The 121,896-nt window shown below is 47.7% G+C and overlaps 2 protein-coding genes and 2 long non-coding RNA genes across 4 annotated transcripts; 3 read left to right on the top strand and 1 right to left on the bottom strand.

Moving 5' to 3' along the window:
• The first annotated feature begins 609 nt into the window (after positions 1-609).
• ATF4 (activating transcription factor 4) lies at positions 610-3,849 on the top strand. Its single transcript, XM_075936540.2, has 3 exons — positions 610-806; positions 1,873-2,184; positions 2,910-3,849. Exons 2-3 carry the CDS (start codon positions 1,968-1,970, stop codon positions 3,761-3,763), a joined length of 1,071 nt encoding a protein of 356 aa, XP_075792655.1. The 5' UTR covers positions 610-806; positions 1,873-1,967; the 3' UTR covers positions 3,764-3,849.
• A 6,412-nt stretch (positions 3,850-10,261) lies between these two features.
• On the top strand, positions 10,262-17,550 carry LOC106732092 (uncharacterized). The gene is made up of 2 exons (XR_016350427.1): positions 10,262-11,222; positions 15,204-17,550. It is a non-coding gene; the product is annotated as an uncharacterized LOC106732092 (long non-coding RNA).
• On the bottom strand, positions 16,770-21,985 carry RPS19BP1 (ribosomal protein S19 binding protein 1). The gene is made up of 4 exons (XM_006111524.5): positions 21,806-21,985; positions 21,609-21,734; positions 20,976-21,073; positions 16,770-18,805 (listed from the first exon to the last, which is right to left on the bottom strand). The coding sequence occupies exons 1-4, from the start codon at positions 21,852-21,854 to the stop codon at positions 18,665-18,667; spliced, it is 414 nt and encodes a 137-aa protein (XP_006111586.2). The 5' UTR covers positions 21,855-21,985; the 3' UTR covers positions 16,770-18,664.
• Positions 21,986-24,811: 2,826 nt separating this feature from the next.
• LOC112545975 (uncharacterized) lies at positions 24,812-88,825 on the top strand. Its single transcript, XR_003089563.3, has 3 exons — positions 24,812-25,071; positions 25,618-25,685; positions 88,073-88,825. It is a non-coding gene; the product is annotated as an uncharacterized LOC112545975 (long non-coding RNA).
• The last annotated feature ends 33,071 nt before the right edge of the window (positions 88,826-121,896 follow it).

Here is a 121,896-nt window from a genome sequence, read left to right as displayed (position 1 = left end):
AGCACAGGGCTGGCGCTGCAGGGAGGGGGGCGAGCTGGGGGCAGGGCTGATTGGGCGGCTGACGTTGCAGCTAGCCGCCTCGCGCCCCCTCTCCCCCTTCAGCTGAGAAGCGCAGCTCCTGGGCCTGCAGTTTGCATCGCTCTCGCTCTAACCAATGGTAGCTCACAGCGCACGTGAATTTGCGGTATCAGCCAATCAATGCTTCACATGCCCACGTGGTGATCCCCGTGCTGCGCCGAGCCCACCGGTCTGTGCCAGACCAAAGGCGGGAACATCCCGCCCGCGCCAGTTTCTGCGTGGCGTGACGTCACTTCGCGTCAATGAGGCATAGAGTCAGGGTGATGGGTACACTGCACAATATAGCCCCCTGTAATTCTTCCGCCGAGTGTTGGCTGGTCCCCTCGGCAGTGCGCGTGACCACGCGAATCACCTCTCCCGTCCCCGGGAGTCTTCCGGCAATCGGGGGATGGCAGCGGGGCACAGAGCGCTGCGCACCACCCGGCATTTGTGAGCGCGCGCGGTGAATCTGGCGGAAGGATACAGCGAAACCGGATCTCATTTTGTGGGGGGAGGGGAAAAGGGCGGTATATAAGCGGGGAACGCGCGCGCCACCCTCTCATTGTCTGTCTGTCTAGTGCGTTGTGTGTTCTGTGCGTGGGCGCAGGCGGGACCCGACCCGGAGCAGCCTTGCCGCCGCCGCCATGGCTTGGTAAGGGCGGCAGGGCCAGCAGCGGCATCGGCCAGTGCAGCGGGCGCAGCAACAGCAGCGGCGTCCACGGCCCCTCCCCGGCATCTGCAGCCATGGCGTGAGTATGGGGGCGGGGCGGGGCCCCCCATCGGCAACGATCTGGCCGAGTGGGAAAGGGGCGTAAGTGAGCCGGGAAGCCCCCCCCCCCCATGTTAGCGAATGGCTTTTCCCGCGGGGGGTGGGCCGAAATGGTATAGCCCGTAGGGGAGTGAATTGGTCGCTCCCGAAGGAGGGACGCAGGGACGGGCCTTGGGACGCTCCATTGCGCCCTTCCCTCCCTGCCCTGCTAGGGAGCGCGCGAGTTGCTGGGAGGCACCATATGGAGTGGGATGGGGGGGGGGGTGTGAATTCCTGTGATCCGCTTAGCCCGGGAGAACCCATTCCTTATGGAAGGGGGGGGGCATTGCGGTGGATTGTCCCTCTCGCCCCTGCTCCTCGCGCTTGCGGGTCCCTGGGGCTCCGCTGTTGGGGGGCGGGGGGAGCGAGGCTGCAGCTGGGGGCTGCCCATTCAGCTTCCCGCTCCCCTGTGCGCCCTGGCGGGGTTTGTAGGCGAAGTCCCACGTTCTCCTCCGATGCCCGCTCTAGGGCTGCAGGGAGCGTTTCCCTTCCCGCTGTGTCGCGCCTGGTCCGCCTGCTAGATGCCAGGTGCTGCCCCCGTGGAAACGTGGCAGGATACACAAAATGGCTGCCTATTGCTAGGGCGGGGTGAGCGAGCACACAGGCAGGAACGCGAAATGGCTGCAGCAGCTGGCATAGGCGCAAGTCCAGCAATGCAGGCATGAGTCACAGCAGATGGGTGGGAGGGGCTCTCGCAGGAGATGTGACCATATTTGGTCATGAGGAAACTTGAGTGGCCCTTTCTGTTGAGACTTCACAAGCACCATCTTAGTTACCAGATGGCGCTATTGGGGTGAGAGTTCTGAGACCGGCAAGAAGGGTGCAAAATGCAAAAATGTGGCTCACAGGAGATCCTGAAAAGAGGGAAACCCCAGTTTGGTTAGTGTTCCATAACATGGTTTATATAGTTGAAAACTCCCTTTTTCCACCAGTAGAAAACATACAGTTTAAGTCAAATCACACATGGCTGTGCTATATAACAGATGATCTTCTGTCTTTAATTCCAGGTTTTTCAAAGCACCTCACAGCAGCATTGCTGTAATTGACAAAGACACCTACTCATCTACATTCTTTGAGCAAAAAGCATTAACATTTGACCAAGATGAGCCTCTTGAACACGGATATGCTGTTGGGGGGTTTAAAGTCCCCCTTCAGCCAGTGGTGTTTGGTGGCTGAGGAAAGTCTGGGACTTCTAGATGACTACCTGGAGGTGGCCAAGCCCCTCAGTTCGCATGGGTTCTCCAGCGACAAGGCTAAGGCAGTCTCCTCCAATTGGCTGGCTGAGGATAGTTTGGGCAAAACCACAGATGACAGCCAGGGTAAGGCATTACTTTATTCTCACAGGATTATAGTGTTCAATTAGCAAGTGTTTGCATATCTCATTCATTGATGTTGATCAGTGAGCTATTTAAATGGATGAAAAGCAGTGTATAGAGAATCAAGAGCATCTCCATCCCTGTTCCGTATGTGGCTCAAAAGGCTATTCTTTGGGGAAGGAGCCTACAACATGCGAATGTGTTGCTTTCAGGTAGCTCTTAAAATCTTTCCAATTCTATAGAGCTTGAAGGAACCAGAGAAATGGCATGTTACAAATCGCTATCAGGAATATTTTGTCCTTTTTTAGTAAAGCTCTGCAACCCACTCCACAATAAATATCAGGTGGGGAAAACAACCACACCAGCTTGGAGTCAGGTTGATTCAGCATCTTGGTCCAATCGGATATCTCATTGCTGTGGAGTGTGCGCAAAGGATAGGAGTGGAGCTGCAAAACTTCTGATTTTTCTGTAACCCCGTAAGGAGGGGAAAAGAGTGAAGCTGAGCTGGGGTTAGGACCCTTTTGGATCAGGTGGGTTTGGGTCCAGTCTGGGTCAAGCTTAATTAATCTGGAGCAGACATCTATTGTTTAGAACATATGATTAGATTTGTCTATCAGAGAAATGAATGGAGAAAAAATCCACAATATAGCATGCAGTCTTTTCAGTAGCCTTTTGAGTTGATTGTGTGACTGCTGTACTCGTATGGTAATTGTTTCCCCATGTTGCAGAGGATGCCTTCTCCGGCATGGATTGGATGGTGGAGAAGATGGATCTGAAGGAGTTCGACTTTGATGCCCTGTTAGGAATGGATGACTTGGAAACCACCGTCTCTCCAGACGAGCTCATGGCCACGTTGGAAGACACGTGTGATCTATTAGACCCTCCTACCCAGGAAATTCCCAACAAAGAACCTTCACTGATAACTGACCCAATCATTCATCACCCTGAATCTCCAATTGGAGTAGATCAGGTGGCCTCACTTGCCCCCCTTCTGCCTCTTCACCTCTCTCCAGAGTCCTTGACTTCTACTCCAGACCATTCATTTAGTTTAGATCTAGGTAGTGAAGTTGATGTACTGGAAGGAGACAAAAAAGCAGAAGCCACCACATTCGTGGTGGTGGTGATCCCCAAGTTTGAGAAAGAGGAAGAAGTACATTCAGATAATGATAGTGGAATATGTATGAGCCCAGAGTCTTATCTGGGGACACCCCAACACAGTCCAGTCACCTCTGTAGAATCGTTCAATGACAGCCAGTTTCCTGCAGACCCCATTTGTGGTTCTATGCGGCCCAAACCATATGATCATCCTGTAGAGAAAGTAGTGTTGGCAAAGGTGAAGGGAGAAAAAAGGGTTGATAAGAAATTGAAGAAAATGGAGCAGAATAAGACAGCTGCTACACGTTATCGGCAGAAGAAAAGAGCGGAACAGGAGGCCCTGTCTGGGGAGTGCAGAGAGCTAGAACAGAAGAATGAGGCACTGAAGGAGAAGGCAGATTCTCTGAGTAAGGAAATTCAGTATTTGAAAGATTTGATTGAAGAGGTCCGCAAGGCCAAGGGCAAAAGAACTAAAGTCCCTGAGTAGGGTAGTCAGAGTAGAAGTTATGTGCATGTACATAAGAGCTTGGTCCTAAAAGCTGTATTATTGCCTAATAAATTATTTTATAGTAAGTTGGCTTTTTGTGTGTATTTGGGGAATCAGTGGTGAAAGGCCTGACCAATTTTTCTCACTACACCCCTAGCTGTCTAAAGCCAAGCACTTGGTACTCAATGAGTTCCATAGATAAAATGGAGATATGACAGCATTCAAAATTTCAAATGAGCTGCCCCTGCTACTGGTGTGGAATTCAGATAATGCAAGCAAACTGGGGGAATAGGATGTGGAGGGGAGGGAGAGGGTAAGTGGTTTCTATTTTGGAAGCCCCAAATGCTATAGTTCACTAAATGTGCTTCATTGTTTGGCCCTGTTTATAGGCTTTGTCCCTTAATCTGACTTTACAGGTCACACACAAATGAATCAGTCCTGAATCTGCACTCAAACTTGTCATACAGGAAATCGTCTGGCTCTCCCAGTTCTGTGAGCTGGGGAAGAATTGCAATGTTGATATAGAATCAATTTTTTAGTTAGTTCAACTGATCCTTTAATGCAGGGGTGGGGGGAATTAAAGACCTCTAGCTTGTCTGTATCTGAGAGGCCCCTGCAGCTCAGGGTCATGTTGTTGCCTCCCCTCCCCCGGGTATTGGTACTCCCAACTCCAAACCACAGGTCTGGAACACAAAATCTAGCCTGAGGGGTGCCCCCTTCTCCCCCTACCCTGGCTCTGAGGAAGTCTCAATTGGGCCACATCAATTAAGGTGTCTTTCCCCAACCCCCAAAAAAGTTCCCCACCCCTCCTTCAAGGGACAGTGCATTTACTATTTTTTGTTAGTGTTTTCTTGTTTGCAGCAACAGACACAAGGCACAATACTGTGAGATCTTCCCCAACTTTTAGTAGTCTCAGGTGTTCGGAGATATACATGCTACAAAATTGGCAAACAAATGACTTCCCAAGTTGATAACTCCATTTAGAATGAGCAACATGACTTAAAATGTTTATTTTTGGAATTAAGGGATCTATTACCACTTGCAATAGCTTTAGACATGTCTAGAGCCCTAATAACTAAATTCCAGTGATTGGAAGTGGAATTGATTTATACATATTCAAGTTGTCACTGTTGTGACTTAATTTCATGCTAGTCAATTGAAAAAACAACTGTATTCAGAACAATTGGCATGTTTTTTGTTAAGAGCATTTGAGGAAGCGGGGCAGTATCCAATTGGTTACCTACTTTTCTGTTGTATTTTGGGGATTTTTAATAAAGCATGACAAGGCAGAGGAGTGTGGAGCCGAGGAATCCTGTCCCACTTGAAATAGGAAAAATGTACTAGTTTGAATCTGGATATACAGTAGAACCTCAGATACAAACACATCAGGAATGAAACTGCAGAAGAGAATGTTGCTTTCAGCCACTTTAAAGGGAGGAAGCCCAGCAACAGCTCTTACCTTCAAATTTCCCTTCATTTGTTATAGGAAGGGTAGGGAACTTAAGGCCTGGGGGTTGGATGCAGCCTCCTGCGGTTCAGGGTTCTTCCCAGCACTGGGGACCCTGCACTGGCACTCCAGCCCTGGTGTGGGGTGGAGCACGCACAATCTTTTAGGCTGGTCCCTTCTAGGCTCTGGAGTGTGAGGGGAATGGGGGGGAGTATCTTTCCAGTGTGTGAGAGGCATGGCGAATGGTGGCAGGGAGTTTGCGAGCCACAGGTGGAACCCTAGTGGGTTGCCCACCATTGGCAATTGTAGTCCACTGAGACAGAGCTACTTGCTAAATCTTGGCTGCTGATCGTTGCTCTAACTGGTCTTGGCTCTCTGCCCCAAGCTCTCTGTGGCTCGCTCTAGGCTCCAGAGCCACTCCTAGTCTTGGGCCTCTTACTCCTGTCTGGTCCCACCCAAGATGGAGCAGGGACTCCACTCACTGTGTGCATGAACAGGCGTAAGGAGGGGGCAAGAATGGGAACCACTGGTCTACAGCATTTTTTATGTGGACAGCTAATTTTGGCTTAATTGCCTACTTTGTGCTTGAATGGTCTCTTTCAAACCACTTGTAAATTTATTTAAATTCTTAGACCTAATTTTAAACAATCTGTGGCACTCTTCAAGAGTGAAGGAAGTCAAGTGTCCTAGCTTAAACCCAGGTTATTAATTGCCTGCCAAAAATGATATTGATATGAACAGTACCATACTGCATTACTGGAAAAAGTGCTGTTATGAATATTTTAACCACACATAGGTTAAAATTACTGGCCTTTTATGCAGGATAAAATATTTAATTGCCACAGACGAGGATTTGCAGTAAGACAAGTCTATACTCTGAAAAGCTTAAAATCAGAACAGTAATCTTTGGGGAAACAGAGTGGCATAACTTGTTACTGGCTATATTTTTAGGTATTACATCTGCTCATGCCCTTTTCAAGTGGAATGTTTAAGCCATAATTGTTTCCAGTATTTTTTAAGAAGGCTTATGTTGGCTCAATTAGAATGGGTAGACTGAATGGTAAATTTGGAAGGAGAGGGGTGGGAGAGCACTCAGATTTATAGTTACACATTTCAGTACAATTTAGATGATTTCTTAGCGTAGGTGAAAAGAAAAACAAATCCTTATATTATCCTAAAATTCATAAGCAATGAAACATGCAAGAAGTGAGTCACACTGAAAAAGCATTAGTAAATGTATGCAAATGAGTTAAAAGTTATGGAACTTTTGTTCTGCTGCTTCCGATATAGGGCCTTTGATACACAGAACTAATCTTCTTTGCTTCCCTAGAGAGGCAGCTGCTGAGGTATCATCTAGGGCTATGTGACAGGGTGAACTCACTTTATACTAGCTGGGGCAGGATTAACTCTTCACTGGGAGCTGAGGAAGTCATGTCCCTACTGGGCAGATGGCGGGTGCAGCACTAATATAAAAGGGAGCACCTCAGCTCAGTCTAGATCAGTGTTTCTTAAACTGTTCTGTGGTACACCGGTGTGCTGTGAGGCAGTTGGAGGTGTACCATGGAGAATAATTCAAAATGGCTGCCCTTAAAGGAGCAAGTGACTTTTTTGGCTCAATAACTTTCCCTCAACCCTTTTTTTCAATAACTTCACACCCGAACGTTTCCCCCCTGAATTTTTTTCTTTGCTCAACAAAAAATCCTTGGTGTTCCTGGAGACTGTGATGATGCCGCAACTAGATCCAAAAGATATCGTAGGAAGTGACCAGCGTGTGTGTTCCTAGCTATAGTCCAATGGGAAGTGTGTTTTGGTTAGAGCCCTGGGCAGGGATCTGTTCAAGCAGGGTGGGCCTGAGTCTCCTTACTTCAGCTCCCATCTCTCCACCATGTGGCAGCCCATCAACTCTTGTGAGTAGACATTACTGCTCTGCAATTCAGGGTAGTCCCATTGTAGCTGCTGTGCTGCCTTGTGGATCAGGCTAATCCCATTTGACTCCACCGATTAGGTCTCATTGCCCTGCAAATCAGGGTAACAGTTGATGCCAGACACTAGGCCCCACTGACTGTTAATCTGGATTACCCAGTCAATTTTAGTCTTTAGATCTTACTACTTCAAGGTAAAGGACAGTTTGAGGGACAGGCTGAAGTCAGTGGGTAGTGGACAGAGACACCCCCGTTGCATAAAGGGAAGAAACTTGATCCAGGGGAGAAGTGTTTAAAATGTAGGTAAGGCTTCACAGTGCATCTCCTGGGTCAGTGGGTGTTCCCTGGCTGCTTTATCTTACCAGGAACTAGCCTTTAAAAGGCCCTCTAGGGATTTGCTTGGGGGATTTTTTTCACTGTGTCTAGGGACTTATTTAGGCCTGTGACATGGCATTTGCCCTGCACTGGCCCTTTAAGAGTAAAACCACAGCCCTGAGTGAGGGCTGAGAGTGAAATCCTGTTCTGCTAATGAGGGCCCAGCTGGGAGCTATATAAAGAGGGATTCCTGGAGGTAGGGAGAGAGAGAACATGAGCAGTAGGGACCTGACTGCCAGGGAAGCAGGAGGCTTCCTGGAGGTAGAGCAGTGCTGGGGAAGGAAGGTAGAGCTGGGGAAGCTCTGGCCAAGCAAACTTTCAAGGTGCAGGGCTTGAAGCAAGGCCTGAGGCTACTAGGGCTGTAGAGAAGCAGCCATGATGGAGAGGGGCAGCAGGTCCACACCCCTTTGTCAGTGATGAGTGGCTGTTACAGACTGCAGTTTACCCCTGAGGCAGGGGCTAGATCAGTGGTTCCCAACACAGTGCCCGCGGGCGCCATGGCGCACGTGGGGGCATTTGTGGGTGCCCGCTAAGTGCTTGGGGCTGGCCCCGGCTCATGGCACACAGTAAGCACCAGCCCCGGGAGTGCCGCGAATTGGCCGTCCGTGCTCTGGCGCTTGGGGGGGGGGGGAGCGCCGGCCCCGGGCGCGCGGCTATGGGGGGGGGGCGCCACCGGCCCCGGCCGCGTGGCTATGGGGGGGGGGCGCCGCCGGCCCCGGGCGCGCAGCTATGGGGGGCCATAGCTATGGGGGGGCCCCGCCCTCTGGTGCCCAGCAGGCGAACGGCCACGCCCCCTGGTGCCTGACAGCCTCTAATGGTTGGGGACCACTGGGCTAGATGAAGACACTTCACTAATCTGAAGAAGTGGGTTGTGCCCATGAAAGCTCATGATACCATCTACATGTTTTGTTAGTCTATAAAATGCTACCAGACTATTTGTTGTTTTTTTTCCCTTTAATCCTAATTGCCTTGTGGTCCTGCTGATGGCTTGCCTCTGTTTTTATGCCAAAATCGTTGTCAAAAGGGTGTTGTAACTTTCTCGGGCCTTGACACCCAAATGTCTCAGCCTGGTTTGCCATAAGACTCTCTTAAAGGAGTTGTACGTCTTTGATAGGGCGGGTCAGTCATTGCTGCAACCACAGCAAAAAAGACTACATCTTCTGCTTTCTATCACATCGGTGGTTCTGTTCCCACATGGATGATGTGGGTAAGAGCTTTTCCCAGCTAGATGGAGCAGAATGACAGCTATCTTTGACTTGCTGAAGGTTTCCTTCAAAGATCTCATGTCTGACCCTACTTAGGGTTCTTGCTACTATATTCAGGTGTCTGTCAAATGTGTAGGAGAGGGGAATCAGGAAATCAGTAATCATGATACCAGTTAAGGATGTCCACTCTTCAATTAACTGCCCTGTATCTTTGAGGAGTCTGTTTGTTCTGTGATTATACAAACCTCTCTGCTTCATAGCTCTGCAGTCCCTTATTCTGAAGATAGTTCTTGAGTAGCCATCAGGAAGAGAATAGAAGAGCTACATGCACTTGCCTGTAGTCTTCATTTGATATTCTGTAACAAGGTTATCCTTTGCATGTGTCCTTGTTTTTGCCTAAAGTCCTGACTTTTCCGATCCATACCTCTAAGTATCAGTCCTGCCCTAACCTAGGAAGAGAAATGCCTGGCATACCTTGGATCTCAGCAGGGTCCTGCAGAGTAACTAGATGGACCAGAAGTCTTCAGGTGACATGGATCCCCCTTTTCTCTCTCTTCCAGGGTTTTGGGGAAAGGCCTCATCTTGTTCAGATACATCTGGTCAAGTGGATCAGGCCTGGTAACTAGGAGGCTTATGAGGCCACAAAAGTTCCCTGCCAGTGAGACTCAGTCCATGACACTGGAATTACCCCTTAGGTCAAAGATGAGAGATGCCATCTGGTGTTTCTGAGCTCTTTTGTTAGACACCATTGGTAGTGGCTTAGAGTAGTGTTTCCATGTGAAAAGCTCTGCACTCAGAAAAATGGGCAAGATGAGGTCAAGTTTTCTTTCTTCCCCTTTTCCCTCAGTCAGCAGCTGCTGCAGTTTCTTATCTCCCTCCCTTGGGTGTCTGTCTATACAGAGCCCAACTTCTGAAACACTAGGCAAGCCACTGAAAAACAAATCCCAACTCCCAATTTTACTTCTAATTGGATTTTTATCCCCATACTGGCAGGCTTTGAGAGGTTCTCCTTTGGGATGTAGAGCAGGCTAGTAGATAAGTACTCAAACTGGAGAAGGAGGAATCTCAACATTAAAATCCTGGCTGCTGACTGATCAGCATCTTGTCACAGAGCAAGGAAGGATCCAGAGTCTGCACAGTCTATGCTGAATTGCAAAAAACAGATTAGCCGACAAATGGGGCTAACATGTTTTTGTTTCATCTTCCTTAGATTAAACCCACTTAAGAGAGAGAGTCAAACCGTCGTAACCTAACTTCTGGGCTGTGTCTAGACTGGCCGGTTTTTCCGGAAAATCAGCGGCTTTTCCAGAAAAACTTGCCAGCTGTCTACATTGGCTGCTTGAATTTCCGCAAAAGCACTGACTTCCTACTGTAAGAAATCAGTGCTTTTTGTGGAAATACTATGCTGCTCCCGTTTGGGCAAAAGTCCCTTTTGCGCAAAACTTTTGCGCAAAAGGGCCAGTGTAGACAGCTCAGATTTGTTTTGCACAAAAAAGCCCTGATCGCGAAAATGGCGATCGGGGCTTTTTTGCGGAAAAGCGCGTCTAGTTTGGCCACAGACGCTTTTCCGCAAAAAGTGCTTTTGCTGAAAAGCGTCCGTGCCAATCTAGATGCTCTTTTCCGAAAATGCTTTTAACGGAAAACTTTTCCGTTAAAAGCATTTCTGGAAAATCATGCCAGTCTAGATGCAGCCCTGGTATTGCCATTGCAGCTTTTGTAGAGCAAAGCTAGATATGTCTTGTACAGAAGGATGAGTGTAATATAAGAATCTATATCAGGGCTACTCAACGTGTAGCCCATGGGTTGCATGCGGTCCGCGGCCCGTTTGTGACCCCCGTGGTGCAGTTTGGATTTACGTGGGGCTCAACACATGGCCTCCGTGTGGAAGCCAAAACAAAAAATATTCAATATAATGGTCTTCTGTTGATATGCATTTTAGTAGTTAAATTCCTGGACTGTCATTGCTTATTAAAAGTGCTGTCATATGGGTGGAAATCTGGTAAATATTGCATTTTATTAATTTCAGCAGAACTGACTTAAATGGGGCCTGTGTGTTGTGTAGTCTTGCCTTAATCTTTGTATTCAGGCCCGTCAGTGTGAAAGAAGCTATTTGCATGCACATGCACGCATATATATATATATATATATATATACACGCATACAGTCACACTTAAGTTGCAGCCCTCAGCATGTGTTATGAGTATCACTGTGGCCCCGGAGCTTCCAAGTTGAGTAGCCCTGATCTATATAGAATGGAACCATCCCAATCCTCCACCACTAAAATACAGTCATCCAGTGGTAGGAAGATCAGAGCTGCAGGCAAACAGCACATCACTTCCACAGCTCTTTCAAAGAAAGTTCTATTCCCCCCTACCTTCTCTCTATTTTTACTTTAAGAAATGTGGGAGGGAGGGGGGGACCCTGCTGCTTTCTTTATCTGATTGCAGCTCAGATTTTCTTGTTTTCAAACAGGTCATGGAGCTGATGCTATGCCTGCCTCATGAGCTCAGGTATGTAATTGAAATAACGTTCAAGAAATCATTCTTGGTGATTTAGTCCTGTTTTTAATTAATAGCTATAGATTTGAAACTTTATTCTTCCACTGTAATTTTCATACAAACTCAGGCCAGAAGGGATTCTTACTCCTGCTAGAATTCTGCACTATGGCACAATGCAGGATTTGCACAGAACTAATGTTTCTGGCAGAATTTTTTTTTAATGCAGCATTGGTGATTTTCCACCAAAACGTTTCCCCCTTCCAGTTTTACTTGTAGGAGCAGCAATGGGGGAAGGGAGCTGCAGCTCCGCAGAAGCCAGCACCCATGGAAAGGCAGTTTAAAAGCTGCCTCCCTGCACGTTTACTCCTGCCTGCCCGCCCCCCTGCCTCTGTGGGAGCCAGCTTAAAAGCTGGGTTCCGACAGGTGCCACCTCCTTGCTGCCTCTGATACAGATGTAGCAAGGGGGGGGGGGGAGGATTGTGTGTAGCTGATATAATTAACTGATAAGCCCAGGGAGATGAATATCACTTGCCTCTTGGCAAGAAGCCAAGAGGAAGTAGCAGCAAGGACAGGCTGCCCTTTGGGAGCTGATCACTCCCTTTGAGTGCCATTGGGCTGGGTTAGCCAACAGGATATTCTGGTCCAACTATTTCAGGCAAAAAGCCATAGCATGGCAGCTCAAGTCCCTCCCCCCTCACTAATTGCAGTACAACCTTCTAGCTGCTCTCCAGAAAGCAGTCAAGGTGTTTCTCAAGCAAAGATATCCTTTGCCTCTTTCGTGTTTCCTGGTGCCTTATTCCACACCTATTTGATTCTGCCTAAATTCCTTACTTCCCTGTACCTTTTCTCTTTTGAGACTCCTTTTTGCTGATCACTGCATAACAATTTTCCTACCCATTATCAGCCTCTCTTAACTCTGACAGCCTTAACTGGGGCAACATTTATTTTCCAGTGAGGAGAAACCCCCATTCTTTTTGTTTTTCCACTCCAGCTGGTAGCATCTGCACTGAACATGTACAATGGAGAACAGTGTAACTATCTTCCTACATATGCCAATTTACTACCAATTGATGGTGGTTGGGTGCTGGCTACCTTGGGAGATTTCCTCTCCCCTGCTGCCCCATCCTTGCAGTAAAGAGTAACTTAAAGGCTCTTCCTAAATTCAACTTCGTGTGAGTGTGAGTGTGAGTGTGTGTGTGTGTGAGAGAGAGAGAGAGAGAGAGAGAGAGAGGTGTCCCTGGATCCAGGATGTGCTTCCTCTTTGGGATCAACAAAGCATATATCACTAAGGGTACGTCTAGACTACATGCCTCTGGCAACAGAGGTATGTAGATTAGGCTACCCGGCATAGGAAAATAAAGCAGTGATTTAAATAATCGCCGCTTCGTTTAAATTTAAAGGGCTGCCGCACTGAGCCAATCAGCTGTTTGTCGGCCCAGCGCAGTAGTCTGGATGCTCTGCAGTCGACATCAAAGGCATTTGTCGATGTCCCAGGTATGCCTCCAGGAGACCTACCTGAGAGGTCGACAAACGCCTTTGATGTTGACTGCAGAGCATCCAAACTACTGCGCTGGGCCGACAAACAGCTGATTGGCTCAGCATGGCAGCCATTTAAATTTAAACGAAGCGGCGATTATTTAAATCACCACTTCATTTTCCTATGCCAGGTAGCCTATTCTACATACCTCTGTCACCAGGGGCATGTAGTCTAGATGTACCCAAAGTCTGAGCGTAGCATCAAGGCCCAGCTGATCAGTCTGGCCTTTTGGAGCTGTGTATAAAATTCTGTTTTGATTAGTTGCTTTTAAATATGTTGCTTTTAAATTCACCCATACTACACCTTTAGAAAATCATAAGCAACTATGTTCCCATAACATAAGGGAATCCTCTGAACTGTCATTCATGTTAAAATTCGACACTCTCCAAGAAGGAATGAACAAACACAAACTATCTTACCCGTTACCAAGATAGCTTCCCCAATTATCACCTCTAATACCATTAGCTCACAAACATCCCACTCTCCCCACCTCTAATATCATCAATTCACAGACACTTACCTTCCTTCCTTCCCCCCTGCCCCCGCATCCCCCTCCTGTTCTGAAATGTGATTTGTCCTTTTAATATGTGTTCATTTCTTTTAATTGTATCCTTTGGTATATATGGTTGTGACTATTTTCTTCCACTATTTGATCTGAGGAAGTGGGTCTGGCCCACAAAAGCTCATCATCTAATAAACCATCTTGTTAGTCTTTAAAGTGCTACATTGTCCTGCATTTTGCTTCAGCTATCCCAGCCTAACACGGCTACATTATCACTAGCTTTCTAGAGGTATTCTAGCAAGCATTTTAAAACCCAATCATTTCCAAAGTAGTGGCCAGTCACTTCACATTTCACCTTTTTTTCCTATGTTCATTTCTTATCGAACTTATAATTTAAAGGGTAAAGTGGAGTTCTTGCTCGTGAAAAATGTCACATCAGGTATGGAAAAAACTGAAAAGCTTAGTGGTAATACAGGTTGAATCTGCAATCCAGACTTCTCTGATCTGGGATAGTCAGCAACCCCGTAGACTGGTGCATTTATGCAGGAAGGTCCAGCAAGCTGGGACTAGGAGCATTGCCAGACCAGGGAAAAACGAAGTCCTGGCAGCCATAGCAGCGGTGCCCTAAGGGCAACGGGGCCACCACTGACCTCTCCTGATCCTGCAGATTTCCTGGTTTGAGACCAGTCAGGTCCCAAGGGTGCCAGACCAGGGAGGTATAACTTGTACTTCAAAAGCACCAAAGTCCCATTTTCAGAAGTGGCTTAGGGCTCTCATTGGGAATTACAGGCAGTCCCCGACTTACACGGATCCGACTTATGTCGGATCCACACTTACGAACAGGGATTTTCTCACCCCGGAGCTCACGGGCAGCAGGTCGCCACCCGTGTCCTCCGAGGCGAGAAAAGCTTCTCCTGGTCTCCCTGGTCTGCTGGGGGAGGGTCCAGCAAAGCCGCTGGACCCCCCCCAGCAGACCAGGGACACCTGAGCAAAGCCGCCGCCTGGGCGGCTTTGCTCATTTGCCCAGGAGCAAAGCCGCACAGGCGGCATTCCGCCACCTGTGCAGCTTTCCTCGGGGGCAAAGGAGCAAAGCCACACGGGCGGCGGGGTCCCTCTGCCTGTGCGGCTTTGCTCGGGTCTCCCTGGTCTGCTCGGGGGGAGGGGGCGCAGCTAGTGCGTGCCCCGCCCCCCCAGCAGACCAGGCTTTTGTTGCGGGATGCCTCAGGTAGAGCAGCTGGGGTGCTGCCGGGTTGGTCCTGTGGGAACCTACCGGGCAGCGCCCCAGCTGTTCTGTCCCAGGCTCCAGATTCAGCAGCTGTTGAAACTGATCAGGCTGATTCCAGGAAGCTGGGGGCAGAGCAACTCTGCCTCAGGCTTCCTGTAGTCAGCCCCTGGTCAGTTTCAGTGGCAGCAGCTGAATCTGGAGCCAGTTCCGACTTACATACAAATTCAACTTAAGAACAAACCTATAGTCCCTATCTTGTACGTAACCCGGGGACTGCCTGTATGTCCTCTCTGAGCTAGATAGTTCCAGGACTGCAGTCTGAGTAATTAATGGCATAGAAAAGTTAGGGAGGGGAAGAAGCACCTAATTTATCTCATAATACAAGACAAAGTAAAAGACAATGAATTTAACTTGAAAAGAATTACCAGTTGCCTAGGCATCCCACTGTTGCTTGTGCCTGTCAAGATTGACTCTACCAGTTTGCTTTCCATTCATGTTGGAGTGCAAGCCACACCCTGGTATTATGGATCTGATTCATGATAGGCTAGCCCAATACTAAACACCCAGGGATTGCTTTGCCCTGTAATTCCTGCCAGATGTAAACCACTGCCAGACTCATGCATATTATGTACGTTTATATTAAAGTTGCTGCCCTTCTCCCTGTGGGTGGGGAAGTTATATGCAAGATGGCAACCCTTTAATTTTAGTTATCTTTATTTTCTGCTACAGCATACCCAGCCTGTGTTGCAGAGCTGCGACCAGAGCCAGGAGTCCAGCCTCAGTGAGCTCCTCTAACCAAGCACTCACCCCACAGCAGTAGAAAGCAGTCAAATGTGGTAGGTCACAGCTAGAACAAAGGGGGGCATACCCAGACAGGGTCAGCTTCTCCAGGCTGCAGAGCTTTAGGTTTTATGTTAAGAGCCTTTCTCTTCTGCTTCTGTCACAGGAAGCCAAATGGAAATAGGAGCTACTTTAAAGTAAAAGCATCCAGGCCATTCCTTGCACACAATCTTGAGCTCAGCTTTGCCTGTAGTTGATTGCTGAGTAGGGATGTGAAAGGTTAACTGGTAAGCACCACTCTTAATGGGTAATACTTACCACTTCCAGTTAACTGGTGGGGTCTGGAGCAGCTCCCCACCTGCCGCCTTAGGGGACTGCTCCAGCTCTGCAGCAGGCTTGGGGGGTGGGGGGGGTCATCAAAGCCAGGGACTGCTGCAATTGCCCAGAGCAGCCCCCTTAAATGTGATGTTTAACCAGTTAACCAATTAAACTGGCTAACCAATTAAATGGAATTTTACTTCTCTATTGCCTAGTGAAGCAATAGGCTATTATAAACCTGCTTTCTCAAGGCCCCACAATGGTCATTCACCAGCATTTTCACATTTTAATATTTTATACAAATTAATACAATGAAGTCTCCAGTGGCTCCACATTCCTTACTCCAAAATGCTGTTCTCTCAAGGTTATTCACAGAGAACTGTGGCCCCTGCAGACAGAGAAGAGGCCTCATTAACCTGTTTTGCTCAAGCCTTATGTCCACTTGATGGACAAGCAAGTCTGGAGAGGCCTTTGCACTTGTGGGAATGAAATCAACTAATAAGGAGAAAATAGCATAATTAGTTGGACTGTGTACATACATATTAAAACTGTTCTTGGCATGTCTCATACTGCAGGGCTAACTGCACCTCTGTGTTGTTCCTGGTTTGGTCTGAGTGCACTCCTAGGTGTAAAACCTCATGAGTTCCCCCTGGAGAACAAGTCTACAGTTCTCTTCCAGAGCCTGGTCTAGGAGTGGATCACATATGCTTACCAACAGTGACTGCATTCAGCACCTTTGGTTCTTCAGCCTCCCAAGTAGGTTCTTCTGTTGGTCTGGTGCCCCCCCCCCATGACCACTTCCTCTTTTCCGAGGAAGCCTTTTTTAAACTGCCAAGACGTTTTGTTCTTCATTCTCAGACTTCTGGACAAAACTAGTCTTGCAAGTTAGTGGGAAAGGAAATATAAGGTCCTCAAAAATAACCACTTAGGCACAGTTCCTTAACAACTCTGCTTTGCGGTGTTGAGAGGCAGAGGTTTGCCCAGGCCTAATTAAGACCCTTGACCCAACCCTTTCATCCAAACTTGAGACAATGCCACTTCTTTCAGGCCATACTACAGTAGTTGTATTCCACCAGGTGGCTCAGCCCTACAAAGGAATGGCTTATTTCAAGCAGTTTTCACCTCCTGCTTGTTTTGCCTTCCAGCCCCTATTCAACCAATCTTCATACAGTAAACACCCTAATTACCATGTCAATATACATATTAATGAAAAGTTTATTTCAAACAAGATGACAAAATAAAAATGGCTCTCTAAACTGACTCTGGCCAAGTTCTTGAAACAAACAAAGTATAGTTTAAAAAAAGAGAATCCACTCAGCACTGGATGAGTTACTGTTTCTGCACCAGGAACACGTACAAAATAAGGGAACTGGACCTTTCACTGCTCTAGTCTGTTTTTGGCATAAGAGAGAAGGAAATGAGTAATTGAGAATTCCCCTCACATCCTCTTACACAAGTTCCCAGAAATATACAAGCTAATGAACATTAATGCTCAGAATTAACTATTTTGCCATTACCACAGATTTTAGTAATATCTTGGCACCCCAAACCTTCCATTTCTGAGAAAACGCCTCCTCCCATCTAGTTATTACATATTGCTGGCAAGTGAGACAGAACACACCAGTGAGGAAAGAGGAGGAACAATAAGTTTGAGGACTGCAAGGAGAATGAAAAGAGGAGAGTATATGGAACTGCTCTCCCATACAGACATTAGACATTTCATTTTAGCCAGGCTATTTGACAAGGAAGCACGGATTCACATAAATTGATATTAGGGCTGCTTTTTTTTTTGTCCTTATTCATTTAACTTTTTTTTTTTTCAGGTGGAGAACAAGGGTCTTGCATTCTGGGGATACAGCAGCTGGCAATAAAGTAGTCGCTAACCCTCCAGAAATACATTGTATAGGCTTATCTCAATGAATGAATGTCTCTGAATTATCAACCTTCCCTCTGCTGGCCAAACTACATATTGCAACACCTAAAGAATTTAGCGCTATTTATGGGGTAAGAGAAAATTGCCTTTTTCGACCCAGTATCATAATCACTAACCAAAAATTCTCAACAATAATATGCTGCCTTTGCCAGCTGGTGTTTGCAAGGCAGGGAGGGATGGGAATTTTCAGGGGAAGTGACAAATAGCCACAGCTAGCAGGCCTGGGACAGAGAAGCTGACACATGGATTGATATTAGGGCCAACTGTACTATGCAGCAACACAATCCCCAATGTTTAGTACGTTGATTTAATGGGCTTGAGCGTAAACTACCAGACATATGGTGACTGAAAAAGGAGATTTGTAGGAAGGAAGGTTGGGAGGAGTCCAGTACAGAAGGGTTATTTCATTTCCATGTGCAGCAGTCTGAAGGAGCATACATATATTTTAATATTGATCATAGAGACTTCCACACAGCCTAAAAAATTGTGCTTGATTGACCTGTTTAACCTTTGCCAACCACACCCTTTTGGAATAATCATTCCAACACAGAGGTAAGCAAATATGCTCCCTAGACATAGTGACTACTGAGCAAGCTCCATACAGACATGGCATTATACAAGGAGAAGAAAGTCAAGGTCTTTGCCTCAGAGATCATAACCTAAACAGATGTTTGACTAGTCCTCACATCTCCCCCTTCCTAGAACATCCTCCTCCTTTTTCTGACCATTTGTCCCAAGTGCTCCACAATTCAGCTCTAAATCATCTCCTGTTGAGACCTGACACTTTAGACTGGGTTTGCCAAATAAGATGGATAGCAGGATACTGTCTCAGAGAAGCCCAGTCTGCTTCTGGCTTGAGTGAAGAATCTGCTCTACTCCAAGAGAACATGACTCAGGTGCTGTCCGGAAGTGGGCAATAGAGGAAACATGATGCACCCTTACAACATGATCTCCCTACCTGCATTTGAGTCTACAGCATCCCATCCCCTGCTAGCAGCTGTATAAAATGTGTTAGTTATGTAAAGCCTAGCAGCAGATGTGACATCTCAACATTTGCTGGCAAAAGGTAGCTTCAAACACCCTGCATCTTCCACCCAAACAGAACAGGCTCAGTCCCATACTCTGCACAGTGAAAAGCCCAGAGCTGCAAGAGTTCTCATCACACTGCTCCAGCTCGTCCAAAGTATTCTCGCTCAAACTTCCGGAAGTCTTCCTCCGTGAAGACAGTGCCTTCAGATTTCTTCTTTGGCTTCTCTGGGGGACGGTCTTTAGATTTTCTGCCCCTATTCTGGGCAAGAACCTTCAAATAACAGGAAGGAAAGATCATTACTACCTTTGCTAATCTTATCCCAGACACAGTATAAACTACTGTTCCAGTAATCCTTGTCCTAGCCTGCAGCAACCCCCACCTGTTCCAGTCCTGGCAATGCAGAGAAAAGACAGATCTTTATGAGGGTTAATAAAACCTTGTGTTTGGGGCAGCTGCAGACTTCACTTGCGTTTTTTAGACTTAAAACATTTTTTTGTAGCTCTTTTCCTGCTGAGGGCCTTAAAGCTAAACCAACTGCTAGGGCTGAAAGCAAATCACACATTTTGTGAAGAATGTGTTATTCACAGCATTCCTTTCAGATGCTTAGTTCACTGGCTTCTGCTTTTGTGGAAATCCACAGGCATGGGTCAGTCTGTTTGAAGATAAACTACAAAACCGATCACCAGATGAGTGGGAAGAACTAGCTACCCCAGGTTACTTCTTAGTTACTGGCAGCTGCTTACAGCACAATAGGTTTCCCTACAAAAGAGCCATTGTAGCTTAAGACGATAACAGTGAGAAGGAGCAGCACAGGACAGGGAAAGTTAGTTCTGTGTTCCCAACCTGGAGCCGACACCAGTGCCACTATGCAGCTTTGGTAAAGCTTTAGTCTCTCCCTCTGGAATGTGATATCTCCTTCATAAAATCATAGGATTGGAAGAGACTTCAGAAGGTCTCTGAGTCCAACCCCCTGCCCAAAGCAGGACCAATTCTCTTAGATGAGTTGTGGAACTCATGTAAATAATGCTACCTATGCAGAGTAAGGATGTTAAGTATCGTATAACTGAGTCATCAACTAGTCGATAGGGTTGCACTGCCCCTTTGAAATGCCTCAACAGAATTTCAATGTGGCAACGCCACACCAAGTCTGGGATCAGCTGGGGACTCCCCTCATTTGAAGGAGGGAGGGACTCCCCCCATTTAAAGCTGCTGTGGCATTTCAGGGAGACAGCGCTGCACGGAGCAGCTGACCCCAAGTTCTGTGAAGCACTGCCATTTTGAAGTACCCCCTTACTTCCCCCCTTGCTGTCTCTATCAGATAGAGGCAGCAAGGGGGAGGAGGAGGTGGAAGAGACTTCTTGTCAACTGGTTCTTACCATCCCTAATGCAGAGCTATTAAATAAATGCCATCCTATTTAATACACTTTTGTACTGTTTTTTAAACCTTTCATAGGAACAACAACTATAAAGGAAACAGAAAAACAATTCCTTTCTTCCTCAGTTTTCTTTTTACACCTGACAGATTGCAGACAGTTTCATTAGCTTTGCCAGTTGTATGAATCTTTAAAAATCACCAGGGGAAAGAACCATTTTAAGTGATAAGACAACAAAACAAGAAACCCATAAGGGGCACCATATATAGCACCTTGCAATTACAACAACACAATTCTCTAAAAATCACGAAGTTCTGGCCGAAGGATGCCTAGTATTTGGCCCTATTAGAGCCAGACTTTGCTTATATAACAGAAGAATCTATTGCAGTGGTCCCCAACCTTTTCAGGTTGTCGGGCGCCAGGGGGCGTGGCCGTTCGCCCGCCGGGTGCCAGGGGGCGGGGACACGTGTGTGCCCGGGGGCGGGGCCCCCACCCTGAAGCGCCGCGCACCTGGGGCCGGCGGCCCCCCTCCCACCGAGTGCCGCGCGCCCGGCGGCCCCCCTCCCACCGAGTGCCGCGCGCCCGGGGCCAGCGCTCCCCCCGCCAAGCGCGCCCCCCCCCCCGCAAGCGCCCGTGCGCCATGTGCCCGGGGCCAGGCCAGCCCCAAGCACCTGGCGGGCGCATTCAAATGCCCCTGCGGGCACCATGGCGCCCGCGGGCACCGTGTTGGGGACCACGGATCTATTGGATACCCCAACATCCACATTTTTTGGTACCATTCATTACATTTTGATAAAGAGGACCTATAAAATCATCTTGTTGGATCTTCCCAAAAATCTTAAGGTTGGCCTTGGTTGTGTGATCATTATATAACATTTTGGGACCAGAGTACAGTGGGGTAGTGGAGTAATCGCACTCAAAAATTTTAAGGTCAACATTAGCTACAACCCACACATTTTTTAGCATTGCCCTGTTCCTCAGCATTCACCAATCTTCAAGGTGAAGGACACATCGGAGCAACTTCTCCTTTAGCAGTATTCTAGGCAACAAAAACAAGACTCCCTTGCCTGCTGCATGATGGTTTTGTCAGTAGTGAATTGGCTCTTTGTCATGTACTGCAAGTTCTTCTTCAATTGATCCACAGCCTGGTGCTTCTGGTACTCCTCTGAGACAGGACAGAGAACAAGGCATCTTTGTGAGTGTGTATTGTGTAACAACTAAATGGAGAGCACAGAGAGCCAAGTAGGGGCATCATAACCAGAATATGACATTACTCCTGGGCCATGTGTCTGTTGGCAGTGGCACCAAAACTTTGTTTTAAGAATCATGGGGACAAGACAATGATACGACTGATCGGATTGGGGACAAGATAACGATAAAACTGATTGGGGGGGGGGGGAAGGGTATGGTGCAGCAGGTGCAAAGAGGATCCTATAGAGCTCCTAACCTGGACAGACGGGAAGAAAGCCAATTCACATGCATGCAACGGGCTTCTCCCCTCACCAAGCTGTCAGCCTTGAAAAGACTGGTCAGCCTTCGTTCTCACGACCACGTGGGATAATAGCGTCCCCTCTTAAGGCCCTGGGGGCGCACCGTTTTCAGGCCAGCTGGTTTTCCTCTGGTAAGTCCCAGGCTTCTGTGCCCAGTGCCTCCCACCAGCAAGGCAGCCTGGGGTAGTGGCAGCGGGGGAGGGTCCTCACCTATCGCCGACTTAGTGACTTTGCCTTTGACCGTGTTCTTGTCCCTGCCAGGGCCCCGAGCCGCCTTCCTCCTCCCGAGGCGTTTGCAGGGCCGCTGCGGGGGGCTGCGGAGCCCGGGTTGGTGCCCTGTGGGGGGAGAGAAAGTTAATGGGGCGCGCAGGTGAGGATCTGAGCCCCGCTCGGCCCCACTTACTTACCCGCCGCCTCCAGCAGCTCCAGCCCCTTCCTCAGCAAGGACGCCGACATTCTACCCACGTGGAGCCGGCTTGCGCCTTCACTCCCGCCACACTTCCGGTCTTCCCCTTCCGCCCGCACGCCTGCCACACTTCCGGTCTGTCCCTTCCGCCAGCACGCCTGCCACACTTCCGGCACCTACGCCTGGGCAAAGTCAACTCCGCGCCCCTCCCGTCCCACACATGCGCAGAAGAGGCTCTGGCGTCTGGCTGTCGGGGAGGCTCACACCGTGGCTCTGTCGCGGTGGAGGCGCAGGGCAGAGCTGCTGCTTCTCTCCCTCCCCCCCCCCCAAGTACTGGCAAAAGTTGGGCCAATCAAAGCTGTTCCTCATCCCCCCTCCCAAACGTTCAGATATTTTTTTGAAGTGGCCCCAGAAGGGGCGGGGCCTCAGGCAGAAGGGGCGGGGCCAGGACACTTTTATGCCTCCCCGCCCACGGGCCCTAATTGGCCTGGGGGGAGCGGCAGGGCGCCCACGGGCGGATGAACCCACTTGGCGGGCCGGATCCAGCCTGCGAAGGTGCTTTTACCCACCCGGGGGTTAGGGCCTGTGGGTGCTGCCATTGGGGGAAATAATGACAGTAATACCCTGGTGTCATGGTTTTCCAGATCAAGACCCATAACGTCTGGGTCAAATCCCAGCCTTGGCTCCTAAGGCACCTCATTGACTCTTGCCAGCAAATATGTTTGTCGGTATCTTACTTCTTTATAGATAATACCCAATGACAAAGACTTGATGTCAGAGACTTCTGCATGTACTCATCATTTGACTAGGGTGTCACAACATTATTTTATGTTAGCTAATGCTAGTAGCAATAAGGTGACATGAGAGAAAAAGAGTAGGGGGTATGTGGGAAAGGGGAACTGGACTCTCCAGGCCTTGTGGGAAAAAAAAAGACACTAGAAGTTTGCTTCCATTATTTTTCCTGGCAAAAAATACTTTACCAACAAAAGGACTAATGTGGACAAACTCAGCACTTCCCCCTTTTTTTCTCTGAACCACCATGGGCTCAGAGCATTGTTCCCGCTGTTCTAAACTTGTTAATAATGAGCATTCAAGAGTCAGGTTTATTGAAAAGAAGGCACAGCACTTCTGTTATACTTCTTGAATTTTATAGTGCATAATGAGTATGTAGAGAGGCCTATCAATAGCACAGTCAGGCCCATGTGAGGTTTATCTTCCACACCCATACACACCCCAGTTTAGCAACATGAACTCCTAAAACAAAAGTGAAATAACCAGTATGCATGATAAATAGATGTAACATTTTCCAAATTCATGTCATTGTTCATTATACTGTATTTCAGTCTTGCTAGTAGTATCCTGGAGATTTTCTCTGAGCATCATGGTTAAAGTTTCTCTTGACTACGTTCTGGCTTCATAGATGCCTGGACTTGTCAGCTTCAGCTATTCTGGTGTCTGTAATGATTCCACAATAGTTCCTGTCATGCTTCTGCAGTCACTGACAGATTTTCTCATGACCTTTTCTGACCTTCAAAGAATTACCGTAGGTTTTTGTCTATTTTCCCAAATGCCAAGGAATACAATTTTTTCCAGCAGGTCACTTAAAAGTGTATTGATCATCTGTAAGGTTCAGATTTAGTCTGGATATCTTTAGTAAAAGTCATGGTAGCAAACAAAATTCATAACCCGTGACCTATCCATAACTGTACTAGATACCCCTGGTGCTCAAGGTGGGGATGCAAGGCTCCTGACCTTCACTGATGCTTTGGGGTAGTAGGGGGAGGAGGTGCAGCACATGGCCCAGCACCCCCACCGGTGCTCAGGAGGTATGTGTGGCTTGGGACTGCTATTGGTGCTTGGAGGCGCATGGGTTAAGACCACTGCTGGTCTGGGGATGAGGTGTGGCCCAAGACTGCCCCAGCAACAGCCAGTGTTGCTGGCCATGGGGTCAGTTGTACTTACCACTGCAGAAATCATGGAGGTCCTGGAAAGTCATGGAATCCGTAACTTCTGTAACCTCAATGACTGACTTGCAGCCTTAATCATCTGTAACTTTCAAATTTATTTTGCTAGTTTATCATCCCCTTAAAAGGTACATCTGCACTGCAATGTGACTGGTCTAGATCAGCTGACTTGGGCTCACGGGGCTCGGGCTGGAGCCCATGGTCTGAAGCCCCATTGGGGGTTAGATCTCAGAGTCTGGGATCTAGCCTGAGCCAACCATCTGCACTGCAATTTTTAACTCCATAGCCTGAACCCATGAGCCCAATCAATTGACCCTGATTCTGAGACTCAGTGCCACTGTTTTTTATTGCAATGTAGACCTACCCATAGAATCATAGTGTCATGCCCCCCAGCCTTTATGAAAATTGACTTATGAATTGGATATGCAAAACTCAAAGATGCTTTAGGCAAAATGCATCTTGTGACATAATTTTTAAAGTTATAATCTGCAGAATGTGTCCACTGTGTGTACGTATCATTCTTATATGTGAAGTTAGAAATGCAAAGTGTAAACTTGTCTTTATTAATGTAAGTCTTCTAGTGAAAGCCATCAGTGGTATTTAAGGAAACGTAATGGCCTGGTGCTCAAGACAGTGATCTGTAAATGGGTTTGTTTTTCCTATATGCCCAAATCATGGTAGGTCCTTGAAAGACATATGATTAGGGAAGTAAAATCCTGTTTAAAAAGTTAACCTGGTAAAAATTAATTTTAGTTGGTTAACTGGAATCCCCCTTGCCTGTGGTACGCTGAGTCTGGATGAAGCAGCCTTCCACTAGGCCTTCTGTATTGTGGGCTGTTCCAGCCAAGCCAAGCTGAGCCTGTGGCACTGCAGGTGGGGCTGCTTTGCCTGGGCCCACAGCGCTGCAGGTGTGGGCTGCTATAGCCTGCCACTTTGAAATGGCACGGGGAGTACGGGTTCAGTAGGGGACTGCCCTACCGGCCCTGTGCTCCCTGCAGCGCTTTCACCTTTGAAGTGTAGCAGCAGCCTTAGGACTGTTGCTACACTTCAAAGGCAGAGATGCCCTATGGACTAAATGAATAGTTGATGCAAATTGCATCAACTATTCAATTAGTCAGTTACTTGAAATTAAACATCCCTAGTCTTCAGCTGACTGTTTGAAATTTGTTCCCCACTTTAAGAGGATATACATGAAGGAACCTGAAAACAATGAACTTTAAAGAACTCTAAAAAGCTGTGGGACCCAGGCCAGCAAAAAAGATCAGCTCTGTCTTGAAGAATTTTACTTGGAATAAGGACAAGGGTGAGGAATATACTTTGAAAAAATTTCTCTAGTCTATTCAGGTTAGCTGGCATGTGTTTTGTTTATTTTGGCTTAGTAACTTACTTTGATCTGTCTGTTTTCACTTGCAATCACTTAAATCCTATTTTTTATACTTAATAAAAACACTTTTGCTTATAATCCAGGCCAGTGTAAATAATTGTTACTGGGGAGGAGGGAGCAACCACTGTGCCTATCCCTCTTTCATTGCTAAAGAATCAAACACCTTGTGAGCTTTCTCTGTGTAGAACTTTTACATAGAATAAGATGAATTTATTTAGGGTTTTGGTCCCTTTTGGGGTCTGGGTTCTTGGTTGCTGTCCACAGCCCTAGAACTGATCTCTGCCAGAGCTGAGTTGGTTCAGTGTATCCTTTAGGTAAACAACAGGGCACGGGCCTGCTAGTGGCTTTCCCAAAGCAGACCTGCAGAACACTTTGAGAAACACTGATCTAGAGTGACCACAGACCATAGAATTTCATTCAGGGACCCCCGTATTGAGCCCAATAATTTGTGTTTGACTAAAACAGATCTTCCAGAAAGGCATCCCAAGTTGATACGAGGACATCAAGAGACTGAGAATCCACCACTGCTTGGGGTATGTTCCCACAATTACTTTCCCTCATTGACAAAAATGTGTGCCTTAGTTCACTGTGGAGTGTGTCCTGCAACTGTTATTTTGTTTATCTGAATCTTCAGTTAAGCCACATTTGCTCATTTTAGGTCCTACAGAGTTAGCTTCTGTTGGACCAGTTGTTTACTTTTTAAAGTTTGCTGTTAGGGCTTTTTTCCTGGTATCTGCAAAAATTGTTCAGAATTTGTTCTTTATGTTGCTTAGCTCATATTATAAAATTTCATCCAGTATAATTCAGCACCTTGTCAACCCTTCAAAAATCGGTAGGATTGCTTTTTGAAAAGCTTTTGGGGCAAATTGAAAATGGAATGTGCTCATTTAAATGTATATCTTCCAAAGGAGTCACTAGCTTATAGCTTGAACTAATCTAATTTTACTACACACACACACAAAAAACATGTTCTGCATCACATAGTGAGACTGCCTTTTCTCTGAGATATTTGCTGGCCTCTGTAGCTTACATCAGCTAATGTTCACATTTTATGGCTTGATTTAAATCAAATAACTCGGTGCATATCCAGACTTTATTTGGCTGTTCCAGTGCAATGTTAGAATTGACTAACCCTATCTGTTGATCTAACTTTCCAATAACTCCCAGCTTTTCCATGTTACCAAGTTAATTTTGTTTCATTACTCTTGGGGCAAACGGAAAGTTTCCTTGATGGATGGATAGCTGCAGTTTCAGGTTTCTCTATCTTAATGTGTTTTCTCCACCCAGTTAAATTAGATCTTGGAAGATATTTGAGAATTCTGCTATTATGCTGCCTGTGCCCTCTCTGTGAGTCTGTGCCTTTTGCTGCAAACACCTTTTTAGTAAATTTCACTATCTACATGGATTTTTAATCTTGGGTGTCAGTCACTGTTGCTAAGTCCCATGATTTTACAGCAGGTTGCATGATGTTACTGTGTTTTTTCTTAAAGCCCCAGCTCCTGGAGTTAGGTGATTACATGCGACTCTCAGCTTTCATCTTTAAAAAAAAGCCTGTTTCTGGGTCTTATGCTAGTGGAGAAAAGCAGATGTAGCCCAAGTGAAGAAACAAAGACAGATACAAAGACCCTACTATTTATTGTTTTTAAAAATGTATTTAGTTTAAAGCCAATCTTATGATTTTCAGGCCTGATTCATGAATGTGGAATGTGTGGGGTTGGCAATACATCTACATTGTGGGTATATCTACATTTGTTCTTCAGAAAGTCAGAGATATGGCTGTTTAAATCAATATCTAATAGTTACTTGCCCTTGCACCGGTAGTTATGTGCAGAATATGAAATATGTTTTGCTTTAAATAGCAGCACTGTTTCATTAACTACAATACTATGCCTTTCCATTGGAATTACACTGCTTCATGAACCCACAGCCAGCTCTGCCCTTATTAATGTTTAGGTGTATTTGCCAACATGAAGCAGTTTGTGCTGAAGTCACTCTACCTCCAAAAAGCTATGGATCTCTGCATTGCTGTTCTCCAAACGTACATTCTAGCCTTTTAACTGTGCGACATGGCTTTGAAAAATGAGCTTTCCTCCCACTGAATATGAACCAATGCAGGGCAATTCTTTGGTTCGTGCTCATGAGCACGTCCCGTGCAGAGGTAGTCCTGCTCAACAGAAACTCTTTTTTATTCTGGCTTGAATTTGTTTTGTTTTACTTCATTTTTGTTTTCAGAGTCATACCCTCTGCACTACATGCTGCATCAAGCTGCTAAATCTTCATGGTGCCAATGTTGTTGCTTCTGCAAATCTCTGTGGCTCAGGTTAACATTAAATCGGCTTCCTATTGTGCCACGTGCTCTACATACATGTAATAAGGGGCAGTCACGTGCACTCTAAACAGACAGGACAGACCGGGGTAGGAGTAGATTTAGTCCCATTTGTGGAGGCACAGAAATTAAGCGACTCATCCGGGATATTTGTGACAGAGTTGGGGACAGAATCCAGTGCTCTTGAGTTTAGGGCTGTTGCCTTAAACCCCAAGATCATTCTCTCTAGCTAAGTGCTGTGGTGATGGTAGAAACTGGGGGGCACAGAAAGGTCTTGCGTAGTTACCTGTGTCAGACATAACGCAGAAGTGATACAGAGTTATGCTTCCAAGCGTAAGGAAACCTAGCCTGTGCTCTTACAGTATCTTCCAGAGCATCTCCACGTGTAACTTCAGTAACACTCATAAATACTGATAAGCCCAAGGAGGCCTAACTTTTTTACTTTAAGTGGTGAACAGGGCAGACTGCTTGAACCTCTGTGCTTGCTGAGGTGGGTTATTCTGCCTCCTAGTCATCTGGATCTTTGTTAGCACCCAGAACTTTTGGGGTGAAAGCCCTGACTCATTGAAGCCAATGGGAGTTTAGCCATTGACTTCAGTGGAGTCAGGATGTTATCCTTTGACTTCTAGGCTTTGGCCTTTTTCGTCTCTGGGTTTCTTTTCTCCTTTTCTTCCCTTTGGTTTTAGGCTTCCCCTTTCCCTTTTTCTTTTAGACCAGTTTCTTTGGCTTTAGATTTGGCTCTTCCCCTTCCACTCATCTGTGGTTTTTGACTTAGCTGTCATCTTGTTCCTTTATTTTGTTTGACTGCATTTCCCACATCCTCTCATTTAGGAGTCTGGACAATCCAGTTACAGTTAGAGAGAAAATGTTCCAGTGTTGAAGATGTGGCGCTGGGTACCAGTGAAATCAGGGATTTCGAGAGGTGTCACTGGCTGCATTTGATAGGATAGATTCTTTTGCAAGAGGGGCTTGCCAGAAGCCTGCCTTGGCACTTAGCTTTGGGATTATTTTGACTTCTGATAGTTGAACCAGTGTCAGGTCAATTCAAGAAAAGCTGTATCGCAAATGGAGATAATGAGCCTTGCCTTCCGATGTAAAGTGCTTTGAGATACCAAGATGAACAGGGCTCTGGCAGAGCTGAGTAATATGCCCTGCACATGCTTTTATTAAATAGTGTGAGGTCAGTTATTGTTGAACTGGACCCTTTCAAACCAGTGACAGGCTCTGTAGCTAGTTCCTAACCCCTGTGCTCGTTTGGATGGTCTGTAGGCCAGGGCTGGACCAGTCTTTACAAAGAAGTCCAAAGGGTTTGCGGTCCTGGAGCCTGCGGCTGCTGCAGCTCCAAATAGATCACAATGCCTCTGTCCCACCACTAGGAGCCACTGTGCTGAGCAGTGAAGGTGGGTCATGCCTCCCCCTGCCAGGCAAAGGGGTCTGGAGAGAACCATTTTGAGGTGCGGGGGAAGAGAGAGGAAGGGGAGTCTCTTCCTAGCCCAGTGAAGATGGCCCTTGTGATCACTGCAGGGTGGGGACAGGCCTTCCTCTGCATGCACTACAGAAGCACCAGCAATGCTTACTGTGGTCTGAAAAAAGTGTGAGGGTCTAGCATAACCTGGGATCATCTCCTCTCAGCAGCAACCCATCTATTGGTGCTGGAACTAGGAGCGCACCTCCACTGCTGGGGATGCTGCCGCCCCGCCACCATGCTTTGAAATGGTTTCCATCATATCCAGGGTTTGCAGTTTGGTTCAATGGCTCCCAGCACCCCCACTGTACAGACTGCTGCAGCATCCTGGACCAAAGCCGATTATGCCAGATCTGGGGTCCCTTGCAGTGTCCTCTCCTACACTTTAAGGACTGGAGGAGAGCAGGGTAGCAGACCAGCTGGCCTTCTCCCAAGAAGACAACAAGCAGTAGCACCGGGGGAGACTCTGGGTCAGGGGCTTGTCGGGGAAGCAGGACTGTGGGCTTAGGAACAACACTTATGCAGTGTGACAGGGTGCTTGCCCTGCACTGGCCCTTTAAGGGCAAAAACCCAGCCCTGAGTGAGGGCTGAGAGTGAAGCCCCAGCTGAGGCAGTTCTGCTAATGAGGGCCCCTCTGTGGGCTATATAAAGAAGGACTGCTGGACGGTGAGGAGAACTTACTGCTGCTCTGAATAGAGAGCAGGAGAGACCTGGTTGCCGGGCCGGGCTGGGCTGGGCTGGAGAAGCTCTGGCTAGCTAGTTCCTAGGCTGCAGGGCCTGAAGCAAGGCCTGAAACCACTAAGGCTGCTGAGGGGCAGCCATGGCAGGCAAAGGCAGTAGATCCACACTCCTTTGCTAGTGATGAGTGGCCATTACACAGGGGCTACGTCTAGACTGGCATGATTTTCCGCAAATGCTTTTAACGGAAAAGTTTTTCCGTTAAAAGCATTTGTGGAAAAGAGCATCTAGATTGGCACGGACGCTTTTCCGCAAAAGCATTTCTTGCGGAAAAGCGTCCGTGTCAATCTAGATGCGGTTTTGCACAAGAAAGCTCCAATCGCCATTTTCGTGATCGGGGCTTTTTTGCGCAAAACAATACTGCGTTGTCTACACTGGCCCTCTTGTGCAAATGCTTTTGCGCAAGAGGGCTTTTGCCCGAACGGGAGCATAGTATTTCTGCAAGAACACTGACAATCTTACATGAGATGGTCAGTGTTCTTGCAGAAATTCAAGCGGCCAGTGTAGACAGTTGGCAAGTTTTTCTGTAAAAGCAGCTGCTTTTGAGGAATAACTTGCCTTTCTAGACGCAGCCAAGGTGGTTTGCCCCTGAGGCAGGGGCTAGAGGAAGACTGGCAGAGGGCCACTGAGGCAAGGTGGGTGCAGGGGAACTGGGTGTTCCTTGGGGAGGACTCTGGAGTACAAAGCTGGATAAACCTCTACCGCTGGAAGGGGGGCTCAGAGACACTGGAGTGGGCACTGCTGGAGGGCAGTGTCCTGAAGAGGACGTCGTGGTCCAGGAATGACATGGGTCTGGAGTCGAGAGGGAAATGAGAACACGGGGTGACACCGACTAGAGGGAGGTGTCCAGTGAGTCAACGAGCTAATCCCCAGGGTTACCGGCTGGAGGTGCCATGGTGGTGAGTCTGTCCCATGACACCCAGCCCCAGTGATTGCCCCATTGCTCATCAACAGGTCTTTGGAGTTTGTATAGACTTGCTGAACAGGTGCTGCAAGGGGGTCTTGTTTGGTAGCCCCTGGCAGTTAAGGCCTCTAATTGAGTCACCGCACCTCCATCTGAATGTGAGCATGCTTGTCTGCTGGGGAGCTCACATTGGCTCCATGGACCACCTTATCCCACACAAGGGCTCAGATGCTGAAGAGTTGAGCTAATTCCTCCCAACAATGTCCCCCCATTGCCTTATTCTCCTCACTAGGGACAGCGTGAAGCTGGCTGTTGGAGCTGTAACTCCCTCCCCCCCCCCCCCCCCGTGGTTTCTCTGAGGGTGGGGAAAGAAATGATGGATTAAAGGGGGGGGGGAGAGAAAACCCAAACTTTTGAGGGGGACTTGTACATGGAGCTGTTACTCCTTTGCCACTAGATGTCGCTGTGAGGCAGGTTTTCAGGGTGTACTGGGCTGTTGTTAAAGTAGAGGGCCCAGCTCAGCCAGGATCTTACTGGGTTGGGGGAGGCGGGGGGCAGAAGTAGGGTTGGCCTCTTCTGTCTTTTGCTCCTTCCACCTTGGTGTTGTGCATGTTGTCAATAAGGCATCGATTGCATGGAGGCAGGCCTGTGATCTTGGCTGCCTGTGGGTGCTAGTGACCAGATCCTGGCTTTTGCAAGTGCCCCAGAATATTGTGATAGCCAGCTGGCGCCAGCCAGCACCAGCTTCCTCTCTGTAGTGCCCACCCTGGGGCGTGGTGGTGTGAGCTTCCTCTCGGCAGTCCCCTTTCCATACCAACTACAATATCAGTTCTGGCCCAGAGTCCCTAGCTAGCACTCGCCCTTGGATTATTGCTTCCACTGCTGTATGGTGGACTTGCCTGGCTCGCCCCGCCCCCCAACATGCTACACCTATTGCAAAGGGCAGCCGTGCTTTGCCCCTCTTGCCCGGGCTCAGTGAGATCACCAGGGAGTCCTAGCACTAGGGTAAAGTGCTGGGATGGGAACAGAAGAACCGCGGGACCAAGGGTGGAGTTTCGGGAGAGTGGGGGAGCAGCAGCTCAGGATGCAGTTTGCTTTTCTTCCCAGTTCCCTAAGGGGAAGGGAGTGAGGGAAAGTACTTGCATTCTGTTCATGCCCCTCACTCTGGCTGGTGAAGTGAGCAGGTAGAGGAGTAATTCATGGAATCCAAGTACTTTCCCCTCACTCCCTTCTCAGGGCAATGGGGGGAAAAAAGCAAGCCACATCCTGCTACACACGACTGCCGCTCCTGTGCTCTCTCGAAACTCCGCCCTTGCGCAGGACAAGCTGTGTGTCCATGCTTGGTAGAGTCTGGCCTGCTTTGTGCCTATTACTTTCCTATCCCACTGCATTGCTGGAGTCATTAGCTGGAAATGAAGCCAAGTTACAAGCATGGTGCTGTTTCTATTTCCAAACAGAGTGTGATTAGTGAGCTCAAGTACGTGGACCCAAACATCCATTAAAAATCTGTCATTCACATACAGAAGGGAGGGTGTATTGGTTGTCCAGTTAAACAGGGCTGCCTGCAACAAGGGGCAGAAGCTGGGGGGATACATGGTGTACCCCGTGTCTGTATGTCTGATTTCCCAAATGCAGCATGTAATTGCCCTGTCTAATTTGCCATTCTTTTCCCTCCCCTTTGTCTTCTTTATTTCTCCCTTCTTCACCCCTCTGTCTCTGTCCAGCACTTTATTTCCCTCTCTCCTTTGTTTTCCTTTTCTGATTCCCTCTCCTGCTGTGTTTTCTCTCTGCTGCTTGCTCTTTCCACTGGGGTCGGCCTTCAGTGCAAACTGCTTGGAGTCCCCTGCTCTTTTGGAGGGAAATGGAGGGAACTGCACTCATTCTCCAGCTCACAGCCTGGTCTGACCTTTCCTGTCTAGTACTGGAACTGGAGTGGGAGAACATTTGTCACTTGTTTTACCTTTCCAGGAGCATGAACAGTCGCAGATCCTAAGGCCAATTTTCTCTCTCTTTCCCTCTCCTTCCCTCTGTACCTTTCTCCCCCCCCCCCCTTACTGGTGTGTTACTGCCCTGTGGCACACTGACCTTTTCTCTTCCTATGTACAAGGAATATAGAAGGGAAGTAGGAGAAGGGAAGTAGGAGAGCGGAGATGCTGTCTCTGCCATGTCCCTCTCTGACTGGATGCTTCTTGCTCTAGCCTTGAGTCCTATTTCCACACCTCCTCTGTTTGTGTCTCTGTGCCTTGGGTTGGGAGGTAGGCCACACGCTACTTTATCTCCAGCTCAAAGAGCCCATCACCCACATTCTAGAGGTAGAAATGGGGCACTCGGTGCGGTAAGTCAGCCGTACACCATTCTGGCAGGAGTTTTGGAGAATGAAAGTTGCTATATGGGAATTCTGTGATTCCCTTGCTGGTCTGTTCCCTTGGAAGCAAACCAGGAACAAAGGAAGGAGAGGGAGGTTCATAGAACCACCAACCCCGCAAGGGGCCATGAGACTAGTCCTTATCACCCAGGGCTTTGGAGCTGGTGTTGTGAAAGTGTTCTGGGCTCTTGCAGGGAAGAGGGGATGTGTGGGGCTTCAGGCAGAAGGGGAGAGTCTAGCCCCCCAGCAACCTGCAGTTCACACACTGGCTGTGGTGTGTGGAGGGACCAGAACGCATGGCTGTGCATGGGCCACAGTGCATCAGTGTTGACTTTATATCTGGCCCTAGATGGAGATTGGGGGTTGTTGGTGTGTGTTTGTCTTGGGTGTACATGTAACTGTTTGCACAGGGCTGTACCGGGACATGTGTGTATACATTGAAGAAAGAGAGAGGTATGGAAGGCCTGGGAGGGAAACCTCCCGCACGCTGTGGTGGCCACGTGTGTCCTGGTCAACTCCTTGACCGTCAAAGTTCCTGTGCCCTGCAGATCCCAGAGCTGCCCCATCACTTGTGCTGGGCTCTACTGTTCCGGGAGAGTGCCAGGCGGGAGGTGGAAAACAACTCCGCTTCGTCAAGTGCCAGGGTGCATTAAAGTCCGTGTCGTCACAGCGCGGTGTGATTAATTCTGGATTCTAGCAAATGAAGGCGTGCAGAGGGGTCGGATGGGGTCAGCAGCTGGGCAGGTGATGGAGGGAGGTGATGGGGGGAGGGCTGTCTCTGCACAGCCCAGATGGGTAACACTTGAAACCTTACCTAGGGGGAACCTGCAGCTGCTTACAACTCTCCCCTCGGAAAGCAGTGCTGCCATGGAAACATCCCTAAATGGGCTGCACTAGTGCTTTGTTGACACAAACAAAGCAGGGACTGGACTGCTCTGGGGACAGGAGCCAGATCCTCTCACCCCTTCCAAGCGGGCCAGAGTTGAGGTGCTGCGTGTGAGGGGATGACGGCATCGCCTGGGGATTTTAACAAGTGTCAAGTGGCAGGGGAGAGCAGCCGGCCAGGGAGGAGGCGGTGGCAGGATGAGCCCTGTGGGGCCGTCTGGCCGACGATGCAGTGCTAATTGGCAGAGCGGGCATTGCAATGTAGCAAATGGTCAGGCCCCTTGGGCAGTGGGCAGACAGGGAGCTACAGCTGGTGGGGCAGTGGTTGAAATGGTTTGTGAGCCTTTGGGGCAGAGTTCTATAGGGTAGGGAGAGGGCAGGGATCTGGAGGGAAAGTGTCCTGGGGAGCTGCATATGCTTCATCTACTCTGAGCGTGCATGCGGCATGTAAACACGAACAGCTCCTTGCAGCAGTGCCCCCTCTGTGCCAGCTGAGGGCTGAGCAATGTGAGTATTGCCTTGTCCAGGCCACCCAGGCACCTGCGTTCAACACCCCATTGGCCTGGCACCCCTGCTTCCTGTTGTGGCTGCCTTGCCTTGCTAGGGTGTCTCTTTGAGCTAACAAAACCCTGACTAGTTCACTCTTCCAGAGTCCCAGCCACCCTCTCCCACTGCCAGGTGGTTCCGCTCCCTCCACGTGCCCACTAAACAAGCCCTCTCTTTCCAGCATTGCTAGGCTGTGGCCCTTGCCTCTCAGGGGAATACCTAACAGGTTATTTAGCATCGGGGGCTTTGCTGGGACATCCCAGCCAGGTTGTGCACTGGTTACCATCCACCCTCCTCACTCCTGTCCCTTGGGGGAGAGATGGAGACGAGGGTTTGTGAATGTTGAGGTTCAACTGGGGTCTGGACGAGGTTACACTTGTGTTTTGGGCCATTGCTCTCTCAGCCTGGGCATTCTCTCCTCTCTGTGATTCGGTCTCCCCCGCCCACCTAGCCATACTGTCACTTTTCAATTGAAAAGCCAAATGAAATTTCCAGGCGGTTTGCAGCCTTTATGATTCACTTGTTTGTTTTCCTCCCTTTCTGTCCCCCCTCCCATTTTTTATTTTTAATTTATTTCTCTCTCTCTCTGTGTGTCTATTCACTCCAGCCAGCTGCCTGCTTTGAATTTAGTTTGCACCAAGAGCAGGAGAAATTCATTTTCTGCTTTCCTATTTTATACAGTGTTTTGGTTTTTTTTTTCTGACTGCAGAAGTAAATGGAGATGCTGCGGAGATGTTTGCTTTATCTCACCTCATCCTGCTCTTTCTTAACTATCTACCCTGGTGCTGAAAACATCTGGAGATTGCTACCCCGCGTTTTTTCCTCGTCCCAGCAGTTCAGGGGAACCCAGTGATAATAAATGAGGCTGCCAAGTGTTAGAGCAGGGAGCGATAGCATTAGGAAGCTCACCGTGTGTCAGGGCCTTGATGCGCTGCTGAGGATCATCCTACTTGTCTAGCCCCAGGTGGGGTGCAGAGGTGAGGGATCTCTTGGGGTGGGTTTGATGCTGGGCTGGAAGTGCACTTTGCGGCAGAGCTGAGGCATGTTCTGGGGGTGAGGGAGCTCATGTGGTGGCTTGGGTGCTGGTAGTTGAGGTGCGGTATGCTGTATTGGAACTGTGATGGGCACTCGTGATAAAGTGCACCATGATGAGACCCTTTGGATGCACCCGGGGAAGCAGGCCTGCCAACAGCAATTCTGGAGCCCAGAGCAGAACAATCAGTGGGTCCCCCACCCATGTACAAGCTGTGACTGTGCAGACATTGTCTGCCTGATATTTGGGTGCTGCTGCACCTATGCTGGCTGGTACCCAGTGAGCTGCCAGCTGTGCTGTTGGGCCACACACTTCCAGCAAGGCTCGGGCTTCCATGTACTTGCCCAGTATAGTTGCCAACTCTTTAATTGTGCAAATCCAAAAATCCTTGCCTGCCCCGCCCCAACACTTTCTGTGAGGCCTTGCCTCTTTTCTGATACCCCCTCCCTCTGTCATTTGCTCTTCCCCACCCTCACTCATTTTCACCAGGCTGGGGCAGGGGGCTGGGTTGCAGCAGGAGGCCACGGCGTCAGTTCTTACTTCAAGCAGCTCCCAAAAGTGACCTGCACAACCCCTTCTATGCAGGAGGAGTCTGGAACGCTCCCAGCCAATGGGAGCAGTGAAGTGCTTGGGGCAGGGACACTGTGTGGAGTCCTCCTCCCCCACCAGGAGCCCTGGAGACATGCTGGCCATTTCTGGGAATGGTGCAGAGCAAGGGCGGGCAGGAAGCTTGCTTTTTCCCTGCTGTGCTGTGGGTGGCGGCCAGAGCCCCCAGCCCTTAAAATTGGTGCTGGAGCGCTGCATTGCATACTTGGGGCAGCACTAAGAGCTTGGGGAGAGCATGTTGTGCTTTGGGCAGTGCTCGGCTGGCATGATGACTCTGAACAGTGCTCAGGGCTGGCTGCCCCAATCCCATCCCTTGCACCCGAGGCCCAGGCTCTTCCAGGAGCACAGGGCTGCCCCCCACATCTTGCCCAAGGCCCCACAGAGGCTGTCAGCCCAGGCCTCACCCTGCTCCTTCCTGCTTCCACTCCATCCCTTCCTCCCGTCCCTGCTCTGTTCCCTTCCTGCCTCCCCAATTGCTCCATTTCTCTGAAGCCCCCTCCCCTGGGAGATGTGAACTGGGGCAAGGGGCAGCAGCAGGAGTCAGGCCTCCTCGTGCTCACTGTGGCAGTGGTAGCCGCAGGAATTGGAGTGACACACACATGTCGCATTGCTTGGCTGTGTCTTCCAGCAGGGACAGAATTCTGGAAAGCACGGTGCCCTGGCTCCTGTCTGCGCCCTGGAGCTCTGCAGCCCTTGGGAGGTCTGCTTCCCGCCACCGCAGTGGAGTGGAGTGACCCGGCTGGAAGACGGTGGCTTGGAGCAGGCTGCTGCGTTGCTCTGCTTCCCGTGACTCCTGCCACTGCAATGAGTGTGGCCCCTTGGTAATTCCCTGGCCTGCACTAAGGTATCCATAGGACAGTTGAGGCAGCTGCTGCTGCGCCCCCCCCAAACGGCCCTGAGGCTGAGACAGCTCTGCCCTGAGAAGACATGCATACAGCTTGCTGGAGGTGCACTGCCAAGCTGTGTTTCAGTGCTCTCTTTCATTGCTGGGGGAAGGTGTACAACTTTCTGTGAGGGGAAACTGAATGGGGAGCAACTTCCAAACTGTTAGGTAGCCCAAAGATGGATGTGTGTGTAGTGCTCATGCAATTGCGTATTTCTTTGTGATCTGGGGTGTGTGTGTGTGTGTGTGTGTGTGTGTGCTACCTTTTAGAAAGGAAGACTCGTTTATCTCCGCATTCTAATTGTGTCCCATTAAAATGCAAATTTGGGTTTATGCATTGAAATTGTCAGTAACGTTGCTATGGCAACTGGAGTTTGAGGGTGGGGAATTGGAAGAGGTGGGACTGTGTGTCTCTCCTCAGGAGCCTTGTCAAGTAGGTCCAGGTAATTGAAACCCTCAGAGCCAAACATTCCCGGCCAGTGAATGCTGGGGCAGTGCTGAAATTCTCTGGTGATGGAGTCTCCATACTGGAGCAAGCCACTGATCCGTGTAGCAAGTCTAGCAAGAACAAGCTCTGGTCCCTCAGAGAACAATGAACCTCTCCTATCCTTCCTCTCTACCCCCACTTATTCAGCTAGCCAGACCTCTGCGGAGAGGGGAAAATCCTTACTGAGTACTGCAGGCTTCCACCGTGATGTGCTGGTCCACCATCCTTATCAGTCGGGGTAGATACTATTCAGAGCTCTACAGCTTCCCTTTTTAAACTCCCAGCCACAGGGCCTGCCCTGGTGCCCTCCTGCAGCAGTGAGTTCCACATGCACAAAGGGAGAGCACAACAGACTGAGAAAGGATCAAAGGAAAGTCTGTGCTCACTTTAGGCAGAGTACCATCGGCATGTGGAACTCACTGCTGCAGGAGGGCACCAGGGCAGGATGGTACTCTGCCTAAAGTGAGCACAGACTTTCCTTTGATCCTTTCTCAGTCTGTTGTTCTCTCCCTTTGTGCTTGCGTAATGAGGAGGGTGAAAAGGCACAGCTGATTGGCTCTCAGAGGGGCCCTCATCTTGCCAAACACTGTGATTGGGCCCTCCCTAGCTTGTCCTACTACCAACTTCACAAGGATCCAGATGCTGCCTAAAAGTTGTGATGGCTGAAGGAGCTGGGGGAGGGGAAAAGGGAATGCAGAGAGAGGCAAGACATGAGTAGAGCACTGTACTGTAAAAGAAGAAATTGTGCATCTCTGTACTGGTTGTTGACTGAAAATCTAATAACTTTGATGGCCAATGACGCATGAAGGGTTGATTCACAAATAGGTCCTCTGTGCTAGCTGCCCATGTGATGTCTCCCCAGCCTCCTGGTTAAGGGGGCTTAGGAGACCTTCTAGCTGCTCCATCTGGTGCCGGGATTTGATCTCTGTTTGTTTTCTTCTGTGACCCAAGAAGTCTGCTCATACACGTGTAAATAAAAAAATTGTGTGGTGTAGATGAGCCAGTGAGAGGTTTGTATTGTGGTGGCGAGCCTCGTTGATGAGGCTGGGGCTGGAGTGTGTTGTTATCCCTACGGAGTTCTTCATGGAGTGGATTAAAGTGATAAATATCCCCTGTGGATTTGTTGCTCAGCCCGGCGAGACCCCAGGTTCAGGAGGAGCAGGTCTGGAGTCAAGCATTGCCATGCATGACAGCTTCTCCAGTTAGGAGAGACAGTCCCCTTCATATTCCATGCATGCAAAACTCTGCCTTGCTCTCTTGTACTACAGTGCGCTTAAAAGCAGTGTCCCTGTTTCCCTCCCCAGCTGCCTCAGTGTATAGATTTCCAGTGGGGGCAGACACGTGTGCTGCTACAGAGGGGAAAAGCTGACACTTCTCTGTTTTCTAGCATGAGTGGTGGCATAAGTGACTTGCTGGCTTGTTTGAAGCCCCGTCCCCCCTGCCTTGAGAGGGTCACATTTATACAAAGGCTCTTCAGGATGTTATAAGTGGGGCGGCAAGGGCTTGGAACTGAAGGAGTCTGGGTTTTGCCTGTCCCCCTCAGATCAGTAAGTCACTGCACTGGGGAGGCAGAATCCCCGAAACATGAACCCTGGTTGGAAATGAGGCATGGGAAAAGGGAAGTCTTTCGGCATCCTAGCTCCCTCCAGGAGAAGACAGAAAGCAGGTGGGGAGGAACAGTGGGTAAAGAGATCTGCTGTGCACTAGCACCATGGCACATGAACGATTGAGGCTGGCCTGGCAGGGAGATGCATGGATGTGACTGGCACCGGAAGGCAAACAGAGGCAGGACAGTGGCAAGGGACATGCCTGTGCCAGCCTTGGTGGGAGAGGTGGCATCTCAGCAGGTTCATCACTGTTCTGAAGGGTTTGATGAATTCAGTAGCAGGGGAGGCACACAAAAGGGGAAACAAAGGCTCACACATTTGTGGCACAGATTTGTTCAGGTGTTTAAAATGAATGACATTCTAAAGGGAATTTGCCAATGAATGCTTGAAAGCAGGAGAGGAGGGTTTCGAGAGGGAGAGAATATGGGACAAAGAACAGAAGGGCAGGGGGGGGGGGGAGAAAAAGAGAGGAAGAAAGGAAAGTGAGAGGCAGAATGGGGAAAATAACCCCACAGACAGACACCCCCTTTCCCATTCCTGTTTCCCACGCATTATCCCACTGACATGCTGCATACTCTAGTGATGAGCCAGGCTTCTCTGGCATGGAACCTGGGCCTGGCGTTATTCCTCATGATTCCTCACTGTCTCTCTCCATCCCTCTCTTTAAAGGAGAAAGCATGTGACATTCTTTTCTGCACCTCACTTGAAAGGGTGGCAGATTTCCTTTCTGGCTGGGGTTTCACCAAGAGTGAAGATTTAACCATTTGCCTCTTGAAACAACAGAGAGTTGTAATCTAATCCCCATGTTCCCACTTGGAATAATCCCAGACTAAGGATACGTCTGCACTCCGATCAGAGGTGTGATTGCAGCATGTGTAGACATAATCTAACTAGCAGAGGTAGTAAAAGCAGTGAAACTGCAGCTGCATGGACACAGAGTGTGCGTTTGGGACACAGAGTGTGCCTTTGGGGAGCTAGCTCATGCTGCAGTGGCTTTACTGCTATTGATACTCATGCTGGCTAGATCAAAGCTGGCTTGAGTATGTCTACGTGTGCCATAATCCCACCTTGGAATGCAGTGTAGGTGTCCCCTAATTGGTGAAACAGGAGCAGAAGAGAGATTGGGAATTGGGGGAGAGGGTCTCAGGAGCGTTCACCTGGAGGCTACTCATTCCCAGTGAAATGAGTCAGTGGATCTCAGTCCAGTTCCTGTGAGGCAGATGTTTGCGTCACAAAATGCACCATCATGAGAGGATCCCATTGGAAGGAGCCCTCTTGGCGTCAGCCTTAGCAGACAGGCCTAGAATTGAACTAGCTTGGAGTCCAGCTCCTTTCATAGTCCTGACAGTGACCCTTCCAGAGCAAAGCCACAAGACACCCTCCACCAATGTGGCAATTCCTTTACACCTCCCCCCTCAGACTAAACCTGGAGCAGATGCTGACAATTGTTACCTTCCCAGGACAGATCTCTCTTGCTGACTTTTGGAGTGTGGCGCTGTGGGTCTTTCCCCATACTCATCTCTTGGACATACTTAAATGTGTCTCTTGGGGTGTGATGATCTGAGCTGGCCTGCTTGTCTAGGGGCTGGGTGAGAGCATATGTTGACCTATGACCTGCCCTCCCATTTTGCCACGTGGCAGTATCAAAGGTGCAGAGACCTGGCTTGAGCCTAGATATTCCTCCCTCACTGTTGGACTGCTGATCAAGTCAGTCTTAATCCTCTGAATCATGTGCATGCTGGTGCAGAGGAGTGTCCGCTTGCTCCCCTCTTTGCTGTCAGAAACAAGTCACTTACAGGCTGCTGTGCCAGCACTCCTTCGGCAGGTCTCTCTTGTCCCTGGGAAAGTTGTAAGAAGTCTTTGCTGGGGAGCATCAGACTTTGAGGCTGGAGTTTTCCTTGTCTTTTTCAGTGGTTCTAAAAAAGCTCTAACAGACTATTCAGCACCTTTTTGGAGCTCAGTGGGGGCGGTGGATGTGCACGCATGTGGGGGTGTGTGGGCGTGTGTTTGCATGCTGTGGAGAGAATGACTCACTAGCCCCCTCCTCTTTTTCAGGCCCCTGACTGCCTCCCACTCCCTGTCAGGGCATGTTTCCGGCTGCTGATGCTCACAGTGCTTTGATTCCAGGTTGTTGGCGGAGGGTGCTTGGGAAGGCAGGGAGTGGAAGAGGAGAAGCAAGTTGCCTAGTAATTGGCCCGTCCTCTGCCTTGATAGCAAGCCATATGATCAGGAGAGAGCCCTGTGCACTCTTCAGGCTGGGGAAAGGCATGTACAGAGAGAGCCGCCCTGGCACACCGGGATGGTAAAGGGAGTGAACACTAGGCTGTGCTGTGTGTTGCAAAGGTTGCCATGGCTCTGCTCCCCCTTGACTATGGTCTGGAGGAAGAAGATTGGACAGAACCTAGAGGAGTCCCAAAATAAACCCATCCACCTTCGCAATCTCCCATGCAGCCTATTTCCGGCTTTTCTAATTGAGCCTTGATTGACATTGTCTCGTTTCCATGCAGAGTCTCCTGTGTAACTAAATCATTAGTGTAAATTAAATTTCGATTATTTTTTAAATCAGCAAAAATAGCGCTGTTTAATTGACAGCAATTATTTCCAGTGTAATGGTAACAAAGCAAATGTGAAGTGTTCTGAGCGCCGGTTAAGATCGCTGGGGAAGAGGAAGAGGGATCCTGCTGACCCTGTCTGTGATGTTGAACAAGCCGGCAGCTTCTGGTGAGTCAGGGCATGGTAGACGGATTCTTACTTGGGTAGTTCTCATAAAGCCTGGGTATGATCTAACTGGCCTCTTCCTGGCAAAGGCCCTGCCACCCCCTGAAAACTGGGAGCAAGCTCTCAGTCATAGTGGGGAAGAGCAGGCAGCTGGACTTCGTAAGGGAGGGGATAAAAGGAGTAGCATGGGCAGTGGGGGGGGGGGAGACCTTTGTATCCAGGAAGACTCTCACTTCCACCTGGGCCTTGGCTGGTGAGAAACTTGTGTCTCTGGCTTAGTGGGACATGGCAAAGGATATTGCTAGGACTCCTGGAAGTGAGTAATGCGATGGGGCTGTGGCATGGTCTTGCAGGGGGCTGTTATTCTGCTAAGGCTGGGGTTGCTTTTTGCAGGCACAAAAGTAGTCTGGCCCTAGCTACTTCATGGAGTGTGCACAGAAGAGACCCTAATATGGAAAATTGGCTAGAGAGAGAACAGTCCTGGGACTATCTTTGAGGGTGGCTTGGCCAAGTCTTATCAGAGAACAGGTGTGTTTGTCCAAAGGCACGATCCATTCGGCTATTCCTCTTCCCCCCCCAACTAGCAGGACTGAGTCATTCTGCCACAAACCTGTCCTGCTTTCTGTCAAACAACAGGAATCCTGGCACAGCCTTGCCTCTGGGCTTTTACTTTTCCGTCTGTGCCTTGCTGCCCATCTCTGGGAAATGCTGCCTATGCCCTCTGCTGTCATACCTGTGTCAGCTACATGGGGCAGGAACACCTGGGGCCCCCTGTATACTGGTGACATATCTTGGGCACATTCTGACAGGTAGTCAGGACTCATTGTCTCTCTAAGAAACCAGGAAAATAAGCTTGTGTCTGAATCCCAGGTGCAGAGAGGGTCTGCCTGTCACAGGCAATTCCAATCCTGCACTGCTTGGCAATGTTTTTTTCATTCTGCAGGCTACTATTCATCTCTCTCTTTCTTTTTCCCTTCACTCTTTTCTCTTCCCCCTCTACTCCTTCTCCATTGATCCTGAACCCCCCTCATAGCAGAGACTGGCTGTCATGCTGAACTACAGCCTGTTTTGGAGATGCAGACAGAGGATCAAATTACGCCATTGAGGCACTGGTCCAGGCTGGGGACAGTTGGCACATTTCAACTCCAAACCTCTCAGAGTGCAGTAGAGGGAGAGTGCAGGCTGCGCTATGGCAAAGAACGGTGTAGTCTGCTCCCCTTAGCCAGTGTGCATGGGGGAGGGCGCTCCAGGGGATATAGAGAGTACCATTCCTGTGCTCACCCAAATGCGAGGACTAGATTATCCTTGGTCCATGCATGTATGACAGAGCCCCAGGATGGGCCTTCTGTGAGGTTTGAACTCTAGTCCCAGTAAAACTGTATTGCTTGAGCCGAAGGAGGCAGTAGCAACACAATCAGCCTCTTGTGTGGCCCATCCACAAGAAAGAGATGAAGAGTCACACCAGGCTCATGTGAGTTACACATGGGATGCTCAGGGTGGGTGAGTCTCCCTGTTGCCCCATCTATCTGCTCAACAACCCACACAGACCATCTATCTCTAATTTAAGGAGTGTTCTGAGAACTCTAATCTCCTTGCACCGGGGACCAAAATCTAAATTTGAACCTATGTACAGTGCTGGACTGGCATTGCATATGTCTACTTATGCCATTCAGCTGCTCTAACTTCCATCAGACTTCTGCTTTGTCCAAGGAATCTCGGGAACCTTATTGCTTCCTTTGAGTCACAGAAGTAACCGTTGAGACTAATTGCAGGATTGGAGGTAATAAAATGTCTGAGAGAGAGTCATAGTGACTTGGGAAGCTGGCAGGGGACGTTTGGAAATGTAGGGAGTTAATCACAACAGGGATGAATTGGACCTACGCTGCTCCATCAGATTTCTAATAGGCTCATCACTAAAGTATTTAGCACAAGAAATTGTTCTTAAGAGAGCTAGATTGTAGACATGTAACTGACACTCTACTTTCCAAGGGGGCAGTCATACCAGAAGTGATGTGGTTCCATTGTTAAATCTAAGGAACTGGGACTCAGGAAAGTTCAGGTTTCTCATCCTAGTTACTGACTTGCATGACCTCTGGCAGATGAGGGTAACTAGAATCAGACATGCTTCTTGCCTTTGGTAGGATAAGGCAGGGGCCACTGGGGCTCAGAAACTGCCGACATTGGGTTTGGAGACTACCAGCCTTTGGGAGATCCAAAGCAGCACCCTTGTTTCAACATCAAAGCTATGGAAAACTGCTTCACAAAGTACATTGCAGGCTGGGATCCCAGGCAGTATTTCTATTTCAGCACCACCCCTTTGGACAGCTCCCAGAGACCATCCTTCCAGACCTAGAGGAAAGGCCTATCAACATTTACCGTACAATTTTTGAAGATTTTTTTTATTATGTACATGAAAGCAAAGCCTTGAATGTTCAGGTTATTGGGAGGGCATGTGTGGGGTGAGTCTAGTTAATAGCAATATTAGTGCAATGGCTATTGATGGTGTGAGTGGTGGGAAGGCCATGTTATTACAGTAGGCTAGATTATGGAAGACCAGCTTATCTGTGGAGCACATTTGTCAGAGGCTGGAAATAGATGACAGAAGAGAAATCACATGTATTCACGCTGCTGTTCTGCCGGGCTCTGTGATGAGTGAGTGGTCGGTGCTCAGCTCCCCTTTCTGGGAGAAGGCAGAGAGTCCATCTGGATTCTTTCAGGTTGAAAAATTGTCTAGAGGGCTAAACTTCTTGGTGCCCTTAAATGTTGGTTTCATAATCCACCACTGAAAGGTCTGGGTTTCCCTGACCCCTTCATTGCTCAGTTTGGCTCTCTCCTGACCATGACTTGTTTTACTTTGCGAGTCAGTCATTCTTTTCCCCTGGAGCAAGCTAATCTTCCTCATTAATAATGAGACAGATAAAATGGCAGGAAATGACAAGTGAAATGCTTCTCTGACACCTCTGATGGAGTGGGTGAGCCCAATCTCCAGGGTGGAAAGCCTTCCTCTCCCAAGAGGTTTCAAAAGATACCACAGCCTTGATGGAAATGGACCTGCCTAAATCAACGCCAGTGCACTATGCTTAATGTGGGCAGTGATGGATGGGTATCCCGGGGTGAGAGGCGAGAGACATTGGCATGGGGAGCTGACAGGAGGCTGCAGGGACAGCCATGGTTACAGAGCAGAATCTTCTCTTTTATTTTTAGATAAGACTTTGTGAAGGGAAGAATTCATTTTAGTCTCCTGATTGTCACTGCCCAGCCCCAGAGCAAAGTTCAAGGGACAGATGCAAGGGTCCTACAGCAGAATGGCTTCTGAGAGGGAGAGCGGATAGGCCATGAACATGAAGCAAAAGAAGAAACAGTGAATGAACTCCTGTGTAAAAGGGAAGAGACAACCCTGCAGACTCTTATGGGGGATAGAGGGAGGGGGAGTTAAGAAGAAGCATCCAGGAACTATTGTAAGCGTTCTCAGACTCCTCCCTAGTGTGGACTAAATCTAAACAGATGTGGCCTTGTGGTTATTTCCCTTCCCATCGGTAGGGCTTAGTAGGCTAAGCACAGGGTTAGGAGCTAGGAATTGCTCAGCCACTGACTGACTGTAATCTCGGGCATGTCCTTTCCTCTGTGCAGCCCTTTCCCCATCTGTGAATTTGCCTGCCTTGGAGGGGTGTGGCATGGGTCCCCAGATGTTTGTAAGCTGCCTTGAAAATGTAACTCCACTTAAGGGCAAAGGGCTTGATGCCATGGTGTCCGGACAGGTCTCTGGCTGCATCGATGATATCCAGAAGGCTGCTTGCGTGTGTGCTCAGTGGTGTGTGCCGTGTTGACTTATTCAGCAGACCCCAAGAGAGCACCCTCCAAATTCCACAAATCAGATAAGGATCAAAGGTGCCCAGCCAGGTTTATTGTTAAGCAAAGTACAGTAACAGTTAGAAGACTACCGAATCACCACACACATGTACTCACAACAATGGCCTCAGCCCAACCAGTAGGAAACTCCCACTGCTCCTCCAGCAGGACAAAGAATGTCCCCTCAAAACACCACTTTATATACAGGTACAAAAAAGTTACACATCACTCCTGACATTGTCAAGTTACCACCCTCTGATGCTGCTTAGATACCACCCATCACCCTGCACCTCGTGGGTTGATTAGATCATCTCTGTCTATCATGCTGTCATTTTAGACCCTGTCCTGAACCTGGGTCTGTATCTGTGAGGAGTGGGTATCGAGGTCTTTTTTTAATGAGCTGGTGGTACCATGTGCTTTCAACTTATGACCAGTACCAATTACTGTTCTACACCTGGGCCTATTGCCAGTTAGTGTTTTGCACTCTTAGTGTTCATGCCAAGTTCTGTGAACAGTGGCCTGCCTCTTGCTCACAGCTTAGCTTTGCTCTATGTTAGCCATGTTTGGTCCATTGTTAGCTAGGCCTCAGATCAGGCCAGTGCTACATGGGCTTTTTTTTTTAGGCCCTTATCTTACTATAACAATATCAATTGTATATAAGGGAGATTCCCTCCTAGCAGTGCCCTATCAGTGCAAGCTGGGATTTGTGTGGCGAGCTTTCTTACTGCAGGGTCAGCCCTCCGCCAGAGAGGCTGTCATTTGCTGGTCCCTCTGCAACTGTGCAAAAACTCTGTATGCATTTGGTGCACAGTCCTTAATACCCAGAGCTTATGCCTTTAAGAATTTACACCTCCAGTCAGTCAGTCAATCCCTCTGCCATGTGGATCCATAAACAGGGATAAACAGTAATTAGTATGGTAAGTAGCTTGGTCTTGTGTTTTCTGGTTACAGTATCATGGTAATTATTTCCGGCTCCCCGCCTGAATACTCCTGCCTCCTGATTTCGTGCTCCACACATCCTTGCCAGCCTGATTATCACTGGACGCATTAGAATTGGCAATAGCTTTCTGCTGCATCGCCCATTTCCTGGTTGGGGGGAGAGGGGCAGTGGCTTCATCCCACTTACTAGTGATGATCTGGGATGATTGACGGGGAGGGTGGCTTTCTTCAGCTAGTCCTCTCTCCTAGTAGGGTCTGTACCTAGAAGGGCACAATGTGTGTCCATACTGGGACAACACAGGGGAGCCTCTATGCATGGACCCCAATTGGTCAGACCTACACAGCCATTGTAAAATACGACAAGAGAAATTCCCAGTGGAGACCAGTTTATTCAGTGCAACTCTTACCCATGTGACAAGGGGCACATGCTTCTTTTGGCTCTCCTGGTGCTGCTGACACCAGCAGATCTAGCAAAAGAGCTGGTTCCAGTCTGGAGTTCAGAAAAGCAGTGGCTTTTGTCTGTGGCGAGCTTTCTTACTGCAGGGTCAGCCCTCCGCCAGAGAGGCTGTCATGTGCTGGTACACTCAGTGTGCATGAACTGGCTGGCAGACTCCACTCATTGGTGGCCTCCTACGTGGACGCGTCAGGCAGCAAGCACAACAGGGATCCCAGCTGACATGCCAGCTGGCTTCTTTCCCCTTTCCTGAACCCTAGCCCAAATCAGATTTCCTTGTTTGTGACGGAGTGGGGGCGAAGGAAGTGACTGGGGTCATTAAATGAAAAGGGTAGTGGGAATGAGAGGTGTGGGATAAGACGGCTTTTAAGAAGTTGTAGAATTTGCAAGAGAGCAGCCACAGCTGGGAGAATAAAACCCAGATGGCTCATATGTGGTATATGTTCCTTCCAGGAACCCCCCCTCTCCCACATTGTTTCAGGCAGTCTCTCTTTTGCTCATGCTGCACCTACCTCTTCACGTTCCTCCTGACAGCTCTTAAGTCAGGTTGCCTCTGTGACTCTCACCTCTCAGAGACACATCCCCCTGTTCTGGGTGTCCCTAAGCCTCTGATTGCCAGAAGCTGGGATGAGAGAACTGGGGATGCATCACTCAATGGTTATCTAGTTTGTACGTTCCCTCCGGAGCAGCTGGCAAAGGCCACTGTTGGAAGACAGGAGGAGGAGCTAGACGGACCAGTGGTCTGACTTAGTATAAGGCCATTCTTAAGTTCTTATTTTTTCTTCCTAGCTTTTAATGGGTGCTTCCAGGGCAGCATATGTTGAGGCTGTACATGAAGGGTACTTGACAAATGTGCTGAGACTGAAATGCACCAAACAGTGGTGTTTAGTCTAATCGGTTTTACATGAGTTGCTGGGAAGAGGTAAGGAAGAGGGCAGATTAGTCTGTTCAGAGCTTGCTTCAAGGACACCTTTCTGGGCTTGCAGAGAAGCTGATCCCCATAGGGAAAAGGCCATCAGGAGCTCTCTGGATCCAATCACTGAATTCCTGCCTCTATCACTTTGGGAGCCCTTGCTGTGTGTGTTTTTTATGTGTGGAAGAGTGTGTTCATGTGTGACTTTAAGGCAGTGTTGGTGTGTGCATGTGTGTCTGAAACACTGTGTGCATGTATGCTTCCAAGTCTGAATTGTGCTTTGTGTCTCTCAGAGGCTTTGGGTCTAAATTGTTGTGTAGGTGCACTTGTGTTTGAGACAGTGTGAGACTGCATGGGGGGCCTGGCCAAGGTGGTGTGTAGAGAAGCTCTGTGTACACACATTGCTTTGTGCTATCCCAGGCAAATTAGATTAATCACATTGAGAGCAGCAAACCTCCCTTTTATTTGCTTCATAGACTGCTTTTCTCCACTGGTCTCAGTCTGTACTATGCCAGTAGCTGCAGTACCCACCTGCTTCTTCCTAGGGTTGCCAGATACTTTCACAAAAAATACCAAACATGGAGGGAAAAAAATTGGTTGAGTGACCCTCCTGCTTCCCCCAAAATGGGGGATCAAACTTGTTGAGCCCCCCCCCCCAAAAGCGCAAAACAAAAAGGGTCACTGTGCCTTTAAATCTCCCTGCTCCTCCTGCCCCCGCCAGATGCGGCAGGGGAAGAATGTCCCATGCGGCCTGCCTTCCAAGAAAAACAGAAAATACCGGACATTTGACATGTCCAGTATTTTCTGTCTTTTTTAATTGGACAGAGGCTGCAAGTACTGGACTGTCCGGTACAATACCAGACACCTGGCAACCCTACTTTTTCCCTGTTTCCTTCAGACCCCACTCACCTCATTCCTTCTCCTATCTGCCAGTTCCCCACTTTTGTCCCTCACGGCCTCTTCCAGTTTTATCTAGGCTCCATCTCCAGGTGCTTCTGCTATCCATTCATCTACCTTCCCTATCGCTACAGTCTTCCTCCCTGCCAGAATGCCTTCCCATCTTCTCATTTTTCCCTTCCATTCATCCTCCCCCCATTTCCTCCCTCATCTGAGCTTCAGTTTCTAGTCTCCTCTCTTTGCTGCCTCAAAAGCTCTCTTCAGTCCTACTCCAAAGTCAGTTCCCAGTAGGGATGTGAATGGTTAACTAGTTAACCGGCTTACTAGTTCTAGTTAACCAGTAGGGGCTGGAGCAGCTTCCCACCTGCCATGGGTAGGGGGCTGCTCCAGGCCCAAGGGGTCCACCACAGGTAGGCCAGAGCAGCCTTTGCTCCCCTTCCTTTTTAATTGGTTAACTGGTTAAACAGGATTTTCATCCCTAGTTCCCTGTATCTGACCCAAATATTCCCCCACTTTCTTCCTCGTCCCCAACCACAAATCTTCCCATGTTCATGCCTGTTCCTTCTGGGACCTCTCCCCTTTCACAAGAACCTCTTGCCAGAATTGCTCCCTCAACAAAAATCCCTTCTTCTCCGTGATCCTCCCACTCTGATCCATCGGAATCCTGCAGCTGGCTGAGCCTGGGCACCCTCCAGACCTGTTGAGGACCCACCCCCTCTGACACCTTCTGGAACAGCCCCATTTGCTGGGGCCCTGGTAGTGGGGGCCGAGTTGTACCAAGACCGACTTCAATGTCTCCACTCTCTGCTCTGAACCTTGCTTTTCTCTTTAACAGCCCACTTACCGCTGTCAGTCTCAGAATTTCTTTTTTTTCCCAGCTTCAGACCTTGGGCCCTATTTCCTTTCCCAGTGCTGATGATTCGTTTCCCCCCACCCTTTCTTCCCCTTAAGTTCTGACACCATCAGCTACTCCTGTACTAGCACTTTTGTTGGCATAATTTGTGTTGCCCCAAATCCCCCTGCCTTGGTCCCTCTGCTAGCCTCTCCCGTGGTTCCTTATTCCCCAGTCCACCTGTTCACCACTCCCGTGGTCCTTGTGCCTCAGTCCACCTCGGGGTTTGGGCCGCTGGCCCCTGGTCGGTCCCTGGCGGGAAAGGGGTTCCTCTCTGGCGTCCGGTCCGCAGGTGTTGTGCCCGCTGTGGCACTTGTCAGTCGCTCCTGGGCCACCGCGGTCCCTCGGCCCCGGTGGGACTCACTCCTGGGCTCCTCCGGGCTCTCTCCCCTGTCAGGGGCCTGCGGGGGGTGGGGGGGGGTTAAAAGCGACACCAGCCCCTACTCTCTATTTCCCCCCCTCTCTTCTCTCCCTCCCTCCTTTTCTACACCCCACTCGGCGTCCCCCTGGCTGTGCGTCCTGGGGCCCTAAGGTCTACCGGTTCAGGCCCGGCTGCTACTGCACCTGCGCGGCGCCGCCATGGGCATTCTCCTGTGCGGCCTCCGCCCCTGGGCTCCCGTGGTAGACCGCTGTCTCCGGGCTACCAAGAGCGCGGGGGTTGGATCCCCTGTCACCAGGGGATATGAAAAAAAATGCTCCCCTGAATGATATAAGTTACATCACTAGAAGCACCAGTGTAGACAATGCTACGTGTGCGGGAGACTCTCTTGTCAACATAGCTACTGTCATTTGTGGAGGTGATTTATTTATGTCGACGGGGGAGCTCTCTCCATCAGCATAAAGCGGCTGTGACTGTGCTGCTTTAAGCTCTCTAGTGTGGACATGGTCATAGTTTTATTCACATTATCTCTTCCACCAATGTCTGTGGCTCTCTCTACCTTGAATCTTAGCATTAGTACCTCCCACCCTTCTGAACTATCTTATTTGTAAGTTTAACTACAGAGACATCTGACTGGTTACACTGGACGATGCCGCTGCACTGTTTCACCCTTGCGGAAAATTACCCTCCTTCATAGCCTCTCAAGAGTGGCCACCCTACGCTAGCAACGTAGGACCTTTGCAGCACTGACAGATTCATTGGCAAGCCTAAGGGCTACCCCTCATTTGCATCTAAATTTACATGAGTTGACTCAGGGATTTAATTAGAGATAAATGCACCCTGCTATTATTTTTATTTATAGAGTGCTGTAAATATACACAGTGCTCTACAAGACACCCAGGAAAACAAAATGCGCCTTGCGGAGGAAGGCATGTCAGGGAGAAGACTGCTGCTGCTGCTTGCAAGCCAGTGTTTTGAGGTCTGCTTTTATGTTCTGAGGTGACTCCGCTCATTTGGGAAGGTAAATGAGAACTTGCTGAGCAGTTGCTTGGCCGATGCTGTGGGTTTTATTGTGTGCTTTGGACTGCGTCACATCCACGGTACAACATTTTTATGTTGTATTTCTTTTTCCTTCTTTTTTGGTCATCGTCCCAACCATCCCCACACTGTAAGTCCCGTCCAGTTCTCACTCCTGTGCCATAATTCTGGATCTGTGTGATCCGTCAGGTGAGCAGAGTCATTCGGTAGGGTTCTTCCATGAAACGTGGAGCTAAGCAGGTTAAGTTCTGTAAGACAATTAATTCTAGCTGAATCTTGGATTTAGCTTAAGCTACAATGGGTCTGTAAAGGACCTGAACTTTTTGTCTCCTTGGAGCGTCTCTAAGCTGTTGATCAAATGGATTATGAAGCTTTTTATGAACCATTCAGCAGAGGGCAGCTGTCACACTTGCATTCCTTGGGCATTGCACTCCAGCTGGCCATAGAAAGCTTGAAGCTGTAGGCAAAGCCTTTTGCTCCCAATGTCTCTCTAGCAGATGCAAATACAAAGCCCCCATTTCTTATCCCCTTGCAGTTGCAAAGAGGCTTCTGCTCCTCTGATAGCTGCAATAAAGACAGCTCTCCCCCCTCACATTTCTGCTCCTTTGTCAGCTGAGAAGAGAGGTCTCCATTGCCCTCTTGAACTTAATATTTATATGTATTAAAATAATATTTTTTCAGCTGTTAAGTGCCAAACTGTCTGGAGTGACTCAAAGGTATGAGTCCCAACCACAGAGCAAACTGTTAAGAAGCAGAACACAAACCCTAAATTGGTTGTGAATCCTATACTGAGATTTCACTGACCAACTATCGAATATAAACTCATCAGGCAGTATAACAGTATTAACATGGACAGTCCCTTTGGATACTCTGGTCTGCCTTGCCACCTAGCAAGCTTGCCTTTCTGATGGATGGTCCCTTACACCAAGGATCACAGAAGTATTCGCATTGATCCTAGATCAAAAGGACCAGTCGCTCACCCCTGGTCAATTGCACCTTAGATTGCACACAAAAGACGGTCCTTGTAACCAATCCTATAACAAAGTATATGCAGATGTATTAATAGGAAAAGGAAGTATTCTACCACCAGCTTAAAGCAGGCAAATGCTCACACACACATGAATTACAATCTTAAGTTTCCAAAACAAAAGAAATGTCTATGATAAGCAAGTGTCATATGTCCTTTAGGGCAAACCAGGACTAAGCACTGGGGATCTTTTGCTTATGCCGAGTAATCCTTGCCCCTCAGAGTGCAAGCAGCATAAAGATACAATTCCTCCTTGTTAGGGTTTTTATTCCTCCCCCCTACTCTTCTGCTTTTCGCTGCAAACTCACCTAACGGGAGGAATTCACTTGCCAGATTTAGCTTCATGGCTAAGGGAGTAAACAACAAAGTATTTTGTCCTCTTTAATGTTCCACTCTGCTTTGTCTGATGTTGATGGGCCTTCCTTATCATCCAGGACATGACACCTATTGGAGTTCAGCACTAGTTAATGACTCTCTCCTGTTGGATGGCACAGTTACAGAGGCTTAAATGCAAGCACTCAAATATTACCTTATAGTTTGGCGTTACAAGTGGGATCAGTGCATGCAGCAACCTATAAGCATTCCATAAAGTCTAAACACTGTCTTATTATTCGGATCCCTATTTTAACAATACTAACACACAGGTGATCCAAACTGTCCCAGCCATGTATTTGTCAGTATTAAGTTGAGGCATAGGGTGTGCCAGCAGCCCATTGAGGATCAAGAAGTGGCTGCAGCCATGCAGTGTGGTGAGCGTTGTGGATAGCTACAGAATGTGTCTTCCCCAAGCTTCCTGGGGCCAGGTCTTCTGAATCACTGAGTCCAGTGCCATATCCACTCCCCCACGTTGCAATTTTTGAAGGTATTTGTATGAATGAAAGGCATTGTGCACTATGTGGTTGGTGTGTTCAGAGTGTGCATGATAATGCATGTGTGTATGCTCATACAAGTGGGTGTGTGTGTGTGTGTGTGTTAGAGAAAAGAGTACATTCATGCACATGCTCTCTTTCTGGTCCAAGCATGTTTCGTCGCAGCTGTTCTCGTTGCCTAGCTCCATTTCACACTTAAGTGCTGGCAGTGTGGGGGAAGGGAGCATGAGGGTCACTAAAGGGAGGTGCTGCCATAGTCCAGAGATGAAGACTGTGTCCCATGCAGCAGCTGTGTTCCAGCTCCTTGCCACTCATGGACAAGTCTGGAATTTGAGCACCGAGTGTCTCTAAGCAGCACCCTTTATGGCCATATTCCTCAAACACATCGCTATACCTACATGTTCCACGGCTTCCCTGCTGCTAGTGGTTCAGAGGGAAGAAAGGGGCTTGATGATCTAGACTGCACATTCAAATCAGTCCTCATTGGAGGATTCTGGCTGTCCCAGGGGAGCAGTGGGGCAAGGGGAGTACCTGTACCATGCTTTTCTCCTCCTTCTGGGGGCTTTTCCTGTGGCAAACAATGGTGGGAGGAGCATTCTGAGGGAGAAGACAAGATGCCCCTCAGTTCTCTTTCTCATAGGCAGCATGTACCAATTTTGCGGACCTCCTGAGTGGGAGATGGGTACAGGCAGGTAGTTAATGGTGGCTATTATGAATGGTGTCTCCTCAGCATCCAGCATAATCAGTGGGGCCCTTCCTTCCCCCTCAATCCAGTAATGGTTGCATGCCCCACGTGTTACTGTAAGTCTCAAAGTGAGACTCCTCAGGAAGTTGCCATTTGTGGGAGGGGGGTTAAGCGCAGCTCCCCCTCCTGCTGCAAGTAGAGCAAGCTCCCCTCTCCTCTCTGAGCAGCCCAGCACTCGCCCCCTAGGCAAGTGTGGGGAAAGCTCCCCCTCCTGTTTCAGTTCTCTTTGGGTACATCAACTCGACTTTTGCCCTGCTGTGTCAAGTTACGCAACTTCAGCTACGTCAGTTGCGTAGCATAATTCGAAATAGCTTAACTCATTTTTTGGCTCTGTCTACACAGCAGGAAGTCGAAGGAAGAGCGCTCTTCCTTCGACTTCCCTTACTCCTCGTGACATGAGGGTTACTATAAGTCGGCGTAAGAAGTCCTCCAGCTCAACATTATTTCGAAATAAATGCTTGTTGAGTAGATGCGCACTCTGTTATTTCAGAATAATAAGTTATTCCAAAATAATGCTGCTGTGTAGATGTACCCTCTGAGGGCAGCTTCACCTGGCCCTGGCAGGTAGGCTCCACACTGCGTGGGCCTTGGCTGGGAGTTACACGCTCTCTGCTGTCCAAGAGAGTCTTGGGTCATCCTTGTGAACTGGTGTGAGGCAGGCACTTTGCATCAAGTCCACAGGCTGATGTGGAGTGATGGAGCAGAAAGAGTGAGCGGCGGGGAGGGAAAGAGAGATTGAGCCGGAGCGATGGCAATGCAGGGGGGAGGGAAGGCAGGAGCTAGGACTACGAGCAGCACAAATGTCGTCTTAATAATACAGAGCCTGCTCTCCACACTAACCTTGCGTTTTATCAACTGCTGTGTGATTTCTTTGTTTCAGAAAAATATCCCCCTCAGGCTACTGTAGCTCAAGTTTTGTCGCCAATATTTATATCTTCCTGTCTCTTCTCGGTGCCTTCGTGCTTGGAAAAGCTGCCCAAGGGGACTGTGGGACACAGGAGAATTTAGGAACGAAGGGGCTGCTACAGTGGAGCAGTCCGTGTATTTCAGTCTTTTCTCCTCCAGAAGCAGTCAATACTTGCTGCTTCTGCAGAAGGCAAAAGGGCCAATTGTGCAATGCTTCCAGTGATCACCTTACACCAGGGCTGGGGAACCTTTTTTGGGTCTGGGCCACACAGAGAAATCAGTCAGGAGCCGCACACAAGTGAGAAGCAAAAAAAAAAAAAAAAAAAAAAAAAGGAGGGTGGGGGGAGGGGAGCAAACAAACAAACCCTCACAGAAGCCCAGCAGTGGTGGGGCTGGAGTGCCAGCATGGGCTCCTTAATGCTGGGGAAGGGAAGCCTTGAGACTCAGGGGACTAGATCCACCCCGCCTTACACCCTGAAATTGGATTTGTCTATATTCCCTAAGGCTGTGTAACTATCCATATATTATCAATGGTCCTGCAATGGATATGGGGAGAAGCTGTGGCCACGGGGACAGCTAAGGGGGAAGTGGTATGGCTTAGTGGATAGCTCACTGCAGTAGGGCTCTGGTTCCTTTATGTCCTAGTCCCAGCTCCATACCTAGCTGTGCCTCTGTTTTTCCACCTGTAAAATGGGGATAACAGTCGTACCTCCTTTATAAACTACATTGGGATGTACAAATGTAAAGTGCTGTATCAGAACTGGGATAGACAGAGCCACTTGTCCTATGGTGGTATCAAAAGGACTCGAGTGGAGGATCTATTTTAACAAAGTTGCCTAAGAAAAATAGAGGGACATTCCCCAGCAGAACAGTCCAAGTTCTAAGGAAGAGTTTAACACAGCGAGGGGCATTTGTCCTCCAAGGGGGTTGGCATGTTGAATTGTTTGGTGCAGACGAAACACTGGGAGCAAGATTTGCCTCACTGAAGTCTTCTGCCCTTCCCCCTCTCTCGACTTCTTCTGGTACATGGAACAGGGATCATTCCACATAATCCAGTGTCTGCAAGGAGCAGGTGATCCTTTAGCCTTTGTGTTTTCTGCTTGTTTTTAGTAAATAGATCTGCACATTGCTTCTGCATGACCCTGCCGCCACTGCATTTCCTATTCATCACTGCTAAATTTGACTGCTTCTGTACTTCACAAGCATCCACGCTTCTCCTCCTGTTAGGGGGCAGGGTAAGGAGGCTATAAAGTCCTCTCTGGGGGCCAAATTGTGATATCTGTTATGCAGGTGCAATTCTGTCATCTTCAGGGGGTAGCCCTCATGTTAACAAGGGCAGAGTTTGAGCCAAAATCATCTCTTTTCTGGTCTACCTTGTCCTATAGTTTGCTATCTCTTGTCGTGGTCTGTTGGTCCCCTCAGACTCAAGCCATCGCTGCATCCACTCTTGTGACATTGCCAATCTCTTTTCTATCTTATCTATCTTTCCTGAAGCAAAATTTGAGACCATGGATTGGGTCAGGGTATAAAAAGATCCCACATCCCGGTGTGATAAGATCTACAGTGCTGTGGGGTTTTAGCCCCCCCTTTTTTATTACCCCTCGCCTTCTGCGTGCTTTCCCAACAGCTGCTGCACACTGTGCACACAGCTTCATGGTGCTACTTGACTATGTTGCCTCCAGGGATTCTGTGGATTTAAAGCCAGTGGAGGCACTGAGGCTGGGATAGCATTGTCTGGGCTCTAGCAGAAGCACAGCACATGGCTAAGAAAGCCCCCTAAGTTAGTGGTGGGCAACCTGCGGCCCATCGGGGTACGATGTGTGACCCACGAGACACTTTGTTTACTATTGCCCATGTGCAGAGTTGCCAGTTTCTGCACGTTTCATTCCGCATCGTTTTTTTCCTACTGGTATTACTACAGACATGTAAAGCAAGGGCACGTGCAGTGAGGTGCGTGTTGATTGCACACAACGTTGTGAGAGTTGTACACTGCCTCGGCATCGAGTCAGAGTGCTGCTACGGTTCACCCCACAAATTCTAGGTACACAAGTGCAGTTAGAAAAACTACCTATCCTGAGAGATGTGGCCAAGACAATCTTGCGGCCCACTGAGATGAAGGAGGGTCACTCATGCAGCCCTCTCACTAGCCTGCGTTGCCCATCGCTGTGCTCGGTGTTAGTCTTGGGTCCAAATGAGGCTGAGCTTTGTGTGTTGAGTAGGGTTTGCGATTCAGGCTCGTGCTTGCTCCTCTTCAGGAGTAAACACGCCTGACCAGAGATACCGATCTAGTCACCCCATGAGATGCCATCCAGAGCTTCCTTCCACTCCATTCCCCAGCACTGCTGCTGATTAGACAATCAACCATCTCCCCCCTGCCTTCTCTCTGACCTGCTTTTACCTCTGTGGGGGCAGGCTTCCCTACAGAACCAGCAGAGCTGCTAGATGAAGAGGATGTTGATTCACCTCAGAGCTGCTGACCCTGGCCCAGATGGAGTGCGCTAAAGTCATGGGCACTTTGGAAATACAGAAAGAACGGAGGTCAGCTGAGAGACCCTTTCTGAACGAAGCCGTGGTACTGTGGTGGAAAGATAATTAGGATCCCATAGCTGGTGCCTCCCCCCATTTTCCTGGTGTGTGCGCGGAGGTGAAGGGTCACCAGCAGCAATGTTGTGAAATAAGGACTGGCTGCTTTCTGTGCTTGCCAATTTCTCTGATGTCTGTGTGAGCTGGGGGGAGGGGAGTGTGTGACTAGACTAGATGGGGAGGGGAGAGGAGGCGGGCTTTGGGCAGAATAGCAAATGGGTATCCAGACTAACTGCAGCATCTCTTTGTGCAGGTGGGTATATGACCCTGCCTTGTATTGCATGTGCGGTTGGGGGGTGGGGGGGTGGGAGGAGAGGACAAGACTGGTGGTGAAGGAGGAAAGGTTTTGACCCAATTGCACAGGGAGGAAAGATACAGGCAATGAGCTGATGGGAAGAATGGGGCGAAGTCAGTTCCCTTAGCTCCATGGGCGAGCCTTGAGCAAAATGTCTCCTCCTTGGTTCCGATGGTGGTATCACTTGGCTGCTCACAGTCTAGGGAACATCTAGCCCTGGATCCCAAACCCTGCTGAACCTTGAGGGAGGAGTATGGCCATCTTTCACCTGTGCCATCGGGGTGGGCAAAGTACAGCCCATGGGCTGGAACTGGCTCACCAAATCTCCAGATCTGGTCTGCAGCCCAGTGGGACCCTCAGTGAGGCTCCCTGCCCCCTGCATGGTGCTCCGAGCAGCTCTGAACACTGCAAGCCTGGGGAGACGAGAGAGGCTTTGTGTGCTGCCCCCTCCCCCGGCACAATCTTGCAGCTCCCACTGGCCAGTTTCTGGCCAATGGGAGTTGCTTGTTTGCAGGACAGGCAGCGCACAAAGTAGCCCTTCGCCCTCTGGGCTTGCAGCATTCAGAGCCACACATGGCCTCACAGCCGGCTGCTCTGAGTGGCATGCAGTGGCATGGAAGTCAGGGACCTTGGCTGAGGAACCTGCTGGGCTGATGGCTAGGGGCTGCCCAGGTAAGCACCTCCCGGCCTCTGTCTGCCTCTGGCATCCCAGCTCCTCCCTCCCACCAACCCTCCTAAGCCTCCCTTCTGCACCCATACACCATGTCACCCAAACCCTCTGCACCCCTGCTTCTACACCCATACCCCCTCCCAGTCTCTGCACATCCTCCTATACCTTTCCTCCAGGTTACAGCCCCCTCCCAGACCTTGCACTCCAATCCCCTATGCCCGGTCACACCCCAGGCACCCTCTCTTGCACTCCTCTTTCAGGTCAGTATCCTCTCTTGCACCCATAACCCCTCCCAAATCCTGCCCCCCCATCACATTCCCAACTTACATCCCCCTCCTGGACCCTGCACCCCCTCTTATACCCCTCCTTCAGGTCAGAATCCTCTATTACACCCGTAGCCCCTTTTGGATCCTGCATGCTCTCCTGCACTCCTGGTTCCTGCCCCATGTCGCAAACCCCTCCTTCACCCACACCCTCTCCTACACCCCAGTTCCTTACCCCAAGGTTCCTTCTGTACCCAACCTCCATCCCAAACCCTGCACCACCTCATGGAAGACCAAATCCTTGGAGTGACCCCCATCAGAAACGATTGCCCACCCCTTCGTTTAGGATTATTTCTAGGGATGGGTTCCTGGGGACATCCCTTCCCTTCCTACCCCCTCTCCTTTGTAAACACTGGCATTACTTCTTCATGAGAGTGAGCTGTGGGCTACATTGAATTCTACTCCCTGGAGACAGCTCCCCTGGAGCACAAACACACTTGTTACTCTTCTTTTCCCTGCTTCTGTCTTCATAAATGGTCTGTTTTTCCTGGCCGGGGAACTGGCTACGCTGGACTCTGGCCTTCCCCTTGGGGCCAGGAATTCCTCTTTTTGTGAGGCAGATTCATGTATGTTCTTCCATATGGGCTGAGGTATGAGGGACTGTTCTCTTTTCCCCTTAGCTTTTCCTTTCACCTGGACCCAGACAGGAAGCAGGAGGGTCCCACTGCCTGTAGATGATGTGGCTTTGCACTAGTTATGTGCAGTCAGGCTTTCAGTACTCAGACATGCACTTTAGTGCTGGCCTGTGTTCTCCCTGCTATGCCAATCTTGCCCTGCCACGGCCACACACGCTCAGAGCTCTGCCAGTGCTCCTCAGCCCTGGCCTGCAGCATCCCAGGCTAATCCAATTTGGGCTCCCAGTTGGGTCTTTTGTAATTCCTGCCTCCCAGGACAGTCACAGCAAGTGGGTCTTAGCTGCGGCTGGCAAAAACAAGGGATTGAGCATGTTATAGATTAGCTGGGTGCTCTGCTGCTTTTTACCAGGACTGAGATTTAGAGGTGGAACTTGATGCAAACATGGCTGAATTTCTAGTCCTGCTTGATACCCAGCCTTTCGCCCCTGGCATCTGTTTACCAAATGGAGTCTACAGCGGATCACAAGTGAAATGAATTGTGGAGGTCTCATCATAATTTGTAGTTGCAGTTGTTCACATCACAAACCCTTCAAACAGTTTGTCATGGCAAGCAGTCCCCCTTTGAGCTGTATGGAGATTGATGCCTAGACTAGCAGGGGCTGCTGCAGATCAGAGGTGAGGGGTGTGCAGACTCAAGGTCTGGAATAGCAGCAGATGCTGCGGGTCTGTGTTGAGTTGCATTGGCACAGCTGTGTGGGGAGCCCAGGTTAGAACAGCAGCACTGAATCATTCTCTACAAATCCTCTGCTTGTTTGACTATAAACTGGGGGGAGGCATGTGTTTCTTCAATTTCCCACGACAAAGCAAGTATAAAGGGGATTATGAAGGCAATGCTGGGGGAAGAGAGAGGGATTTAGAAGGAGAGGGGAACATGAAGATTGAAAGAAATAAAATGCAGATTGAAGTTGTCGGACCAGAACACAAGAACTTCTCAGTCTATATATTTAGCTCAGTGAGGTGTATAAACAGAAACCTGCAGCCAGCTCAGTCGCTTCCCCCCAGTGGAGTGAGTCATCGGCCCTTAGATCTAAAGTTAGGTTCACATTGCAGCTTACACTCGCTCTCCCATTTTATTTTTCTCCTTTCTATTTTGAAGGATGTGGGAAAAACTGAGCCCTGCCTACTGGAAGCAGCAAACACAAAAGGTGGTGGCATTAGCAGCTCGACCAGTCCCCAACGGGATGCCATACGCACCAGCTACCCATGCTGGGTTTATGTGAGCTGGCCAGAGCACACAGGCTGCCTTAGGGATGGACCTGGGACTGTGTCCTGACCTTTAGTAGTTGAGAGCGATCTGTCCGCACCGCAGATGTGACTCCGAGGGGCTGATGTGCTCTGCACAGCTGTGTCACTACCAAGGGGGCCGGGTGGGCTGTCCCTACTAGCTAGACACAAAAATGGATTCTGGGTGTTTGCTAAAGGTACCTGCATCAGCCTTGGACCAGGTGGGGCCTCTCTTGCTCTGGGGCTAACAGAGTCTGCCCCTGGGGTCAGAGGCAGGGGGTTTGGCTAAGGTCTCCCTCTGAAGTCAGAGGCAGGGAGCAGGACTCAGCTAGGGTTTGACCTGGAGGCAGGGAGGGGATTCGGCTTGACTGTGTCAGAGACGAATATGCCAAGAGCGCCTGCTAGTTGAGCCAAGCATAGTTTGGCTCCCCACGTGGCTTAGCCTTTTATATTGCTATTGGCTGGACCCCAGCTGCCTGCTGGGTTTATGTGAGCTGGCCTGAGCACACATCCAGATCCTGCACTGGCTTGTGCCTGGCCACTGAAAAATGAGACACTGCTTGCCCTGAGCATGTGGATGCTTGGGGTTCAAATTGCCAGCGTAGGACATGCTGTGGGAAGGAGGGGGCAGCTCACAGGCCTGCCAGGGGGACACTATTGACCTGAGGTCTCTTCACTTCTATAAGACTCTTTCTTCCCTGCCTGTCCCCCACCACCTGTCCCCCTCTTAGAAGCTGTTTGCAGTTGAGGATCGCCAGGGTTGGTAATTGCCCCCTTTAAGTGAAATCAATAGCAGCCATTGAAGTCCACTTCCAGGAGGGTTTCCAACACTCAGGGCTCTTTAGAACTGAAATATAGACCTGTGCCTTTGTCCACAAGCACGGCTGGCTCAAGTGATGAAAGGGAAGACATGCTGCCTGTATTATTTCCCTCAAAAGCAACAGAGCCAGTGAGAGGGAGGAGGAACCCCCAGAGACAGCTCCAGATATGTGTGTAGCATCAGGCACACTTCTAATTGGACCCGAATGCTGGAACCAGGATTAACCCCTCTCTCTTCCCTCCCCCCATCTTGGTATCAGAGGAAGGAGCCCCTTGTTCCTCTTGTGACAGGAGATCAAACTTTTGGAAGGAGTTCCAGCGGCTGAAGAAGCAATGTTACTCCAGGCCTGAGACGAGGAACTGTCGCCCTCTCTTCAGGTGTTTGCTCCAGTGGTTGTGGAGGGTGAAATCAGACCATGAGAATACTCCCCTCCCCAAGGATTTGGCTACAGATGTCTGGTGGCTCACATCACCTGCTGTACTCGGTGTGACTGACAAGCGTGCAGAAATCCTTCTCCAAGTGTGCAGTCCCTGTGGAGTCCGGGCTGCATTTGTGGTTGAGAAGGTGCAAAATTCGGCTTTTGTTTGTTCTTGTCACCAACTCCAGATTGAGAGGATAAATCAGACCTCGTCATTCCCCTCTCTGCCCCTTCTCCCCCTGACCTTTGTAGATTGACTTTTTTCTGGTTTAGAGCGTTTGTTTGAAAGCCAGAGTTCAAAATGGCAGCCTGACCCTCATGGTGTAGATATTTGGGAAGCTACGTAAATTTAGCTCCCTGTCAGCCTCTCTGTGTGTCCGTCCCTCCTTCCTGTCCTGGGTTCCGTATGCCTTCTCTCACAGTTCTTTCTCTTTGCCTTCTCTCACAGACTAAAGTCTCTCTCTCCCTGCAACCTTCTTTCTTTTCTCCGTCTCGCCTTCTCCCTCTGCCCTCCTCCTCCCTTTTCTCATTGATATTCATGTATGAATAAATTCAATTGCATTTTCCCTTTTCCCCCGAAGGGGCTTGTTGGTGAATTGGAGACATTTGAAATCATAGAGTGTTCCAGTGTCTCATTCGTGGGATGGGACCAGAGCTGTTCCTTCTCAGCAAGGAAAGGAGGGAGAAGCCTTTGGTGAAAGGGGGAGAAGTGAGGGCTGAGGGACTTGTGATGAGGAACCCAGGGGGCCAGGGTGAGTTAAAGGGACCATAAAGCAACAAAGGCATAGAGGGTCAGCCAGCCTTTCGTTTGCATCTAGGAGCAGCGTGTGTGTGCATGGGGCTGTATATGGAGGAGGAATGTGTCTGTGTGTCCTGAGGCTTGCTGTATAGCTGTTTATATAAAGTGTGGAGGTGTGTGTGTCTGGGGTGGGAGTAGGGAAATAGCAGGGGCATGCCATGCTGTTCATATAGTATGGAAGGTCTGCTGTGTATATGGCTCCCTGGTGTATATATACTTGTGTATGGAGAAGGGAGGAAGCTTCTGTGATTAGTGCCCAGGACTGGGAGTCGGGATAACTGAGTTTAACTCCTACTTCTGGCACAAACTACTGGGCTATGTCTACACTCGTGGCTTCTCGCATGAGAAATATGCAAATGAGGCTAATATTCCTGAAAATAATCAGAGGGTTTTTCTTGTGCAAGAAGGGGCAGTGTAGACAGCTCCTTCTGGTGCAAGAGGCTCTTCTGCAAAAGTGGCGGCTCATAAGATATGCAAATGAGGCTCGGCGATATTCCACGCTTAGCCTCATTTGCATATTTCTTGTGCAAGAAGCCGCGAGTGTAAACATAGCCCTGGTGTGATCTTGGCAAAGTTTCTGAAGGACCCATTCTATGAGGTACTGAATGTAGGTGTGACGGCGCTTTGGGGGTCCCCCGTCTCCTGCACCCCGAAATGGCACAAACAGACTGCACCAGCCGGTGGAATAGAGGAAGTTTATTGCCTCTCCAGGATACAGCACAGCACAGATGTAATCTGGTCACAGAGCTGGGCTAGGATGCCTCAGGCCCCCTTGAGATGGGGGAGACTGGGCCCCTAAACTCCAGCCCCTTTCCCTAGGCTGTCTCCTCCATGCTCTCAGACAGCCACAAAACTAACCTTCTTCCAGCCCTGCCCCCCAGCCAGGGCAGCATTCCACCTTTCTTTGTTCCTCTCCATGGGGGGTGTCTGGCCATACTGGTTTGCATAGTGACTCATCCTGTTTTGCTGGGTCGTGGTACCCACGGCAGCCAGTGGGGGTTACCCCAGAGCCAGCAGCATAGAAACCAGCCAGGTACCCCCACTACATCACAGGAGGTACTCAATACTTCATAGAAACTGACCCTTACTTCCTCTGAAGGATCAGCCCCTTAATTTCCGTGCCCTTCAGTTTCTTCACTTGTCAGCATGGGCTAACAAGGGTTAGCTCATTAGTGTTTTGAAAGCCCATTGTTATCCCCGGCTGCAAGGCAGTTTAGAAGTGTGAAGTATATTCTGGGACATCTATAAGTTTGTTAAAACTAGAGCTAAGTAGATTGCCAGCGGTCTGGCATTCCAAAGCCTCACACTGTCCATCTGTCCTTCTGCCTCTGACGTGGCCAACCTTTGACACAATTAGGCATCTCTTGTAGTATGCCAACAGTTTTGCTGTATGGTGGGAGGTGGGTGGAGCCACATCCAGAGTCATGTTGAGATTGGTATTTCTGAAAATCAGGTTCAGTTTGTTTTGAGATGCTCACTGGTGTTTACACACATACTCACACTCACACTTATACATATGCACAACTCTGGAACTGCTCCTCCTGGGGAATATTGTATGAAAGAGCTTAAAAAAATATCAAAACTCTTTCCAGGTGCTGGAGAGAGTCCAGAAAAAGCAACATGGCAAATTTACAGAACAGACAGGCTGTCTAACAAGAAGTGGCTCAAAGATATGCATATGTAGCTTGAGATAAAAGATCTCATTTATTTCAGCGGGAACATGCATGGATTCATGACATGATCTGGAGGGGTATAAAGAAGGGCTTTTTGTTTAAGTGCATTATTAAAAACAGAATAATAACAGGCCATTTCTATAGTACTAGTCATCCAGAACTCTTGACTCACTTTGTTTCCAGTCCTTCATTTCTTCCTCACGCTAAACACCCATTGACTTCAGTGAGAGCCAGATTTGGCTTCAGTAGGAGAATGATCAGGCCCTTTATCTAATAAAATAATGTTATGTTGAAAGTTGTTAATGGCTACCCTCAGGGAAACTTGGCTTCAAAGGAAATTGCAGACTTCATTGCAGCCAATGGCTGGGCCAAGTGCCGTTCTTCAGAGTCGACAGAAGGAATAATCATGCCCCTTATGTAGTAAAACTGACTTGCTGGCTATGGCCCAAGGCATGAGGCCACTTGACAGGTCAGAGCTGTGTGTATGGACTGAGGGGTTTTCCTGGTTGCATGCTTCTTGGGCATAGTCTTGCTGGGATGGCACACTTGGGGATTGCTGAACAAGGAAACTGCCTACTGCTTGCTTCCACTGCTATGTTCAGGGAAACAGGGCTTTGTGTACGCATTGTTTGTTGACAAATAAACGAGAGCAGCAGACAAGAATATATCTGACTCTCATATGATCTGTTTGTCAATCTGACATAAACGATCTTACAAGGCTAACTGCTCAGGCCAAAGCTTCAACTATAATATTAATAAATATTTAGCACTTACATGCAGGGTCCCTTCACCCACCACTAAAGAGAAGTCTGCTCTGAAGTGGAACATGGCAGCTGTTTGACAGTGCACAGCAACACTCTGTAACAACTAACAGCAGGAAGAAAACAAGATTCTATCCAATGTTGAAAGTGCAGAGAGCATTTTAAAGGAAGCAGAATGTAATTTTCCAAATTGGAAATTACTCAGGATTGTAGCGTTAATGCCCCTACCCTTGTGAGAAGCTCCAGGGACTTTTTAATGACCGTAGTGGTCAGGACCTTTGTCTTCGCATCTATAAGAGGACACCACAGTACCCAGTAGCAACATTTTTCATACCACGATCTCACATTTAACCACTTGCAACCATTGATCCTCCTCAGATAGGATCCAGAGGCCTGTCCTGCCACATTCCTAAGATGCATTGTTGGGAATTCACATGACCATATGTGTGGTGGAAAATAGCAATGTAAGCGAGTAGTCGACTACCTGATAAGCATATACTTATCATCAGGGCTCGACAAACTATGTAATCTACTCACCCATGGAGAGTAGATTACAACCCGGAAGAGCTGGGTTTGGGCGATCGGTGCACGTGCAGATCGCTGGACAGCGCAGCTGACGAGCGGGGCTCGCCACAGCTTGGCGAGCACTGCTTATCAGGTAGTGGAGTCACTACTCGACTAGTCACTTCCCCTCCCACCCCTTGCTGCCTCTGTATCAGAGGCTCCAAGTGGGGTGGGGAGCAGGAGCCATTGCTGGAGGGAGCTGGCTTAAAAGCTGGTTTCCTCCAGCACCATCTCTGTGTGGCAGCAGGGGAGGCAGAGGAGCAGCAGGGGACTGTCTGGGTGTGAGCTGAGAACCAGCTGTCCCGGCTTGTGCCTGGTCCCAGAAGCTGCACCTCTGCTTTTGAAATGTAGCAAGAGCTGCCCGCAGGTCCCCACTTGCCCCAGGTTCCAACTGCTGTACCTCTGCCTTTGAAATGTAGCAAGAGCCGTGGGCGGCTTTTGCTACATTTCAAAGGCAGAGGTGCAATGGGGATAACGAGCACCTTCCTCCCTCCTTACCGAGTAGTCGATGGACATTCCATCGACTACTTGATTAACTGAGTAATTGAAATTGAACATCTCTTGTGGAAGGGAATCTGCTGCAATGACAAATGCTACCAGAGACAGGGCATGAGTGGAACTCACATTCCTCTGAACGACTGCAAGCACCAATTTGAGAACCACTGCCGGGCCAGAGAGTCAGATGCCCCAATCCCCCCAACTGGATTCATGCCCAGGTAGAGCCCTGGTGAGCACCAAGGCACAGATCCAACTGGGGCCGTAGTCCCTACTCAGCCACCTAGCAAAGACAAAACCACATACTAGAACTGTAACCTTTCACCTGCTGTAAGTAAAGGGTACGAGCCATTCAGTGCCAGGTGCTGTTTGCATCTGCCATGGAAACCCAACGGAAACTTAAAAGGAGAAAAATGTACATATTGTAGGGCCTATTTATCTGACTGTACAAGAGGCTGGGCACAAAGTCAGGTTACGTGATTTCCTAGCTCTTTGGCCACCTCTGCAGGTGGGAGACTAGGACTTACTACTAGAAATAACAGAGCAGCTGGTATACTGTCCTAGCTCCATTGTCTCCCGCTGAGCGATGCTGCTTTACATCAGCAGATGAGCTGGTCCAGCAATTCCTGTCAATTATATTTCAATATACCATTCCCCGCACCCATTCCAGTGTCATAAAAACAGTGGAGAATACATTTATAGTGAGTTGTTTCCATCTCTGCAGTTGTGATAACAGGTGGTGTGGGTGTGGGTGTGTGTGTGGGTGTGTGTGTGACCTGGATTTGAGGGAGGGGCTTTTAAGACTTCTTGTTTATTATACCTCTCTGAGAAAATGGTAAATTCCTTACTTGCTTGGTTTGTGACCTGTTGAGGGACATACAGATCGAGTAGAGGAAAAGGTGCAAGCAGTCTGAAGCCAGTGTCAGAACAGAGTAGAGGAAGGGCTGGCTAAAGACAGAGGGGAGACCAGCTGGCCTGAGACCCACATTGTGTGTGTGTGTGTGTGTATTTCTGCCTTTCTCTGATGCTTCTAAAATTTCTGCCTGTGTGTGTCTGTAATTGTAGGTTTCCCCTAAAGACATTTGGTGTCACTGTAAGGATAGCATTTCTCTCTGCCTGTACAGTTATTCTGTCTCTCTGTGCCACTCACTCTGTACGCCTTTGGTGAACATACCATAAGACACAGGGAGAGAGAGAGACCGATAGAAATCACACACAATTCTCTTCTCCTGGCTTTCTCACCATGGAGTAGATAAACTTCCCTCATCACCTTCCACCCCTTCCTGATTATCTTGTCCCTTTGGTCTTTTTTGTTTTTTAAGGGAGCTGCCTTCACTCCTTGCCCCTTTATCCCCACCTGCTTGGGGGAAAAGAAAAACAAATCATCCCAGCTCCCTCCCTCCAAGGGAGAGATTGTTTTAGCTCCGACTCAGAAGCCTCAGACTCCAGCCTGAACAGGCACCTTTTCCTAACATGTATTTTCCTTTTACACCATCTCCTTCCTGCACACGCTCAATGCTCGCAGCTATGGATCTAACACAACTCCCTGATTCTTGCCAGCAGGTTTTTTGCTCCCGATCGCTCAGCTGATCCTGATCTTTTTCTTTTGGGGTGGAGGGGGTAGGGGTGTGTGCACGCTTGGGGACGAGGACTGTGTTGGAAATTTTTCAAAGCTTCCTTTTTAAAAAATTTTACCTCTTTGACCTGGACTTTCCCTTTTGGAGATTTCTGTTCCGTGCAAAGGTAGGTGGGAGACTGGTACACCTGGCTAACCTAAATTGTCCTGCTCTCTTAAAAAAACCAACAACAAAAAAGCCAACAAAAAAAAAACTTGAACCTCCACCCCTATCCACCTTTAGAATACCTGTTCTCTTAGGATCTGTTTCCTTTTTGAAACGAGTAAAGGGTAGATGCTTCTGTGCTGTTAGTTATTTCATCTTGCCAAAAAGGAAAGTTATTTCTGTGTTTGTCCCTGCCTCTATTTACCCAACAAGTAGTAATAATTTATCTTGTCTGTGGGGAGAATATGGATCTAGTAGTATATAGCGGCAATTATTATAAAGAATGTGTTTCTCACACACAGATGGAACCTCTTTTTTTATATGTCTATAAATACTATACAATGGGTGTATGAATAATCTGAAGAAATGTAGTATTAATCATGGATTTTTTTGGGAGGGGGATGGAGAGGATGAGGGGGTTAGAAAATCTCCCCTCTGGAGAGCTGACTGTCTGAGACTGTATATTTTTAACTTTTGTTAAACTGGCTTACTGGTAAAGGTTGATTTAGAGGTTTCTCGTTTTTTCCATTTGCATAGCAAGAGTTGGGTTTGGGGTTTTTAAAAAAATCCCTCTTCATCTTTACTTATTGTTATTACACTGAAATTGTGTGTACAGTTTCCCAAAGTGTTTTGGAGGGTTTGAAAGATAGGATGCACTTTATACATAAAATTTGTCAGTAACTGTGAATTTGGGAGGAGAGGGAAGAGAGAAAATTTTTAAAAAGAAAGACCCTGGGATATTGTTAGACATTGATGACTGGCAAATATTTGGCACGGTCCCCCCGGTATTATGTTTTCGTAACACTGAAGTGCATTCCATTTGCTTCATGGTAACAGCAGCTGGGTGAAAAGTACCAAGGGCTTCAAAATCACTTTAGTGCAAATTATTCCAAAGAAAATGGAAAACATCAGAAAACAGAACTTGCCTTCTATTTTCTGTCAGTCAGAAGGGAACAATTTCTTGTTGATCTGGGGGGCTGTTCATGGATCCATGTCTCTCTTACCTTGTATAATGCTACATTAATTGTCTGTTGTTTCTATGTGCTATTGCAGGGTTGTTGGTCTGTTTAAATTCTGGCTGGTGATGAAAGGTTTGTTTGATATTGGGGAGAGGAGGAAGTGCCTCTTATCTGCACCCCCACATTAATGTTTTAACCCTGTCTTAATTTGGGGCAAGACATACACAAGCCCACAGTCTTCATGTCATCCCCCTCCCCACCCACACCTTTTAAGAAACTTAATCTGCAACACATAGGGAACCCAGAGCAGAGAGGGGAACAGTGATTTTTTTCAGGACACCTAAGCCCTCGCAGCAGCACCCCCCCCCCCAAGTGCTTCCTCATATCGTGAATCTGGGTAGGAGGTCTGATGCAGGCAAGGGACACGGTTAGTGCTAGCTGGCCTCTCTCCCTCCCCACAGCTTTGCCAATGTACCTCAAGCCTGACTGCATTATCCCCAGCTAATCCAGTTTTGGAGATGCCATGCATCTCTGCCCAGTGCAACTCAATCCCAATCTACAGCTCTCCCAGCTTTCACAGCCCTCTCCTATCTAGTCCAATCATAGCATTGTGCAGCTGGGCTTGTGGATTCCTTTTTCTCCATTAAATACAGATTTCATGGTGTTCGTATCAAATATACATTGTTAGAATAATGCACCCCCATTTTCTCTCCCTAAGTAAACATGGTATGTCAACACATTCCTTTTCTGGGGGCAGGGGGGCAGGTACAGGCTTATGCCACCCACAGATGCCTGCACCTGACTGGCTTGGGAAGAACTGATACCACCCCACTCAGGTAAGGGGGAAGCAGTTCTCCAGAGAGTCTTGGCACCGCATGCACATGTAGATGGAATGACTGGGAAAGGCAGGTGTCCCTGGAAAGGGTGTATATGAGCACTTACCAGCTCTACACATAAGTAAACAGACACCTGTCATGCTGTGAGATTTCAGGAGTGTGAGAAACGAGGAGGGGGCTTCCTCTCAAGGGACTTTCTGGATCCCATTTCTGCCCCCTGGAGTGGGGCTCTTTCTGAAGGTGTTTAAAAACAAACAGCTGGGTGTGCCCTAGCCTTCTCCTTTTTTCCCTAAAAGCCCCACCATGACTACCTTGGTTGCAGCTCTACCATTGATGCCTGAGGGTACACAAGGGCAGGTCAGAGACTGGGGAAGCATGAATAACGGCTGATGCTGGCTGGGGAAGTAATTGTTAGTTGTTTGCCTCCTTATTATTTATTTGGATGGGTAAGTGTCGTGAGCTTAGCATGTGTAAAACAAGAAAGGCTAATCAGCGGTCAGGCTGCCCAGAGTCTAGCGCTGGCTGGGCTAGCTTCCCCCATGCTGTTCTTTTGCTGGACCTCCTTATCAGTAGCATCTCCTGCTCTTCCAGCCCTGAGTCTTCCTACAGCTCTGTTACTGCACATCAGTCCTGACCTGCAGCTTCCCTGCTGGCCTCTCTCCCTCCCCACAGCTTTGCCAATGTACCTCAAGCCTGACTGCATTATCCCCAGCTAATCCAGTTTTGGAGATGCCATGCATCTCTGCCCAGTGCAACTCAATCCCAATCTACAGCTCTCCCAGCTTTCACAGCCCTCTCCTATCTAGTCCAATCATAGCAACCTATGCAGTGCAGATGAACAAGACTAGGATGAATTGGGCTGAGTCTCGGTCCCTTATGCCTTTGAGGAAGGATTGGAATTCCAGTTGCCAGTGCAAATAAACTTCATCCGCTTCAAACAAAATCTTTACATCACCTTTTTGTTCATTTTTCTCACATAAAAGAGACAAAAACCGTGTGAAACGCACATGCCATTGGAAGGATTCTTTAAAACCACTAGCTCCCGGTCTGAGGGATAGCCTTGATCCTGAAGTCTAATCCACACAAGTAGCCACTTGTGCCTGCCCAGTGCCCTCCTGCTATCATGGGTCTGTGAATGGGACTGTATCCACCAGAGCAGATTAGATTGTAGGGTCAGGATCATAGTAAGTCTGTGCTTTGGTTTCCCATCTATGAAATGGGGATAAACTTACTTTTTGTGTGAAGTGCTTTGATATCTACAGTTGAAAACTGCTGTATGAGCTACATATTATTAGCATTTAGATTGAAGGTTTCTTCATTTTTGTAAGCCGTATTATAATTAACTAATGAAATGTCTTCAGACGTCTCTAAGAATGCCTATCCTAAAGTTCTCAGCACTCACACGGGTGTATAAAAATACATTAGGCCAACTGAAAATATGACTAACCCATCCAGCCATAACTCAGAAAGTATAAATTAATCAGCTGTCTTGGTAACATACTCCCTTGCCCTCCGTGTACCCTTCATCCCATTACCTCATAAGCAGGGCAGCATGCCCTAAAAAGCAATTTGGGACTAATGAGGGTCAGGATTTTTCCCAGAAAATGCCCTGACAGCAGCTTGTAAGAGCAGGGAGCTGATAATACTGCAGTAGTGTCAGATGGGAAGAGAGGAGGTCTCGTAGGAAGGCAGATCTCAAACCATTCAGGGCTGTATGGATCAAACCCAGCCCCTCCAAAACCTCCCCAAAGCTTCTGGTGAATGAACACACTGCAGTGCGCTCTCAGAGCGAACAGCCGCATTCTGCACCCGCTTTTGGTTCCAAAGAGTCTCGAGATGGAGCCCTGTGAGTTGCAGCAGCCTGATCGCCACACAACAAAGGCAGGGATGCTGCTAATAAGGGGCTGCCTCCCAAGGGAAAGGTTGTGCCCTTCTTTCCAAGCACAGGTGGTGAAAGGCACTCTTGGCACCAGCTGCTATGTGATTGTCCCCAGACCCTCACCCCTCAAACACGCAGCCAGCCCCGCAGGGCATGCACCAAATCCTGCTCCACCACACAACCTTAACTCCGACCACTGCTCAGTGAACTCCCCTCCCTCAGAGGCTTCTGTGTCCCAGCAGAGTCTATAAAGTGTTAATTCCACCTGTGTGTTCTTTCCCTGGGACATAAGGTGGCAGGTTTGCATTTGCGGCAGAGGAACGGAGTGTGTGCGGTGTAGCGGGTTAGGTATGTGGGAAGCATAGGGGAGTTTGTTGCTGAGGTGAGGAACCTGTAAGCATGTTTGTATGGTGCGATCTAGAGGCGTTATGAATGTGAAGAATATGAAGGCTGCCTTTGCTGGCAGTTTCTTTGATTTTCATTGACTGCATTGGTGAGAATTGTATTCAAGCACCTCTTGGTCTTAGCAAAGGAAGTTGTTTTTTTTTTTTTTTTGGAGGGGGAGCAGATTTCCCAAGTTTAAATAAGTACATAGCAACATTGAGAGTTGTTCATTGAGCGTGAAATCTGCCCTAGAGTGAGAGCCAACTTGTGGCCTATCTTACTCACTATGTGGGAGGGATTTAGGTGGCTCATAAGCCTTTGCGGAGAGATGAATTCCCCCCATGGCTAGCCATCAGTGTTGTTATCCACTTCCTGGGCTCTCATTGTGCTTCCTTGTCCCCCTACAGCCCCTTCTGCACAGCACTCCTCTCCCAGGGTGGGCGGTGGGGATGGCAGGGAACATGGTGGTATTGGTGTTGAATGGAGCTTGAGGGAGGATGAGCAGAGTGGGAGTGGGAGCACTGGGATTGTGTGGGGCTGAGAAGAAGAGCAGCCTCCCCTTCTCTCACCATGACAGGGCAGGGAGAAGGGGAGACTTGTGGCTGAAGGTTGTTAAGGAGTGGAAGTACTAGCTTTGTCCCTGAGGCCGCTTGTCCTTCCAGCTCTCTCCGGTGCACCACCAGAGTTCAGTAGTTGTCTGGAGACCTCTCCTGGAGCTAGGGGGTAGATTGGGATGTCACTGATTGTGGGGTTGGATGTGAGGCGTGGATATCTTCTGCTGCACCCCACATCCATACTCAACTCTCTGCCCTCTACAGCCTTCTTAGTCCTCCCACGCCTACCCACCTGCTGCTTTAATTCTTTCATGCACTCCTCCCAAATGCTGGCTCCCCAGGAGGCTCAGGAAGGGGGGTGTGAGGCAGTGTGGAGGTATGATGGTTAGTGGGATGCGGAGAATGGTTGAGTCAGAAGGTGTGCAGAGTGGTGGTGGTTTTAGGTGGGTTTTCTGACCACTTCTGGTCTCCAGCACTACTAACCTCCCTCTGACTCACCAATTCTGCTTAGCGCAGAGGTCCTGGTCTGGGACAGAATTGAGGGAGAGATGGGTCTCTGGGTGGAATGGGGGAGAGGCTGCAGCTCTGATAGGGGTATTGGAGCAGACTGGGGGACCGTGAAGAGCAGAGTGAGAAGTGGGGAAGACAGAGCTCTGTGCTGCTGCCTCAGCTTCCTGGTGCACCAGGCAGCAGTGCCATGGGTGAGTGGTGGTGGTGAGGGATATGAGAGAGCAGGGCCATTGGGGGAGGGGAGTCAGTGAGAGTTTGGGGGCATGTGGGGGTAGAGGGGACTTGGGAAAAGCAGGAAGAGTGGGTGGTGGTGGGAGCCCGACCCCTGTGCTGAGCATAAACATCTGAAGGGTTCCCCCAGCAAAGCAACCTCAGTCATTTGGCTCACTGAGTCAGCAGCCGTGGCTTCTCTGAATAGGCCCAATTTTGCAAAACTCTACTTACGAGTAGTCTTTACTATGTAAGTAGGACCAGTCTTTCCAGTGGCACTCTCACAAGTAAGGATTACTCACCTGAGTACATGTTTGCAGGCTCAAGCTGGATATCATTTAACCTAACTGCATCTCATGCGCTGTTAAGATTTTTTGTTTTGTTGGAGAGTTTCTAAATCTTGAGGGGTCCAGCATCACCTTGCCCTGCCCATTTCTGAAATTCCCAATCAGGCAGGAAAATCTTGTATAAAGAGGTTAGCAGAGCTGCTTTGGTGGCTGCCCTGTCTGAAGGTGCTGTGAATACTCATGGGGGCGGGGCAGTGTGGTCTCCCTCAGCGGCAGGCTTGGCAGAAGCAGAACTTTTGGCTGCTGCCTTTATGGCTTGGTAGTGAGTTAGGGTTGCCAATATTCCAATTTCTGGAAACTTGTCACTACAGCAGGAGAGCCAGAACCTTCCTCCTTCTCCTCACTTCTTTCCCTCCACCCAGAAACTGACCCTGCTCTGCCTCTTTTCCTGAGGCCCCATCCCATTGCTTGCTGCAGTTCATTTGATCCTGTTCCCCTCCCTTCTCCCCTTCCTCCAACAGCTGGGCTCCCTCACTCCGGTGCGAGAATGGGAGCATGCCTGCCTGCCCACAAGATGCAAGTAGGAGGTGGCCCCAACTGAGCAGGGACTGGTGTGGGTTGATGACCCAGCACCTCCTCATCCCCCTTTCCCCCACGGACTTTTGGTGTCCATTCAGGACATGTGACCAGACTCTATACAGGTACCCTTTCAACTTGGTTTTCCAGTCCAAAACCAGACATTTGAGAAGCCTAGAGTGAAAGCAGATGAGCTGCAATATGCCCCCAGAAAGGAGCACTTAGCCCTTTATGGTGGATTCAGGCAGGGAAGGTACATGTGTGGGTGTGGGGGGGATGGAGGACAGGACTTGTGCTTTACCCCAAAGGAACTTGCTCATGGACTGGACTTCCCATGTGGGAGAATCCCAGGGACAAAATGACTTAAGTGGGGTTACGCCAGGGATGAGTGTGACTCTTGCGAAAAGCAGAGTTCTTGAGGGGGTACTGTAGGGGATGTGAGAGAGGACTCCAGTGCACCAGCCATACCTGAAATGAGTGGTGATATGACCAGGGCTTTCCAGTTCTAACTTACGTGCTGGTGCAAACCACAAGATTGGTGTCTGCCAGGGGGACTGACACTTCCTTTTTACCTAAAGAGCAGGTACAGAAAGAACAGAGGCAATCCAAGCTCCTATCATACACATTACTCCACCAGACACTTGGAAACAGAAAGAACTTCACTGTCAGTGACAGCTAAGGTGGGAAGCTAGCAGACCGGCAGGGAATGGGAATTGAGTTAATGGGGGTCATGTAGTTAGGCTCTGTGACCTCCCTCACAGCTTGGAAAACATAACTGCCTTCCCCTCTTCGTGGGCGGCCCTGTGTTGAGTAGTGTGTTATAGATGCTACGGGAAAAGCTCAGGCTTCTAACATTCAGCTTCCCCTCATCTTCCAGCACTAAGCATTTTGCCCTAAAGCATATGGGAAGAAATCTCCAACTCCTCCCTTCTTGGGAGCTCATAGGATTGCTTTCTTCATCCTCCTCCTCTTCCTCCTTTAGTCCCGTCTTATTTAATGCCTTCATTAAGGATCTGGAATAGGGAGTAAACAGCATGATAATGACATCTTCCAAAGATAATAAATTGGGAGATTTTCACATGCTAGTGAGGATGGAGCAATAATACAAAGAGAACCAGAGAGATTAGAAACATGGGTAGAAAATAACATAATAAGATTCAGCTTAGAAAAATGCAAGCTAATGCATCTGGGGGAATGTAATCTGAAACATGTGGTACAAATGCCTAGCTAGAGAGAGCACAGAGATTCAATGGGGGTGGGGGTGGACCTGGGAAGAAATGTGGAACGAGTCCTAGGTGTGACAGTAGATGGCAAATTAGATGTGAGCTTGTATTGTGATAAGGCAGCAGACACCGTTGCAGTCATTCTGTGTGGCTGTGATGTGATTCCCTCCTGGAACAGTGTATTCAGTTCTTGGCACTTCATTATCAGAAAGATGTTGGCAAATTAGAGGGATATCAGTGATGAACAATGCAAATGACCTACGGGCTGGAGGGATTATTTGAGGCAGGATAAAGAGTTAAATTGGTGCAGCTTGGCTAAATGATGATTTAAGTGAAAGGACATGATGAGACTCTACTCATTTGAAAGGTGCAAACCTCAAGGAGGGGGAGGAATTATTGTGGGTTATACCACAGGATGCAATTTAATGTATTGCGTTGAAATTTAGAGATGAAAAAACACATGGGCTGACTCTCAGGAAGAATTTGCTGCCAGAGAGGTCTATTAGAACGTAGAGTAATCCTCAAAAGGATGTCCTGGAACCCAGGGCCAGCTTTAGGAAGTGCTGGGCCAATTCGAACCGTTTTGTCGTGGCCGCGGCAGCTGGCATTTTTTTGTTGACCAAAAAAAAAACCACACACAAATTTAGGTTGAGCCAAAAAAAAAAAAAAAATCACACAAAGAAACAAGTCACGGCCCCTTTAAATCCCCAGCTGCAGGGGCCAACTCCCCCTCCCGCGGTGTACAGAAGCCACCGCGCTCCTCCTCCAGGGCCGACGCCCCCTCCCGCAGCACGCCCGGCATACTTCCGGGTTTAGGGCGCGGGGCCCTCTGGCTTTAGGGCGCGGGGACCTTTTAGGCACGGGGCCCAATTCAGGGGAATCATGTGATTCGGCCTAAAGCCAGCCCTGCTGGAACCCTCCTCCTGGGGGCTACTTAAAACTGGACTGGGCAGAGCGCTAACCATGTTTGGTAGAAAGCAATTGTGCATTATTGAGAGATGGAGTAAATGAAACCTGCTGGGTCTTCATCTCTCATTTCTGTCACACTCAGATTATCATTCTGAGCACTGCAACATGAAGATTTGCATAGGCACCCACCTTTCTCCCAGATCTCTCAAGCCCAAACATGGTGTCTTTTTCATTCTCCACAGTTCCCTCCCCCATCTCCTGTTCTGGGACAGACTCAGGTTACCTGGCTAGTATCTCCTGGCCAAACAATTAGATTTTGCATGAAAGAACGACTCTTCTGTGGAGCATGGATCAGCCTATGCTGCCTCCCTTCTCCTATCCCTGAGGCTGGTGAAATCTTGTCTGCACCAAGCAAATGAGAGTCTCCAGAGGAGCCAGGGTAAGGAGGAAGAGGCTGTCAAGCCCTCTGAGTGAATTGGCCCAGGTGACTAATGTGGGAAGATAAGGTGCATCTGTTACTCAGCTGTTCATCTGCAGGGAAATGATCAGTAGGCATTTAAACAGCCTGACCACATGGAGGGCCCTAGTCATTGCATAGTCCATTGATGGTGTGTTGAAGCACAGAGGCATTCCTCTTCTTTCCCAAAACTCTGGTATTTGTTTCAGGTACAAACAGTGAATTAATTCTTTTGCTGTGTTCTATACATCCTGGCTTCTCCTCACAGCAGAAAATGCCCCAAGAAGTACTGTGTGAGGATGGAGGAGGTTCTTGCTCCGTTTGTTTTATATTAACTCCTGTCTGCACTTCCCTCCTCTCTTGGGCTGTGTCTAGACTGGCCAGTTTTTCCGGAAAATCAGCCGCTTTTCCAGAAAAACTTGCCAGCTGTCCACACTGGCCGCTTGAATTTCCGCAAAAGCACTGACGATCTCATGTAAGAAATCAGTGCTTTTGCGGAAATACTATGCTGCTCCCATTCGGGCAAAAGTCCCTTTTGCGCAAAACTTTTGCGCAAAAGGGCCAGTGTAGACAGCCCAGATTTGTTTTCCGCAAAAAAGCCCCGATCGCGAAAATGGCGATCGGAGCTTTTTTGCGGAAAAGTGCGTCTAGATTGGCCACGGACGCTTTTCCGCAAAAGCGCATCGTTATAACGCGAACTCCACGCCAATCTAGACGCTCTTTTCCAAAAATGCTTTAACAGAAAACTTTTCCGTTAAAAGCATTTCCGGAAAATCATGCCAGTCTAGATGTAGCCTTGAGGTCTACTTCAGTTGAAGAGATTTGAGTCAGATGGCTATGGGCAATCTAAAGAGGCCAGCCCCTCTCCCTTACAGGTTTCCACACACAGGCATGCACATGTATGGATCTATGTTTGCATGCAGATATGCACACGCACATCTGACAGGAAGATGCATGCACGCGCACGCGCACACACAAGATGAGCATAAAGACAGAGCCAGGTACAACTGATGATAATTGTGATACTAGAGTGGAGTAAAAGGTCACAGATGAAGCTATCAAAGATAACACACAAGTGACACGTGTGTATAGAAACAAACACACAGGCTCTGTCACATGCAACATATACTGACAGGATACACAGGCATGCGCACACACATACACAATCACCACATGGATTCACCCACACACATTCATGAATATACCACACATGTACTTATGCATGTTCACGTGTATCCAATGAGAACATTCACAGAGTGACATACACACATATTCTGACGGGTATACATGTGAACTCACACACAGATGTGCATACATAGGCACGTTATTCAGGGGCCCTCATGTCCTGGATGATGGATTAATGTAATCCTATCTGCCTAAGAATTGCCTCTGCAATTTCAGCAGGAGATGTTATCCTTCTCTTCCCCCCTCTCGTAACAGTGTTCCAGTGTTACAGGTACAGAATGGCTGCTGCATTCCACGCCAGTGGTGGCTGCATGGCTGAAGCAGGTGAACAATCCTGATAGATGGTTGACAAAGCATGTGCATCCCCTCTGGATGAAAGGTGCTATAAAAACGTAAAGCCGTTTAACAGAATAGGGAAAAAAATTAATTTCCCTGTTATCTCAATCTTATGACTCAGAGTTTTGTATGTGAAGCAGTTTACAATGAATTGGGTGGGGAGATCTGGGCCGTGTGGGAGGGAGGAGACTCCTGAATGGAGATGAGGATAGCTGTGAGATACCATATATGCAGGGAGAAAGAGAAGTACATGGACACAGGAGCATGACTGCCCACATGTAGGCACACTCACAGATAGGCAGACATGGATTATCAACCAACTAGGCACCCCAGACCAGTGTTCCTTCTAATTGTTTATGTCCACATGCAGACATCACCTCCATGTTGGTGCACACAACAACATTGATTCTGCACATAGACTATCTGTGGCAGGGTGAGGCCCAGGAATTCAGAGGCTGTGTCTAGACTGGCCAGTTTTTCCGGAAAATTAGCCGCTTTTCCAGAAAAACTTGCCAGCTGTCTACACTGGCCACTTGAATTTCCGCAAAAGCACTGACTTCCTACTGTAAGAAATCAGTGCTTCTTGTGGAAATACTATTCTGCTCCCATTCAGGCAAAAGTCCCTTTTGCGCAAAGCTTTTGCACAAAACGGCCAGTGTAGACAGCTCGGATTTGTTTTCCACAAAAAAGCCCCGATCGCAAAAATGGTGATCGGGGCTTTTTTGCGGAAAAGCGTCCGTGCCAATCTAGACGCTCTGTTCCGAAAATGCTTTTAACGGAAAACTTTTCCGTTAAAAGCATTTCCAGAAAATTATGCCAATCTAGACGCATCTGACATGTATGTGGGGCTCAGAGCTGGGGAGAATGAGGGCTCTGGTTGGGAATGCAGGCTCTGGGGTAGGAGCTAGAGATGAGGAGTTTGGAGTATGGGAGGGGGCTCAGGGCTGGAACAGAGGGTTGAGGTGCAGCGGTGAAGGCTGTGGCTGGGGGTGTGGGATCTGGGATGGGGATAAGGGGTTTTCGGTACATTCTCCCCTGGGAGAGAGGGCTCCCTGTAGCAGCTCTGGGCCAAGTGAGAGGTGCCTCTGTGCCAGCTGTGGCAGCTCTGGTGAGGCTGAGTTGGACTTGAAGAGGGGCACCTATCGCCTAGGCAGGTCCATGCTGGAGACTATGGGGGGAGAACTTTGAGAAGGTGTTTCTCCTCTGGCTGCAGCAGCTCCCTGCTGGGCAGGGCTGGATTAACTCTTCTGGGGGTCCAAGGGCTGTAAGATTTTGCAGGGCCCCCTAGACTCTGGGGTGGGGCCAAAAATTAGGAGTTGAGAGTGTGGGAAGGGACTAGGAGGAAGTAAAAGGGGGTGAAGGCTCTGACTGGCATTGTAGATTTTGGGATGTGGCTGGGGATGAGGTTTGGGGTACAGGAGGGGGCTCTGGGTTGGAATGCAGGGTCTGGGAGGGACTTAGAATGTTGGGGGGGGCTCAGACGTGGGACAGAGGGTAGAAGTACAGGGCATTTACATGGGGCAGATCCCGTTTGCTGGTGGGGGAGATAGCTGGCTCTGCTCGCTTTCAGGCACTGCCCCCACAGCTCTCATTGGCTGCAGTTTCCGGCCAGTGGGAGCTGTGGGTGTGGAGCCTTGAGGCGAGAGCAGTGTGGGGATAGAGCTTCCTAGCGCTCACTGCAACATGGCCCTAGCTGGGGGAAGGGGGAGGAATGGCAGCCTGCGCAGCCACCTTCCCTCCACCCCCAGTCTGGAAGGCTGGCCCAGATCACAGGGGCTTTACAGGCTGCAGCCCCAGGCTAAATGGACCCCCCTGACTCCAGGGCCCTGAGCTGCAGCTCCTAAAGGCCCTTTCTTAGTCCAGCCCTGCTGTTAGGGCCAAAGGAACATGTCCCTCCTTTGACTCCAGCAGAGAGCTGCTGTGGTTGGGGGAAAGAGGCCTTTACGCAGGGCTTACTAGGCAGCTGTGTGGCCGCACAGCTTAGCGGGAACCTTGCCCCAGAGAGGTAGCAAAATAGAGGCACATAATCTCATACTGGCTCCTTTAGTCTCCTAGGATGGTCTCTGGGTGTAGCATCACTTTCTTGTTGGACCTTGCTCTGGTCAGTGAGGATGAGAGAGGTTATAAGGTCCTGGGAGGAAAGAGAGAGAGGGGAAAACAGAGCTCTTCAGCTTCCTCAAGTACATTCCCTTTCTCCCCTGGCATTACAGAGTCTTTCTCCACTGTAGCCACCAGTACCCTCTTTGTTCCCCATCGACTTTCCAAAAGAATCCAGGTTCTTGTTAGATGGCCTGGTCTCCTCTGCTTGCCTTTCAGCATTGTGACCAGTGCCTACGAGGAGTCGTGGCTCGCCAAATACTCTTCATTGGGGTAGAGAAAGGGCAGGGAGGTTATGGGTGACAAGTATTTGCCATGCACCACACATTTGCTGTCTCCTAACATCTTGGATTGGTGTTACACGTGTGCCAAGTACCTAGTATTAGCAATCCTGAAATCTTAATCTCCCTTCCGCCCCCATGCTGTGCAGCGCTGGGGGATAGTATGTCTCACTGGAGGCTGTGAAATGATACAGGCCTTCGTGATGAAGACACCTCCTGCGTCCCTGCTTCTCCTGAATTTCAATCCCTCCTCCTCTTCTCCAGGTGCTTTCTTCTGCTCATTAAGCGTGCAGCTTTTCTTGCCATTTGAGATCAGCTTCCCCCGGAGGAATCAAAATCCACCCTCCAGCCTTCTCAGAGCAAAACCAGGTGCTTTTGAAATAGGAAAGGGATGAGCCAAAGGCCAGAAGCTACTCCTGACAAGCAAGCTAATGAGCTTTCTCTGGGCTGGCACGTGTGTGTCTGTGTACGCATGTGTGTCTGTTGTGTGGGCAGGTCCATGTGTGGGAGACAGGGAGAGAGAAGCTGTGGGGTTGAACTTGCTGGCTCATGGGGGACACGCATGCTGGGGACAGAGGCAACAGTTCTGAGATGTGGCTACAAGGAAGGTTTTGGGTGCAAACTGTGTAGATATCTAAAAGGGTGTCATAAGGAGGAGGGAGAAAACGTGTTCATCTTGGCCTCTGGGGATAGAACAAGAAGCAATGGGCTTAAACTGCAGCAAGGGAGGTTTAGGTTGGACATTAGGAAAAAGTTCCTAACTGTCAGGGTGGTCAAACACTGGAATAAATTGCCCAGGTAGGTTGTGGAATCTCCATCTGTGGAGATATTTAAGAGCAGGGTTAGATAAATGTCTATCAGGGATGGTCTAGACAGTATTTGGTCCTGCCATGAGGGCAGGGGACTGGACTCGATGACCTCTCGAGATCCCTTCTAGTCCTAGTATTCTATGATTCTTTGATGTGTGTGTGTGTGGGGGGGGGGGGAGGGAGGGAGTGAGCAGGTCAGCAGTTCTCTTTGAGACCATGAGTGTCCTTCCTTCCCTTGGATGGATTGTCAGCATTGCTCTGTCTGTGCATGAGAGACCAGGTTTTTTTAAAGGACCATTTCCTACATTTCTATGCAGTTGGTAAGCAAAGGAGACGTTTGGCGAAGAACCACTCTGTCCGTCCAGATACTATTTGCCTGGTGTCGATCCATCAACAGCAGAGGAATGTGTCAGGACTTTCGAAAACACTGGTTTTCAACCTGTGTAGGCTAAGGGTGAGGGGAGGTTGCCAGCAGCATTTTGGAGAGGCACTGACTGTGCTTCCATTCCCTATTTCTGGTTCTCTGATTAAAGAGGTGGGCTCAGTTACTCATACCTGGTAGTGCTGGGAGACACCTTGTACTAGTTTTCCTGTGGCACCTTTTGTGAAGCGCCTCATGTGGACCGGCACAGAGAACTCCTGCTGCCTCAGAGTGGGGACCAGCTGCAAGAGGCCTATGGAATGGGGAGGCCGAGGACCAGGCCCTAGGAGGTTCTGAGCTGCCCAGCACTCTACTCTAGCATGCTCTCTACTGTACAGGCATTGTTTCTGGGTACCCCAGTGATCAGTTTTGTAATGGATGGTGTCACAGGGTGGCTGGCCCCTTGAAATTAAGCAGGTCTAGCATCCCTGGGCTAGAACAGTTGCCCAGGAGTAGAACCTAGGGCTGTAAAGAGACAGCCTGTCAGAAAGGAAGGAGAAGCAGGAGCACTAGCAGAAGAGAGTTCTCTGGGAAAGACTGCCAGAGTGGGATGCAGTGGGCGCCTGCTATGGAAAAAAGAGCCTCCAGGTTACTGGGGGATGGGCTCAGCTAAAAAGAGCAAGGAGGAATCCTGCCACAGGTAGGGATGCCAGATGGTTTCAACAAAAATACCAGACACACTTGACATTACATCACAATCTACATTACATCTTATTTAGAAAACACCGGACATTTGTATTTTCTCATTTATATTTTCTCAATTTGTTTCCCCGAACAGAAACCTCAAATACTGGACTGTCCAGTTCGAAACCGGATACCTGGCAACCCTAGCCACAGGCCCTGAAGGAGGGTCTAAGAGAGGCAAAGGAGCTCTATAGGCTGAGGAGCTGTTTTTGTGTTTGGCCTATACTTGGAAAATAAAAATGTGCCTAGAAAGAGACTGTGGGAGTGGCAGTGAGCTGGGAACAAATCAGGACCTTAGATGGGCAGAAAGACACATCCATCGACAATCTGTTCTCTATCCAGGGAACAGTCATGAAGGGCTGGTCCAATGTTGTTATACTCGTGAGATCTACTCCGGAGAGGGTTGCCTCTTAAGGAATCAGACTCAGGCCTGGCCCGAGGGCAAGGCGAGCAAGGCAAATGCATTAGGTCCCACACTTTCGGGACTCTGTGCTGCTGAGTATTCACCATCTACCAGCTGAGTCCGGGGCCCTGCTCCCAGTGTCCTGTCTTGGGCCCCGCAAACCCTTTGGCCGGGCCTGATCAGACTTGATTTTTTTTTTTTTTTTTTTTACTATCAGCACCAGCTTACTGCAGATAGCCTCTCCTGTCTTTCCACGGCAAAGACTAGATATTTGTTAGGATGAAGGCGTGGGGGGGACCTGCCTATCTATCTGCCTGTCATCTTATACTGCGCCCATCTCCTTGATTATAGGAGCACCTACAGAAAGAAGAACTTGGGATTCTCTGGGAGGTGGATTCTAGAACTTACTATGCCTCACTGGTCTTTGTAATAGTGCCTTTGAACCATCCCTTCTATGTGTGTGTGCGCATGCCTGTGTGTATACACATACATACAGAGTGCCTTCCTATTGCTGAAATGTGACCACTTCTGGGCTGAAATGCATTAGATCAGTCTGCCCAGCCACACTAGCCAGTGGTGTCATAAAGAGAAAATGAGAGCTGCAGGGGCACTTTTGAGAAGGTAAAACTTCACCTAACCTGAGCTGAAATTTGTCCTGGACACTGGGGTTGACACGCTGGCTGCTGCAAAAAGGGCCATGAAAGCCTAAGCACCACCGCTTGTCTTGGCAGAATATTGGTTGTATTGGGGTTTAATTGAGGTGGTTGTTATCAATGTGTAATTTTTTTAATTTTAACCATTTTTATTTGCACAGATGCTGGCAATGCTGAGTGGGAGGAGATAGGGTTGGAGTTAGGGTTAGGATAGTACTGACAGCAGGACTTCAGGGGGCTCGCAGCACTGACACCAAAGATGCAGGGGGTTCCCTGCATGGCTGAGGGGCCCAAGCCACTCTGGCATAAAGTGTGGTGGAGGCAGTGGTTCTAGACCGATGGAGCAGAGACCCTGGCTAGGACAGCAGGGAGGAGGACAAGTGTCTGGCCATGGGATGCTGGTGAACAGGTCTTGCTGGAGGAAGCAGCCATTCGGCACAGGGATGGTCTCCCTCAGTCCCATGGCAGAAGGGCTGCAGAGGGCTCTGGGCACTGCTGCAGGGCTGGTGACACTGGGGGGCTGGAACAAGTTGTACAATGGGGGTGTGAGTGCCATTGAACCAAACTGTAAACCCTGGATAGGATGAAGCCATTTCAAGCCAGGGGGTGCAGCAGCTGGATTATTTTCAACATGTCCAGATGACAGCTGATCCCTGCAGGCACAAAGGAGGCAGGGGATGAGGTGGGGCTGGACTCCCACCGACTGTTACCAATCGATATGGTTTTTGTCAATTTTCTTATCGGCTGAAATTGACATTTGCTGACATCTGTCAATTTACCTCAAATCACACCAAAACAAAAGTGGTCACCATGACCATGGGTTCATCCAAAAGCTATTTGCAGCAATAGAGCCCTTCTTCCCGCATGATGCTAGAGTATCAGAATCAGCTCAGGGTAAAAGCCTAACTTCCCGTCTCACTTGCACCACTTTAGTTTCTCTGAAGAAGTGGGCTGTGCCCATGAAAACTTATCATACCATCTGCATGTTTTGTTAGTCTTTAAGGGGCTACTAGAGTAGACTATTTGTTGTTTTTTTAAGTTTTTCCTATTACAGACTAACTCAGCTACCCCTCTGAAGTTTCAGTTTCTCTCAGTCAGTCTCTCTATAAAGTGTGCTAAGCCTGACCCTGCTTAACATGTGAAATGTGCTGTGATCACAGCCCTAGGGGTGGCTGGGGCGGAAGGAAAGGATTTTATCTGAACAAGGGAGAGGTGTTCCTAGGACCTCCAGCAGGGCAGCTGTCAGATAAGGAATGCATTTAGCTTCCAAGCTCCCGAAAGGGCTAATCTGTTGCTGCATCCATATCACCTCTAATGAGTCATTCCAGGCTGCACAAATTGGAGCAGATAATCCGCTCATGATGCAGCTATTCCCCTGGCTTTTGCTGAATCTGCAGTGAATTGCCAGACCACATCTTACCCCTGTTAGCCATCATTCTGAGGCATGGGCTGTTTGTCTGCCTAAGTGCAATAGGGAGAACCGTTTCCCAGAGCTTCAGGCTTCTTCACATCATACCCTGATTGTGTCTGGTGATGCTGGGATGGCAGAGAAACCCTGAACACTTAATCGGAGAATGCAAGGGGCATGCTGATGAAATTGTTTCCCTCTTCTATTGTTGGGTTGTATTGTTAATTATGAGGCATCGTATACTGCATTTTGGAATTGTTGTGCCCTCGTCAGTACAGCCACTCTGAGCATCATAATAAGTCATTCCTCCCGGCTGGTCTCTCCTCCCGGCTGGTTTCTCCTCTGTGTCGTTAATGGGATGGAAGCTGAGCCGAGGCACAGCGTGTTACTGGGCTATTGGGGGAACCCAGGTCAGAGTGGGCAATGAGGGAATGAACAAGGGGAAAGAAAGGGGGTGGGTTAAGGGCATTACCAGAGCAATCCGAATTAAGTAACTGGTAGAAGTAAAAATGTGCATGCATGGTCCTGGGGCATGTAGGAGGAATGGGAGGAGCATTCTGCTGCTTTGGCTATTGGGATTTTTAAAAATAATCCCAAAGCCAGTGGGTTGGCAAGAGACAGAATTTTTTTTCAGGTGTCTGTGGATATTGAGTATTAAATTTGAGGGGTCTTAGCTATGTCCTTAGGGGATGTCGTGTCTGCTTTGAATGTCTTCTGTGTTTGCCATTCTCTGCTCAGAAGAGACCCCAAGACTGAAATAGCAGAGGGTATTATGGATAGGGGTTGAGGGGTGTACTGTCAAAGTGGGAGGGAGGGGCTGGGTTTAAGGTTTGGCTAGCCGGGTGCTATAAGACAGCACTGAGGCACATAGGCAAAGCTCAGGACTGGAATAATGGGGTGCAAAAGGTCAATACTAAAGAATATGGGCAGAGCTGTATGGGTGAGAGGGGTTCCAGGACTGATACAGCAGGGGGTGCTGCAGGTCAAGATTGAGCTGCACTGGTAGCACAAGGAACTGCTCAGGAAAGAAGAGAAATCAGTGAACTGGCAAGTCTGTCCAAGATAACATACAGTCTTAGAGCAAAGACAGGATTAAGAGGAGATAAACTCCATGTTTTGGATCTGGGTGACTGATAAGTCCTGTGCTGTTGACAACTGGACATTTCTCGAAGGTTGGGGGGGTTTAATACTACTTTATTGGAATAAGCCAGGATGTGTATCATGCATATTCAAGAACAACTGAGTAGAACAGGCTGAAAGATGTGCTATACTCCCAGTGTAACCCTTCAGACCACACACTTTTCCTAACACTGTAAACATAAGAAACTCACATACCAAAATAATTTGTGGAGTGTTTAATTCCCTTCGCGCGCCCAAGTCACCCCCAATGCTGGATAAAATAATATATACAAATCCGGCCCTTTATTTTGCCAAAATGAGGCCTCCTTTAAGCATGCCCATCAGCATCAGGGTGCATTTAACAAAGAACACGGTATTCTTTATTGTTCTGTCCTTCCATCATCTCCACCTGGTGTGGTTGTAGTAATAGAGATGTAGCCGTGTTAGTCTGATCGTGCTGAAACAAAAGAGAGGACTGTGCAGCACTTTAAAGACAAACAAGATGGTTTATTAGGTGATGAGTTTTTGTGGGCCAGACCTACTTCCTCAGATCAAATTCTGGAAAAGAATTTGATCTGAGGAAGTAGGTCTGGCCCACAAAAACTCATCACCTAATAAACCATTTTGTTAGTCTTTAAAGTGCTGCACAGTCCTCTCTGGTGTGGTTGTGACATAGAATATTCAGTATTTCCCATGCTCCTTTTCGTTTATCATCATTACTATGAATTTGGTAATGCTTTTATTGCTGTAGTATATGAATGCTCCAAGTGCTACAGCCATGAGCCTGTAATATTGAATTGCCATTTATTATTTGTATGATGGTAACACCTACTAGCCCCAAGCATGGATCTGAGCCCAGAGCTCTAGGAACTGACTTGCAAAGAGAAAAAAAAAAGGCCCTAAATAGTCCCTGTCCCAAAGAGCCTAGAGTCTAAGGGAGATGAATTGTATCATTAAATTAGGGCTTGTCTTGATACAAGTTTCCAGAGTAATTTTTTTCATCTATGTGGGCCTCATCTCCGTAGCGTCCAAACGTTTGTGAGCAGAGATGCACTGGGCATTTGTGAGCAGAATGTGCTGGGCATTTAGAACATCCCTATCCCCCCTAGGTTATTTATCACTCTTGCATCATTGCTGGTTTTCAAGCACTCAAAACTCTGGGTGACAGGGGAAGGATCACTTGGTGGTTAGCTGTTCTGTTCGTTCCCTCTGGGGCACGTGGCATTGGCCACTGTCAGAAGACAGGACACTGGTTTAGCTGGACCATTGGTCTGACCTAGGATGGTTGTTCATATGTGCTGGGTGGGGGGAGGGTCTCACAGAAACTGGTAGCACTGTCCCTGTGACCAGGAAGGGACCTTCTGAGTACAGTACAACAGGGTGTGTGGGTAGGATATGCAGACAGATGGTGGAGAAGGGGAGAGGCGAGAGAGGGTGAATTCAAGCAGAACACATTCTAATCCAGTGATGCACATGCCTGTCTTGCTAGTTCTGCTGCCTTCTTTGTTGCCCTTATTGCTTCTCCTTTCTCTTCTCCCCTCACATCTTGTGGATGAGTCCAAAGAGGATCTGAATGTGAGGAGGGAGTTGGCTTTAGAGAAGGGGTTCTAATTCTACATGGCAGCCTGGAAGAAGGTATGGAGAACCTGAGAGAGGCGGAGCTGGAAGGGCTATCACTGACTGAGGAGAAGGGTGTGGAGAAAGGCATCAGGACACCAGATCTGAGGTGTAGTCGTGGGCGGTGTGGCATGGGGCCAAGAAAGTGCTTGAATTCGGCCTGAGGCATAAGGTGGAGCCTGCTTAGTGACTCAAAGGCGAGGGCTGCACAGTTGCGTGTCAGGTGGGAAAGATGGTTTTGGTCAGATGGATGCAGTTGGGTGTGGGGGAGGGGAAGCTATAATATCTGAAGCTGACAAGCCTGGTGAGGACTAGCTAGCGGCAGCTTGCCCAGGGTGGAGGCAGGTTGGTGGAGAGTATGGGAAGGTAGCACTGTCGTTGCTCGTGCTGCAGCTATCCTGGGGATAAAAGGCTGTTTCCCACCATTCGACTGTAATTAACCGAAGAGGGGGGAGTGCTGCTTAAAATTCATGTGGCCTAAAAAGAGACCACTGGCATGCGGGGCTGTCAGTCCAGTGCCAGTTACCCATCCTAAATTCCCTTTAAAAACAAAGTTGCACTGTGCGTTTCGTTGCTAATTCTCCCTTCACCTCTGTCATTTTCCTCCCCAGGAGTTCTTATTTTGTGCCAGCATGGCTGAATATGTCGTCCACCCCTCCTCGGCCTGGCATGCAGGCAGCCAGCCCCCTCACACCTCTGCCCTTTGCCCTTTGGAGCTCATGGATCTGGGAGTTACTGAGCAGCAGCCGCCATTGGAGCAGCCTCTGCCATCCCTGGAGCTGGGTGACGAGGAGGAGATCAACTCGCCACCAGACCCTGATGTGCCCTATCCTGACTTGGCACCTGTGGTGTTTTTTTGCTTGAAACAGACCACCAGCCCTCGCAACTGGTGCATCAAAATGGTGTGTAATCCATATCCTTTTAGCTCTGCCTGTTCTCTCTTCGTTCCATGTCCCCTCCCCCTGCCCTTGCAGGGCATCCGACAGGTAAGAGAGGAGGTTTTGTACATATTAAACAAATTGCTTTGTTCCTCATTTACATTTATTGAGCACTGTCTTGGCTGTTACAATGTGATCAAAAGGAGCTGCTTATCAAAGGGAGAACTTCAGAGAAAGTGAGTGTCAGCCGGAATCACACAGACAGAGATGGGGGGCAAGAAGACAGGGGACACTTTTCAAAATGTATTCCCCCCCACCTTCCCATTACTGAATCAGGGACAACAGTGGGGTGATCCCATCTCCTGCTGACTTATCACTACGTCTTTATTTCAAAAAGGGATATTTATTCATCTAACAGGACTGTACATATTATGAACTCAATCTTCTCTTACAGACAGACAGAACTGCACTTCCTGGTTCTCAGTTGTAGAATGACCCTCCTCCCACTAGCTAGTGAGCATATACTAACCACTGAGTTCTGTCCTGGGGATATCTCCTCTCTAGATTCCTGACCAGGATCAAAGAAGAGTTTACTTCAGAGAATCCATTACAAGTTTAACTCTGGTGTATCCTGTGACAGGACTGTGGGAGTTTAGTGCATGACCTACAGATATCCCTGCAATGTAGATATGGTCAGCAAATATTATCACCACACCCTTCACTTCTGAATCTCAACCTTGATTTAAGGAGGCAATAGTAACAGAGCAATAAGCAACAGCTGGTAACAATTAACTCCCCCCAGGAAATAGCTTCCTTATTGTGGACTTATTGACCTTTCCCCTACAAAAAGCTGACCGAAGTTTTATTCAAAATCTTCTGGCTAGAAATCTCAGTGAGATTGGAGTTTCTTCTGAAGATTTCCAAGGCTCCCATATTTATGGCTGGATGGGAAATGCCCATTTCTTATTATGAGATATTGGTGGATCTGCATCTAGGTTAAATATGAAAGCTAAGGGATGCAGCAGAAGCTTAAAAAACAGTAATGAGAGATTTTTAGTAACCTGATCCTCAATGAAGCTTCTAGATCCTGCCAATAATAATAATAATAATTAATAAAGAATTGGGCGGTTGGGTTTTGTTTGAAATGTAGGCAAATAGTTGTGGTTTAAAGTTGTATTATTTATGATGGTGGTTGAGAAGTCCTTAGGAAGGTTCTGAGTTTCAGTCTGAATGACAATTAAGATTTAGGGAAGAGGTTTAGTGTTGGGATAGCCCATTATATTGGAAGCTCCTTGAGGCACTGGGGATTGATGTTGGAATATGAATGTTTAATCTTCATCATGTGTCTCCTGGCATTCGCTGTCTCAGTCTAAACTGGCCTCATAGTTGGCTAAAAGTTTGATTCATAGTATGGGAGAAGAATTATGGACCAAGCTTGAGTTTGAGATGAAGTTTTCTGTTTCAATTAGTGAAGAAGAGATTTGATTTGTTTGAATTTGGCAGGCAAAGATTCAGGTCCAAGTTATCTGAGTTTTGTGTGTGAATTTGTGATGACTGTTTGTGACTTTAAGATGCTTGAGTTATGATGTTCAAGTTTAAGTTTTGGCATCAGTTTGTCCATCTTTTGTATTTGAATATTATGGTGAAAGGGAAACACCTTTGGATTGGCTGTGATTACTCTCTACCCTCCTGCTTACCATACAAAGTGTGTGTGGCAATGAATGAGCACTCTTGCTATGTTTGGAAACAATGTTAGTTTCTTTTTAAAGTTATAGTAGGGGGCTGTGCCCCCTGCTTGCTACGCTCGCCAATCCCCCCTCCCTTTTTGGGGGTAGGCAGCCCCAGCTCTCCCCCCGGCCACTGGGGAGGGCCAGGCTGAGGCATGGCAACCTTGGCCTGCGCCTCCCCATCAGGCCGGGCTGGGCCAGGTCAAGGCTGTGCCAGCCCCAGTTCTACCCTCTTTCACCTCCATCTCGGTAGCCATGTCTGGGGGTGGGTTGAGCTGAGACTACAGCAGGCTTGTCTCTCTCGTTTTATGTATATAGAGAGATTTCAATGCAACTTTTCAGTTAAATGAATTTTCTAATGTTAGGAAAGAGTTTGCAAGCATTATTTTAAAAATATCCACTTTCTCCACTTATTTTTTGTACTCCATTCTTTAGCTAATATAGGTTTGTATGGAAATTGGTTTATGGCTTCTTCAGTGCTCCCATGCTTGACTGCTGCTTCCCAACCTGAGGTTAAGAGTGCAACTATACCACCTGTTATTTCATCAGCTCTCTCAGGCCAGGCAGGTAGAGGTCTGATCACTGTCTGGATGGCAGAACTTAAGGAAACCCCAGGTACTACAAAAATTAAGGATGCTGAGTAAATAGGGAATGTTCTTCTCTCTTTTTTTGCTAGTCCAATATTGTACCATAGTTAAGGAAGGAAGCTGGGTTATGGGATTACTGTCACATGAAATTTAAACCCAAGGTCCTGGCCATTAAATCATCAGAGGCTTTTTGCAAGAATGAAGGCCTTGCCCACCCAGATTATAATATGGGCAATCACATTCCACCTATTTAAAAATTTCCCCTGCAAAATATTCTTCCTCTCCTGAATAGTGCTGCAATTTTGCAGCATACCAACTATTAAACAACAGTCACATTTCATTGCTGCAGTTCAGCAGTGGGTGATGTAACCTGTGTATTTATATCAAGGAGTCCTGTGGCACCTTAAAGATTAACCAGTTTGTTTGGGCATAAGCTTTCATGGGCTTGAACCCATGTTGTCATAATTTGGTAGTCTTTAAGGAGCCATAGGACTCCTCGTTGTTTTTGGTGAAACAGACTAACATGGCTACCCCTCTGAAACCTGTGTATATATGCACCCAACATTTTAAATAATTTCTGGGTACAATTTAGATACCACGTCAATGTAATATTATGGAAGTGTAAACTCTCTCTAATTCACTTTTTAAAAAGTGTATTAAATTGTTAATCATAAAAGTTTGGAACCATAAACCTCCAAAGAGAATATCAGTGTTCCCCATGGCTCAAAGTGGTATACGAACAGCACTCCTTGTCATTAGACTACATGCTGAAAAGGAGCCTGTTGCTTTAAGACTAGTATCTGATCAAACATTCCTACGGCAATTTTGCATACAGTCAGAACTAATGTCTGAATCATGCTGGGTTGTTGGTGAGCAAACATGCTTTTTATTCTAATTAAACTTGTTAGATACAGGTAACTGCAGGGAAACCAGCTGGATTCAACACACAAAATGTACCTGGGGCCCAATCCAACTCCAACTGAAGTGAGGGAAAAGACTCTTGTTTGACTTTAAGGGAGTTTGGATCAGGCCCATACAATGCATCTTCACATGAGCAGTGTGTCTCATTTGAAAGGCTAGCATTCCCACCCTACTGGTGCCTACAATGTGCAGCAGCAATAGGTCATCAGGATTAATCATTTTGCATTGACTTTGGAATGACAGAGTTTATGAATAATTGAAATTTTAGGAACAATATCCGCTTAATCATATTTCTAAAAAATGTTTGTCCAGACGCCTTACAAATAACACATTGGATTATTAAAATTTGAAGTAATTTGAGAATTTGCGTTCCCTCTCTTTCAGCTGTTTGTTGTACTTTTTGCATCCACTTGGGCTGGGCAAAGTAAACATACTACTCAGTTTCAGGATTGTGTGTTCAGTCAATTTCACTTTTGGCTTGCAAATGCCATGAGAAACTGCTTATTTTAAAAACCTGCTTCCATTGGAATTTGAAAAAATCCTGTTATTGATCAGACAATATTTAAATGCTTTCTTATAGAAAACCTAAATTTTGGGCCAAATGTGACTTAAAAAAGGCAGAGAATGAAATGTTTCTAAATCAAGTGTATAGTTTTTATTATAAGCTAAAATGCCTAAAGTCTTTGAGATTGATTATTACCAGTTTACAGGTAACACAGTGTCATTCAGAAGGGTTCCAATGCCCTTTATAAACTGTGGCCTGATCCTCTGATGAGATGCATGTTGATGGTCCTTTGCACCTGCATGGGATCTCAGTGACTTCAGGAGGGCTATGTGAAGGCATTAGGGTCCATGCCTATGGATCTAAGTCTAGGATCAGGAGCTATATATATATATAATGTGTTCTTTAAGTCCCTCCTTAAAAGAACTCCTTCCAGGAGGTCTATAAACCCTAGACCTCCTCTTGCTCAAGTGTCAATATTATAGATGTGACAGCAAGAGCAAGAATGAGTGTGCCATTAAAAAAAATCAATAGCAAAATGTGGAAGTAACAAAATATGTTCTGCAGTTAACTGCTCTGGTCTTTTGTTTTTTGATACTCACTGGTCCCCTTCCTTCATCTGTACCATGGCATTTAGGCTGCTGTCCTGCTCCCATTGCAGTCAATGAAAAATTTTTCAATTGATTTCAGCAGTGCAGGATCAGGCAATCAGGTCAGAGCAGTGTAAAACCTTACACCCATGTGTAGCTTTATGCCCATGTGTAACTTTATACAGTACATATAAAGCCAGGTCCTCGGAAGTTATGAAGTGGTGTAGCTGTATTAAGAACTTAGGAACAGCCTTGTTGGGTCAGATGAATGGCCCATTTAGTCTAGTATCCTGTGTCTGACAGTGGTCAGTATAGGGTTGCCAGGTGTCCAGTATTGGTCTGGACAGTCCAGTATTTGCAGCTTCTGTCCGTTTAAAAAAAACAGAAAATACCAGACATGTAAAATGTCCGGTATTTTCTGTTTTTCTTGGATGGAAGGCTGCCTTGGACATTCTTCCCCTGCTGTGTCTGGTGGGGGAGTGGAGAGCGTGGGGATTTAAAGGCGCTGGAAATCTGTTTTTTTTTTTTTTGTGTGTGCATTTTTTTCCCTCAACAACTTTGATCCCCGTGGGTTATTTTTTTTTTCCCCCCCACCATGCTTGGTATTTTTTGTGAAACTATCTGGCAACCCTAGGTCAGTACCATAACTTCCAGGGAAGTATACAGTAAAGGGCAATTTTGGAGAGATCCATCCAGTCTTCTCCTCCTGGCTTCTGGCAGTGAGAGGTTTAGGATTGTTTCCCTGATCATCTGGGCAAATGCCATCGATGGATATAGTCTCCATAAGCTTATTAGTTCTTTTTTGAACACAGTGATGCTTTTGGCCACCACAACTTCCCATATCATGAGTTCCATGGGTTAACTGTGCATTATGTGAAAAAGTATCTCCTGCTGTCTGTTAATTTAATCAGGGTTCCCATGGTTTTTTTTGTAATATGTTGTGTATTATATTTTGTATTGAAGTCAACGACATTATGATCACCTACACTTGCTGGAGGCCCTGGGTGTATTTGATTTACATCAGTGCTATTTAAATCACTAATTTTAATCACAATTTAAATCAGCAAGCCAAATGCATTAATCAATTTTAATTCTGTTTTGCATTTGTACTTTTTAGTTATTTTCCTGAAGAAAGGTTGATTCTCATTGGTTGGTATCGGTAAAACATTTTACATTGTAACTAAGTGTACACTAAATTACACTAAATTTGGTGCTTCTTTTTTTCTAACCTGGAGGATATACTAAATCTGTATACATTTATTTATGCAACTATATCGCTTTACAAATGTTTATTCTGATTCTTAATTTTTACATTTTTATTATATTAGAAAATGGTAACTGATGTATTTCTTATTTATTAAATGATTAATTTCTTTATTTGTGCCAAAATCTAATCAGATGGAAATTTGAATTCAATAACAAATGCACTAAAATAACTTTTCATTTTTTTAAAATGAAATGAACTTAAATATGAGGAATATGTAACAAAGTTTATAAATAGTTTATCAAATAGTGTTTGCATTTAAAACAGATTCACTTCACTGGACAAAAGAATAATATGTAGTTAATGAATGGAACTGATTGTTTCTGGTCACCGTATCCTTCAGTATTTTAGCACTAGTAGATCTCATCCTCTCACACTAATCAGAGATTAGAAGAAAACAAGTTTTCCTGCTTTTTCAACTCACGACTAATTTCTTAATTTTAAAGGAACCAGTCATTGAACTGAATTAGCTGAATACACTGAAATAAAATTTTCTCTCTGAACCTGCAGAAAAGGCAACTGCTGTCAAAAGCTGTTTTAGCATGTCAGCTTTGGTTCTGGTTCAAGGTATTTAGCCAGTAACTTGTGCCAGTTCTCTAGTTTGACTTTCTTTAAAAGCAGCAATAAATAAGTACTGCTTAATATTATTTTTATATTTAATTTAAACGATTGTAATAAATTTATTTTAAGGGCTAAATTTTCAATTTTCAATTAGTTCATAAATCTATATTTATTTTAAATGTTAAAAAGTCTATTTAAAAAAAAAGCATCCATTTTTATCTATTGTGCTGAGTACCTGCCCCCAGATCTTAGATTTTAAGATTCCCAGGGCAAGGAAATTGTGTCTTGTTTCTGTAAAGTTGCTAGCTATTGTTGCTATATGCATGTTATTATTTATATAGCCTGTATTTAGAAAAAATTTAGCTTGGAAAAAATCCTGGGCAAATTCACAAGATAAGCAGCATTGGGTCAGGTCAGTATTAGGGTGGGAGACTTACAGGAGAGCCTATGGACTTGTTCGCCACTGCCTTGTGCTATGTGTAGTCATTTACACATGGGCCGAGTCACTGTAAAATGCTAATAGATCAGAGTTTTACATGCACTTTGTTCATGTGTGACTACAAAAGGTGCAGGGCAGTGGAGAATCAATCATCTAGGGAGCAGAAGAAAGAAAGTGGTGTGTGTGCTTTGGTTGCTGACAATTTTCTCTGAGTCAGTATTGAACTAATGTTCCAAGCATGCTGTACTGGGGCACTGTGTTGCTGGAGGTCATGCTATCTTTCAGATGAGGTGTAAAATGGAGGTCCTGACCAGTCAGTGCTTATGAAAGAGCCTCTGTCAACTTTCACCAGAATAGAGGTATTTGACTTGGATGCTGGTCAAGTTCCAACGTTGGCAATTATATGTGTGTGCCTAAAATCCCCTCTAGAGTGTTGGTAGCATATTGTATTTTTCATTTCTTTAAAGTGTCCTGCATGCAGGGAGAAACAGCTGCTGCCTTCCACACCACAGCTGGGTGTATTTCGTTAGTGAACGAACAGCTTGCAGTTTTATTGTGAGGCTTGGACTACTGGGTATCTTTCTTAAATCCCTAGCTCTTGGAATCCTCTGATTGTGTAAAAATATCACAGTTCATTTAAAAAGAGTAAGTTTCTAGCATTCCTGATTGTGGAGGAAAGGTTAAAAATATGACAGGAGGGTACCTTCACTGCTCAAAACTCTGAAGTCTCATGGGTTTTAAGCCAATCTCATGTTTTTTTGATGGGGGTCAGACTCATGTTAGCTTGGAGTTGACAATACTGAGTCCTGTATCCACAGCATGTAAAGAAGTTTGGAGTGGAGAACCTTAAAGAAATGTGCAGTATTACAAAGCTCCATTTTTTCACAGATCTGTCTGATCTCTTCCTGCAAATCTAACTTGCAAGATGGGTAAAGAATCTGACCTTCTGGGGGAGGCTTTACAACATGATGTCTCTGTAGAGTTTTAGGTACCATTTATTATGACTGTGCCTTTAGGAACTGATTGCATGAATGAACTGTCATCCAAAAGTGTAACTTCCTGTTGCTTAAAAAGTTTCATGGCTGGTTTCTAATCACTGAGCAGAGCAGATATCCTTTTGCCACAGAAACAGCAAGAGTGAGACAAAATATCTGCTATAAGAAATCGTGATCGCTTTCCTATTTTTCATAATGTGTTAAATCATAACTTCACAATCACTTTGTTGCATCTGTTATAGAGAGGGCTGAAAATTCTGTCTAAATGGGTTTGTATTAGAATAAGTTTTGATAGAAATTGGCCAGCCAGCCTGGTTTCCTGCCCATCTCCTGAGGTCTGCAGTTCTTCCCAACCTAACTTGTGGGCTGTCAGGGCTCTATGAGATCCCTGGGTCCCCTGCAGCCTACCTGGTGGGCTTCCTGGTTCTCTGGATGGAGCATGTTTTGTTTTCGAAATACTGTGGGAATATTTCAGTGTTAAAAAAAATACTGTGGCATTTCAGTTCTGTGAAGTTATGAGTTTTTGGCTTTTTGTCCCAAATCAGAATGAAAAAGATTCCACAAATTTTGATTTTTTTTTTTTTGGGTGGGCTGGCAATTTCCCCCCTGCTAACTCTAATCAGTAGTAAAATATACCAGTGTCCTGAAAATACTGTGCCATCTAGGACATGCTCAACTTGATGGGAAGGAAGCCTGCTCTGTAACTGCAGAGGAGAGAATTATTTGCGTTAGCTGGCTGATGGGCAAGTTTACAGTGGGACGTGAAAAGGGCTTGTTTGTCAAGGTAGACATGGTGTAAGATGAAATCAAGCTTGATACTGTGGTTAGTAGCATGCAAGGGATTGCTGTTGCAAATTTGAGGGGAATTTGCATGCTTGTTAGCCGTAAGAAACTGTCTGGGTTGTGTATATGTCTACGTGAGATCCACTCAGTCCTGGGGAAATGAGCAGCCCTAAAGGATGGAGGTTTAAACCTGACTGTTTTGCAGGTTGGCCCAAGCATGAATGCTGAAATATTCATATTGTTCACCTCCTTCTGACCCCTTGTTTGCGATGTATGCTTATCTAGTGAGAAGCCCAAGACCATATTTCTGATGTGAAATGGTGGTACTGCAGATGTGAAATGAGCACTGAAGATTTCTGGCTCCCTGAATTGGAGGCCTTGCATGATTGACAAGGTTTCAGTGAAAACAGAAATAAGTTTTTTGCATGTCTATAGTGCCTTCCCTCCAGTGGCTTCAAAACCCTTCCCAGGCATAAGTGAATTAAGTCTCCTCATTTGTGGAGGTGGTACAAGGGCAGAATTTCTGGAGGGTAGGAGAGCCAGCAGCTTGCTTTTCATCCTGTTCCCCGGATGCTGAGGGAGTGAGGGAAATAGGATGAAACGCAAGCTGCATCCCAGGCTATGTCTAGACTAAGTGATCTATTGGAAAAAGATATGCAAAATGCTTCCACAATTTGCGTACCTTTTTCCGATAGTTTTGTTGGAAGAGGCTTTTCAGAAAATTTGACCCGTTTATACTGGGCCAAATTTCAGAAAATCCTCGTCTTTTGGAAGAGCCCTTCTTCCTTGTGGAAGGAAAAAAAAAAAAAAGTGGAAGAGCAGATGCATTCCCTGGATGTGGTGGGGTTTTTCTGGGATACCAGAGGTATCCCAGGAAAAACCCCGTAGTCTAGACGTAGCCCCAGAGTGCACAGCTGCTGCCCCCCGCCCTCCCAAAATTCCGCTTTTGCGGTGGTTGCATCATCCCCATGTTTCACTGGAGCATAGAGTGTGAGTGACTTGACCCTGCTCACAAATGAGTTGGTGGCAGAGCAGGAAATGGCATGTAGCTCTCTAGACTTGCCATTCTGTACTGTAATCACTAGACTGAACTCTGATGCGGAAGGGCATGGTTTTGCCATCCTTATTTGTAGCGAGTAGTATCTTACTCTGTTAGTAGCTCGTGACAAGGTACTGGCTACTACTTAGAATGAGTGAGGGGGCAGAATTAATGATGAGCTGATTTCAAAATGTTCAGAGATGTGTTCAGTTGAGAATATAAGCACATTGAGGCAGGTACTGTGTGTGGGCAGGGCCTGGCACCCCAATCCCGATCAGATACAAATTAATAATAATATGTCTGGAAACTGAACCAAACTTCTTTTGTCTAGTAAATTGAGGCTGGAACTCTCACAAGGACATGTCCTTCACTCAGTCTTGCTCCCTCTGTTTCTGGCTCAGATACAAAAGCACGGAGGCCTGGGGAAAGCAGGCAAGAAGGGAGAGGGACAGAAAGAGAGAACAGGGGGTCTTTAAGTGTATTAACAAAGTAACACCTTGTACATCAGCTGACAATCCGGCCATCATTCTTCAGGCCTTTATGGAGCTGCTGGGTTTGATTTGTGTCTCGTGTTAGCCAATGGAGACAGTATCTTTAGTGCTAGGCCAGAGAGGAGGCACAAAGCTGACTGGGCAGGGGAAAGGGACAGGAACAACCCCTTCCCCCCCCCCCCCCCCCAATAGATGCAAGGAAGCGAATGCAGCCTGCTTCTTATTACCTAGAAAGGGCAGTGACGGTTTGAGATAGGGTCTTTTCCCTTCCTCCATTAGCACAATAAGTTAAACCAAAATTAACACTGAAAACCCTTCTGGAGCATGTTGTGTGCATTCACTGGAACGTATTTGTGCTGCAGCATTAAGAGCCACTTGATCTGTGTTGGGTCTAGTGAAAATCAGTTCCCCTTTTGTAACCTTCTCCTGTAACGTAAGGGCAGGGTTTACGGAGAGCAGGGAAGAGAGCTCTTGAGAATGCCTGATAGGCAATACATGTGTTCATTTTATGCTTTCAGGAGGTAGGAAACATCCTGGACAGGCACTGTAATTGCATGTACAGTATTAACAACATGAATTAAATAATCTAATGACCAACTAACAAATCGAACAAATGCCCATTAAAGAACTGCAGATTTCCCCTCCCCCCCCCAAAGGTCCAAACAGATGTAAAAGCCCATGTAAATATATGCGCCCTCTTGGGGTGTATCCTGCAGATAAAAACCTGGGCTCTGTCATATCAAATGGGGAGCACCTAGCAGAACCAAGGGCCTTCCCCAGAAAATGAACTGTCTCTGGACCTAAGACTCTTAAAATGAAGGACTGGAGATAGATCTTTCAGGACCTCAGCTGACTTCAGTCCTGAGATAGAACAGAAAGAGAATGAGAGTCTGCAAAGTACCAGCCCAGAAAGTGCACTGTAGCCATCAAATGACCATACTTCCCAAAGGGAAAATGGAACACACTGTGAGGCTGGCTCAAGTCTCTTCAGCCAGAGCTGAGGCTGACAGCCAAAGCCCTGCCACCTGGCGCTGCCAGACTGAGCTCCACACTTTGTGTTGCTGCTCCCCCACCTCCTCCGCCTTGAATGTTCCTCTGCAGCACACCCCACTGGGTTTCAGTTCCATTCCTGGGAATGGATTATCTATATAGGGTGACTGTCCTGTTTTGGCTGGGACAGTCCCCTTTTCAAGCCCTGTCCTGGCGGTTCTGACTTTTTTGGGAAAGCTGGGTATTTGTCCAATTTGTTCTTAGGGACACAGCTTTGCTGAAAAAGCCAGGATGTTGGGACAGAGCTTAAAAAGGGGACCATCCTGGCCAAAAGAAAATTTATAGTCATCCTACATGAGCAATGCACTACCAGGAGGCTAACTGAAACCCAGTGCCGGCGCCAGGGCAATGTCCATGCAGTATGGTCCGTGTGAGAGGTTCCCGAGTGATATAGAAGAGTAGCCTCAGTGGAGTGTGCTACAGTAATCGAATCTGGAGGAGATGAAGGCACAGATAACCAAGGAGCTCTGCATCTTCCTGGCCAAGAACAGGCGAGATAACTGGCTGATGCTGCTTCTTGGCCATGCAAAGGCTGACTCTGAACTAACGCCACCCCTCAGTTGCATGCTATGCCAACCTAAAGCAACCAAATTCCCCCTCACAAGAGAGCAGGCATCAACTCCATCATCTTCCCCCCAGACAATCAGCATTTCCTCCACATGAGGTGGGTGTGGGGTTTACAGATGAGAAAGATTGCTTAGATGTGGATTCAGAGAAAGGTGGTGTGGTGATAGGACCATGGAGACGATGGGGGCAGCATGACCGTTGGTACAAACCAAGAGTGGGAAAAGGAGTCAAAGAGAGAAGTAAAATGAGATGACTTGGCTGAGCAGAGGGGGTGGGATTCAGGAGTTTCACATGAGTGCTGGAGATGGAGCTTGAGCACAATGTCCTAGGAGACATTCAGCCAATGAGTGAGAGGAGGTGAGGAAGATAGGGGCTGTAGAAGAAAGGATGGGTGTTCTTGAAGCAGAAAGAACCAGAACTCTCAGCTGCCACTTTGTCATTGTCTGCTGGGTTTAGCAGGCATGTCAACAAAACCTTGTGCTCAATGTAGGGATGTAAGCGGCTAGTTGAGTAGTTGACTACCCGAGTAGTTGTGACCACTCAACTAGTCACTCCCCGCCCCCACTGCCTTTGTATCAGAGGCAGCAAGTGTGGGGGGGGGGGAAGCAGGAGCTGCTGGTGGGGGTAGGCAGCTTAAAAGCTGATTTCCCCCCGGCACCATCTGTGCAGGGAGAGGGCAGGGGAGGCAGAGCTACAATTGTCCCGGGGGTGGCGCAAGCTGGAACTCCCCGGACTGCTGCAGCTCTGCACTTTAAATATAATAAGAGCTTGGTGGGCTCTCACTACAGTTAAAGTGCAGAGACAAAACAGTACTGTCACCCCTTATTGACTAATCGAGTAGTCGATGGAAATTCCACCAGTTAATTAACTGATGCTTAACATTCCTAACTCAATGGTACCAAGGCAGCTGAGCTAAAAGAACCAGCATGGGATCTTGATCTTAATCTACTGGCATCATTAGCCAATGAAATCAGGAACTGAGTAAGACGGCATTAACCCTCATGTGTCCAGTCATCCCATAGTGCTCACTGCCTCAAAGTCATAAAGAGGCTGGATAATTGTCAGATTCACAGACTTTAAAGCCAAAAGGGGCCATCATGATTGTGTAGTCTGACCTCCTGCACATTGTAGGCCACAGACCTTCACTCACCCATTTCTGTAATAGACCCCTAAGCTCTGGCTAAGTACTGAAGTCCTCCAATCATGATTTAAAGACTTACGGTAAGTTACTGAGAATCCACCTTTACTCTAGTTGAAACCCATAGGTGGCCTATACCCCATGCTGCAGAGGAAGGTGAAAACTCCCCAGGCCTCTGTTAGTTTGTTCCAGGGTAAAATTCCTTCCTGACCCCAAATGTGGAGATCAGTTAGACCCTGAGCATATGTGCAAGACCCACCAGCCAGACACCTGGGCAAGAATTCTCTCTAAGTCCTTCCTATGTAGAGTCCTATCAATGGCTGTTGGAGATATATGCTGCTAGCAGTCACAAGTTGGCTATTTGCCATTATAAGCAGTGTCATTGTACAATCCCCTCCATACATTTATCAAGCTCAGTCTTGAATCAAGTTAGGTTTTTACCCTCGTCTGGTCCCCTTCAAAGGCTGTTCCAGAACTTCACTCCTCTGATGGTTAGAAACATTTGTCTAATTTCAAGCCTACACTTGCTGTCGATGGCCAGTTTATATCCATTTGTTTTTCTGTCCTCATTGGAGTTTAACTTAAATAATTCCTCTCCTTCTGACATTTATCCTTCTGTTGTATTTATAGAGAGCAGTTGTATCTCCCCTCAGCCTTGTTTTCATTAGGCTAGGTGTGCTCAAGATGCAGCCCAAGAACTGGATCCGGCCTGCCACGCCTTTTAGTCTGGCCCACAGCCGCTGTGATCCTTAGTCAGGAAGAAGTCCAAGGGCTCAGAGTGAGTTCTCCATGTGCCTCTCTGCACGAGGGGAAGGGGAAGCTTTGTGTGCTGCCCTTGCCCCCAGCATAATCTCTCAGTTCCCTTTGGCTGATTCCCATTGACTGCCCCTGCCCTCAGCACAACCTTTCAGCTCCCATTGGCTGTTTCTGGCCAATGGTAGCCGAGAGACTGTGCTGGGGGCAGAGGCAGCCATAGGCAACCAGCCAATGGGAGCTGAAAGATTGTGCTGAGGGCAGGGGCAGTATGTGAAGCCTCTCCCTGGTGTAGCACAGAGAGGCACATCATGTTGGCAGCACATAATCATCTTGTGATCAACCAATACACACAGATCTTTCTCCTCCTCTGTTGCTTCCAACTGATATGTTCCCAGCTTAGAGCAAATATTCTTATTGTTAGTGCACTGTTAAATTTCATCCCATTTCTGTTACTGAAGTTTTTTAGGTCATGATATTTTGGTCCTCCTCCGTATTGGCAATTCCTCCCTACTCTGTCATCCACAAATTCTATTAACACGCTCCCACTTTTTGTGCCAAGGTCATTAATATAAATATTAAATAAGATTAGTCCCAAATCCAATCCCTGAGGAACTCCATTAATAATCTCCCTCCAGTCTGACAGTTCACCTTTCAGTATGACCTATTGTAGTGTTCTCTTTAACCAGTTCCTTATCCACCTTTCCATTCTTATATTAACCCCCATCTCCAATTTAACTAATAATTTCCCATGAGGAACTGTATCAAATGCTTTCCTGAAATCTAGGGAGGTTAGAGCTATTGCATTTCCTTTGTCTACTTTTAATGACATTGGCTATTAATAACACTTGCCACTATGGATATTTGATGTGGGATGGGGCCCAGGCTGGTTCGATCTAGAGCAGGTAGCGCTGTGTGGCTTTTTCTCCGTTCCCAGCTGATTCATGGACTGACAGCCTGCAGGGTTGTTGCTCATCCTTGTATCTCTTTAACCAGCCTCCTTTAGTGGAGGGTTCCTTGCTCTGTTTGCTTTTGTCTCCCCTCAGCGATGGCATGGTTGGAAATACGGCTGATGTGGTTGTAGGCGGCAGAGGCCTTACTGAGCTTGAGTCCAGATGGAGGTACAGGGGGAACATAGCACGGATCTGGATCTTAGGCCAATCTAAAGAAGAATCCAATCCCCATTCCCCCATTCTCCATTCCCGCTCCCTAAGCTTCCCACCCACTCATTGAGTCAGGCAATCTGGAATAAGTAAGGAAAATGATTCCCTGGGGCAGGGGAGAGGCTATTCAGTGCAGTAATGTAGGTTGCCATCTGTCCCCAGAGACAATAGTGCCATTTACATTTATATGCAGCAATTCATCCGGGGGGAAAAAATCTGTCTTCATTTGTGATACAATAATGTGCTGTTCATCTCCGTCCTCTCTGCCTTTAGCTTTCTGTTGCACTCTGGTTCTCTGTCTTGCCTCCCGTCTCTTGACATCCTCTCTGCCTTGCTTGCTTGGATGTGAAAGGGTTAAGTAGTATTATTGCTTCCCCTCTCTGTTTGACTGTTGGGGATTGACTCTGAACCCCTGGTTCCCACTGGCATCAGAATTCATCTCATCTCAGGAACAGCTTCCCCTGTCTTCCTCGCTCCCTCTTTCTCTGAGTCTGTCATTTTTTTTTCCTGTCGCCTTTTTTCCCCCTCTCCCACTTTCATAGAATCATAGAATTTGTCTCTCTGCCTTTACTGCCTGCTGTCTGTCTCTCTCAGCAAGGCACCCTAGGAGGCAAGTTCATATGCTAATAGTCTATCTTTCTATAGTGCACCCTTCATATCCAGTAGAACAGCAGCAGCAAAACTACTGCCTGGGGAGAGTCAGTCATGAGATAAAGAGAAAAGGGAAGGTTTTAAGGCAGGATTTAAGCTGAGCACATGATTCATTGGGATAAGGGGGGAGAGTCATGGAAAGGGTGTTGGAAAGCTGGGGTGGGAGGATGGATGGGGAAAAATGGGGAGGAAAGGTAAGTGGGGAAGGATGAGAGATGGTGGATAGGAAGCAAGATGGAAGGAGGGGTGAGATAAATAGGAAGCTGGTGAAATTCGATGTATGAAGCATTAAATGGATTTAATAACATTTGAACCCTGTCCCCACTCTTTGCCTAATACTTGTACAGGCTTTTCTGGGTGGGGAGGGAGGGGCTAGGTTTTCTTAACTGCTATTCTGTTTTTAAAACACCACCATTTTCTAGATCTTTGTGCTTCTCAGTAGGAGCTGGAGGTATAAATACTGAGATCCCATATACACTTCCAGCTCACTTGTAACAACTTGGGAGAGAGCCTGAGCTCATGGGACTTCCACTCCCACAGAGCTTCAAGGACTAAGTGGGGCTAACCCACACTGGGACAAGGCCACCTTTGATGTAAGGCTGCTGAATTCAGTGGCGTTACGCTGGCAATGAAATTGCTTGTGTGCAAAGTGCAGAGAGGAGAGAGAGAAGATGAAAAGAAAACACATTGTAAAATATTAACCTCTCTATTTAAATAGGCAGCTCATAACAAACAGCAGCTGTTTGGTTTCATGGCTTGGAGGAGGCAGGAGAGTTCAGTATTTCGGGGTGGGAAAATAGTTTTCTTCTTTTTTTAAATCCAATACTAGCTCTAAAGTACCTGCAAACTCTGAAATCCAAAATGTTTCTCCTTCCCGCCTATTATGTGTGAATACCCTATAACCTCACCTTGCACACTTCACTAATCTGCACCGTCTGTAATTCACACACACACACACACACACACATCCCCATCTTTCCCCCACTTTCCTGCACCCCACAGATTGCTTTGCAAGAAAGAAATTAATACTCGAGTGCTGTAGTGCACTCTCAGATGAGTATGACTTCATTATTTTTGGCAATATGTACTGGAGATCATTTGCCAGTCTGTTAGGAAGCATTGTTATCAATAATTAAAGCCAAATTGTAGTTGTTAAATAAATGAAGAAAGTCTATTGTGCTAAGTATTATCCTTTTTTGTATTTGATTTTCTTTGTTCACTTACTCGCTAATTTGAAACATGAATTCACTCTCAATAGGTCTCCTGGCCATCAGCAAGGATTTACTTTTGTATGTGTGTGCACGCACGCAAGGCTTTGTGTGTGTGTGTGTGTGTGTGTGTGTGTGTGTGTACATGTACGTGCACACACAATGACTGGCTGCAAGAACCAATGATTGGCTGCAAGAACAACAGCAGTAACATATTACCTAATGGAATAAGCCATTGCCATGTCATACTGTGTGTTGTCCAAAGCAGAAGGCTGAATCCACTGTTTCAGAATGAAGGATGCTCTTTTTACCTCAAAGAGATTATTTTGCTTGCCATTGTGTTCAGAGCCCATTGCTACTCATCTGATTAATGTAGAAGGTATTTCCCCACTCCAGTGGGCACTGTTTACCTGCTGTGAGGAAGGCTCCAGTGTCTTCTTTCCTGGCAGCAGGAGGGTGCCGCACAGTGAATAGGTGGACTCTTGAGCCCTCTGAAGATGGGAATCCATTTAGCTGAGGCAGGGGCGCAAACCTTCACTCTATGCAATAGGAGCAATCGCTGTGGTTTTTCATTCCCCCTGTCCCTTTTCAGTTTGTTCCATACTGATTCTTTCTCCACTCCTCCTGACACCAGCTCTCTTCCTATTCCAGCACTGCTTAGGTCCCCTCTCTATTCCCCATGCACGATTGATTTCCTGATGTATACTGTTTAATTCCCTCAGGTTAATAAATCAATATATATTAAAATAATGGAACAACACTGCCCCGTTTTCATGATGTTCTATGTGAGGCAGATAGCACTGCCTGCTATTAAACTTGCCTTATACTGCTCATTACAAGACACTTTTTTCAGTTGCTTATAACTTTGCCGCACTTTAGCCATTTGGGCTCAAGACTTCCATGTTGTCTGTCTCAGACTGAATTTCTTGGGACAGTTGCAGCCAAAATGACTCAGCCGTGTCTTAGAACCAAGTGAGAGAAAATGCATTTTTCCCCACATTAAAAATTATGGTGACCTTTTCTTTGAAAAATTTAGCACCCTCATGCTTTGGAGCAGAGGTATGCAATTTGGCAGGGGCGCCTAACTCTTTTCTGTCAGATTCATGCCTTTTGCCATCTCTGTGAAAATCTGTCCCCATTTGACCAAGTTATACGCTGTTGAAATATCTCAGTTTGCACATGCTCATCAACATCTTCTTCTGATTTTAGCCACTAAATGCTATGAAGTTTCTGTTTGCATGTGGGGCAGGGGGAGTGAGTGAGCAGAACTTAACCTTCAATTGTCGGTCTGAGCTAGACCATGGCTAGACACCAGAATGGAGAGCCATTCTTTCCAGAGCTCTCAGTGACTGCTCTGGTGGGCCAGGCATAATGAAAGATGCGTGGTGGGGGGAGGAGGTTGGGAGAGGGATTGGGACAGGAAGCTGGTTGTGGGGGCAAGAGAGAGAAATTGGAACTGAGTGTTGTGCAGGAGATTGAGACTAGCTGGGAACAGAGACAGGAACTGGGACATTGGGGAGACTGTGGCTGGGTAAGGAGACCTGGAATGGGGGAGCAGGGTAGAGAGAAATATTGAGCCTGGCTGGGCAAGGGGATTGGGGCTGGGAGTTGGTGGAGAAATAGGGGTGAAGACTGAGACTGAATGAGGAACTGGAAAGGCGATGCAAGCAGCATGCAGGTTGGCGATATTTGGCCTGTTCTTATATTCTTTGCAGAAGGACCTGTTCTGAAGGGGTCTTGGAGACTAAATTCCCCTCTTATCCATAGGTGTAGTCTCACGGGAGGCCTAGGCACACTGACAGGGAAATATGGAAGAAGTTTGCAGTGAAGCTGACCTTGTGTTTCCTCCCTTAGTGGTATCCTCGTGTTGTCTTTTATCTTATAAAAAGCTCTTTTGTCGCAGTGGGTTTTTCAATATTTTATATATAACACACATGCGCGCACACAGACAGGGCCTAGTACACTGAGGCTCAGAGCCGCACAAAATAATAAGAATAATTAACAATGAATTGTACCAAGAAAAGTACTTCCTTCAGTAGGGGCTCTAAGACTTTTCAGAAGCACAACATTAAGTGTAACTCTTTGCAAAGTCTGCAAGGTGCTGTTATTAACATGCATTTCCAATGTATTGTGACGGGTCGCACATCCTTTAAATAGCCAATAGCTTTCTAACTTCTGAAATCTATTTCACACTTTGCAGCATGCCTATAATAATAATGCATTTTCTGGATTGTGCAGCAGATGTCTGGAGAAATTGTGTATTTTCTTCCATATGGATTATCATTATAGCGAAATATAAAATAGCACACTGTTCAATTTTCTGAGGTGTCACACCAGGGATTCTCCATCTGGCTTGGAGACAACATGGCTCTGGACCCCTGGGGTGGGGAGACAGAGTCCTATATCAGTAGATTTCAACAAGCAAATATTCTGCCCCACAGGGGTGCCTGATGCCAGTGGGGAAGTGGTACATGGATGGCCGCCCAGAGGTGCAGGAAGGGAGCATGGAGGGCACCCCATTTAGCAATTAAAATTTTGGTAGGGGCACAGGGGAGGGCGCACATCTTGAGTGCTACCACGAGTCACCTATGGGTGCAGAGGGACCCTGCCTGCAGCAAAACGTGCAGTTTTGCTGTATAAGGAAGGGAAAGGAAGTGGGAAACCCACCCTCTTTGCTCCCTGCAGTCAAGCTCCATGGGATTCTTTTCTGCTCTGTAGTGGAGATATGGACTAGGGATGTTAAATATCAGTTAATTGAATAGTTGGTTAACCTCATGAATTCTTATCTGTTGTTCGACTATTCTATAGTCCCTGGGGGTGGGGCTGGCAGCCAGTGTGCTCTGGCCTCACTCCCGAGAAGACCCCTGCCAGGCAGTGATGCGACCTATGTATCAGAGACAGCAGCATAGGGTATCAGGTGGGAGCTGGGCTGCAAAGGGAGCCAGTTTAAAAACCAGCTCCCCTTGAGGACCAGCTGCCTGTTGCCCTGTGCTGCTGCCTGTGATAGAGGCAGCGGCACGGGGTGGCAGCATCCCCTTTCTAGGGGTTCGTCTGAGCTCCCAGACCTGGTGTGAATAGAACTGAGCCAGGCTGCCTGCCTGCCTGGTTCCTAATATGCTTTAAATGCAGAGCTGCAACGGGGGTAGGTCCCACCTATTGCAAGCCAGGACTGAGCTGGGCTGCTGGCCAGCCTGCTAAAACATTTACGTGTGTGTGTGTGTGTGTGTGTGTGTGTGTGTGTAGGAATGCATATAGTCTATAATATTAACCTATAAGCTTTTACATCCCTAATATGGAGGCCTAGCCAATGGGTCTGCTTGTCCGGCTAGCCACTCCCCTCAGACAGGGATGAATTAGCTCAGGGCTACTCAGCCCGTGGCCTGCAGCCTGTTTGTTTGCAGCCCACAGTGCGGTTTGGGTTTACATGGGGCTCAACACGCAGCCCATCGGTGGGATCCTTTGAACATGGCCTCCACTGAGAACACGTTCCACAACAGTGAGGCGTCTCCCAGGTGGGGTTAGCATTATAAGACGCAAGCGCATGGGCTGGCTGGAACAGACTGGTACAGGGTGTTGGCATTTCTAGCCCCCAGGGAGGAGGTGCTGGGAGTGCCAGGGCATTGGAGGAAGTGCTTTGTATTCATGCCCGTCAGTGTGAAAGAAGCTATTTGCATATATTTGCATACATATTTGCATGTATATGCAACCACACTTAAGTTGTCACCCTCGGCATGTGCTGTGAATATCATTGTGGCCCCCAGGGCTTCCAAAGTTGAGTAGCCCTGATGTAGCTCATAGGCAGCTCCAATAGTAGGCTAGAATGGCTCTCCTGCTGCTCTGCAGCTTGTAATGGGGGCAGGATTTCTTCCTCCCCAGCCTGTAAGAACTCTGAGTGCATGGCCTGACCCCTGGAACAGGGAACTGGGCTGGGGACCGGGAGCTCCATATCTCCAAACGGGGAGTGTATGCTTGGCTTCCAAACAGGTTAATACTTGCTGCTGCTCCCATCCTATTCTCCACCCTCTTTGACTCCCCAGGCCTTCTTTACACCAGGGAGAGCTGTGGCCATGATGCAAGGGGAAAGGGTGCTGAGAGACCCTTCCTTGTAGCAGCCAATATTTCATGTGTCTCTATTCTGCCTCCTCTTCCTTGTTCCCTTTCCAGGAAAAGAAACAGGCCTAGTTTTCAGTCCCATCTCTTATGGAGGCTTTGGGCTTCCCGCCACCTTGGTGACTCCACTGCCTTTTGCTGTTTTTTTTTTTCTGTTGGCCTTGCATCTGTCTTATATAACAAGATGATTGAAACGGATCCAATATTTAGAGAAAGCAACTTCCATTCCTTTAGTTTGTGGCATTGGGGGAAGGGAAGGAGCACGCAGAGCAGGTGTGCAGGTTGTCAGCCCACAGCATGATCCCTAGGGCTGTGAACAAGCAGGATTATGGATTCGCTTTGACACAGAGCCGATAGGGATAGTTGCTTTATTAATTACTCTAAGTCACTAATACTACAGGCTTAATGCTGCCAAATGGCTACACAACGCGACAACTGCAAAGTGACATTACGCATCAACATACACAGAACAATGCATAATACAGAGTAACAGGGACTTAGAAATGCTTATGTCCCTTCAGGTCTACAGGGAGTCCCGTTCCTGTTACCTCATGCCCTGGCCGCAGTGGACGTGGCTCCAACATGGAGGAATTCCTGGGCACCCCTGGAGGTTGGGGTCCCAGATGAGACTCAGCTAGGAGCAGAGCTCCCAGTGATCTTATATTTCAGCTGTTTACTGAGTGTGCGCAAGCTGGCCCAATGCCACTCTCAACATTCCCACGGGGCTGGGAGCCGAGGTTACGTTATTCACTTGACTCCCAGGTAACAAGCATGGGGCGTTACGACTGATGAAGTCTGTCTGATAGAGAACACCGGGTGTTTGTGCTCGCAGGACACAAGGTTACCAGGCTGTGTGTACAGCTAGGATGGGAGCTTCCATCCCAGGCTGGCTGAGGTGCACGCCTCCATATGGCTTTTATATGACACAGGTGAGAACCTAAGACCCCAGTCTGCATACAGATGTCTCTCCTTTGCTGTAGCGAAGGCAGTGGAGATAAATACCAGATATCTTGGAAACTGGAGTTACAGAAGGTGATTGTTACAGTTTCCCCGGGTGGTGTTTATTGGGGATCTTCCCAGCCCCAGTTCATAAGATGGTCCATGATTGGTTTCCCCATGGGTCTGTCTGTGAGTCTAGCCCAAGGGCGGTTCACTAGCATTGGATTTATTTCAGCCTCGTGGCACTGACTGGACATGTCTTGCTGTGTAGACATGCCCAGTCGGTGCTACGATATATGCGATCGTGCTGTGCAAGGGCTGGCATAGGCTGCAGTTCAGGCAGTTCTGTTGGCAGCATTTTTGAGGGGGCAAAGGGATAGAGCACTGTGCCAGGTTTGCCCTTCGTAGCGTGGTGGGGGAAGCAGATGGTGCCAAGGTATCTTGTTGTATTACAAATTTAGCTAGGAGTAAAAGGGAGCGTGGGATGAGGTAGCTGGTGAAAGGGGCAGTTGTTGGCTTAAGGTTGTCCCTAGGGCCATATGTGGTCCCATCCCTTGCTCACAGCCAAGGGCAGGCTGGGGTGTGTGTGTGTGTGTGTGTGTGTGTGTGTGTGTGTGTGTGTGTGAGAGAGAGAGAGAGATAGACAGACAGACAGACAGACAGTGTGTGTGTGTGTGTGTGTGTGAGAGAGAGAGAGAGAGATAGACAGACAGACAGACAGACACATCAGTTGTAGCAGGAGAACCCTGGACTGACTTCCCTGACCACTCAGTCCATTTTGGGGCCTCTCAAGTGGGATTAAACAGATTAGTGTCTCAATGCTGAGATTCATTAGGACTGCACCATTTCCCAGTGTAGTTTCAGAGACTGGTAATTCAGCCCCTCACTGATGTGATTAGTATTGGTTGATGTATGGAAAGCCCCTTCTGAGTATCACAGTGCTTTAGGGGAGAAGGAGAACAAGAATAAAATGCACAATTAAAAGACACTGGAAAAAAAAGTCTTAGGTCAAATTCATGCTCGGTGTAATTAATGACTTAGTAGAGATACACCAGGGATTAATTTGGCCCCTTGAAAGTACTTTGAAATAGTAGGCCTTTTTACCAAGTAGTAGGTAAATGTATTTATTTTATGTATGGGCTTTTCTTAATTGCCCTCATTACTGTATTATCGTATTGGAGAGCATAGGGGCACCACTGATAATTCCCTATATTTGGGAATCCACAGGGGTCTCAAAGGCACCTGAACCAGATTGTCATGTCTAGATCAAAAGTCCCACTTGGGGGCACAGACCCAGAGTAAATCAGACTCAGATTAAAATAGACCATTACAATGGAGCTGGGCATCACTGTGGACAGCTCAATGAAAACCTCTGCTCCGAGTTCAGTGGTGGTAAAAAAACAGGCAAAATGTCAGGATGCATAAATGGGGTGGAGAGTAATACAGCAAATATTATAATGCTGTTGGCCTGCTCTTAGTTCAGTCCTCTCCGTTTCAGACAAGGCACACAAGGAATAGAGGGAGCTCAAAGACGAAGCTCAGAGACAGAGGATGAAAATGGCCAGAGATTGAGAAAAACGTACATGTGAGATTGAAAGATGGGGACTATTTAGTTTAGAGAAGAATTAATGAGAGGGGACATGACAGAAGTATAGAAAATAATGGATGGTAGAGAGAAGGCAGGTAGCATGCTCCAATTTCCCTTCTCTCTTAATAAAAGACTAAGGGACATTCCATTCATGTGAATGGCAACACATTTAAAACAAACAAAATGGAAAGTCTTATTTTCTCAGCACTGTTAATTTGGAATTCACTGTCACCAAGGTATCTTTGAGGCCAAGAACTCGGATGCAAAACAGGATGAGATGGTTATATGGCTAATGGAAATGTCCACAATTACCTTAGACAGGAAAAAGCTTAACAATGCTTGTGTACAGTATATACACTCCTGCTTCAGGACATAAACCAACCACTAATTGATTAGGGGTAGGAGAAAACTTGCCCTGTAGGCATGTTAATCTGTAATTATCCACAGCAGCGTTCGCTGTGCCTTCCTTTTGAAGTATATAGCACTAGTTGCTGTGGGAGACTTGCACGGGATTACATGGAAGGCTGGTTTCAGCTGGTATGGAAATTCCTACATAGAGCGAAGATGACTAGTAACCAGGTGCTAAAGCTAGTAGGTAATCAGTACAAGAAGTCAAAAAGCAGGGTGTCACATGATCATTACCAAAAGGGAGGAAAGTAAACACATTGCCACATTTTGTATCGGCTACAGACAAATGATGATATGCTAAAAGACTTAGGTCTTCAAAGTGAAGGTACAGTGAAATCCCTGTTGGATAATTACAGACTTGGGTAACATGACTGTGGAAAGTGCTTGGGCATCTTTGACTCCCATTATAATCAGTGGGAGTTTAACAGGCGGCCAGACCTCAATCGTGCTGTAATCCAAATGTGAAATTGCAAGGCCAAGGACTAATGTTATAGCCCCTGAAATGGTTGCATTGTCACAACTTGGCTGAAGTATTACCTAATGCATAGTGAACTGACTTAGGCTATGACTAGACTACAGGCTTCTTGCACAAGAAGCTTTTTGTGGAAGAGATCTTCCGCAAAAACTTCTTGCGCAAAAGAGTGTCCACACTGCAAAAGAGCATCTTGCACAAAAAGGAGTTACTCCTTGTAGAAAGAGGAATAACTATTGTGCAAAACCCCCTCTGTTCTTTCAATTTTTTTGTGCAAAAATGTGCGTGAGGTGTGGATGAGCTGCGAGTTTTTGCGCACAAACAGCCTCTGACAGAGTCCCCATTCAGGCCCCTTGGTCTGGGATACCTTCTGGTCCACAAATCAGTCAGAGAACCTTCTGGTGCAGTCACCCATGCTTTTATTATCAGTTACCACCACCTTCTATTTACAAAGTCAGCCAGCTCCTCCGTTTACCTGGGAGCACACCGAGCCACACCCTGGCTCCTTGCTTTTCCTTTGTCCCCTCCTGGCTTCCTTTCTCTGCCTTATATAGTCCTCTCCCAGTGAGACCCACAGCTGTTTCTAACAGCCCTTTAGGCCTGGGCTTATTCAGCTGTGGCCATCAGCCTCTTCAGCCAGGCTACAGTGGCAGAGCTCTGGCTTAGCCAGCAGTTTGTCACACAGCCATTTTTGCGCAAAAACTCTGTAGTGTAGACATAGCCTTAGTTATAAGAGAGGCAAGTCAGTGTAAAAGTAACATTTGCAAAATGGGGAAGAAGTGGCTAGGGAGTAGTACTGCTGAAAAGGAGCTGGGGGGGTTATAGAGTTTCCGAAATTAAATATGAGTCGTCAATGTGATGCTGTTGTGAAAAAAGCTAATATTCTGAGGTGATGTGCTGGGGTGTCCACCCCCTATCAGCTCTGAGTGCGTTAATGTGAGCTACAAGGGCTCAAGTAATCTTAGATGCTGCACCTGGAAAGGAACCAGGGATTCATGGCAGATGAAGCCCAGCCAGGGGAGGAGCCAGGCTAGCATTATAAAAGCTACGTCAAGACTACAAAGGTAAGTAGGAAAAGATACACAAATTGTGAACCACAATTTGTGCATCTTTTTCTGCTTTTCTGTCGAAAAGAGACTTTTCCAAAATTTGGCACATCTACATGGCGCCAAATTTTGGGAAAAACCTGCTCTTTTGACACATCCTTTTTCCTCATAAAACGAGGTTTACAGGGATGGCGAAAGAGTGCATCTGCTTTTCCAAATTTTTTTTCAGAAAAGCGGACGGATTCCTTGGACGTAGCCAAAGCCAGGATTGAGAGCACAAAAGAGCTTCAAGGAGGAGGTCTGCAGTCATTTTCCTAGAGCAGGGGTGGGCAAATATCAGCCTATGGGCTGGATCCGGTTCCCCAGGTGAGCTAGTCCCTGGTGGGCTGCCACTGATATATTTACCTGCGCCTCTGCAGATATGGCCAATTGCAGCTGCTCTTGGCTAAAGATCACCATTTCCAGCCAATGGAAGCAGCAAGAAATGGTGTCCTAGTCCGTGCCACTTCCCGCAGTTCCTATTGGCCAGGAGTGGCGATCCACAACCAATGGGAGCTGTAAGCACCTGTACCTGTGGAGGTGCAGGTAAATATAGTGGTGGTGGCCCACTAGGGGATAACCCTGGTGAACTGCTGCTGTTTTATTGCCCACCCCTGCCCTAGAGGGAACGGGAACTGACCCAGGATAAGAAGGAAATCTAGGGGACAGTAAACCCCAGGTCCTGCCCTGGACTAGAGAGTCTTACAAGAGATCTAGAAAACTGAAGAAGCTGGAAGGAGCAGAGGAATCACTGATGGTAAATCAGAGACAGGCAAGAAGATTAAGAAATGGTGTAGGAAGGAACACTGGGAACCAGCAACTGAGTCAATGATTGAGAGGACTTCGTTTGGTAGTCATAGGGTCCCTGGCCTGGAACTAGATGTCACAAATAGGCCTGCATTCCCCTACCAGCCACTGGAAAAGAGGCACAGGACAAAGAGTTGGAACAGAAGACCACCTGAGATAACATATAGACAGCTTGTCCAGTGAGACTTTATTACCCTGGAAGTGTGGCACACTGCATGGTGACCTAGCCAGAGAGCCTGAGTCATGAAGAAAAAACACCTTGGGTCATACAGAAGGGTCACAACATGAGCAAGCAATAGAGGGGAGTGCCAGTTCCCAGATCCAACCTGAAGAAGGCACCTTAGTGGTGAGTGGACCCCCCTTACCAGGAGTATTGGCAGACATGTTGTATGGAAGACACATGGAGTGGGGGGTAATTGTCCCATCTTACTTGGCATTGGTGAGGCCTCAGCAGGGTTACTGTGTCCAGTTCTGGGCACCACACTTGAGGAAAGATGTGGACAAATTGGAGAGAATCCAGAGGAGAGCTACCAAATGAAGAAAGGTTTAGAAAATCCGACCTATAAAGAAAGGTTAAAAAAAACCTGGCTGTGTTTAGTGTCAAGAAAAGAAGACTGAGAAGGGACCTCATCTGTCCTCCAATATTTCAAGTGCTGTTATAAAGAGGACAGTGGCTCAAGCATTCTCCATGTTCGCTGAAAGTAGGACAAGATGTATTGGGCTTAATCTGCAGCAAGGGAGATTTAGGTTAGAAAATTTTCCCTAATATCTATCTAAAAGGGTAGTTAGGCACTGAAGCAGATTGCCAAAGGAGGTTATGGAATCCCTGTCACTGTTTTTAAAAACAGGTTGGAGAAATGCCTGCCAGGGATAGTCTGGGTTTACTTGGTCAGTACAAGGGCCTGGACTTGGTAAGTTCTCAAAGTCCCTTCCAGCCCTACAATTCTGTGGGTCTGTCAGGAAGAGGAAATAAAGAGAATAGTTCATCTTCCTTCTCTTTTGGTAATTAATAGGTTCATTAGGACTTTGTGCTTAGTAGGGATGTAAACGGTTAACCGTTTACCTGGTAAGCATGTTCCTTACCAGCATGCTTACCAGCATAACTGGTTAACTGGCCGGGGGGCTTGGCCTGGCCTAGCCATAGCAAGTCCTGCTCGTAGGAAGGTGCGGTGGGCTCGGCCTAGTGGGGGCTGCTCCACCTGGCCGGGCCAACCGCAGTGTGTTGTAAGGGGGGGACGGAGGGGAAGGGAGCACTCCAGTCTGGCCAGGCCAACTGCATCAAGCCAGAAGGGCCTGCGGTGTGGATGGCAGGCCCTGCCCTACCCAGGCAGAATAGCTTACAGCATGGGATATCGGGGTCTTCCCTGCTCAGCTAGAGCAGCCCCCTGGCCTGGCAGGAGCAGTCCAAAGGGCAGTGGGGCTGGCTGGGCTGGAGCAGGCCCCACCTGCGGCAGGATGCGGGCAGAGGGCTGCTCCAGCCTGGCCTGGTTGGAGCAGCCCACCACTGTGGGATCACGGTTAAACATTCCATTTAACTGATTGACCTTTTGTCTGTGATTTTACATCCCCAGCGCTTAGCTAGAGGCTGCTTCTTGCACTGGCAGGGCACTGCTGTGAGGAAGCTCACACTGGTGGGGTCAGGGCTGCTTGGAAGCTCCCAGTTCAGGTACATCTCTCTCCGTCAAAGGGAGGATTGCAGCATGTTAGACAGGACTGCCAGAGAGGATGGTAGGTAGAATGGGATATGGAGAGGGCTGAGGAGCGGGAACAGAATCCGTGTAATAAGAAGAGACAGCACATTAGCACTGCTCCAAGTTGTTGTGTCTTTAAAACCTGATGACTTGGCAGTGTGTGTGTCTGGCAGTGAGCTCTTGTCACTTCTGTAATCCCATTCAGGCGAAGAAGAATGGAGAGGAGATTAAAAACAAAGCAAAATGAACCTACTCCATTCCCCGCTGTGGTTTGCATCCTATGGCACACGCCCCCATGCAGTCTGGTTTCTGCATGACTCATGCCCCACTGCTCCACAGGTAACAAGGCTACCTTCACCCACCATGTGCTTGAGGTGCTATTGCAAGAACATGCAGGAGGGTGCTCCGTCCACCACAGCTTCAGCTTAGATAAAAATGAGGTGGGGGAAGAGGGAGAAGGGGCATTTCTTTGTGAAGACAAGGGCTGCTTCTGCTCCTGTTGAACTCAGAGGTATGACACACACACACCTTCAATGGAAGCAGAGCAGGGCAAATGGTAGGTCTGGCCTTCTTTAACATTTTAGCCAGAGGTTTAGAAGGGGGAAGATAACAGCACAGCAATGGAAAATTTCCACAGCTACTGAACTATAAAAGGGTGGGAGGGCAAAGGGACTAGTGAGATTAGACATGAGGGAGAGAAATGAAATGAGATCTTAATCTCACCTCACCTTGCGATGCTCAATTTTCTGGCTTTCCAAGCATCCTTCTGCCCATCTGTCACCATGACCAGCTCTCCAATCCCTCAGTCATTGGATGTCTTCACTGGCTTCTGATTCAGCTCCTCAGTCCTTTAAAAAACGTGTCTCCTTGTTTTCTAAACTCCCTGGTCTTACTCCTCATTGACCTCATGGCCACTTTGTCTAAGGACTGCTTGTGCCATGGCTCCAGCCTTGGCTCAGTCTCACACCCCCACCTTTCCACCTTGTCTCTGTGTCTGTAGCTCTCAGCGGGACGAAGGAGTTCCTTCATGCCCGGAATGAATCACCACTGAGCACTACAGTACAGCAACTCCGCTAGCGTTGTCATAGTGTGCCCATCTAGCCCCTTCTCACTCCCTGGCTACAATCTCCTGTCTCCTTTTAGAATCCCCTCCCCTTGCCCCCTTTTCAGTAAAGGAAGTAGTTGTAGCGAGAGATGTGATGCAATAGGAGACCGGAGGGGAGAGTAATAGGAAAAGAGGGTGGGAATGGAAGTGGAAGACTGAGATAAAGAGAGGTGGGTTAAATTCTCTCTGTTTGCAGCAGTGCTTTACTACCTGAGGCCAGGAGTTCTCCAGGGTAATGCAATGCAACCCTAATTCTCTGAAGAGGGTGAGCTGAGACTCCAAGTGAGGTCTTGCTTCACTTATTTGGTTATGAGACTGCAACCCAGTGGCATCCACAGGTTCAGTCCTGCTCCCATTACAGGCAGTGAAAAGACTCCCATTCATCTGCACAGGACTTGTCTTGGAATAACTTACGCTTTCAGTTTCTTCCCTAAGGACTTGACTCCACTACAGGGTGGATCTAAGCTGCAGTGATCAATCCACTGGTGGTTCAGAACCGTAACAAGGGTGGAGCAAGTGGGGTGCTCGCCACAAGCGCATCATAATCAAGGGTGCAAAGACACAATAAGTAAAAATAATAAGCTGCAAAAGTAAAGTCAGATGCATGCTAACCTAAGGAGAGGTGCACATAATTAATATTTTGCCCCGGGCACAAAAATACCTAGTTATGGTGGTGAGGCAGTCGATGTAGCGCATCTAGTAAAGATTCACTAAATTGACTGCTGATCACTCTCCTGTCAACTTCGGTACTCCAGCAGAACGAGATGAGTATGAGGAGTCAACAGGAGAGTTTTTCTATGACCCCTCTTTCCCCTGCAGTGTTGATCAAGGTTCCCTCCAATTTTTTCCATCCATGTGCGGATTCTTTTCCATCCTTGAGCAGAATAATTTTCGTGTGTGCATTGAGGCACGTGCAAATGTGCAACACCAATAGAAACAAAAAACCTAGCTTTGGGCACTCTACTAATTTGCTGGGTGGCATTTGAATCTTTCCTGAGCAGCTACACAAGCACACAACTTACAGGAAATGCTGGTATGGACCCAGTGATAAGTAGATCCAAGCTGTGTCAATGTGCAATTTTGCTCAAATTTCTTTAGTTCAGATTTAATTTAGTTTAGTCCTTGTAGTGTAGGCCTATCCTAAGACATGGGAGAGTATTTTAATTAGCCCAATAGCCTTTTATGTGGGGAGTCTGGGGTTCAAATCCTGCCCAATACTATCATCCACATGACACACTGCAGTCAGAGACTCTCCTCCCATTCATCGCTCTTACCAATGCCCTTCACTCCTGCTCTGCAGCAACTGCTGCTCTCCTAGTTCTGGGCTCCCCACCTAGGCCTGCCAGTGCTAATCACTCCTCTGTGCCCCTCCAGGCCATATTTAATTCCAGCAATGAATTAACAAGTGTGAGCAGTGAGAAATATTAAACCAGATGTCAGGCCTCATTTTCTTTTTTAAAAAAGAGGGGGCTTTGTAAATGAAAGTGAGGCCATAGCGAAAGGGGAGGAAGAGATCTGATTAAGAAGAAGCAAACCAAAATGGAGAGATGGACTAAGAGAAAGAAAGGATTGGGGGACAGGGGGAGAAGGGAGGTAATATAGAGGAATAGGAAGAAATTCAATCTGGGGGTTTGTTCCCATGTCTTCCAGGCCAGGATCTCTCCACTGGAGAGAGAGACAGGGAAGGGGGATTAGGAAAAAAGGAGAAATAGAGAAGAAAAAGGAAATGGCACGAGAGAAGAGAGAAAGGTGGGTACACTGGAAGTCGAGGAGGGGGGAAATGTGAGGAAAAGGGGCAGTGGAGAGACTTGTGTAGTGGGATTCCCAGCTGGTGCAATATAATGGAGTGTTGCATTTTGCTTTCAGCAAAATCCCAGTGTGCATCACCAGCTGTCAACAGCCTTGCAGAGGGCTAAGTGGTGCCATTTGCAGCTGCTGGGTGGGGAACCCGGCCTTCCTGTGTCCAAATCTGCAGTGTCATCTTTGCTGACTCCCCTTCCTGCCCCCTCCAAGCCTGCACCTCATTTCTCCTCTCAAGCCTCTCTTCCTCCGTGCACATCTGACAATACAACAAATGACATGCTGTCTGCTCCATGCCTGCTCACACATATGAGCCTACCTGCCTCTCCAGGGCATCTGCCATGTGCCAACAGGGCGAGCCAGGCAGGTGAGATTTCTCTGACTGCTACGTAACAAGGCTCAGCAGGTGCAGCGCTTTCCGCAGGAAGGGGCATGGAGGACAGTGTATCTTTTGATGAGCCAGCAGGACCATCAAAATGGTGTCTCAGAAGCAGTGAGGTGCAGATGAAACGGAAGGAGGAAAGATGTAGTTTGACATCTAAGGGAGAAATCCTCCTGTCTCTGGGGACTTGTCTATACTAAAAATGCTACAGCGGCACAGCTGCACCACGGCAGTGCTTCAGTGTACACACTGCCTATGCGCATGGGAGGGATTCTCCTGTCAGCATAGGCTTTCCATCTCCCTGAGAGGCAGTAGCTAGGCTGATGGAAGAATTCTTCCAGTGACCTAAAGCTGTCTGCATGAAGACGTAGGTGAGCTTAACAGCATGGCTCAGGAGTATGGATTTTTCACATCTCTGCCGACCTAATTTTCTAGGGTAGACCATGTTCTCTGTCTCTCTTTTCTTGCCTCTTTATTTTCTCCTCACCAGGACTACTGGCTGCTTGTAGTGGGAGTGGGTGAGTGGAGAGGGAGGCTGATGTGCGGATAATCCGATTATACCAAATACAAAGCATAGATTTCTTCAGATGCTGTGAATGCTTTTAGCCTGCTTTATTTCCTCTTCTCTCTCTCCTTTATCCTTCCTCCTAATGAATGGCATCCATTTTACCTTCATAAACTTTGGCCGGTTCAAGCTCTCACTCTGCCTTCCTACTGCTGGGATAGGACCTCTTTCTACCTCTTTCCTTTGTGTCCATTTCTTTCTTGTTCCCTCTTCGTATGCACAGGGCATCACTGCCTCTTTCTGTGCCCCCTGCCTCTTTTCCTCCCAGTCTGTGTCTTGTCTGTTTAGAGCGTAGGTTCTTTAAAGTAGGGACACTTTCTACTTGTGTTTGTCCAATGCCCAGTGCAGAGGGTTCCTGATCTATGCTTGATGTCTCTTTAGATATTACTATAATTCAAGTAAGTAGTAGTAAGAGAAGGAATTTTTCTCCTACCCTTAACCTGCCCTGTATGCTGGAGGCAAACCTCTGTGAAGCTCTAGTCTGGGAACAGATTTTGGTTTAAGTTCACCAAAACGCTATGCCAGCACAGACATTATTGTAAACCGTTAGTGGTACAAACCTCACCTATAAAAGTGCCTGCAGGAGTAAAACACGCCCACCAGAAGGCCTTAGGCAAGTTAATGCAAATGCAAAATGCAAAAAGTGGTTGTTGTAGGACTATGGCCAGTCTCCCTGAGGATGTGCTTATTTAAGGTGTGTCTTGAAGGAAGTTTTGGAACAAATTGATAAACTAAACAGTAACAATTCACCAGGACCAGATGGCATCCACTCGAGTTCTAAAAGAACTCAATGTGAAACTACGGAACTACTAACTGAGGTTTGTAACCTGTCTTTTAAATCCTCTTCTGTACCAAATGACTGGAAGATAGCTAATGTGATAGCAATTTTTTAAAAAGGTCTCTAACCCTGACAATTACAGACTTGTTAGTCAAACTTTACTACCAGGCAAATTGGTTGTAACAAACAGAATTGTTAGACACATAGATGAACATAATTTCTTGGGGGGAAAAGTCAGCATGATTTAGGTAAAGGGAAATCATGACTCGCTAATTCTCTAGAATTCTTTGAGGGGGTCAATAAGCATGTGGATAAGGAGGGTCCAGGGGATATAGTGTTACTTATATTTCCAGAAAGCCTTTGATAAGGTCTCTTACCAAAGGCTCTAAAGTAAAGTTAGTTGTCATGGGATAATAAAGATTGATGATTGTTTGATGACTATGTCAATCCTAATGGATTAATAACTAGTTAATTTATTGCTACCCTTTGTTTCCTATCTTTTATCAGTTTTCAGAATGGGGTCAGTACTGGAACCAGTCCTATTCAGTATATTCACAAATGATCTGGAGAAAGGGGTAAACAGTGAGGTGGTAAAATTTGCAGATGATACTAAACTGATCAAGATAGTTAAGTCCAAAGCAGACTGTGAAGAGCATCAAAAGTATTTCACAAAACTAGGTGGCTGGGCAACAAAATGGCAGATGAATTTTAATGTCGATGAATACAAAGTAATGCATAGTGGAAAACATAATCCCAACTATAAGCACAAAATGATAGGAACTAAATTAGCTATTACCACTCAAGAGAGAGATCTTGGAGTTATTGTGGATAGTTCTCTGAAAACATCCACTGAATGTGCAGCAGCAGCCAAAAAAGCAAACAGAATGTTAGGAATCATTAAAAAGGGATAGAGAATAAGACGGAGAATATCTTATTGCCTCTATATAAATCTATGGTACACCCACAACTTGAATTCTGTGTGCAGATGTTGCTTCATCTCAAAAGAGAGATGTTGGCATTGGAAAAAGTTCAGAAAAGGGCAACAAAACTGATTAGGAGTTTGGAATGGCTGCTATATGAGGAGAGATTAATAAAACTGGGACTTTTCATCTTAGAAAAGAGGAGACTCAGAGGGGGGATATGATAGAGGTGTATAAAATCATGACTGGTGTGGAGAAAGTAATAAGGAAGAGGTATTTACTTTTTCTCATACCACAAGAACTAGGAGTCATCAAATGAAATTAATAGGTAGCAGGTTTAAAACAAACCAAAGGAAGCTTTTCTTCACACAACACACAGTCAACCTGTGGAACTCTGACAGAGGATGTTGTGAAGACTGAGACTTTAACAGGGTTAAAAAAAAGAACTAGATAACTTCATGGAGGTTAGGTCCATCAG

This window comes from Pelodiscus sinensis, chromosome 1 (assembly GCF_052426305.1).
Source record: "Pelodiscus sinensis isolate ZL-2025 chromosome 1, ASM5242630v1, whole genome shotgun sequence".
Lineage (NCBI taxonomy): Eukaryota > Metazoa > Chordata > Testudines > Trionychidae > Pelodiscus > Pelodiscus sinensis.
The sequence above is the reverse complement of the archived record's forward strand: the minus strand, read 5'-3'. Positions and strand labels throughout refer to the sequence as shown.

Bases quoted from the DNA above. Each gene is read 5' to 3' on its own strand.
- ATF4 (XM_075936540.2), top strand. From the start codon at position 1,968: ATGAGCCTCTTGAACACGGATATGCTGTTGGGGGGTTTAAAGTCCCCC. The intron at 2,185-2,909 runs GTAAGGCATTAC...CCCATGTTGCAG, and splicing joins AACCACAGATGACAGCCAGG to AGGATGCCTTCTCCGGCATG.
- RPS19BP1 (XM_006111524.5), bottom strand. From the start codon at position 21,854: ATGTCGGCGTCCTTGCTGAGGAAGGGGCTGGAGCTGCTGGAGGCGGCG. The intron at 21,074-21,608 runs GTGAGGACCCTC...GTCCTGTCTCAG, and splicing joins AGTCACTAAGTCGGCGATAG to AGGAGTACCAGAAGCACCAG. The intron at 18,806-20,975 runs GCAAGGGAGTCT...TGTTATTTGAAG, and splicing joins ACAAAACCATCATGCAGCAG to GTTCTTGCCCAGAATAGGGG.